We start from the raw sequence: 144,179 nt of genomic DNA, 5'->3' as shown, positions 1-144,179 counted from the left end.
GCGGCAAATTGTTCGGTATCAAAGGAACATCCGGCCCGATGGGTCCAGCGGGGTTTCCAGCTGACATATTCGTCTCTTATGGACTGTGAAGATATCTGTTGGATTTAACCAGTAGGTAATGTCATTTGGTTGAAAACAAATTGTATCATTTTATAGTCCGATATCCTGGAAAGATAAAAATAATAATTATATTAGAGTATTAGTTGTTTGAAGAATATTTAAAGTGTGTAGTTGTATATTTTTGCGCTTGACATTGAGTTTAGATATCGACTGAACAAGAAGTGATTTTATTGATCAGTTGCAAACCATTTTTTGATAATACTAATAAGACTTGGAGCTCATTTAGCAGAGAAGCTTTTTAAAAATTTGCTAATATGTAGAGCAATACTTTTACTTCACTGTTTTGAGTTGAGTGGCATATGCATTCAGCTAGCGACACATTATGTTATTATAGTTCAAGAAAATATTGAATTGATTATATTGTCATATAGAATTGTATGTAATTTACACTAGAACATCTATCTGAACGATTTGTGTTTAAAGAATTTAAATTGAACTGGCAAATAATCTAGAGTGCGTTTTTATATTGTGCAACAATACTTCTTTTGACTAATAAAAGTAAAGTACTAAAAGGAGTAAAGTAAGATGTTAAAAAATGTAGAATCAAGGTAAAAATATATAGAATTTAGGGATGTGGGAAGTTGCGTACACTAAGTTGCGCATATATATAAAAAATAATAAGAATAAATGTAATCTTAAGTAAAATAAGAAGTAACATATGTTGTAAAAATTATGTTTTAAATCGTAATAAATAATAATATTAGTTCCTCAAATTGTCTCAAGGCTCTGAAATTTAAGAGTGATATAAATAAAGAAAAATGTCCGCGATGAAAGCCAATATTTAACAGATGGATTAAGAATAAGAAGAATAGGAATTTAGATGGATATGGTTAATTATTTGGCGATTGTTTCTCAAATGACATTTGACGCAAACATAACCTCAAACATATGTAACGACAAGATAATAGAATATGAGAAGAAATATCCATTAAAAAGACAGCAAACTGTCAAACCGATATCGATCGCTTTCGCGTCGAATTGGCGTCGAAAACGATTGGATTGCTAAAATACAAATACCTGCGTGAGTTTCGACGAACATCATAACAAGATTATAAATTAATATTGCAATTTTAAACATTTACTCACCTTTTATACAAAGAAATACAAATTTAATATGCGTCGTCGTTTACCGGGCGAGTCATGAATTTTCTATGCGAAATTCAGCAGCTAATACGGTTTAGATCGTGAGAAATATCCAAAATTCAAAGATGACGAGCGACATTAGCCAAAATAGGTCGACATCGGTCGGTCGGTAAGGTAGGTAAATATTGTACCGTCAAAATCAGCTGGCAATTGCGCCCGCGAAAACTGCGCAAGGTTCATAGATAAAATAAAAAAACGTATAATTTTTCAATAATATTGATATTTTTATAAGTAATTAATTTTAATAATAATAAAAAAAATGTAAATATTTATTCCTTTTTAATAAATTAAATAAATTTACTTTCGATGACAATTACAATTATTATTTTTATTATCTTAGTTTCGAATCAAATAATATTAAATTTATTACTGCCATCTAGCAGATTCATATGTAAGTATTACCAATAAATGTAGTTATTTTAGAAAATTCATTTTATACTCCTAAACACAAGGATGGTTTTAAATATTGCTTTGAGAAGGAAGAATCTTCAAATGATAATTTCTAAAATATAGAGCAGTACAAACAAGCAAAGCAAAATAAAACACTTAACAATTGATTCATTTAATATTAATATTATATTATTTACATGTGCTATTGATATAAAATTTAACTTGAATATCTAGTATAGATAATAAACTATTTACCTAAATATCTAAATGAATAATTAGAAATAGTAATATTTTTCAGTATGTTTATATATTTAGATGGAGGAAAAGTTGGCAAAAACCTCATATTGAAAATATTATCATTATAGAGCTGTCTTCTTCACACTTAAATGTGCAAAAACAATGCGACAAATTTAATTTGTACCAATAAGCAATATTTAAAATACCGAATATCTAATGTTTTGACTTGCCACAATTTCTTAGATTCTCAATGTAACTAAAAAAATATTTTAAAAGCTTACGGGAGTATAGTTCATAGTTAATCGATTGGCCTGAAAATATCCTAAAGAATTTACAAATTAAGTACTTTCAGGTGAATATAAATAGCAAAATTAGGTATTTCATACTTGTCAGTAAATTTAGTGATCTCGCGAATGAAAATGAATTAATATTTTCTAATAATAGTGAGATTTCTTCTTTTAACTACAATGCTTATAAAAGAAATCTCAGTATTCAATGTTTTATATCAAATACAAAGTATCAAATCAGTTATTGAAATCATAATAGATATTTTAACATCTTTAGCAAATAAATCAAATAATCACCTGACTATTAAAAGGTACATGCCATATTATATTTTTATAGTTTAAATTTAACCTGTATTTATAATCCAATGTGTTATTTTTAAGTACCAGGAATATCACTTAGTTACAGCTTTAATTTTCGTTATAATAAACATATAAACATATGCATGTATATTATATTATTTAAAAGCAATGGATTATTTTAGTAAAATTCACATTAGATAATAAATATTAGTTTATTTTCCCTAATTTTTGTACTTATTATTGTGTAGATGCATAAATAATGTATTTTTAACAAAAAGTAAAAATTTATAATTTCATGATCAGCTTAATTATTCAATCAACAACACAACTGCCAATAATGATTATAAATAATACCTTATAAATTTTTCAGTAAGATTTTGAAGCGCTTGAAAAATATGAAAATAATTTTAAAAAAGATTTAGCAATTTATTGATTTAACATTTTATAATTTAACTTAAGTGTCTAGTTTAAATAATAAACTATTTCCCTAATTACCTAAATTTATAATTAGATATAATTATATTTTTCAGTATGCTATCTCTATTTAGATGAAGAAAAAGTAGTCAAAAACCTCAAATTGACAACGTTAGCAATATAGTGTCTTCTTCACTCTTAAACATATTTGACAACAAATAATATACAAAAACCAGTGATGATTTACATATATCTGGTTTCCCATCATTATTTAAACCAGATCTGGAGAATGTGGTGGATGTTTTAAAACATCCCAGTTGAACCCCTTCTGAAGAATGTGTGAAAATAAATTCCTTAAACGCAAACAAAGGTTAAAACAAATGTTAATGATTGGTTTTTAGGATAATAAAAGTAGTTTGCTCTATACTTCAGCCTTATAATCGATGATCACACACAAATTTAAGTATATCTTCGGATGTTTTTTTATTAATCGAAAATTTTATGTATTTCAATAATTATGAAATATAGCATCAATTAAATGGCCCCCTCTGGACCTTTTACAGAAGCCGATCCTTTTGATGACTTTTTCGTACATTTCGGGCAGTATCTAGCAGGGACATTATTTGAAGGAGCGGGGAGGCAGGTAGGGGAGTTTGGCCAGAAAATGCATGTCATTTAATGGCCATAATTATATATTTTTATGACTATTTAGTATTTGAATTTATTAAACGAAATTTACATATTATAATTCTTTGTCATTTGTCTTTTTCTCTTTAGTTTTCATCATCGATTAATAATTGGTCCCCAAGCTCGCTCTGAGATGCCTGTTGTAGACGTTGCTGCTCCTCGAACGGGTAGGACTAGATCTAGATCTAGAATACGCCATGTTAGTAACAGAAGCAGAGCCAGCATCGAGCCAATGGTGATGCGGCGAAGATCCAGATCCAGAAGGAGGAGGAGGAGGCGAGGATCTCATAGACGAGCGTCGTTGGATATTGGAAATTGAGTGGGCTTACTTAATCAGATGAAAAATTTTAGTTAAATGTTATAGTAAATTTATAAGGAGTTTAAAATTATGATAATTACAAATATGTATAAAATAAATTTTCAATATATGCTGCTTAATTTTTATGAAAATAAAATTTTGTTTAAATATAAAAATGCCTTTCAATTACTGTTTGTCAATATGCATCATTTTAGAATCACTGTTTAGTAAGTTCATGAAATGATGAATAACGCCATAAACAAAGTTTTGTTAGCGAGAAATTATCTGCTTTGGTAGAAAACAATTGAAAATTGCTACAACCATTTTATATATTGCAAGTACAATGTTATTGCGACTGGAACCAAATATCATAAATAATAACGTAATACAGAGAAGTTGTTTCTGCTGTGAAGCGTAGTATTGAGGAAGACCCGAATGAGTTGATTTGCCATCGTGCACAGCGATTGGAGTTGTGTCCTAGGATTTGTGAATTAGCCTCCAAAATTGTGTAATTCAACATTGGATTATTTAACTTTGGATAATTTTATGTGGGGACATGTGAAGTTGCTAGTCTACGCCGATATACCAGAGACGATGGATGACCTGGAAGCCAACATTCGCCGCGTTATTGCCGATATACTGCCCCAGTGTTCAGAAACGAGGTTCTACACAGAGTTTTTAGTACGTAAATATAACCGATGGTTGCATTTATTTTACAAACAAAAATTTACAAAAATATGCCTTAAAAAATCGATTTATTGTAATGATATATCTATATTGGTCCTGTGATTTTTGCGAAACGAAGACTGCACAGCGAAAATTTTTGATCATAGATGATCAATATACACATACATACATGTATATTTAAGAATAAGTCAATATATATAAAAAAATATAATGTGTGTGTATATAAGAAATATTAATATTATATTAATTTTAAAATATCATGTCTTAAGAATATTTTTAAATTTTATTACTAATTATCATTGGTATGATACCTTTAAATTTCCTATAATTACACATTTTTTTTTACTTAAAAATAGAGAAAAATATAAAGTAAAAAATTAAAAGTAAAATATATTTGACAGTCTAACAATTACCTATGTTCAGAATTTTCCCTTTGTGAAATTTTCGTGTGCGCAATTTTTGTTTGTGTAATAATCCGGTTACTATTTTATGTCCCCTGAGTAATTGAATTTTTATATTTATCTAAATGGACTGCATAAATATATTCATGTACATATGAACTAAAGTTTGCAGTTTACAGCCTCTAAATAACTATAAGATTCTTTATTTCTCAGTACATATATGGTAGATGATTCTCCGAGTATTATTTTATAAAACAATCAGACTCTCTTGTAATACAGGCTCCATATAATTTATGTAGCCACGCTCGCCATAGACTAGAGAAGAATCTGGCGGTTTGGAGCAACAACTTAAGATGTGGGAGAGAGGGGCGGGGAGGAGCGCGGGGAGGGCAGCTGTCCGAGAAGGTGATGTCTTCATTCGACTCGGCCAACACTCACACAAGCACAAATCAGATTATTAACACAAACACAAACACACTCGACCAGCCCAAAGGAAGGACTTGAATGCCGACGCCAGATTCTCAAACTTTTTTTAGAAGTTTTTCTGGGAAGTTCACTTCGGATTCTTGAATCATGATCAGTTGATCAAAAAGTGAGTAACGTATTTTCAACAATCTTAATTATTTTTATTGTAAATGATTATAGTAATAATAACAATGTAAAGCTATGCATACAATAGACTAAATCTTAGAATACTTTCATATTCATATTTTTTCGGCTGACATGTGAATTATAGTTTCCAAGAAAAGCTGTTCAATAAATTTCGGCGATAAAATGTCGCAGCATTGTGTACCTGTCAACGAGCACACATATGGCGATACTGTCATTATTTATACCAACACATTTTTTTCACCATAAATATCAATATTTTTAACAAGGAAACACCATCGCAGAATTGTGAGGGTCGTTTTTTACGATCTCGTTTCGATGCTGTCAAAATTTAGCATTCCTATAACACGGAACAAACCGCTACCGAGAAATTGTTATTAATAAATTATTCTAGCTGACGTCCCAATTAATTAATATCTGAAAGACAAAATCTTACTCCTCACAACACGAATCCATAGATCATTATCTTAAATGTGTCAATCTGTCAGAAACGTGTGTACTTTATTCAGCTCTTTCTTGTATTCATAGTTCTTTTCTGTCAAAAAAAACCCCGCTGCGTCGATTATATCTGTCGATTTTCCAACATTTTGTTCTTTGGCTACCCTGCAAGATTCCTATGAAAGGATTTTTTTCGTCGTCGCCTCCATTGTTCCCTTTTGCTCGAATAACCTTTTTGCGAACAATTCCAAAAAGGTGTTCATCCTTAGACACGTATAAGACCTTTATCGATATCTGAACAATAATTCTAAAACATCTAAATTTGGTCGATCTGGCGAAAACGTTCGTTCGGCATGAATCGATTGACGATAATGTAGACATCAACCTGTCATGAATGGAAAAAATTCCAACACGACTCACCATAAAAGTACTCGGCTCGTGTTTTTTCTTCGCATTCTGGTTCATTTTTGAATGCGGACATAAATAGCGTTATTCTAATCACCTAATCAGTATTTTTTGCTCATTTAAGTGGCTTTGTCTAGCTAGGTATATAATTTGAGCTGTTTCACGCAAATCTAATAACAATAAGGTTACGTCAGTGTAAGATAATGAAGTGTAAATTGTAATTATAGATTTTTAGACCTAAATAAAAATAGTAACAATAATAAATAAATTCTAAAAAAATATTAAGATAAAGTATCATAATATTTTTAAAAAGTCGCTTACATTTCGCGTTTTTATTAAATTATTTTAAAACACCTTTACCTTATTTCTGGACAAAAATCATATATGGTATGTAAAAGTTTTTGTGAACTATAGAATATGTATTTTTATTTGTATCACTATTTCTTAACTAGAGCGGTATTTATCTCACCACTTATTGCATTTTCTACGCACAATACAATCCTCGATAACAGGATGTATGTATACATATTTTTCAAGAGTACGATACTTAAATTTAGCTATTTACTTTTTTGTATCAGCCCTGGTATATTCCATAAGAATTTAAAAAAAGAGAGCTTTCTTAAAAGTTTAATTTTTTGCCCTTTCTTATTGGATTGGCGTGATTTTTTAAGCATATGCTGATTTTGCCACTACTCGAAATAATGCGTAAGGTCCAAAATCTATATCTTTTTCTAACACAGTACAGATAATGTTATAAATTGACAGGTCTCAATGAAACTCATTGATGCCAACAATTTGGTAAAGTTATTTTTATCGTCGTTGTTAAATCCTGTTTTTGTGAAGGTTTTATGTAATCTAATTAGAAATTTTATGTTTTAAGGACAAAGGGGTATAAGTTTGCAGCCAAAATGGACGCTGGAAAAGCTTGTAATTTACCGCATATATATAGAAATGTATGTGCTGCTATCAGGCGGTAGAGTTGAACTATTAAGTCATGGAAGTCGGAGAGTCTTTTCTGGAGTGTCGAGTTGAATTATTGTCGGTTGTGATGTGTGTGGAGTGGCTGAGATATATCGTGATGTGTTCTTGTGATGATGCTGAATAATACACTAATATGTTTCGTGTCTTTCTGTTTCGTGATTTAGTGTTGCATATTTTATAATACTGATTTGAGTTTTTAAAGGCTTAGTTTTTATTCCGCAGTAATAAATAATTATTAATGGCTCTTATAAAATTGTGGTTTATAAGTCCTGTATGATTTCTATATCCATTGTTTTGTCATATGGTAAATCTTTTTTGTAAATTAAAGCCAAAGTTATCATTTGTGTGATCCCTCAAATCATCATGACAAAAATATCAATTGCGAAATCTCTAAATTCATTTAAGTCACAAAACTATTTTTGTATTTAAAATCTTTATTATATTGTTAAAAACCGTTTATCGTTCACGGTATATCTAAATTAATGATTTAAACCCTCCTCTCCAGATCATTCAGGTCTCTAAAAATAACTATATGCGTTTGTTGCTGCCCAAAACTCCACTACTGAATGAGTGACGCGTACATAAAAATAATATAACACGAATATATTTTTGCAAACTTTTACGCCATCTTATAAAATTATCTGTTATTCAACTTATTATATACATATGTTGCAGTGAATGTGTATTACATACACATTCACTGCAACATACATTATATTTGTGAATGTATTATATTCTGCTCTAAATTGTCATTTGTCAGGCGTGAAACGTTCGATGAAACTAATTTCTTTTCGTAACACATCACCTGATTAAGGCCTAAATATTTAAACATAAATCTAACCTAAACCAATTAACTTAGCCAATAGTTTTAAGATTAGCCATGGTTTTTGAATTTTAGTGTAAGTTGGGTATGATTAATTAATTTAGGTTAAATTTTGATCAGCAAATGAACGTTTCCCAACCGTCAAATTGAGCTAAACGACAGTAGGCTGACACATCACCTGTTAAGCGGAAACGTTCTGAACTGATGTGTAACAATGCAGTTTCACTGATATTGACCAGTGAAATTATAAATAAAATTTTTGCTAGATGTTTAGATACTTCACAATTACAAAGCGTTGACATTGGTGAACTAACTACAAAAGGTTAAACCTCTTGAGGGATCAGTTATGCATTATTTTTACTAAAAATATAATAAATTGTTGTTTTTTGTAACCTTGGTAGCCATTGATACAGCTGAAATGGGCGTATAATTTTTCATTTGAGTTACTTTTTAAAATCACTATTACTACCTACTTACTGTCATTCGCTCTCGCACGAAATTACCATAGACCATCAGTTTGTTGACCGCGGTAAATCGAAGGTTTTTCGTGACTACCATCAGAGGAAGCATCTCACGCACCATCTAACAGTCTCGTCCTTTGGTCGCGCACTGTTTACCATACAAAACGAGACGAATCGAGCTTCTTATGCTTCCCGACACCAGAAATGACCATTCTCACGGAAAGTGTTTGTCGAACAAGCGCGCTGTTTGTAAACGAAACCGATCTATTTATTTACGGATCTGAAGATCGGATTTGTTCACCTGAGGACACCTGTCACGGTGCTACTTCCGTTGCACCACGAAAAATGTAACCCTAGGACTAAGCTGCTTTTACCCGTGGGAAAAATCAGAAAAGGATTGTAGTGTCATTTATCCATAATAGAAAAGTATTTTTTGTACACGTTTATAAATACTAAAAACACAAAAAGGTGGTTTCATTTTTGTAAGGCTGCTCAGCCGCGGTTTCTTATATTTATTAGTATCATATTCATTGAAAAATCAACGGAGAGTAGAACAGATTAATTATTATTACAATGAGGTTAAACATGGTAATTTTTCTTGTGGAAGAAATAAATTATAATTTATATATTTATATTTATATCATATTTCTGACCATCAAAATAGCAATATCCTTTCTTTGTTTTAATTTGGCTGCTACGTTTGTGCCTTATTATTTTTAAATAAAACAATACACCAAGATGTTCAAAATTCTGAACCGTTTATAATGTCTCAAATTTGAAATTTATCTTCGCATAATTTTCTCAGCTTTTTATCATTATTTTTGTTTATGCATATATCTTGAAATTTGCTAGCTAAGTGAAATATATCTTTCAGTTACACGTAAGTTTTCCCTTTGAACTTTTACTAACTGTTATTTATTTAATATAGCAAAACTGTGCTTCGTTATTATTTTTTTTATAATTTTTCACGGCTAAAGAAAAAAAAACAGTAATGCAAATTGAAAATATTCCGCTACATTTAAATTGTTAAAGGCGCTATAGAACTTTGCCTTTAAAATTAGCTTAATTTCTTGAAAAATATTATTACTTAATTGAATTTTGGACCTTGATATGTACATATATATATTACGCTCTATTTTTAGGATAACCTAACTAAAAAATCACAGTTTTAATAAGAGACCTACGTAAAATCATTTCAGAAACAAGTCCATTAATCGTATCCACAAAATCCGTACTACTTCGATGTTATAAATAACTGAAACAAAGGTGATTTTCTTTATGGGACACCTTGTATATAAAGTTAGATATGAATGTGCGCATATATCAAATCCACGGCGTGAATCGGCATAGCACTCGATTTGATTTATGTTCACGCTGAAAAGCTCCCGTCCGAAGCTCCTTTCGGACACAATGGCGGCGATGCAAAAGTGTTCGCAGACCACATTTACTCCCGATCCATTTTAAAAACTGCATCGCAAATGCACTGCTGCACTTTTATGTGTGAGACGACGTCTTTATTCTTCGCCTCGCAGCGGCGGCCTTCAACGTACAGTGCCGACAGCGACTTTCAAAAGCTCTAACTTGCATAAGACTCTCAAAGCTGTTTCGTCATGAGCTTTAAATAAAAATGCTATAAAAATACATACCACTTTAACCGCATTTTAAAGGGCATTCTAAAATATTTATTACTTTTCTTTTATATATACATATATTAATACTATATAATCTTATATCGATGACTAATATATAAATCACACAAATCAATATAAATATATAATTTTTTTTTTTTTTATTATAATTTACCATTGAAATGTTTTAATAATTGCCAAATAATATTCAGGAGCATTTTATAGTACTATTCTAAAATTTGAAAAGCACTGCTACTGCTATTGCGGACACCCCCATATAATTTTTCCGCACAACCCTGCATGTCTTCTCGACAAAGCTTCGCATTGTGTTTGTACTTACATACATATGCTTCACCTTTCTTTTTATCTTCCAGATCTTTTCTCTTCGCTCCAGGGTGTCGCATTACACGACACTTCTTGCGAATTTTAAATCATATTGGCACTCGAGCGTGCTTGTTTTGTCACTGCTCATGCTCGTTTCAATGGTCACATTCATCTTGAAGTTGACCTGGTCACCTCTCGCATACGCTCGCTTTTAATCCGACATCTTTCTTTATGTAATCTTCTTACCGAGCGAGTTTGTATTTATCTCACGTTTGCGCGACGCGCTCCGCAGCTTCTCAATTAAATACAAAAATAATAGTAAAAAATATTTATTTTGAAATCAACAATAATTACGTTTGATCTAATTATTTTAACTAGATGTTAAGCTAAGAATACAACGATACAAAAAAAGTTCATTTTGAAGCTAAAATGTATTGTTATAATTGTTGTTGATAATATAAAAATAAATTTATAATCAAAACATTGCAATTACCACAATATTTAAAATATATTATTTATATATAAATGTATGCACTATGTGATATTTTTCTAATATAAAAGTATTTGTTAATAACCACCATTTAATTGAATGACAAAATTTATAACACCATAGTTAAAATGAGAAATTCGCTGAACGCAAAACAATATTTTTTAATTTTTTAAACTTAGATGATATATTTACAAGATTTGATCATAACTGCGGACGTTATCGTGTCCGCAAAAACCATTATTTTTAATTTTTTTATACAAATTCAATCATCATGACTTGACAGGTTTCCTTAATTCGCAGTGGTATACATTATATAAACAATAAATTTATCATTAAATATTTAAAAAAGATATGGAACATACCTAAAATAGATGAGCACTGTTCCACGTTATTTTTTTAGCTCCTCATAGCTATCGCCGAAAATGTCATTGTCCCTTCTCTTGTCATTGAAGCTCGCAACTGATAATTATCGACACCTCCTTTTAACAACTTTAAAAAGTGCTTTATTGAGTAGACGCTATGCCGAGAATACAATGTATTGTATCACAACACTTGTCAAAAAGCGCTGGGATACAAATACTGACTCCTTCTTGTATTATATCTCAGAAATTTTCTTAACTTGTATTCCAGAGAATAGAGCCATATTCGATGACGCTACAAACTGGCGTATCGTACAGCAAGTGAATCGACAATATATGCTCGAACGTCATTCCTAAGTCATTAACGAAAGTATTTTTGCCTAAATCACCTCTGCCCAAACTGAAAGGGAATTCTGCCGAAGAGGATGATCTAGAGAATGTGACAACGTGACACTTGGAGATACTCAGGGCCGGCTATAAGTTTTTCAGCGCCTCGGCAAAATATTATATACGGGGTGAATATAAATATTATATGCGCAGAACAAAATATTTGTCCAAAGCAATATATTCTTAAGTTAACCAGTAATATTTATGTCCTACTTGGCAGTAAATAACATATTTAATCGATAAAACTAACAAAAGAAATAATTGATTATATATACAAACAAATGAAAATAATAATTATGTTAAAAAGTGCCGAGCGTTTTTTTATACAAAATAATAACTTTTATACTTCAAAAATCCATAAATCTAATATGTAATACAATACTCAGCTATAAATTAGTTTGAAATGTATTACACATAACAAGTGCAATAATAGAGATTTTGCAGAATTTTCTTAAAAATGAAATCGACAATATTTAAGATCATATAAATTGAATTATCTAATATTTTATTGTAAAACTTTGATGGTACAACGAAATACTAAATATTTTAACAATGTTTAATTGCCAACTGATTTAGTATAAAGTATACAATTACTTACTTAATGATGTATTCGCGTAGTTTGAGATTAAAAATTATTATATAATTTAATCCTAAAAAAAATTTTCCTCACTAGTTAAGATGGTATCATAATTGTATAATTGGACTATGTTTTATTTATTTTATTATAAGACAAATACATAGTAAATGTTTTGGCAAAATTAGGCACGCTAATTCACTCCCAATTGAAAAAACATTTTTAATAAAATGTATGACTATATCGAACTACCAATTAAGCATACAAAAATATACTTTTTATAATATATCATGAATAAAAAATGCGAGGTAGAAAACTTAATTGCGTGACTCAATGCCGTATATTGCTTTTATTTTATTTTATTAACTTTTTGTCTACTTAAAAAAAATGCCCTTAACTCGTCCACGTCGACACGTGTAGTCACGCGATGTTTGGAAGACTAGTGCTTTGAAAGCTCCGCATTTATTAAAGCTGTTGCTTTTCCTGTTTTATATGCGACTCGCATGTGTACATATATACCTGGTCACTGAGCTCAGGATGAGTATACGATAGCCAGGTAAACAAACTGAGATCGGACGTCGATCTTAAACAATATAAAATAAACATAACAACTATAGCAATACCGACTGAAGATGTCTTCATAAATATTGTATGGTTTCAGACAAATTTAAAAGAACACTATATGAGCTTTTAAAATCTATATTAAAAACAACTTTTACTTCTAATAATTAAACATTATAGTTTTGCTTTATTTTTCGCTAATATGTAACCACAACCTTAGCTCAGCTGTCAGCAAATGATTCAGATAAGTTCATTCATTATGTATTTATATAAATAAATAAAGTCATAAATAATTACGACAAAGTTAAAATGAGCTTTTCATTTCTCCCTTAACCACATATTTAATATACACTTGTTTATATTTTTGCCGCAGGGCTAAGGGACAAGGGCTGTCCTGAAAATAAAACTGTTAAATAAAAGTTTGATATTATATTTTTTTAAATAAAACTATATATTTTATAATTAAATATTGTGACTATTTGTACCATGGGCAGCTCATAATCTAAATTTAGCTAATGTCCACGATGCATATACAACGCCAGAAATGAACGCCGGAAATTCTAATGAAGTCTTTTAAATTGTCAATTAAATGTATTTAAAACTATTTATAAAATCCAGAAGGTAAAAGTTTGTTATTAAAAATTAAGTATTGATACATATTTTTTTATTTTATTTTTATTTTAAATGAACATCTCTTTGAGGTGATTTGTGTCTGTTCTGTTTTTATGTTATTTTACTTATTACATGTTTTCTGTTTTTGATCTTCTTAAGGCACTTGAGAGGTTAACATGTCAGTTTACGATGGTATTAATTTTAATAAATAAATATATAGTCGCCGATTTATTAACACATTACATACCGGGTATAATTCCTAAAAATGCAGCCGTGTGGAGGGACTTATTTACAAAAATTAGAATTTAAACTCATTTTTATAATCTAACTTTTACTAATTAAAAAGTTATAGCGTCAAATTTGAAATACACTTTCGTAATGATTGTTTTTTATATATTACAATATCAGTAAACTGTGGATCTTGTACCAATAAAATAAATATAAATTTGTGCTTAGAATCACCTAATTAACTTACTTGAAAATTAATTAAAACAGATTATGATAAAATGATAGTAATATATTTACTATTTATAAAAAAAAACAACTATCAAAAAATATATGACCTATTAATTTATTATTTTTAACACTTTACGCGGCGATGCCTGCACTACCTTTTTTGTACAAATTTGTGCGTTTCAGAAATATTACGTTACGTCTGTATGCCCAACTGGAAAAAATATTGGGTGAAAAGAATCAGTGATTAATTCAAATCAATCTATCTAAATAAACCAGTTGTATTTTAGCACGGCATAAGTGGTTTTATGTAAAAAAGTTTATAAATTGAAATCATGTGGTGAAAGTTGTGACTGTTTTTTTTTGACTGAACTTTATTAGAAGCCAGTCATCGGCAATTTGTATAATTCTTAGATGATATTGAATCTGAACACACAGACATTCAACATTACTCACATTTAAGGTGGTTACCATAATAAATTATACATCAATTATTTCAGACCTTCAAACGGAATTTAACCGCTGACTTTTCAGAAAATAAAAATGCGCATTTTGCAATAATAAAAAAGGAGAATGGAAAATTTTATTCTAAAAATGTTTCTTCACAGTTAAAGATTATTTCGGTACAAATTTTCGAGTCAAAATTTTTTTTTGGTACAAATTTTTGGACAATCTATTCTGGCTCGAATTAAAACAACTTTTAAATTTTTTTGATTTGTTCTAAAATCTAAAATCCAATCAATAAAATGCACTATAAATCTGCTGAACTTGATCGACTACGCTGATTGATCATTGTAAGCAATTATTTACGACAGCGTATGTATTATAGATATGGTAAAATATGTAGATCTTAGCCAAGCTATTCATCAGAAAGCATTAGGAAAACAAACATTGAATTGATGGCGTGCGTATCTTTCGGTACATAACGAGATAGATAAATGTTCATTCTTAAACATGAAATACAACCGGCTAGCCTTTGTTAATGACAGCTCAATCTACTCCTACTGATTAAAAACCCCTCGGGTATAATATATCAACATAAAAAAATGTATTGAAGTATAGGAATATAAAAAATGTATATACGTTAATTGTTTATATATGCTAGATAAAAGCGTTCCGTTTCATTTTATTGAAACGTCAACGATCAATTTTTATCTGCGATAGTATAAAATCCATTTTAATACATCTTCGTTAAGAAGTCGATAGAATGTTTTTTTTTATTGACGCCTGCTACTATTGTGGACGTTTTAACCTGTTACAAAAATAATGAGGTATAGTATAAAACTGTTCCGCACTAACACCTTTGATAAGGGTCGGCGATTGATCGGTGTTGGTGTAACCACTGCAACCTGTTCAGGTATAGCTTTTTTGTTAAAAATCTAGCGTTCAAGCATTCTATAATTAGTAACTTGAAGCTTACTACAAAAAATCTATAAATCGAATTGCACTTAAACTAATAAAATTTTCCCAAATAGTCTAAAATAGTTTAAATTAGTTAATTACACAGTAGTAGCTTTATTACTAAGCTAATTTAATGTATGCAATCCTTGATTTTTCCATATCAAGAATTTTAAAAAACGATGAAGTCGCGAAAAATACTGTTACAGCCTCCTATAATTATTTAATCAGATTATAATATTGAAAATATATTAATCGACTAAAAATAAAATAAATATACTTTACGCAAATTATTGGTAATGATTATACAGAAGTGTAGCTTTGCATTTAAACAATGATAACTTTTTAATAAGTAGCTAGCGGGTGTTTTTGGTACATGAGTATATTAATTGTTCTTAAAAATCACTCAATACTTCGTTTATCGATTCAGTAATATAATATATTTTTACGATATTAATTCCAATAACATATAATCGCGTAAAACGATGCGTTAAACAATAAATATAAACATCATGATATCCATGTCGTCAAGTAATTTTGACAAACAATAAAATTAACATTTTATGATATTGTTATATTTTCGCGTGTGCTCGATGAAAATCGGTATTTAGGGGGTCGGTCGTCAGACGGACGACTGACCGTGTTGGTTTGAAGTGATTAGTTAGAATGCTGACGAATAAGGGACATTCCCCTATTTATATAAGTATGTTAATTAGATGTAAGAAAGGGGTGTTTCCAACGTCTTAGTCCATAAAAAGACCCTCTGGATCAAAACTCGTATGCAAGTTCATAGATCCCACATAAACAAAGAGTTGTAATGTTTATCAATATAAATGTTGACGAACAAAGGACATTCCCTTATTTATATAAGTATGTTAATTAGATGTAAGAAAGGGGTGTTCCGTCTTCTTAGTCCATAAAAAGACCCTCTGGGTCAAAACTCGTATGCAAGTTCGTTAATCCTACATAAACAAAGAGTTGTAATATTTATCAATATATAACAATATCAAGATTGGCGTCAGGCAAATTTGTATTTCCAAATAATCGATGTTTTTCTTAAATTACATACGTAATTTTTAAGGGTTCCTAAGAAAGGCTAGATAATGCTGGTCAACCTTTCAAAAAGTACTTGAACGTGCATTACATAATCATTGAATATTAATATACAGAAAAAATATCTTCAACGAGCGAAGGCGTCTTCTGCGTCCCATGACGATAACCCACCATTATTTCGATGCCTAATCACAAAATGATACAGCGACGCTTCTGAAGTCGTTGATCGCTAATTAACGATTGCAAAATTATTATAATCACGGCAAAACGATTGCAGAGAAGAGCGCTGTTTTTTGCGGTTTCGCCATTACACACGTAATATATGTGCGTGCGTTTGCGATTATCTCGAGATCTCTTTATTGGTCGACTTTTTTTACGTCCGATACGTGTTAATGATTGCAGAAAGGATGGCGGCATAAAAAATAACAGCCTTGACGAGGTCCACACGAAACAACTTAATTTAGCGGCGTTCGCCTGGACCGGTTTTGGACGCTGCTCTCAACCGGGAGAAATGTCGGCAGGAACGAGCGCCCTCGACAAATATGTCCACACAAATTATTACACTTTTTATTCGATACAATTTATTTAAAACGTACATAAACGAAGAATATCTTGAAACAGGTTAGTATAGTATGATAAAAAATAATAATAAAATATCTTATTAATAAAGAATTACATCCCTGATAAATAAATAAAAATCCAAAACAGATTGAAAAATAATTACGCAAAAATTAAAGATCAAGTGTTTTTCAACAAAAAAATAATATTAATACTAGAAAACAAAACTGAATTTAATATATTTCTTTCTAGTCAAAGTCAAAATATAAAATATATTTTATAATATAATACATGTATTATACAACATATTTATATTCACAAGTTTCACATAGATTTTTACAATATATTAATCAAAAACTGAACATTTTCGTTAATAATTTTCTTTCAATTTTCTGAGCTCGAATTTTTAATGATTTACTCCTGCTTAATATAATTTAAAATAATAAAATTAATCGTTATAAACTGTTTGATTTAATTTAATTTATCTATTTAATTTAATTAATTTTGTACTAGAGCTTAAATATATATTTCCTTAATTTTGCCATGTTGTATTACCAGAGTTCGTAAAGTAGTTATTGTAATGCTTTTTAGTTCATTTATTTGCTTAAAGTTTCTTATTTATAAATATTTTATATGTATATAAGATGTGTAAAAATATGTAAATTTTCATAAAAAACAATAAATAAAATAAAAAACAAATTAAGATTTAGTAACCTTAAGAGGCGTGACTTCGCAACCAGTAAGACGCAGGTGGAAACTAGTTTAAGTTTTATTAGATTATATTTACATATGTTGCGACAACTTATTTTGGCCGAGTACGTTATTTTCCGAACGGTGGTAGAGAAGCTGGCGAAAGGATGATGTCAATGGCTGATCCTCAGAGTTCAGATTAGTGCAGCATCGATAGTATATTCTCCGAGCGGTGGTGGAGAAGCTGGCGGCGGGATGTGTGCGGCCATGATCATATGTTGTTCGCGGGCGAGCGGTGGAAGAAGAGGTACTCACCAAACTGTATTTTAATAAGCCACATGACTTCTACCCTTCATAAAAAGCAGTTTTAATATGATTCTTATATACGTTAAAGAGCATATTAATATTGGTTTCTATGAACGTCGTTATCTCATTGGTCCTAACAACGATCAACATATTATTAAAAAATAATTAAAGTTACACAATATTAGTAAAATCAGATTTCTATTGATATATTTGTATTTTAATGAAGAAAATAATCATAGTTTAATAAATTCCCGATCCAATTAATAAGTTTATTATGAAAATATCATAATTTTCTTTCGAGTAGAAATGAAAACGCGTGACATGTATAGTCACTATATTAATAGTTTATTTACTACATATTCAAAAATGTAGAGCAAAAGAGTGTCAACAATACAAATCTTTTAAATTCACAAAAGTTACATATGGGATTTGAGTTGTATGTTACTATGTAAATAGCGTTTTATAATTTAAATGGCGGATTTTCTACCCGCTATAAAACTTATTTTATACGATGTTCTTTAATATTTTTCACGCATTTGAACAATGCTGCGAACGTTGAGAATAGAATAAACGTCTTAAATCTAAATTTTACGACTTCAAAGTAAAGGAATGGACGCCTCCTTTAGTTTAACGTTAACCGTAAAATGCTTGTTACATTTCTGTGAAGTTCATGATAAATTTTAGTATTGATTCTATTTTCAAGTGTAGTTTGATTATATTTTCACGTTTAAAGTTTAGTTGTTTTCTTATTAATTTAATATCAGATAAATACAAGTCCAAAACTTAATTTTTAAATGATAATCATTTATGATTTTTTCATTTAATATAATACATGTAACGCAATTTCTATAAATAATGATAAATATTTATAGTACAGTGTTTTTTTTTATGTTATACATATATCTAGTATTAATTCTAGTTGTACCAAAAACAAATAATATATTAAATTTTGTAACAAAATTATTAACACAAGTAATGTATAAATATGAATTAAAATTATCTTCGATAAACTAAGAGTAAGCAGTTAATTTAAACAACAATTTAATAGTTAAAAGATTAGCTATGAGTTTAATCAGTAGCAACCCACTTTCATCGTCTCAACTTATGTAATTTTTATTTAGTGATCAAAGTTAGCGGCTCTTGTGTATCTGATAGTTAACGATTACTGATTAACATTAAAGTTAACGGTTCTCTCACTTCACGTGTGTGGTGTGATCAAGGTTTTCAAGTTTTCTCTTCTCAATGCGTCCAATGAGCTTAAAGTTTTCTAATAAACAACTCTACACAAGAACTTTATCTTGTTTGTTCGCTTCATCGAAAATTCCATTTTTTAAACGCACTGCATATATCAACAGCCTAACAAAGTTATTAAAATCCGGTTATCGCTTATAGTAATTTTTATAAATACATGCGCGACAAATCAACGGTCATTTCGTAACCATTAAAAAATGTTGTTATTTTTTTTAAATAATTAATATTAATATGTTTTATTCGTGTTAAAAAGAGACATAAAAATAAAACGCCAATTTAATACCCAAAGTTATTGAGGTGTAACATTTTCGATTTTTATTAGACGATTCCGACGCGATCGCCTCCAATTATTTATAATCCCAGTCATAAAACCGACCAACACCATTGCGGGTGCAAAGAGTGAGAATGGACCAAAAGGAAAACATCCACCAGCATCACGCTGACACTCCGGGCACGCCTGATTTCCAGCCTCGAGACAACCCGTTTATTCGTCAGATTCGCTGACAGCTTTCGCGACTCGCCGTGACAACCATAAATTTTCTTGCCGGTTCATTTATTCACGTATTCCAGCTTTCTGAGTACATAATGTGAAGCTGTACTTTACCCGATGTGTTGTCTGGTTGCAGCTCGGATATTGTCGTGGTGATTTGATGCGAAATCGCTTCTGACTCGTTCGTTCAAAGCTTTTGTCTTAAAAGTTGTTAGAAAGTCACCAACGGTAAACCGAACAAAAACTATATATCAAATTTAGATGTATATATTATATTGGATATTTGATTAATAACGTTTAAGAGTTAAGGCGTTAACCTTATAAGTCAGTTATGAATGATAAAATACTATTGAGCAGCTGCAACAAGCAGAGTGAAGTGCTAATTAAATTTACATCTGATATCAATTCAACACACGCATTAATGATTATCTGCAAATCACTGCGAAATTCAAGAGTGTTCAAATTGAACACCTGCAATAATTATTCATTCATAAAATAATCATGATTATGTACTGAGTAATTCTAAAACTCTATACAGATTTACACAATATTGATAAAAAAAAAGCGTAGAAAAACGTTTAATTATCTTAGTGTTTTTGACGAACACCTGCTCTTTTCATCAGGCGACAGTAGTTGTGAGCCACAAGATCAGTGGATTTTGAGTCGTCAATCAGAGAGGACAGGCACTTTCTTTTATTATTGGTCTGACGCCCAGGGTTTCTCTAAGCCCTCGGCTTGTCGGGCCGCCATAGCAGGCTCATAGCAAGCCACAATTTTGCTAAGCTCTCGTCTTTAGTCAAACGCCCCCATTAAAGATTCTGCCCCATTGAAGCTTCCTGATTATAAAGACGCCATGAAAGCCATAAAATCTAATGACTACTCAAAGGCAGCAGAGTAGAGAATACATTATTTGAAGCGTGCATCAAGGAAATCACTCAAAGCTTGAGTTTACCACCAGTGGAGGTCGCACAAAATAAACACAGGAAGACCTTGTACGAGTCTTGGCCTTCAGACCAATATAATTTAGGTCCGGATAAAGGCAATCAAGCAAGCTTTCCATTTCAATCGTCAAATTTGGTCCAGCCCAGCAGTCACAGTTGAACCGCGAGGAACTAACTCAATTTTTGAGAACTTTCCGAGTGATCTATCCACGTTAATATAACTAAAATAAATGAATTGCACAACATTTGTACGGTCAGAATATCAACTGTTTTTTGGCAATTTTAACTTAAATAAATACTACATGTAAATTAAATAAATACGACATGTCTTTTTTGTGAATTAAAAAGACATTACGTATTTTTGGCATTAAAGTATGGTTTAGAAAGCTTTTTTTTAACTATTTAAAATCATGCAATGTATTGTGTTCCATAATATAAAACCTTAAAGTGCATATTAAAATCAAAATAGAGAAAAATAAACTCATTCCAACTAATTATTCAATATTTTAATTCCTAATAATACATGGATCAAAATATTTAATAGTCGGTTTATACGTATAACGAATATATAAAATTTATGACGGGAAATGAAGCATACATTAATAAAATACAAAATTGCTATAAAAATAACGAAAAAGCTCATCAAATCGTTCAGTAACCGTATCACGTAGTAAACGGCGTTTTTTAAAAGTCAAAACTAACCGCGGCGTCGGTTAAAAACGTTATAATTAAGCAATTAAACATCAGGTATGAATTATAACGTCTAAATGGTAATTGCCTCGAATATCATACATAACATCTTTAGTTCACACGAGATCAAAAGAGAGCCGCCGATACTCCATAAACTACGCACAATTATCGGATATTCGTTTCACGTTTTTTCGAATCTTCTTTCTCGATTAAAGCCTGTTTAACCTTTGACCCTTCAAGTGTCTTTAGTTTGAAAATAAAGCACGTAGGCGCCTATAAATGTAATTCAGAAATTTACAATGCAATCTCCTCTAAAAGTATAAAGTCAACGGGTTTTTAAATCGACCATTTGTTCTAAAATATCATTCAATCTTTTGAGAAAGCTGAGAAACTGCTTATAGTATTGTTTTAATTGGATTTCTATCTTTATTGCTCTATCATGGTGATTGCTTGGAGTATTCCACGTTAATTAAGACATTACTTTCAAACAATCGAGTCTATTACATTTTTTTACATTATGGCCGTCGTGACTTTGTAGTCGTGGCTTAAAAAGCATTTTTATTGATCGGCCAATAAAGGTGTACGTACATTTTTGTTTGGCTTCTGATTGGTCGTAAAACAAGATGTAGAATTTACAAGATAATAAACAATAAGTAGAAAAAAACGAACGTCCCATTTTGCATACATTTGAATAATCTATTGGCTGATTATCGAAGAGATTCAAAGGATCCTTTAGTACTGTTTTAATAGCATTATAATGGCCATACCATAATGATGTAATGTGAAAAGACAGGAAATCACGAACATATTAAAATAAGTCAAGAGAGATGTTTTAAAATATGGTATCCTAAAATAAACGTTTCAAATTAAGATTGATGAGTAAAAAATCGTGGAACTAAATGATTCTGTTGCTCGTTTCCTTTGCACGTTTCCTGTATGGTTTGTATGACTTTTTTGTTATTTTTTCTTTGAATCACCTTTAGTTAAATTATATAATTGCTACATATCGAACATTTGAAAGGAAACATATTTATAAGAGTACTAGAATATGACTAGAATAAAAAAAAAATTAGAATAAAAAAATATTTAATGATTATTTTTCTCTATTTTTTGGCAAACCACAATTGCTTGCTTCTACACGTCTACTCTAATATACTTATATCAAAAAATAATAAGTTTATTTTACCGATATTTTATGAAATTGTAGCCCAATCGACCAAAATATGCAATGTTTGTCGAAACAATAACCCAGATTCTTATTGTTTTAACGGATTTTAAAAATATATTAAAGACTTAGGCGTAGAATTATAAAAAACGGACTAAGCCTAACAGAACTTAAATTGAAGATGTGTCACAAAATAGTTTCACTTATCGGTACACAAAATATGAACTTATAAACACAATACCGTTAATAAAAATGTCACTAACCCAACCGTAGAGCAATTGCAAAATGTTGTAAACGGAAACAAAAATACGGCACATCCGAATTAAAATTTCGGCTCTAGAAAAACCAACTTTATCACAATTTATGAGTACTTGTAAATTTGATTCAGGTAATGTGGTTTCTTGAAACTTTTATCTACAATATTGCATAAAATGAAATGCAAAATATTCTTGAGGCATCATCCGAGTGTAAAGGTTAAATAAAATATTGGAAAGTATAAATAGTAAGTAAGTGGGCTGATTTTAAAATACCCATATTAATTTATTTTTATCCCAAATCCACCCAAAAAGCATTCGCCTTTGATGAGATATCTGGAAAATTAATTTAAATCGCTCATTAAAAATGTGTTTGCGGTAATAAGGAGTTGGCTATTCATAAGAAGAGCAAATAAAATTTCCGCAAACAAGGTTCGGTTTTGAGAAACGTTATTTTTTCTGCGATACCATTATTTGCTCTATAAAGGAATTCGTACTCTACTCTTGACATTATTATGCTTTTAAATCTTCAGTTTAACAATAAAATATATGCTTTTAAAGCTTATCTAGAAAAATATCAAACTAATCCTTTCCTACTACCAATGTTTGTATGCACAAACGTACTTATCCCTTTGATTCTTTAACATGTACCGCTCATCACCTTTCAGGTATTCTTCGAGTTTGGAATTTGAATAGTCCCGAAGATGAAAGATCCCGCCGCCGAGATTACTGATGGGTACCATAAACAAATTTATTGTTCCGACAGGTATTTATACCACATTATCCCAGATTTGGAAAACACTTCTATTTCGAATTTGCGGTTTACGTCTTAATAATACCCATTTTTTTTGTTTAACCGAACAGATTTTATTATTCTTTTGCACTTTTTTTTCTAAATATATAAATACAACCATAAGTCAATTTTGCTTTGCAACACTTTCAGTACTAGTACTGAGGTTTCTTGACCTCCGATGGTAGAAGAGATGAGGTCCGTTCGTGACGGAGGAGGCCAGAAACCGCTCACCACAAAATGTCTTCATCTACTCCACACACAAATTATACATCTCGACTCGATCGTTCCGATAGCGTGTATTTTCGTTACGAAACATTTTTTCATTACGAGTTACGAGAGAGCGTTAAAATAAAAACAAGGTTTTTTTTCTAATAATAAAATATAATTTAATATATAGACATTTTTTTGATCATGTGACCATTGTGTACGGTCACGATTTGGTAGAAGGTGTTGATGAATGAGCTGTCAAGACCTTAATAAGCTCCGTTGGTGATTAAACATTTTTTTCCAACCAAACCCGCATGAGCTTATAATGGACGAGGAAGTATGCTGCATTTTAAAAATTGGTAGTTTCGTAATAATGACTGGTTGATTTTTTTCATCTGTGAAAGGGGATTCGATATGAGGTTTGTTTTAAGCTGTTAATATATTTATAATAATAAAAATAAATAATATTTGTTACCTTTCCGAAGAAATAAGCATGTTACGAGGTTGTATAGTATAAATTTTGGTCACCCCCTGGGGAAAAATATATAAAATGCTCATAATACGATGGCAGATAAATACATATTTATAAGGTATAAATTAAGATGACGAATAAAACTTAACCATTAAATAATATTATGCAATATAATTAGTATCAACCTTATTCTGGTGCTATAAAATTTAGTAATAAACTAGCAGTAATGTTGCTTTAATGATTTTAGTAATGGTCTTTACCACCCAGAAGCTTGTAGCACCGTTATGTTAATGTAATCTAATATTAATTAAGATAAAAACAATATTGTTGATAAATAAAGACCTTATCTAACTGCATCCGAGCTAATTAATAAATTATGCTAAATAACTATTTTTTTTATTAAGAAATTTATTTACGTATATAGATGAACCGCCAAATAAAATACGAATTTTCGCTATAGAGACCTTAGACGATCAATTATATTATCATTTAGTAAATCGTGATATTCAGGGCGTCATTAAAACAAATTCGATGGCATTTACTTTCATTCAAAATCACTCGATTGACGTAAACAGATTCCTGCTACGGTTGTGCCATAGTTGGTAGCGAGAACATGTGAAGTTCATGTTAATTTCGGCAGGCGTGAAACTGACGCAAGAACATATCACGATTTTTTAGATATTATTTTATCTAATAGCAACATTTCAAGTATGAACGTACTTTGTTACAAATAAATTCTCAAATGAAGAAATAAACCGATATATTCATAATTGTAAAGTATACATAATAAATTCTATTGGAACGTAATCTGATTAATTGAGTAGTAGTACAATTAATTTCATGTATTGATCTTTATTGATCGATGATACGATCTCGAAGTAATTGTGCCCAAACTAGTAGATCGAATATAAAAAAATACTATGTATAATTAACATAAATTTAAATAAATAATGTATAAAAATAAATATTTAATTTACTATTTTTTGTGAATATTAATATCGACAAACTTCACCGTGCTTTTTATATATTTATAATGTTAAAATTAATTGTTACGAATAACTTATTTATTTATTATTATAGTCGCCGTTGTAGCGTTTTCACTGCGACTGCGACGGTTGTTATTAGCACATATAGTCATTTCTCTTGTAAAATTATTGAGTTAATATATAGAAATGCTCGGTATGAGTTTCTATTTTTAAGTTAGAGTGTGACATTGAGTTGCGAGCAAATCAAGCTGCATTTGACACGCTTCTTATTGAAATATTTTGCTGTGTTTGAAGTTTTATTGCATACTCAAACTGGAAAAGCGTACAAAATTGCAGGTCTTATTTTAAAATTATTTTGAAATGTGTGCTTTCACGACAAAGAAGGAGATCTTTAAGTGCTCTTTAGTGTACTCGTATACATAAAAGTATATGTAGTCCCTAGCACGATAGCAGAGCTTGGATAAAGAGTCAGAGGGAAAATATCAGGTCGGTCATATAATACATCCATATCTTAACCATAAAAATCTTTGTTTTGTTTGAGCATCTAAATTTTAATTTACTACAGCGAAAAATCAGGAATATTTCCTAAACATTGCTTTCTGATACATAGTAATTTAAGAGCATTAAGAGCACTAAATATTTTTTTGAAGACTGGTTCTATCATTTTATGCAAGAGGTAGAAAAATATTTGAAGTATTACAACCTATCATTTAATATTATATTGTTATTTATTACAGCACCAGGTTTTTTCCCCATGTGACAATATTCAAAGCTTATATAGAGATAATGTTTATTTTTCCTAATACCACCTACAAAATTCAATTAAAAGATCAAGATGTAATACACACATTTAAAAAGTTTTACCTACATACCACATTTAGGGAGGTATTCAAAGATATTTAGAGACAGAACGGCAATTCTGAAAAAAATATTATATTTATAAAACAATTTAAAATATTGTCAATTTCTGAAAAAAAAGTAAATATTGAATTTTTTTCAGTTGGTCTGGTTTCAGGGATTAAGTGGACGATGTTATTAGTGTACTAGTCGAAATGAATAAATAACTGGATCTAAATCTGGAAGAAGAGAACTTCGTTTTCAACGGAAATGTGCAACGAAGATACGATGGGGACCAGAGAAAAGAAAACTATATTTTAGAAAAACACCAATAAAATGAGCAACCAATAAAATTTTTATTTTTTATATATGATAGAGAACGAATTGTAGAAGTATCAAAAGCAGTGAATGATGCTATTGCGTTCTATAGAAAAAGGATACGAGGCACACATTTAAGTGCACACTAAACATTTTAAGTGTTTGTGCTTAAATGTTTATAGATTTTTTTATATAATATATGCGTATTTTAATCAGTGTATATATAGCACTATTTAATAAATCAGTATATGTATAGGGCCACTTTATTTTCATCTATCTTTTGCGACTTTGCTAAAATGTATGTTTAAGACTTACAATATTTGATTCACTTTATACAAGAAATCATTGATTGCATTCCTAACAAAGAAAAATATATGTTTTCTGAAGCATATACAGACATATATATCCATATGAATGTTTGTGACTCATTTCGTTTTTGCAAGTGGATATTCATATTCACAAGTCGTATTAGTCATACGATTATGAGCCACGAATATGATCAATTATACGAAGCCATATTTTACGTAAATATAATCTGATCTTCTGTGACTTCTTTTTGGACATTGAAAAACTTGGGTCATGCTATTATAAAAGCAGATATATTTATTTACAAGTTTATTCAATCTTGTTAAGCTTAAAATTTCCAACGTAAGAATTTAGATTTTAAGGTCCAGTCCATCTTAAGTTTGTGACTCTTCCGCATCTGCTTCCGTCCCGGCTATGGACATGAGTTTATCCACTCGCAGATTACTGCCAGTCGATTGGAAGCGGACTACGGCCGCTGTAGCAGCATTAACATAATTGTGGGCATCCTGGCAGACGGTTGTTAGGGTCCGAACGTCTTCATCTCGTGGCGATCCACCTTTAATTTGAGTCCGCCTCGCCGCCGCCTGGCGCGCAGATAACGATTCGATAAACAGCCATTCCCATCTCCACAACACCACACGGCCATCTCGTAACGAGCCAGCGCTAACAACCTCACCATCTTACACAATCATCACCATTTTTTTCAGAATAACACTATATGATAGGGGCCTCGTAGACGAGCGGTACGCCCCTGTGCCTATGCGATCATATCGGCAATTATTTGGATTTGAAAAAAATAATTGGTAAATATATGTATTATTGTGCTTAAGCAATACTAACCACGTATATACACAGCTTTAGGTTTTTTAGTTCAAGATTAACTCTCCAATGATACTCCGAATAAATGATTAAGTTTATAAATAATGATAACATTGTCCACAGGAGATTTGTGCCAACTATTCCTCTACTCAGTGGCGTAGCTAGGGTATGTGTCGCCCAGGGCGATCCTTAAAACTGCCCCCCCCCCCCATATATTTTTTGCAGAATCATAAAATCAGCATTTCTTAAAATAATAAATTGGTTATTATTAAGCTCTTGTTATTTGTGGATATATATATGTTTTAGTGCATTCAGGATTAAGAACCACACTGGACGATCCCATCGCGAATATGCCGCCCCAAGCAAGTGCCGCCCGGGGCGGCCCGCCCCCTCCGCCCCACCATAGCTACGCCACTGCCTCTACTTAAACACATATAGGAAAATAGTACATTCACGTAATCAAAAAAATAGGTATACTAAACACTTATGTTAAATTATGGCGTATACCAATATCACATGTAAATTATAATATATTCATTTTTTATAGTTTAAGACGTCAGGGGTAAGAGGAGGTGATTCGATTTTTTTGTGATTTTGCTTATTAGAACTTTCTTTATAAATAAATAAAAGACAACAATGTCAGGATGTTAACATTTAGCAAACTGTGACTTACTGATTTCTATACTTGATCTATATTTCAAAAAAATATATTATATTAAATACTTCTTTTAAATACATAAATTTAGATCAAATAGTGTTTTCTTATAGATAAAATTTGTCAAAATAATAGGTTATCTAGCAAATCAGTTGATTGTTTCTTTTTAGATATCATCACGAGATTATTGTTTTTCCTCCGAAATTATTTTAATCTAATGTATTATAAAATTACTCACTAACTAATCCAATTAATATTTCTTAATACAAAATCATATAAAACACTAATAATGCAATATAATAAGTATAATGTATAATTATTTATAGAAATAGTTTTCTAAGTAAAATTTGATTATATCTGCTGCCCGCCCCAATATAGTGAGTGACAAAAATGTTATATTAGTATTTCATTAGATTTTAGCATCCCTCACAATGTGTATAAAAAACTGTATGATTTATCATAAGTAATCGATGCATTATAATTTTTTCATTAATTAATGAAACTAAATATCTATAATCGTAAATTAATTTAATTAAGTTAAAAAAATATTTTCTGAATTTGTAATTAAGCAACGTTAAAAATATTTATATGAATGCTTTGCTATCACTAGTGTATGTGCAGCGCTATGATGTCACTCTCAACTAGAGATTCTGTGTTAAAACAACCCGGGAGCTTAAGAAATATTAGACTTAAGAGAAAATATTCAGCGAATGTAAATCAACAACAGCACCATCTGAATTACAAAAATTTAATGTTTTTATATATTGTTTTATCGATTTAATGCAGCAAATTAAAAAAATTATACATTCAGTTTCATGTGGTTATTCCTAAAAAAATCTAGAAAAATAGTCTCGAATCTATACCGAAAATATTTTTTAAAATATGTCATTTCAGTAAAATCGTATCAGAATACATTTTCACTAATAGATATACATATTTACCAGTGAAAATATAAATTATCTGGCAGGTGCTGGTAAAATGATAAGATTTCAACTTTTATATATGTAGTAATATATATTTAGATACTTATCATTATCCAATGTATAAATGTTACAGTGAATGTGTATTTTTTGGTAAAGTTATATTTCACTAGTAAATTCCAAATACATTTTCACCAGTACATATATTTTTCTACTAGCGAAAATATAAGTTAACTAATATGCTGCTCTAAAATGTCTAAGAAACTCAATTTCACAGTTGCAAAACATCCGTTTGCTGTTCAAACCCAAACCTACCCCAATAAAAGTTCAAGTCAAGTCCAAAATATAAACTAAGCCAACTCATCTCTCAGGGGAAAATAAGCGGAAGAATAAATACAGACGGACATCTCACATATTGTTCCATAGTTTTTCTGCATTTCGATATTACACTATGTTTTAAAAATATGATAGCTATCCTTACCGATATTACTATGGACTTACAATATAAGAGGGCTGATCAAAATATATTCAAACCGAATTTTGGTTAATAGGAGAGCGCAAAATCAATTATCACTTCTCATAAGGCAAAAATTCACGTCAAAAGCAATAAAATCGTGTCGGCGCCGTCGCAGTGGGAACGCTCGGCAACGAGCGTTCCCACTGCGACGGCGACGGCACGATTTTATTGCTTTTGACGCGGATTTTTGACTTCTGAGGAGGGATAATTGTTTTTTGCGCTCTCCTATTGGACAAAATTTGGTTTAAATGCGCTTTATTCGATACACTCGTAATATTGTTATAGAAAGTCTTAATATAAACGCTTGATAATGAAGCATTTTCACCGAGATGGCACCGGATGGAAATTCATTATATGGCAACACTGAGCAACAAAAAAAACACGATTAATTATCAGGTAAATATTATGAACAGATTTTTTAATAATTTTCAGTGCCTAATTAAATTAATTCGCATTAAATATGATTTCAGAAAATATTTCGCAACGGTGGCTAATTTTTAAAACATATTATGTCATAGCCTTCGCATACTCCCGGATTTTTATTTATGTATTTTTATAACTATGATAAATATAATTATAACTACAATAAATTGTAAATTATTAAGATATATGATATAATACATATAAACTTTAAATTAGTTTTATTAATACAATAATATGTTAAATAAAAATGGTAGTGGGCTGAAAACTTTCACGGCTTTCATAAGTTGTAAACCCAAATTTATTTATAGATCATTAAAATTACAGTCAAAGCCCTCATAAAAATATAAATATACAAAATTTATCAATGTGTTAATTATAGTAAACGTATTAAATATAAAATTATATAATATTATTTTTTTAAATATAACTACAATATATATAGTAGTACTGATTAAGCCATGACTTAATTTATAAAAAAATTTGCGTTTGTCGAATTTAATTGGATCGCTTGTTATACATTTTAACCAAACGCTTGACAGCGAACGGAAGACGCATGACAGTCGCGTTCACTTTACAATATTTTATGATTGTACAGTGTGTATGATAAAAATCTAACCGAAGATTTACGACGTAAAGCCTACACCTGCCGCCTTAGGTGTATTATCTAAGATAATTTTTTCTCCCATTCGGCGTTTCGGTTCGTATAGGAATAAATTTTACACATTGCCGACGCTTTATCTGACGAAAAAAAAATATATAATCGCCCGTTTTTAAATGAAAACGTTTTATTGACGATCTGGTATAATATATTTTACATTTTTGTTGCAATATAATGATCCAAAATATAAAGTTTATTACGCGACAATAATCGTTAACGTGTCTAACAAATGGCACCTGCGCTCGATAAAACTTTAAATAACTATTAGGAGAATTGTGTGATTTTTTAAAAGTTTATTGCCGTTCTATGCAAATGCGCGATGATCGCAAGCGGTGGCGCAAATTGAGATATCATTTTTGTGACTAGAAAGAATACTTGGCTAAAAGCTGTCAGGTGAAAAGATCTAGCCAGGTAAAAATCGACACGCCCATCTCCTGCCGTTAACGACTTGGTCTACGGGCCTATTTTCTTTACGAGCGACCAACGAATCTTGAATAAAACCAAATTCAAATACGACCCACCCCCTGGTGATTGCCCGTCGAGAACTATGATACAGTCAGTTAAATAGATGGTAAAACATATTTAGAATAAATTTAAAAAAATTGCCACAGCGATAGTAATGGTAAATAAATTCAGCACTTTATAAACTATATTTTTGCTACTAGAGAAATTGTATAAATTATAGCACATATTCTCACTCGAAAGCAAACATAACAATCATGACTTAAACAATCCAAATAGCATTAAACAAATTACGATATCCAATGCTGCTATATTTCATTGACAACACTGCTTATGTCATTTGTAGCTAGAAATAGAGAAACTTTCCATAAAAACTTACACAATTTAAACGAAGAATAGGAACACACGCTAGAAATAAAATTCCGGACGAAGAAAGCCAGGACTTTCATCCGAATTAAAATAGCTTTCTCTGTCCTTTTATACAGTATATAAAAGTGGACACTTACAGGGAAAGTGATAGAGCATTTAAAAATCTTTGAAATGTTAATCTACAGACCCACACTCAGTTGGGTAAATAAAGAGAATAATAATTAAGGAATTATAGCGACAAATAAAATAAGAAATTTAAGTCACACGATGTATCATCCCAAAAAATACAATAAGTACCAATTAGATATACATAAGTAAGAATATTTACCCTACAGTAAATTTGTAGAGCACTACAACCTTATTTAAGACAATAATAAACAACAAATTGCCAAAGTAGGATAACAGACAATGAACTAAAAGAAGAAAATATTGGTGACTTCAAAACTACAACATTTTAAGCAATATAGCAGTTACAATATCACAAGACAAGAAAATCTGTTATCTAAAATACTGACAATATAAAAATTATACATTATCGAAAGAAGAAATGAAAACAGTACTGTTTACATATAAAAACAGAAACAGATCGACGATGAAGCTTTGGCTGGTTGACAGACACAATCTAAAACTAATCAACAAGGTGTTTGCCAGATATATAATATTATTCTATCTATATTTAAAATCACACGACGATTTCAACTGCATCATTAGTTGTATTTCATTTTTGCAATATTAATATATTTTTTTTATTTTTTCATTGTAAAATACTCCAAAATATTTTTATACTGCATTTTATAATTGTATTAGTTTACTTGAATCATAAATCTGTGCTTTATATTACATAAATAATTTATTTTTAAGGTTCAAAATGTTAAATTTCATATCTCAATATTTATACAAATAAATAGTTTTTGTTACTGTAGTAATACGCAAATAGACTAAATTTAATTTTGCTCGTATCGCAAAGCACCAGTTAACTAAATTACTCGAAATGCGAAGTTACACTGTAAGATATATTAAAGAAAATAAAAAGGAAGAAGAAATAATACTCAAGTAATCACTTAAAATTGCCGATTTGAATAAATATCTATTTACTAATAATATATTTTTGCCGGACGGATGGTGACGGATGACAATTAGACACAGATTGAGGCGCTGCAGTAGTTTTTAATTGAAATATAGTTTAGTTTAAATGTTATTAATATAGTAATGAATGTACAGTGAACGAAGCAGCACCGCCGCGGTCTATCCGTCAAAGTCCGCCAAGATAATGTGCTGCCGTCACATCAATTTTGCTCATAATAAAACCTATACATATATAAATTGGCTCCCACATCTTGGAAAATATATATAAAATAATAATCTAGCAATCAATAAATTGCTTTAGCTAGAAAACTTATTTACAATATTTAAAGAGAAGGTTGTAAAAACTGCATATATGTATATTAAACACAAATAGTGAAAAATATGTTTGAAGAAAATACACATTTAAAAAAGAGAAAGAGAGTGCCTCAAAATGGATGAAAAATATGAAGAAGAATAAGGAACAAAAATGCGATGGAATTCGTTCATTTCTTAATTTTTATTAAATTGTGATGTACATATATATCTTTAAAAGATTTTATTCTAGTAACTACGCTTAAAAAGTTCAGAAATCTTGTATATATTTTAATCCTCTCTCCCTACTCGTTTATTTATAATATATAATAATAATCTGGTTGCATCTCAACACTTCCACCAAGCAGCTTAATAGAAACATCCGATTCGGGTTTAACGAGAAATCTATTGTATGAATAAAATAACTTAATAAATAACTCAATTCGATGTTTTCTGATAAGCAAAGAATATCGTGTGAGCTGTGTATATTGTATAAAATAAGATACGATAAACATCTCTATATTGAGAATTCGAAATAAACCTGAATTAACCGATTCCAAAACTTTACTTTTTTAATAATATTTATAGAAAATATACATTCATATTTTTTGATATAATCTGTATACATTATACATTTATTACGAAATACTTTCGATTTTATCTCCCTGGAATATAAAGATGAAAGAGCCGTGCCGCGGCAAGATCAAAAGATTCGATACACGCCTTTTGCAACACTTTGACCGTGGCAAGAAGCGATGTAATGTTCAGAATTACATTTTACGTTTTTAAGGCGAAAAAATTAGTCTAGATAATTGCATCGAATCGCCGACAAGTAAAACGCGCATAGCACGTGATGGTAGCTACATATAATTGCTTCATAAGCTCAAAAGCTCCGAGAGTTCAGCTACCAGTAGAGGGTCCGAACCAATTATGGTCAAGTCCGGGTAGGTACTCGGAAACGGAAAAAATCGTAATCATTTAGTACCACGGCTGCACGTCGACAGCCATCATTTGTTATATGGCAGAAGACGCTTTTATTATTTTACGGTGATACGTTGCAGGAGAGCCAAGTTATTGGTTTACAAGCAGTGGTGGAAAATATATATACGTATATTATATTAAGGTCTCGCTTTTCTTTCCCATCATAAAAAAACTAATGAATAAAATTATAAAAATGTCAAAGTTGGTAAGTACTGAAACACAAGAACCACAAATATAGTTAAATGAAGTTCATTTTGTTATGCCATAGAATTATTCTACTTTGATCTGCCAATTTCCGTGAAAAATAATTCGAAATACAATTTTTTATTCAGTCTGAAAAATTGGAATGTTGCGATTATTTTGGTATTTTTTGTTCATAAATTACTATTATTTTAAGAAAAAATTTTAAATTTGGAATAATTCCTTATTTCTTGAAATATGTAAATCACTAACCCACCAGTTAGACAAAATTGATTTTTTAAATAATTTGTAATATATTATAGTACTTTGTTTTTTTTATTATACAATTATTACTATAGTTTATTATAAAAATATTTTTGCAAGCATAAAATTATGTTTTCATTAAAATTAAAAAAAATATAACAGAGTATTTTTTACAGAATGTTTATAAATAAGTCCATATATCAATTAAAAAAATATATTATCTCCACTCTTCTAATTCGAAATGACTTTTGTATTACATTATCTAACCAACCATGACATCAATCAATCGCAAAAAAGAATACATACGTACAAATCAAATAGAACTATCAACGCCAATAATAGCTTCAATCTAAGCAAAGATTAATCGCGCACCTAAAAACCATCACCGATGTACGATAAAAAATATAAGCTTCTGATCTTGTTTTACTTTTTTAACTAACCGACAGTAACCCCTGCTGACATGTGACAAGAGTCGCACAAGCGTAAAGGAATCTGTTTAATCGCGCGCTTAATGGAAACAGGGCCGGCACTGATAATTATTGACTTTTAAATAATGATTTATTTAAAAATAATATACTCATCCAAGTAAACGTTACAGCTGTAAGCTAATATACTGAATCATAACATATGTATGTTCACAAATAAATTAATAATGACTTTCAAAATATTACATAAAAATATATATAGGTACATATATAAAAATATTTATATTAAAAACAAGATAAGAATATAATCATAATTAAATATATTTTACTAATTACATTTAGTGAAAAGCAATTTAATTGCAAACACGAGGTGTAATTAAAATTAACGCATATAAATGAACAATATACATTTGAGTCAATTCATAAACCTTATCTTCGCTTTGGGTGGTATTTTATATGTTTAATAAATAGTATATTATATCTTTAATAATATATAAAATGCACATAATATGTAATAATCTAAGAATATATAATATTAATTAATTCTCATAAGTCACTTTACTATTTAAATACTTAGTATTAAATTATCTAAAAAATAACTTTGGTACATATATAATTGTGTAAAATATGTGCTTTAAAGGGCTTATCTTATCACATGGAATATTTCTAAGGGTTGTCATAAAATAATAATGTACTATTTTTTAAATATTAGCCATCTTAATAAATATATCAAAATCACCTGTCTCGTGCCGACCCTGGAAGTAGCGCGTTTAACGGTAGCGGTTTCGTAACCGACGGTTTCGGGTTTAAGTTAACCGCTCGTTTTGTCATTTTTAATTTTGCTTTTATTTTTATGAACTTTGGAAGGAGTCAGGGAGGGGATGGAAGATTATAGCATGAAAGATCATCAATCATTTCTGTCGCTCGCGCAGTTTCCGGCCGAGGTGCACGACATGTCATCTCGTACATACGATTGACGACGCATTGTCTTCGGGCGGCGGTGAGAGGAAACGTTGTGATGATAACAACATATTTCAAATGATATTATATTTGGTAGGATCATTCTCTTACCGCGACCGACATTTCTTAATCACGATTCTTCGTAATCGACTGCGGGTAGACGCGATGCGTGAATCAATTCCGGACGTCAGACAATATGCGAACCATCAAGAAGAATTCGGACAAAAATATATAATTTTGTATATACGTAGCTATATTTCTGGTGTTAGTTGTAAATTGGCTGACATTATAATTGCCTATTTTACATGAAAGGCAAAAATACTGTGATGTTTATTTTCATTTACATTTGTTGCTATGAAAAAGTCTTCTTTCAAAGAAATTTCCATCCTCCATGCGTGCTTCCCACTTGGTTGTTGAAGAGTATAAGTCGTACATAGTCGTCTCGGTCTTTATTTAAGTCGTCGGTACTCGTTCCTAGACGTGTCCTGGAGGTGATCCGTGAAGCTAATTGTGGATAGTGGAGTCGAGTGTGTCTAGTCTAGCTTTGTGCCGCATTATATACACCGTCTCACTCGTAGTCCACATCCCCACCTCGTACGTTAAAGTGGATTGTGAGAACGCGGTTGTACTTCTAAACGGCTGTTAGGTTCGCGGGCACCACTCGTGGAACTTCTGACGCGCGTGTGCTTGACTGGTGTTATGCATGAATCGCATACAGTGTCTTCCATTACAGGATTAATTTTATTATTTTTTGTTAACATCTTTCGTCTACCCTTTTGAGGTGACCTGTAGTCTTCGAGGCCCATTGTAATTTTTGAGACTACGATGGGCAGGTCACCACTGGTGATGGTTTTTTTTCTACTTTTTTTTCAAGTCCCATTTTAAAGCCCTTTAAGTCCAAATATCTTCCTGATGCTTTTATAAACTATTATCCACAGTCAGGAACTATATGTGATATTATAATATATTTATATAGCTTAAGTTTGATATTTTTCTCCATATCCTAGACCTCAGCATGTGCTTACTAGCATGTTAGCATTATTTATCAGCTAGCAACCGCGTCTTAATCTCTTCTTTAATTTTTTTTTAAGATTTTGGATTGTTCCTATGTATATGAATTTATTTCTGCTTCTTCATGTTTCTGCTGGTTTATTTGTATCTCGTCCGCATTTTTTTATTCATTGGTGCTAAACGTGTATTTGGTTTTGATTTCGTTAATTTCTATACCAAAAAAAATCAGCTTCTTTTTTCAGATTCACGCTGTGTTTAGTCATTCTATGCTTAAAGCAGAGCTGTGGAGTCGGAATCATTTAAAATCGACCGACTCCGACTCCTTTTTAGCCCTTTCCGCCAATATTTCCGAAAAATATTTTTTTAATTGCTCGTCGTTGACAATTTAATTAAGTTATTATGCACATAATTAAATACCCAACAACAGCCGACCGGCTACCGGCCGGCGTGATCACACGTAGACACATACACTGGCGCGGCACTAATCCTAAGAAATATTATTATAATAATTTTTATTCTTTCTTCTTTGTTGATATTTACATGAAAATATATAAATAAAATAATTAAAAATAAATTTAATATTTTTAGAATATCTTATCGAAATTTTTAAATTCACCTTAATTTTTTTTTAAATTTATTGAAAATTTTCAACACAGCCCTAGCTTAAAGAGACAGTGTAGCACCTACAGTGGCGTAGCCATGAGGGGACAGGGGGCGGGCCGCCCCGGGCGGCTCTTGCTTGGGGGCGGCATATTCGCGATGGGATCGTTTTAGCTCTGAATGCGCTAATACATGGTTTCCCAAACTATGTTCCGCGGAACACTGGTGTTCCGCGAATCCAAAATATGTGTTCCATGGAGCCTAAATAGATATTTCACAAAAATTTGGAGTAAATTAAAAGAATGAACATATTCTACTTCATAATGAAGGCGAAGATTTTAGTACCTAGAAGTTGGGTACAGCAAAATAAGCTAAGTGTTCCGCCAAAATTTTCGGATTTGCGAAGTGTTCCGTCGCTCAAAAAGTTTGGGAAACCCTGCGCTAATATATATATATCCACGAATGGCAAGAGCTTAACAATAACCAATTAACCCTTTCACAGCGGCTGATATTTTTACGCGTCATTTAAAAATTTACTAATATGTAGGGGATCACCTTTTTATGTCATAAATTATTTTATTACTACTTCAATAGATTAAAGTATTTTTTAACTTTGAAATATACAAAAAAAACTTATTACAATGCTCAAAGGTTCATGACACATTTAGGTTCTCAACGTATACTGGCGATTTTCTTGATGACTGCTATAGGTGTCATCCGCGGTCAAAGGGTTAATTATTTTAAGAAATGCTGATTTTATGACCCTACAAAAAATGTATATTATCTCTGTTAACATTCTTCCAGTTTCATCTAAATAAGCGATGAATTGATATTAAGATATTTAGTTTGCAGAACAAAAATTGATTAAAAACAACGACGAATACATATTATGCCACATCGGAATTAAAAATAACCTATTCTTAGATATTTTGGTTATCGATTATTCCAGGTATGCAATCACATATTTATAATCATTGTAAAATGTCGTCTATTAGATTACACATACATATGTATATTGCGATTCGTCGCTCGGAACGGAACGATCTAGGTGATTTTTTTGCTGCAATAATGGTTTTAATTTATGTTGCTGTAACCAAGCATTTTCAGCTAAATAACCGACTGCATCACAATCATTACGCGATCGTAGTGAAAGTTAGTATCCCCAAATATCAATAGATAAAAAATACGCTATATTAGCATTTATACGGTTTGCCCGACATTAACCTCAATCTTTATACGTACTAAGTATATATTACATGCTCACGTTTAAAACATGCCTAGTTCAGTAAAATCTAACGTATATGTGCATTAAATCGGAAGCAATGATAATGTTTATGTATTTTAAAAGGAAAAACTCACTTTTTGGTCTCGGAGTCCGTCGCCGGGAATTCAAAATGTGAAGATTTCATCTAGTTTAATCAATGTATTCTTATAATCCTTACACACATTATGTATATATTTCATTTTCATAGTTTTAACATACCTAGTTAATTTGCAATCCGATTATTTATATTCAGTCAAATCGAACAACACACATGACTAGTTATTGAAAATTATTGTCGCATAGCAAAATTTTTTTAATAAATAATAATTATTTAAAACGGTTGTCACTTTACTGTCGGCCATCTTGTTTTATATTTGAATGCCTATTTTTCATTGGTCGGCAACAAAAGAATACATTAGTGGAAGCTCGAAAATCATCGTGCCAACTCTATATTTATTTTTGGTAATTATAATTAAATATATTTCCTTTGTTTACGTGTATTATTGAGAAAAATTTAAACTAGTAATTTAACAAAGATGTTTATAACAAAATAAAAACATAGAACTGAATCATAATTTTAATATATAATTTTTATTATTGGTCACAGGTTAATCACGGTCGCGTTCTTACGATAGCATCTATCAAAGCTTCAGAAAGACCGCAATCGCCTGCAGGTACTCGAGTATTTTTTAATGTCTCTATTATATGAACCATTCGAGCTACATATACCTGTGTATCGCGATATAGAACAAACAGGGTTGTGCAAAAAATGAACAAACTATGTAACGAACAATGCATTTGAAAATCTTTATAGCATAACATAAGCAAACAATAATGATTCCCTACATAAATAAAAATAAATGATAATTATTATTAGGATATTACTGAACTAATTCTCTATTATTAAAGATTTTTATTCGGAAACAACTTTCAAATAAAATCTTTCATGATAAATGTAGTGTTTGTATTTCTTCGCTCCTTTTGTCGGCTGTCTTTAAATGACAGGGACAATAGCGAGATCATAGACAATAGCGAACATCTCAATAAACTCCAAGCGCGAGAGGTCTGTGGAGAATCTAAATTATATATGCATTATTTTATACCCGCAGTGGCTCTCAATCACGCTGCCATTATTATATGGTTGATTAAAGGTTGTCCTCTTGCGAAAGCTGTGTTTATGTAATTAATATTTTTATTTTTTAAATTGCATATTTCTTTAATTGTTCATATGAGTTATTATTGCGATCGGAGTATCTCGTTTCTCTTGAGAGAGCAGGTAATAAATTTATATGTTGAACAATCCTTCGGGCAAAATAAGGAAAAGTCTGCCCGCATTTTGCCACTTTCAATATAAATAATTTAAGTTAGATATTTGATTCTGTACCATTTGCTGACTTATCGTGAATAACTTCTCAACAACTCACTGACAGAAATGCTCGTGAAAATAAACCATAGGGCGCATCTAAAAAGCTTTGATCTTCAATAAAAAATAAGAGAACGAGAGCTAAAAATCGTGTCTCATAGAGAGGAGAATTTCGCAAGCTTACTTTCTAATCTTATTACATTCTCATGAAGAGCAATCGCGATGACAAGCGAATTATTCGTTGACATGTCTAGTAGGGAGTGTCGAGACGTCTGATTGAGTTGCCAGTGCCACACACGATGGTCACATCGAAAATAGTTCCAGAGGGAAATTATAGCAAAGACTCGGACGACGAGGCCAAAGTGAATAAAAAGACAATGACAGGAGAAGAACGTCTCTTCTCCGATGTTTTGTAATGGATTATGATATTCAGTTACGATGGGACAGAGGAAAATGTTGAAACGCTTCCTGCTGGCCACTCACGGGCCGTTTGCATCTTGCTGAGATGTTTTGATGAGAACCAAAAATAATGTGCACTAATGCGTGGTTAATGGGCTTCTTGGGAAAATTTGCCTTTGTAATTTTCGTTTGTGTGCTTATTCTAATTTTTGTAAAGATGATTGAGTGTTCCGCTATGGTAGTTTTGTGTACGGATTAGTAAATGTTTTGGATCAGTTTTCCGTTCACGCTCAATATTAGAACATTAATAATATGAGTTAATTTAAAAGGAATTATACCAAAAAAAAATTCAATTATGACACTATAAATTATTTATCTAATAAATATTTCCAATAAATAAAAAATAAATATTCCTCTTAAATTAATTACGTATATAAATGAAAAAAATCATTAAGTAGCTTAATATTGTTAAAATAAATAATGCTACTAATTCTCCGATGAGTTACATTAGAAAACTTCATATCATATAAGTTACGATCTAGATCGATTTTATTTATTTACTTTAATATCCATTAGATTGAGACAAACTAGGTGAACCTAATCTAAAATAATTGCTCGATGTTTTTAATTATTAACAATCACTTTCAACCTTCCAGACGTAATATTTAATTGAAAAAACATCGATTAATGTGATATTTAAACCCACGAGCCTCAATTTATATTATAAATAATTTAACTATATTTTTAAGTGAAAGTTATTGTTCAAAAAAATATCATGTTACTCTTCGAGTTCAAAAAAATATTATTATGTAGTAAAAATATAGTGATATTATGTTTCAGTTGTTGTAATCAGTGCAGTTATTCTGATTTATATTGTGCAATACTTTTTGAGGCAGAAAGATGTTTAATTTGTAATATATGTAATTACGCGTTGATTTAATCATAATTATCTAATAAGGTATTAGTTATTATTTTTTTTGTAAACATGTTTTCGAGATATAGTTGATATTAAAACTTTTAGTTTAAATCAAAGTACTAAATAAGGTAATTAGGTTTATAGGTTTAAATATTTTCAGAATAAAATATGACAAATTATAATTGAATTAAAAATTAACAAATAATTATATTTATTACTACATCTTAATTTGTTATTAAGTATAGATCCACTCAATATTGTACAATTTATACTGTAGTTATGGGGTTTATAATGCTTTGATGTATAATTCAATTAATTTAATTATTAAATTTATTATTTAGTATGCGTAAAATAAAAAAAAGACATGTTGAAATTAATCTACATTTTTACAATTACACACATAATATGTTACTCGCATCACATTTCACTACAATCAAAGATTAATGGGGTTGGTTTAACCCACGCGTTTCAATTTGTCGTGCGGTCACCTGAGCGCGGGTTAATTTATGTGAAAGAGGCGTGAAAAAAGTCACTTCCATTGTGATTTGTACAATGGTACGGGCGAAAAGTGTCGTGTGTAAACAATCATCCGTAGATAATCCCATTGGTGTCCTAATCGACAGATTGTCAACCGATGGTTTGCGAATTAAGAACAAAAAAATTGCACGATAATATTTATTACTTCCAATTTAAAGCTTACCTGGGCTTGAAACCTAAACCTAAATTTTATATAAATATTTTTGAATTTGGCTCTAAAGGGTTTGCCGCAATTGCGGCTCTATGAGAAATATTTAATATTAACAATTATTTAGACACATTTTCATATATGTCTGCTTGGTGTGGAGTAACACTAGTAAAACTATTTTTTTCTATAGTACAAGTCATTCAAAATATAGCAAAAAAATAAATATATTACACACCGTTTTATGCTAATCTTGCATATTTGCTTTCATATGCCAACATTTAAAGAATACTTTCATTTTCATACCAAAAAATATTATAAAAATATTTTGCGAAAACACACTAATCTATTAATTTCGTAAATTGGTGAATACGACAAAACCAACTTTAAATTTTAATAAAAGCACTTTTACTTTAGGGGCTATAGACACCATATTAATGGTTTTAGATTTTCAGTGAAATCTACTTAAATTATCAATTATTATTTTTTCGCTAAAATTGTAAAAGGTTTTTTAGATTTTTTCCCTTAAATTATAACCACCAATGTTTCATATTATTTAATTATTTCATAAATTGTAAACATTAAAATGGTTATAAATTAGTAACATGTATAGTATACAATTAGCATGTTCATAAAATTATTTATATTATTAAAATAAACATATAAAAAAAATCTTCCAGTAAAAGTCTTGTATAGAAATTGTACTATCAAAATTTTAATATCCATATCGCATTTACAACACATGATAAAAACTAAAAAGTTTCCTAAAAGTTAATATTTAAATCCCATAACCAATAAATAATAAAGTTATTTTTCACGTCGAGCTTCCTTTAATAGTGTTCTTTATTAATCGTTCAAAGCCAAATTCAAGTGTCAGCTCTTACCATAAAACAGATTCTCTCCAGACTTAATAAAAAAGGATGATAAATTTTGAATAATAGCAGCGTTTATGGTCATCTTAAATGACAACCAAAAACTTTTATTTGGTTGGTCTGGATTATGGATTTAACAAAATGAAGTTAATTTATTCTTCTTGATCAGATTTCATCCCAGACTAATTTCTAAAAGGATGCAACTCTGGTCTTATAAACCCTCTTCGGCTTATACTTAATTTAATTTTGAGATTATGCTGTTTTTCAGAGTTGCAAAATGCTCTAAAGTCAACCCTAATTTTAACACCTGCAGAAGTTTAAAATTATTAGGCATAAATATATTTTTAATCACTGTATATGTATGCTTTTTGAACATCAATATGATTTCCGCTATTCTTAATCCATTATCACTAACTTTTTCTAGCTTTGTTTCGAAGTCATTGGAATCTTGTGTACAAGTGGACGTTTTATACACATATTTTGAAAAGGCGTTTGATAAAGTCAATCATGATTTACTTATGAGAAAATTATATAATTTTGACCAATAAATATCGGTTCATTAAGTATGAAAACTAATTTTCATAACGATATAATACATCTACTGTAGTCGGGTCTATTGCTGTTTCTATTTTTCATTATTGACATAGACATGGCAATGAATCACTCAAATTTTTTATTATTTGTAGACGACTTGAATTTTTTTAAGAGATAACAGTCGATTACAGATTCTCTTGACCTACACGAAGATCTTAAGTAGGCTTTCGATAACCGATTGTCATGAAATGTTACACAATTTCATTCTCAATGTTTTAGATGCCGACAGAATACACCTATCATCTCGGTGGATATATTCTCGACAGGCTCACCTATACTAGAGACCTTAGTGTTGCATTTGATTAGTATTAGAAATTCTGTCTGCACTTTTACGATGCGTTAGATTATTTATATTTTCTGTGCACCTAAGTTGTATCAAACAATGCACATTATCTTATGTCTTATTTTTGTGATTTCTGTGTTGACCATCACAAAGCATTATTGATTAATTTTAATAAATAAATAAAAATATAAAATGAAAATTCTGTATTACCACACTACAGAAAATATATTTTTAAAGTAGTTGAAATTATTATTATATTAAATATGTACTTAAAAATATAATACAACATAACCTTCAAGTCAATCATTTAGTAATATTACAATTAACAATTCAGATTGAGTCTTTTTAGCTTTGCATATTATCGAAATTCAAGTAAAAAGCTATTGAATCGTATTGAAAATTATAGACAGTAACCCAATAAAATATATTTTTTACAATTCATAATAATATTCATCAAACCTCGAAGAGTAACATGATAAAAAATCTATTACAGAATAACTCTTAAATGATATTAGTTAAATTAATAAAAATCGGTTCTCAAATATCAATTCTTTCATGATTTATTAGATTCAGCGAAAACAGTGGCAATTCAATACAATTAATTGCAATATTGATGGTAAAAAAAGAATAGAAAAACATATATAATAAAATAATTCGCTGCTATGTACTAGGTACATAAATATTAGAGTTCTCAATTATACGTAGTTTTCATTTTCACTAGTTAAGTCTAAATACATTTTTACCGGTAGATATATATTTTATCTAGCAAAAATATAATTGAACTGATTATATGCTGCTCTATAATGTCTATGACATTCAATTTGCTGTTCAAACCCAAACTTAACCTAATGGAAGTTTTTAGTAAGTAATTAGAGTTTTAGAATTTTCATTAGTTCAAGTCCAAAATTTATATTAAGTCAACTTATCTCTCGGGGAAAATAAGCTAAAGAAGAATACGGACAGACATCGCAACTCCGTAGTTTGTCTGCACTTAGATATTACACTATGTTTTAAAAATATGTTAGCTATCCTTACCGATATTACTACGAAATTCTGATATGTGAGCATTGGTCAAAGTGTAGTCAAACCGAATTTTGGTCAATAGGCGGGCGCAAAAACAATTATCACTTCTCAGAAGGCAAAAATTCGCGTTAAAAGCAATAAAATCGCGTCGCCGACGCGATACTTCTAAGAAGTGAAAATTCGGTTTAGATATGCTTCAGTTGATTCTTACTTATTGTAAACACAATATTTATTAAGGTGTACTGATTGTTGAAATTTATAATTTAATATTTTTATATGTTCTCTCAAGCAGATCAAATATACTGGGACAATTTTTTTTATTAATATTATGTTCTTGTTTCTCTTTTAGTAAATTAAATCATTGTCGAAGTCGATTATATCTGTCAGTTGCTGTTCCATATTTAGTTGCTGTTCTATTATCTCATAGCTAGCAGTACTAACAATATTCGTATTACATTAATATTACAATATTTGGAACTGAATTCTCAATACTGTACTATTTAATAAACTGCAAAAGTTTAAGTGGGTTTTACTTTTACGTTTTGTGCTACAGTAACAGCAAAAACGTTTTTTTGTCAATAAGAAACTCTTCTTTATTAATGTCATCATGATTTATTTGACACTCTTTTGGTTTTACTGGAAGAAGGAACACGAAGCTGTTAAAATCTCATGAGTTATCTCTTGGATCACTCTGTCTAGCGATGAAAGCATTTATCTCGCGAGAAAAACTCAGTTTTGTATGACAATTTAAAATCTCTTGATCCTCACCAACAGTCTATTTTTATGACAAATCATTTTAAATTATAAAACCGTTTCTGTGTTTCCAATGAACCTACAAAAATAAACCTGTAACGATGATCACTTTACGATTAAATGTTTGTCAAGTCATTGCCCTGAATTATATGAAGACTTAACGACTCTTATCTTCGACAAAACTGAAGCTTTATGACCTACGTAGTCGTCTCGTGTTGCTAGCAAAATTTAGCAGTACTGCTGCTTCATCATTCCTATGCTAAAGCAGATGCAGCTTATGCTTCCAGATTTATTTTTCAACGGTCTCTATTTTCTAGTCTAATTATATCACTGGACGCTTTAGGATATTTGAGTAATTCGCAGCAGAGTCTTGTTGCCAGCGATACTTTATTAAAGATTAAAATTGAACAAATATTTTATTAATTTATATGCAAGCTAATTCAAACACTAATTGGTTTAAAGTGGTTTTAAAAGTAGTTTTTATAAATAGCTTGGAGATAACTGGGAGTAATGATATTGTTCGGTATAAATTGTTACAGTTCACATAATTTGATGTCAATATAGTATAGTCAAAATCTTCTCGTTTTGCCCCACTCTCCCCTATATAAACTTTCTGGTTCTTCACTATTATTCTAAATTAGTTCGACTCCATCACCTAATGTACTAGGAACATATTTATGAAAGGCTTTAATTGTCGACCCCTGCGTCGGCCGCGGGGGAGGGTCGGGTTGCGCAAGCGCACGGGCCGCACGCCCGCGTATATTTGTATGTGTGTGTGTGTGCACGCGCCGGTCAACCAGGTGTGTGTGAACGGGGGCCTCAGGTGTGTGCGTGCGCGGGTCTTTTGCGCGGGCACAGGGGGGGACAATCGCGGCCGGTGGTCCATCGTGTGTGGCCGCAGCCTCCGCCGCGGACCGATTCACGCCGACGAATTTTCCTAATCAGGCCCCGGATGATCCGCCGGCCGCTAATCGTCGTCCGCTAATCGCCAGTTGGCGACACCTGACTTTTCCGCAAACATGGGCCAAAAGGGCCAGATTTTCAGTAGTGATTTTCTCTGACTGTTTATATAACACCATTGATGTCTCATAAAACTATTAATAGCTTATAATATTGCCTGGTATAATACACCTCTCTGATCTAGATAAAATACCTGCAGTCTATGAACATTTTCTCTTCTAACATTAACACTGTATATTCATAATCATAAAAAAGTATTGAACTGCGACCAATATATAATTATACATGAAAGGTTCTCATCAAAATTTTATTGTCAATCATTTTTTCGATTAATCCAATACTACGTAAATAATATTTAATAAATAAAAAGTAGTCTATACATATGTACAAGAAATATTTGATTAAAAAATAAATACGAACATAAAAAGTAAAGCCAATTTTTTTGTAATACAGCAACACTGCTGTTTAAAGTGACCGTATCAATTCCTAATCCCATCAAGTATGAAATTTATTCAATTTTGCTGAAATTCAAAGGCAACTTAATTCTGCTAAGGCACAGAATATGTGGCGTTCTTTATGAAAATAAGTGAAATGCTATTCGTTGTAACTGATGAACTCGTTTAAAAAAGTAAAAAAAGCGCATTGCCTTTTAATGATTGATGGAATTTATTTGTTATAAATATTTGATTAATTATAAAATTCATTTTCTTTATATAAGAAAATAAACAAGGCTAATAATTTTTCTACAAAATCTCAGCAAAGTCTCAGCAACATTATTCTTGCAATGCGTGTGTTTAAAATTAACATGTCAATTCCTAATCCCAGCTGTTCATTTAAGTTTTCGTTTTTTTCTTCGCAAAATTGCTGTTGAAATTCAACCGCAACCAATTTCTTTCTACGACACTATAAAAATGGCGTTAATTATGAATAAATAAGTGAAAGGCTATTCGTTGTTATTTGTATTATTTGATGAATTATACAAATCATTTTAATTATATCATGCGCGCGTTGAGTGGCAAAAAATAGAGAAATAGCAAGTTTTTTTATCCAATTTTCTGTAAAATATTATTTAATTAGAAAATATTTTTTTATAAAATATGCATAACACAATGCTGTGGAGTGTCAAAAGGAAAATAATTTATTATTACATAATTAAAATCAGCTGTGATTGAATTTTTTCAGAAAAATTGATGAAATATTTTTAATACATAATTTTATCGAATTATTGTAAATATATACAATAGCTAATATTGTTTGAAGGAAATTTGATTTAAAAAAGATCGGATCTGTATCGGCCCTTGTTTTGTTTATTTAACTAGATAACTAAATATAAATTAACCGCCAATGAATTATCTAATTATAAAATCTTTGCGTTTTAAAACAACAAATATGAACTCGTGACACGAACTCCACAATTTTTTTAAATAAGCGTTAACCGATAATAATGGGTGGCCTTTCCCAATATTTTGTTTCGTTTCTGCGAATTTCGGTCATAGTAGATACGGCTGATAAACATTATATTCAAAAATATTTGTCTCGCATTTGGAAACAAAATAAAGGCTCATAAAGGACCATGTATTTTGGAGTGGCACTAATCACTTGGATATATTGAGAGAAAAAACGACTACATATGTTGCTAAAATGTACATATTTTCAAATTTTATTCAAGATAGTATAAAAAAATATTTTTGTAACATTCGATCAATTATTTGAATATTCATATAATTAAAAATCCCCAAAAGAACCCAATCATAAGGACAACTATGAGGTTGTTTCTTACTGCAGTGAGTACAACTAATATTTAATATGAAAACATGATTTTTTACCACAAATTTTCCCCCTTCTGTCTTAGCATTATATGAAATATTAAAATTTTTATAAAATATATCATAATTATGCTGTGAAAAAAACATTAGATTCGAATATATGTATGTACTAATATTTATTGCAGAAGATCATTGCAATGAGAAACAAAGATACTCTTATCCAATACTTTCATTATTTATTACTAAAGATTTTAAATATTTTCTCTCAGCTGAAGTTCAGCTATATAAATAAAGCATTTATATTATTTCATTAATAAATCTATACCAAAAATTCAAGATAAAATAATTGAGAAATTGTTCATGTAATATATATTCATATTTTATTTTGTATTAATACGATTTTCTTTAAAATTTACTATGATAAATAAAATAGGAAAACTATAAAAACAATATATAGTCATTTTTATACAGCCAATTACAAGGCAAAGTTAAAAACAAAACAGCCAAATATATTTATAGCTAAATTTTATTTTACTTACAAAAAAAAACATTTTCGTAAATATGAATTCATATTTTTTAATTAACCCTTTTAGTTCCAGGAGCCGCTTTCCGTGCACATGCGAAACATGCCATGGTCAAATTATTAGGCTCATATATATATATATATAGCTTGTTGCTACTGATAAAATTAATTAAATTTCATAAAATAGTAAGGTAGCAACGTGCACAAAGTTTGACCTTTTTCGACAGCATGTTCCCATAGATAAAGGAGCATTTCACCAGAAACTTTGCAAATGATAAAATTAACAAAAAAAATATTTTGTGATATCTAAATATTTTTTTTTCATTATATTTTAGTATTCTCACGTGTATACAATGTAATTTAATTCACTCTAACAATCTACAGTTGTTAGCTTAAAAAAACGCAATTTAAAAACTATACATTTGCCAAAAATGCATTTGACACTAAAATAAATCTGGCATCAAAAGGGTTAACCAGCTGAAGATTGTAGAATTTTCAGTATCTTATAATATGGAAGTGTGGCTTTAAAACCTACGTTAATCTAATATAACCTAGTTTCCTATGATATAAGCTATTTAAAATTTTATAACCAGCACCACAATTAAAATAAATAATTTTACTCCCCACTATAGATTATATTATTTTTTTATTTTAACTAGATATAGATAATTAACTATCCAAAAAAAATATTTTGCAATAAAATGATAACGTGATACTGTTTTTTTTAAATATTACAAAAATTAATCCATAACATCCATAATAATTTTTGATCGAGACAGTCCTTGACTCGACCTTATCCAAAATTCAGCCTTGGAATTGTGCCGCGTCCGATCGTTTCTAGGCCTCCAGATACCATTATGTCCGACCACTTCGAGCTATGCACGTAACAATTTGGACATTGTACGTATGTTATTATTGTATGTATCCCATTTTGTAAGTTCATTAAGTATACATTTGGTACTGAACAGTAGTTGGCTCTGGGGCGAATCGCTTTTATTGTCGGCTTGGGCTTTTTGTTGAAACCGATGAATGCTTACATATAATATATCAACATAGCACAAAATAATAATATTATATTCGGGGGGAAAAATAATGTAGTACATCACTAACGATGTCTTCACTATTTCAAATTGGCACTAGGCCGGATTGCGGATGATAGTTTTTCGGTAGAGCTTGTTATACATGTTCTTAACGATGACCACCCAGAAGAATATGTGATATTTCGTGAACGTTTTTTTTATTATATTCATTTATATGAGATATGCGATATGCCTACTATTGATTTCACACGCATGAAGCCCAATTTTACCGGCAATTTATCAACATTGCTGTACGCACGGGGAATGGCTTCGAAATGATGAGTGTTGGCAAGTTATCAAACAGTTTTTTTCTCGCGCTACTTCACAGTTATGGCAATTTCATTTTTTTTGCTGATAATAGAAATGTATTCCTCACATTTAAAAAATATGAAAGTCTACATATTATAGCTATGCTGCAATTTGGACATACAAATTTACAGGAAAATTACATAACCGGTAAAATTTTGCTTTACCAGTAATTTTTGAGATATTAAAGAGTGATTATTATAGCATTAAAGCAACGAATTAATAAAAAGAAAATATAATAAATACTATGCATATAATCAATTATAAAAAATATCAATATGAAGAGGACTATTTACAGGTTTATTTATTTGCTTTAATAAATTTACCTGATGTTGAAAAATTATTCTAATTTATGTCTTAGAATGCTTTTCTAAAAAACGTATGTAGTTTATTGAAATTAATATTGTTAAATTCATTCATCCTTATAAAAATAAGAACAGATTTTTCAAGCTTTAAGAAACGCTGATATAAAGCGTGTGTAAAATAATAATAAGCAAGCGTAGTAAATTTTCCTCCTACGCTTAAAACTATGAATTATTATATATATTGATAAATGTGCTGTTTACACCTGTCGAATATATGTATTTAAAATCTGCTGATACTAAAATATGTATTTATAAATTTAATATACGTATGTATTAATTTACATTTCATAGAAACACATACTTACTATCTTAGCTTACTTTTTAGTTATTTTTATTTTTATATTTAAAAATATATAAAAAGGTAAAAAATCATATATATCAAATATGGAAAATTAACATATTTTTAAGAAAATTAAAATAAAATATTCTACATTATTATTAATTTATATATTAATACTTATCATTACATCATTTATAAGCTCGTGTGATTTTGAATCCTTCACTTTCAATATTTTTTACTAGCATTTCTTGCTGGTAAAATGCTTTCTATTTTAATTTTTAAACAGTAAATTTATCTAATCACATAATAACATCAAAATAATTACATACATATATCTAAGCACTGGCATTTTGTCCGGGGGCGCAGATCTTCAGCGACGCGCCAACTAGAGACTGATCTAAAGTCGCCACTCTAGAATGAATTGGTGCTGGTCATTTAAAAAGAGACTGACTGCAGCCTTAGGGTGACCCTAGTGGGGGGTCCTTTTTGGAGGATGCTTTAAATAAAGCACCAGGCAATATGCAGTGAAGATTTTAATGGGGACGTCCGGTCAAGGACAAAGCTTGACGAATGGCAATCCTCTGCGGTGATAAAAAAATAATCCATAGATTATTTTTTCGTCTCTGCGCAGCAATTGCTTTTATATTATTTATTTTGTGCATTATTTTATATGCCAGGTTTTTTTCTGGTTGCTTCTTGGCATTCCTTGTTTCAAATAAAAATATCAAATAATATTTTTTTAATAAAAATACAATAAAATTGATTAATATAAATATTACTTTAGTGATATTAACAAACTATTGAGGTAAATAGGCGATAATAATAAAAAATATGTGTTACCATTAAATAAACTACATAAAAAAGTATCGCATTATAAATACCATAATTCTAGAAATACAATCCTAAAGATATAATAGAAATGATTTTCTTAATGCCACCTACAATAAGCTATTTAAGTTTGACTTTGAATGCCTTCTTTAGTTCAATTCTAGTTTGTCTACTTTATATCGTTTGCGTCCAATAAATTTCGGTTTTATATACATTTTATCTCGATATGTGCGGTCCATGTGCTACCCCATCTTGGACGCCATAAAAGCGCAACTATTCGAATACACACATTTTTTCTTGTTCAAAATCTATTATACCCATAATCTTATCAGGTATTTTTATAGGATATTCTAAGCTCGAAAAATTTAGGTGTTAGTGTTATTTACGCCTTTTGAACTGTTAACCCTTCGCATTCTTGAGTCGTCGGGTTTATGTCGCGATCCCCGTACCGAATCGATTTGTAAGCTTATGCCATTAGAGTTGATGAGATTATTTGTCGTTAAAAAATATATTTAACTAACCCTTTCGCTGAATGGGTGGCCGCGTTGAAATCTAGACAAAGTATCAAACCGTGACAGACACAACGCGATAAGATGAATGGTGGCCTAGAACAAAGATACGCTGAGGCAGAACGTGAGTGATCCATTTTTGATAGCGAAAAGATCGCGAGACACGAACATGTTTAAGCACCGAATGAATTTACTAAGTAAGAGTACTTCACATTTTGATAGAGTTTTAAAATATGTGTATCGTCTATCGCACGCGGTATGCAATTAAAAAATCATTAGTAAGGAAGATCTTTTCAACATGGTTGTGGCATTTTTTGTTAGCCAGAACTAAACACTAATATACACCGGCCTATGGTATGTTATATTAAGTTAAAGATCTTGTTTCGTGCCTTTTTGTTTTTACGGCCTAAGTTCACACAGGAAAAAATAGTAAAACCTCCATCCTCGTTTCCTGCGTCTAGTCAAAAGGCGGAAATCGCGCTGTATGTATTACAGTTTGATAATAAAATTTAACGCTTTTAGGCGATTGACTTCACATTAAATTATAAATGGAAGTTATCGACTGTCAATATAATTTCACAACGAACTTTCAAACTAGTTTTGAAGCGAGCTAATGCTATTATTCCGATGACCATTGTCTGCGGTGGTGGTTGTGAAATCAAGAAATACCAATGACATAAAAATGAGCATTGCACGAGTAAGAAAATCGAACGATCTACATTTGAAAGATACGATCGATGATTAATGATCTTAACCATCTATAGTTGCATTCGAATGTATTATATCCAAGCGGTGGTGCCGTTAGATTTATATTTCAGAGCAAATACTGTGAATACGAAAATCCGACGACTGCCAACTGTCAGTCAGCGGATTACAGAGTAAAATTAATTAAAAATTAATGTAATAATATATTAATATAAATACAATAAATAACATTACTTGGTTAAAAATAACACTTTTAACTCTCTTTTGATCAACGATCTATTATATATGCTATTTAGACTTTCTCTACCATACTTTTAATTAAACGAAATATCGAAATTTTATTAGCATTCAGTACAGTCCGTCCAAGATGTGAACGCTCATCGATATAGTGTTGGTGAGAAATATTTTAGGGTGACCATGTGAAATTACACGTTCAATTAATTTTTCCTTTTTTAATTTAATTTGTTGAGGAAACTATAAAATATCACTTTTCTGCTTATTTTGTTTATTTATATACATATTTAACTTAAAAACATGAGATCAGGTTGAATATTTATTTAATATAATATTTTTAAAAATAACAATAGAATACAGGAATTGTTTTATTGATTACAAAATACCACAACATGACAATAATTTATAATCAAAATATAACACATTATCATTTTTAATTCAATTTCTAACGTATGGTCTCCCTACCCTTAAAACAGCCCTGATTAAGTATTGGTAACGTTCTCCTATCGGTGTAAACAAATTCGCGGAAAACTGTATATGTATGCATGCATGCGTATACGCACCCTTATTTCCAACACAATGATGATGAGCGTTAACATATTGGATGGACACATATAGTATCAGGGATGTCATTTCAGATTTTTTCAGGGAGGGACAAAATATGGTCAGTCAGTATTTCGATTTCATTAAATGACATGCATTTTTCTGGCTAAATTCAAGGGAGCAAATGTCCCCACCTGTCTCCCTACCCTACAAATGACGTCGCTGTGTCCAGTCTTTGAGATTTGACGAAACGTAAGATGTTTTTTGCTCTGCGAGGGCCTTTAACTCGTAGTTCGTTTTTATTATGTATATACCATCTACTTCCTTGATTGGACCGAATATTGTTCGCAAAAGTTTTCTTTTAGACTCCGAGCTGACTTTATTCCCTCTGTGTAGTTGTCCACATTTCACTGCCATATGTAATGATGGAGCGGATAATCGTTTTATATAAGGTGAGTTTCGTTTTTCTGCTGAGTATCCGTAAATGCAGAACCTTTTTTTCCTAGTAGATACGATAGATTCGTTTTATAATTTCTTCGTTCAGTTTACTTCGAGCATTAAGTGAAGATCCTAAACAGGAGAAGCTATGCACGCCCTCATATACGTGTTCTCCCACTTGGATACTGTCTATTGGCTAGGTCTCTTGTTGACTGATCATGAATTTCATCTTGCTTTGTTTTATCTTCAACCCATATTGATTGGAAACATCGTTTATTTTTTAGCCATATCTGATGATGCTCTGTTAACTTTTACTTGTTATTATATCCAGACAAGGATGTATTATATGAATATATATATGTATATATATATATATATATATATTCATGTATAGTTGGATGTTTAATTATGGCTTCTATGACCAGGTTGAAAGATGAGTATGAATACACACAGAGGTAGAGTTTCGGAAGCTGTTAAGGACCAAGAAACCAGAAATTAGGTCTATAAATACAATTTTTTACCATGTAAATGTTTGCCCTCTATTTAATTTTTATTTAATCGGTTGCTTAATCTTCTGACAAGCTGTCAGACAAATTTTAATTTTTTTTTTTGAAGCTTTGATATTTAATTGAGCTATATTAAAATGTATTTTTTATATTATCTCGTATATGAATAAGTGCATAAATTATTTATACAAATGTTATGAACTTATCTTTATTTATAATCAACAATCACGAAATTTAAGTTAATTTTATATTATTAATCGTAATTATTTTCCTCGCATTATTAAAATCACAGTCTATACACGTCGTCGAAATTACGAGATCATCACACGAATAATTCAATTTCGATCCGGCTGTGGACTTACCATTTCTGACACCGCAAGCCTCAATTAAGCCATCTTCCCAAATTGTTTTAAACATGCTTTGGGTCATGCGTTCGTGCAAGTGGTAATTAACTGAACTCGAACATATATGAAAGAGGGTATAAAAAATAAAAATAACAACATGAACATTATAATAGGTGATTTTCTATGAATTGAGAGAAGACCGATATTAAGGCTTTTCTTCATTTTTCGAACAGTCAGTACGACAATAATTGAGAGGTTTTGGTGCGAGCGAGCCGAACGCATAATGATCGGGGCGAATCGCTCGCGAAAGACAGGGACGGATTCTAAATAATTGGCTCTGGGACCACCCTGGTAGAACCAAGTCAGCAGGAGTGTTAAAGAGAAACGAGTCCGAAGAGGGACCGCGGTGTCTGGTTGTTTATTCATGAGCCAAAAATTAAATAATGACGTATTATTATTTGTTTACAGCGGTAGATTTCGCCAATCGGCAATTTGCGAACTTTCGAAAGAATTGATACTTTGTGTTCAAAAGTATTGCAACAATGGCAGGTCAATCTAAGTAAAAAAAATTAAACGAAATCGATCGTTGAACACAGAATAATTTATTTAATCATGGAATAAAAATGACAATTATTCATATAAATTATATAAAAATATGTTTGTACAACATGCACAGTTATATATTACAAAAAATATATTATGTACAGCTAAAGGTACTCGAATGTATCGAATATTTATAAAATTTAAACAATATAGTATATAATACAAAAACCGATCTAAAACTAAAATATCAATGTATATATTTCGATCCTACAGTTTTAAATAAAATGTCTACTATATCGAAATGTGGTTCTAAAATCTCTTAAGACACATACAATACATCCAATTTCATGGTTAATTTTTCGTCATATTCCTTTAAAACTACAGGACCAATATAAAAACGCCAGGGGTAAATTAGCTAATTTAAATTTTATTTAAAAATTATTCTTCTAGTACTGATTTATTTATAAGATATGTTCGCAAAAAACAATAATTGAAGGCAAATCTACGAATTTTATATTATTAAAAAAAATGCCCCACTTTTCCCTTGACGTCTTCATATATATTTTAGATATGTGATTTACACTTCAATACTTACAAAAAAGAAAAATACTGATTTATTGCATGTTCTTTGGTCAGTGGAAAAATTAAAATGCTATGTCGCTAAGGAACTGCAAAATTAAAATAAAAAAACGGAATCCATACAAATAATACATTTAACAAGTAATCATATAAATATTTCAATAATTTAATAAATAATAAATGTTTTTTATCTATTTTTTCTAAATCGAATTATCAACTATTTGAACTATCGGAATTACGATCGGTAAAGCCCGGTCAACCAGGCTTTAGCTATTATAAAGTAGTCGTATTTTTCGAGGTCGAATATATAAAATTTTATATAATACAAGACGACCCCATAAACCTTATAATCTATACTCATAAGTTTAATAATCTCACTTTGGTACACTGTGGTTTTATTAAATTTGTATTTTTTTAAATTATTATATATATATATATATATATATATATATATATATATATATATATATATATATATATATATATATATATATATATATATATATTATATATATTTAGATATTCGCGGGTCTTAATATTATTAGAATGCCGGAATTCATCATGATGACAACTGTCCGATATTTCGGCAGCAATACTCATATAAACACAGCAGAGTATCGCTGCCGAAATATCGAAAAGTAAGTTGTCATTGCGATGAATCCTGACATTCTAATAATAATAATAATATATATATATATATATATATATATATATATATATATATATATATATATATATATATATATATATATATATATATATATATATATATATATATATATTTACCCACACATTCAAAGGATTACAGTAATCAGCGATCACTTCCTCGTGGGGATGTGTTTGAGGAAGTATCGACCTGCACGTAGGCGGATATCTTTGTAGATGTTGGAGGGATGCTGTAGAACCGGTTTACATTTGGGAGGTCGGCAAGTTACTACGCCATATTTTAGATTCGCCGTAATCCTAATGTAAACACACTTTGAGCGCAAAATTTTAAAACCGTGTCCATTTTTTCACACATTCACATTATTATAGTATCACGTCGTTAGATATTTCACAATTGAAAATATAACTATAGAGTTTATTGTTTGTCTGGTTCGATCTGCGGAATTGATGGTGTTGCTTCTTATGTCATCACTGAGGGTTGTTGTTTCGTAATCTTCTAATTTGGACTTAATTTTGAAGCATAGTCTATCCATGTTGCTCTTGACCCTCGGACAGTCGTAGTTTTCGAAACCATCGCACTTGCAGTTGCTTAGCTTGTTGGCTTTTTCTTGTTTTCTGAGGATCATGATCGAGTTGTGGCACTTCCTGGAGCATTTTCTGCCGTCGAAAACGGCTCTACAGTTCCTTTGGTAGAATTTTAGAGCCGCAGCGCAGGTGGAATCGGCCACGCAAATCAGCTGAGACAATCTGCAAGACATTGTCTCGTTTTGAGCACCTCTTAATACATGCGGCCTGCATATCTCCATCCTCTGCTTAGTGTTCATGCAGTACTCTTCATCGCAATCGCACTGCAAGATAATAAAACATCGTTAACAACTACTCGAGATCGAATCGATCGGTGTTTATGCTCGTACAAGATCGACTTACGTTCATAAGTTCGTTGCCTTCCTCGGTCGAAACCAACGCTATGAGGGCGTGCTGGCAAGGTTCGGAGCAGCCCGGTGCTCCGTGCACCACATCCGAACACCACAACATATAGTTTGAGAAGGCTTTTCCGCATCCTTCCCTGTATATGCAGCGCCTATGGACGTTGGCGCAGTCGCCCTGTCGCACGCCACCGTTTGGTGACCCCTGAGCGAGTCCCGTCGCCCACAACAGTAGGATCGCGCACACCCACATCACTATTCCTGTAACAAATCAAAAAATAAAATTAAGACCTAACGTCAAAGCTATCATTATCGTCAAAATGTAATTTTATACAAGCGCCGCAAAAGACGCTATTATGTAATGATACGCTTTTAAGCATGCAAATTTTTATATATATGAAGACATGATTCTTTAGGCGCCGCGAGCGATTTTAGTTATGGTACAAATTCAGTTAGCCGATTGGCGATTTTTAATGAATCGTGTCACGTTTCGCCGATTTATAATGGAATACAATCTGAATACAAAATACTGTAAGGACATAAATCTTTGTTTCGATGCGTGATTGATGTGGAAATTTGAAGGAGACACGTCGCGTGTAAGTAATATTAGTGAACTACCTAACTTTGAATGCATAGTTAAACGGATAAAACTCCATATATAATTTAATTTCATATAATATTAACAACAATCTATTTCACCGTTATAATGCCATGCGCCACATATGGGGCTCAATTGTTACGCGACCGTAGTGCCAAGAGCCACGTGTTACTTACGGTACGAAATAATATTACAAGGTATAAAGTCATCTATAGATAAAACTAAAATTATTACCGCTTAAATATCTGTCTTAAAAATTGCTAAAATTAATGTGCTTCTTTTCAACGTCGCCAAGGTTGCCACTAGCCACTTAATCCTTTGTAATATATGATACGTAATTTTTAATGATTCCTTTGTTATTTAATAAAAAAAAACTTAATTATTTGTTTAATGTATTATCATAAATAAAATATTAAAAATATATTATTTATAAGATGAAAACATTTTATAGTAAATAAGCATTATGCTAATGCAATGCCAAAAAAACATAATTTGAATTTATTAGATAAAATAGTTAAAACCTTAAAACTGTTCTCAAAGTAAATATTTTCTCTTACTTATTTTTGTTTTTATCATGTTATGTAAACATTTGTAAATCGTGATTAAAAACTGAGATTGGTAAACTTGTTTTGTAGTAAATGTCACTAAATTATTATCATAAATTAAGTTAATATTTCATTAATATCTTAGTAAACAATTATTAAAAAAAAAAACATTTTTTTATGCAAATAAATTTTATATATTTAATTATAATACATTGCAATTGTAATATTATCATAAAGTTTATAATGAGGACAATTTAAATGGACAATATATAAAATAATTAGACCACGAACTCGTTGAATCATTCATTAATTCTATGCTCTTCCTGCCTTAGCAATATTTAAGGCAACAATACAAAAATATTTTACAAAATTACTTTTTATTATTACTTACATGTAGGGATTCCACCGGGATCCCGGGATTCGGGATCCCGGGATCCCGGACGATTTTCAATACCCGATGAGTCCCGGGATTATAAAACATAATCCCGAATTTTTCGGATTGGTTGATTTATCAAGCACAATCGAATTATTATTGACAACATCGTTATATTTCGTGTACAAACTTGCGCGAGTTGCACGTGTCATCTGTGAATCTTTGAGGCTGTGAGTCTGAACGTGCTTTTTCAGCAGCAGGCTGCTTAGGAACCAAAATCAGATCAAGGCTAAATGATAAAACACTTGATGCTTTGATGTTACTTTGTGAGTTTTATTCAAAATAATGTTTTCAATTAATTGTGTCTATGAATGTACATAGTATGTACATACATTGTCAAAAGTTCATTTTTTCTTCTCAAATAAATATATAAGACCTTCCCTTTTTTATTTTTATTATATTATTTTCTATTTTAAGTCCAAGACTAAATTTATACGTACTTTATACATTGTACGTTATAAAAAACAGATGTAAAAATATATTGTATTATTCATTTTAAATTATTTTTATCGATAAAATAACATGAAAATTATCCCGGGACTGGTCCCGGGATCCCGGGATCGACTAATTTCAATACCGAAATCCCGGGATCAAAATGTTGGCCCGGGATTGGAATCCCTACTTACATGCTATTTTAAAATATTTTTTCATCATAAGATGTTTCAGAATTTAATAATGAATTTTAATGTTGATCAAATTTTATTTTTTTAATATTAATTTAAGTTTTTAATTATTTTTAATGTAAAATAAATTAATAAATAAATATATAATATGTTTATTTATGTACGAAATATGATGATTTCGAAGGTGATCAGTTTTTTGTTTTTATAAATATAGCAACATTTATATAAAAATAAAATAAATAAAAACAAAAATAATAGTAATTACAATATAAAAATTAAGAAATATCTATTATATAAACTGTATTAATTAATAATTTATGCTTATAAATTATAAATAATTAAGAAATTCATTACTACTTGAATTTTAATATAATTTATTAAAGCATGGATTGAAGATACATTTATTAAAGACTCATTTAATTTTTTTAATTAATTTAGTAAAACGTTAATAAGTTTGGTTACTTCAAGAACAATTTTGTCATCATTAACTGTTGTAAGCCAATTTATAAGAACCATTTATTTAATAAGTTAACCACTTAGTATGTTTCGAAGCTAATATATAAATGGAGAATTTTTTGTGTTTTTTTGTATACCTTTTGTAATGGTTATATAAAATATATAAGTATAAACATCAATAAGCACTTCATTTCATTATCAATTCTTTACAATATTATTTAAGTTATCTATACAATTTAAATTATATTTATTTGTGTTAAATCTAAGCTATGAGTAGCTTTAACACTTTATTGTTACAACATAATATTGCAGATTAGATAATATTATATAATATACTGTAATATAATATTGATAATATTATTAAATTTATAAAGACATTTATAAAATAAAAAAAACAATACAAATTAGTGTTCAATATATTTATATAAAAATGTATGTCATCTTAAAATATTTGGCACAAGTTTCAATTGATTACCTAAAGAAATACAATACAAAGTCATGCTCTTCACGTTTGTCACATAGTTAATGATAAGCGTAGCACAAACATTACACGTATTTAAGCATGTTTTTATATTATGGATATGTTTTTAGAACTTTAATTAATACGTTCACGTTTTAAAGCAAACATAAATCAACTTTAACTGTGACTGGTTAACTTTTTTTATTGTTGGCTATATAATTTATTGTCATCGATGACAGTTTTTGTGTTAGCCAGATGTTATAAATTATAAATATGGGCTTTATATTTTATTTTATATATATACATACTATATAAGCGATACATATATTAATTTTATTATTATTAATAGATAATTTATAATCAACTCACTGTTTCGATGCTCCTAAGGAATTCAAAGACGTGTTTCCCATCCGAACGACGGTCAACTACAAACTAACTCCTTGTTTATAAATTGTTATTTGAAGCCTAATGAATTTGATTCATTATCGCATATATCCAATTGCAAACGTTCTTTGGTAATTTAAGATGTTTTTAATCAAAGTAATTCGCATTGTTACTCATACATAAAATATTATAATTATGTCTCCACTTGCCAAGAGTTGAAATGGAACTGAAAGCAATTATGCAAGAAAATGTCATTTACGTGCCTCTTATCATGAAGCAATAAACAAGTCGCTCCTAAGTATTATCATTAAGTTTATCAGTGAATCGTTGAACTATTTAAAAGCGAAACGATTTTACTATTCTTATTATTTATAGCGTTTTAATAATGTATAATTAATATTTATATACACAAAACAATGCTAATTAATTTCTCTCAATATACACAGTTGTGAATTGGCCATAATTGCCACTTTTCAATGAATTGACTTCGTGAATAGAATAAAAGACATTTGTGAGCCAATGATTAAAGAAGAGGTAACGTGCAAGTGTAAACATTTACACGGAGCAATCACGACAAGAGTGAATGGATTGTACAAATATTATCAAGTCTCTAGAAGTGTAAAATATAAACACTTTTTACATATGCATTATATGCATGTAATTAATTTGTTACGCTAACTTCAAGATTTAATCGCGCTTCGGAAGCTGCTTCTGAGAAGCTGTGATTTTTTTGCGCTACCTTTGGTTTAATCTGAATACATACACACTCGCGTAGAATTGGAGGTAAAAAAGCACCTGCTCTTTCGGAGCAGGTGGTCAACGAAACCAAGTTTTGTTAACAACACAATTATGCTACCTTAGACATAGTATAAAATCGGGAGACTGAAATAAATTTGCAATCTGCTATTGTTGCTCATTTTGAACGCCAGTAAAAGTTGTATTTATCAATTTAAAATACATTAATATTAAGTGAGAACGTGAGCAGTTGCTTGACATGTTCATTATGAGTGTTGACCCTCAATTTAAATGTTTCTTGATGATATTGTTAACTAACACTCGGCGAGCAGTTTAGAAATTATTTAAAGAACAACTGCGGTATATTTATATTGTAGTTATACTTGGCTTAACATACCCTAACGGTAGTTAACAAGCAAGGTAATAAATCAAGTATAAATATAACTTACTACATGGTTATGTTAGAAAAAAATATTTTTAAACATTTTTATAGAATTCCCTACTAAGTGTTATTATGCCAAGTAAAACAGCAGGAAAATCAGCCTTAAGATTTCCTTACAGAGTTTCTAAATTCAGCTTCTGTAGTTTGAGCAACGTTGCTTGTCTATATTGAGCAATCTCGACTAATTAATCGCAAGCTCCCTCATAATTTAATCCAATTGGCTACAGTAGACATTCACTGTAATCGATTGACAATTTTTTATCACAAGTAACAATACTATGTAAAAAAAATTCGCCTTTGTTAGATTAGCTTCTAGACGAATTCTATTCTGATGCTCATTTAAATTCATGCGGCACCCAGTTTTTAAACCATTATTATCCATCACGTGGCTCATTTTAAAGATTAAAATCGCAAGAACGAAACTTTTTAAACATACTGTGCGTTGTTGGTGTTGTATTTATATTACGACAGAACAGAATAAATTGCCTTCAATAAAACAGACAATTATTTATTTACATGCGAAGTATAAATGTTACAGTGAATGCGTATTTTTCAGTTAAGATATATTTTCACTAGTGTAGTCCAAATACATTTTCACCAGTAGATACATATTTCTACTAGCGAAAATATAATTTAACTGATAGGCGCTAATATGCTGCTCTAAAATGTCAATGAAACTCAATTTGACAGTTGTGAAACATCCATTCGGTGTTTAAACCCAAACTTAACCTAATGAAAGTTCTAAGTTTTAGAACTTTCATTAGGTCAAGTCCAAAATATAAACTAAGCCAACTCATCTCTCAGGGGAAAATAAGCGGAAGAATAATACAGATGAACATCTCACATAATGCTCCATAGTTCATCTGCATTTCGATATTACACTATGTTTTAAAAATATGATAACTATCCTAACCGATATTACTATGGACTTACAATATAAGAGGGCTGATCAAAATATATTCAAACGGAATTTTGGTCAATAGGAGAGCGCAAAAACAATTATCACTTCTCAGAAGGCAAGAATTCACGTCAAAAGCAATAAAATCGTGTCGGCGCCGTCGCAGTGGGAACGCTCGGTAACGAGCGTTCCCACTACGACGGTGACGGCATGATTTTATTGCTTTTGACGTGGATTTTTGACTTCTGAGAAGTAATAATTGTTTTTTGCGCTCTTCTATTGGTCAAAATTTGGTTTAGATGTGCTTTATTCGATTCTTACTCGTAATATTGTTATGATTCTTACTCTTAATAATCGAGCGTTTTCATCGCGATGGCACAATGTTATTATTTTTGACCTGGACTGGAAATTCACTATATGGCAACACTGAGCAGGAATGAAAACACGACTAATTATTAAGTAAATATGAGTAGATATTTTTAATGCCTAATTAAAATATGTCGCAACGGTGGCTAATTTTTATATTTATTTGTAGCATAGAAAGGGTTAACCCGTACCTATTATTATTTATTCAAGAAATTATATTACGATTTTAAAAAATAAAATGCCATTTTTGTCATGAGGTCCGGAATCATTGTTTTCCCAGGGCCCTGACTATAACATTAAAACAGTTGAATATATTAAAATAAATTCAATTAGACTATAATTTTGATTTTTATATGTTATATAATGAAAGCTTTGAAATGAAAATGCGAATATGCATTTATAACTCAAGACAATGTAATCTATTTTTAATTAATGTTTTTGATTTTTTAAATTATGTTTAATTAGATAAATGCAAATATATATCAAAGAAAAAATGACTACCTGCGTTGTTAAAATGCACAAAAACTTTTTTTTTTTAAATATTTACTACAAGTATGAACGAATTCTTGCACAAATATTTTAATAGAGAATAGTTAAAAACGATTAAATATATTTTTACACAATTAGCCGTAAAAAAATATGAAAACGAATATAAAAACGATTCGATTTTATAAAGAAAAAAAAACTTTTTTTAAAAAGCCATTATAGTATTTTATATTTTATAAAAGCTGAAATTTGAACCAGCTTATAAATTTAGTAATTTCATATCTATGGCATAAAAGTACTGTATAATTCTAGAATTTTACAACATTGAGTGAGTCTTTACAATGTATTTTTGCAGACTCATAATTGCAGTAAATTCCGCAGCATCATACTAAATGACTTACATTCGTGTTGGTATTAATGATCAATGTAAAGTTAAATTCATAAAAACCTAAAATTAAAAGCTAGTATTCGCAAAGATACGAAACGCAATGAACAATAAATGATTGTGTTAAATTATCGACCTATACCTTATATATAAATGTAAAAGATTATTTTATATTTTATTTATAAGTATAAGTATAATACACCCTGAGTAGATAAAACAATATTATGATTAGAAACATAAAGGAGTGTTTTAATAAATGCGGATATTTTTAAACTTCATTCAATTCTTATCGTTCTATCGCTTTAATTCTATTACCAACTATTAATACAATAATATATATATTCGCTCTTTTGATGATTAATTAAGCATCTCATTTTTCAAAGCAATTAAAATTCCTTTTAAAAGATAACCAAGGCACATAAGTGCATATGTTTGTTTAGTTTCATAGTAAAGAACCACACAGGTGCACTTAAAATATTTGCAACGAACAACACATTTATGTGAAAACACTTTCTGAACCACACATGCTTCCAATTACTAATTTTCTACACTACAGAACCATCTCATTTGGATTGAAATACGATCCTGAGAACACACATGTTGAGAATATGAGTCTTCATAATAATATGTTACGTAAATTATAGTAAGTTGCAAAAAATGCTATTGTGTGCGATAAACGTACCCGCAAGCATTTAGGTAGTTTAAGGTAAATTAAGATGTATTAAGAAAGACATTAGGACTGGTTGAGATAATTTCAAAAAAGAAAACCAGGACTGTGTGTATGGACACATGTGCGTCGATGCATGGTTTCATTGTGTTGTGCAGGTATAGAAGTTTTGGACCGGTGGTTCTCAAAAATCCGCAGTGCGATGACATTCCATGTTTAGGAAAGATTCTTCTGCGTTTATGATAACAATGCATGATAACCCAGTTGACATTAAAGTTAAGAACAGCTACAATAATTCGGCGAGTCTCTTATCGCGTTGGCAAATATTTATGTTTGCTTTTGGAGTGTTATGTTTATGCAAGTCTGGAAAGTACCTTTTTGCGTTTTAAACTTTGCTTCAAAACGGGATGTTTGTTCGTGTTGCAAAGTCACGTGAAAAAATGATAAACAGTTATTATTTATTATTTTAGAGGGATCTTTGAAGAGCGCTCGAAGCACGCCATATGGACGGACAGACATTATAATCCTCTTTACCATTCGAATGGCATACGCGTCCTTTTTCTCCTCATTGTGAACGTACTGCTTTAGAAAAAAAAATCAATTGCGTACAGGAACACAATAAAATTGTGATTTCAATGGCACAATGCCTTCAAGAAGTATTGAAGAACGTGACATTTGCGAAAAAGATTTAGACGGCTATATCACATGTGCCATCTGCTGTATTTATTGATAAAAAAAATGTGAAAATGCTTGGAGGGATACTGTAGTATTTTTGCCTCAATTTCTTTTTAATGACTCAATAATGTATTGCGGCAAATGCGCCTTGTGGACGAATGCGTGATGGAAGATGCAAATGTGCATTGAACAAGTAAGGGATGTTCAATCTTTTATTTAAATTTTTAAAATAATATTTCGGACGAACTTAAATTAATATTTCTACACATTAAAAATACCATTTACTACCTGAAAGAACAATACATGCACGAACACATAATTTTTACTCAAAGATCGTCTTATTTTAGTTGAGATCACAGCAACAGATATTTATAAAAAACAAATTCAAGGCACACGGTTAAACCTCTTACATTAAATAGTTTTGAATTAACTAGGTCAAATATCAAAACCTTAGATCTTATCTTGATGGGCATTTTAACTGTGTCTACATTAATTTTCATTGTATGATTATTTATTTTATACATAGTATTCCAATATCAACATATCTATTAAATTATAATATAAATTATATTTTCACTGGTAAAAATATATATCTACCGGTGAAAATGTATTCCGATATAATTTCACTGAAATGACATATCTTAAAAATATTTTCGGGATAGATTTTTTTTGAGGGATAGCCCGAAAATTACTGATTTAAAATCAGGGATGTCATTTCAGATTGTTCATGGGGGGGGGGGGGCAAAAGATGACCAGTCAGTGGTTGTTTTTTAATATTTCGGTTTCATTAAGATTCATATTTCATTAAATGACATGCATTTTTCTGAAAAAAATTAAAGGAGGGGGGACAACTAGTCCCCAATATCATGCGATTTAACGCCGTTTGAGCACCTAAAACTCAACATCCGCCAAGTTATAGCCGAGATACCGCCCGAAACGTACAAAAAAATTACATAGAAAGAATCGGCTGCTGCTAAAGGTTCAGAGATTTTTCATACATCAAATGATCGATTATTAAAAAAATCCGCAGGTATCTTAAAATTTGTGTTTTATTTTTTAAATCTTCGGAAACTGACGTTGGAACACCTTATATATATGATATCCTTCAACATGAACAATGTATCGTACAACTGAAGGACTACTCTTGATTAAAATAAAACATTCAGTGTTATAGATCTAATTTAATGCTCTCAAAAAAAATGGTTTTAAATATTGAGTTGAATTAAAAACAGTAATTTAATTAATTTAAAGAAAATATGTACATAAATGTAAAAACAATTTTTTTAGATTGCGAACCATGGATTAAAATCCACACATCTGGATTTTAAGCGGGTGGTACAGATTGATAAAAAAATCGTTTCAAAATTCCATCGATGGATAACAGATTTTACGATGAATTTTAGTAATTTAACAATCCAGGTAAAAATGTTAGGAATCACTGAATCTTTTTGCTGAGTAACTAATGAAATAAAATACTGGAAATTTTATCATCAAGTCATCTAAAATGGCTTCAAAAAATATGTGCCTTTGAACTGTAATGGTAAAACCATTTTGGGCACGACATATAATATATACATGCCTTTAGACTACTAAAGGTTAAGTTACGCCCAAGAAAAATTATATCAAATACAACTAACAAGAGGTCAGCGTTTGGTCACGTAAACGGTTATTACTTTATATATCATATTTTGCTTGTATCCATAACACCATCGATCGATTTTTTACTAGGCTTATGAATCAATAAGACAATTCTATTTTTATCATATATACGATCCATACATAATGAAAACCATATTGTTGACATTTCTAGAAGTAAATCTCATAGTATATATCAAGAGTTTTCGTGTCGTGTAGTAATTTGAAGGTTCGAAACAATTTCGAATGACTAATTATCACATCTGAAAAAAGCTTTCATTGTCCAATGATTGATTATGAGCATAATTATAAGCATTCAATTGAAATGGTAAGCAGACATGAATAATTGAAAGTCTCTGAAACCACACAAACGCCACATGCGCTTTAAATGAGTTTTAATTATATTTGCTCGAGTACAAAATCGTTAATTGTGTTTTCTCTTCGCTGATGTTTAACAACAATGTTTATGAGCACTGTGCAAACGCACTCAGCGAATAACCATAAACAACACCAATTCCAACCAATTAACACACGCCCAATTGATGTGTTTTATCTTATTATTTTAACACACATTGTGGTGGCCTTCGATTGCACCCTCAATAAGTCCCGCATCGCGTGAAACTTTAGAAGGGTGGGTAAAATCGTTTCAAGGGCCCAATCGTCTAAGCACGCTTCTCAGAAGGGATGCACACAAGAGTATTAATGTATTACATACAAGATAAATTTATTGCACCACTCAAGTCTCAAGAGAGTCTAATTTTTGTTTAGTTATTAACATAAGATAATTTGATCTATATATGTACTGTCCTCGTTTCTATAAATGTAAGAATAAATTATTCGAAAGACGCCATGGGTGTAGCTTTGGCAGAACAATGGCTTGTTAGTGTCGCGGCATGGCGTGAATATTTTCAGAATGGCTGGAAGATGTGATAATTCCGCGGCTCACGCCTCATGTTTTATGTATGGAAGGTAAGAAGATTTGCAAGCATTGAATTTGTTGTAGTAAACCGGTTACAATCCCTGGATAATGCAATGGGCAACACTCGAGGCGTGTCTCTATATGGAGCGATCTTCGAGCGCTTTCTTCAGTAAATGTGATTTAAATAACATAATTATGGATGAATCGTGTGATAAATGCGATTTAATTACCTGCAATTAAGGCGCAGTAGCTTTAGCGATGATTGAGAAATGTAATGAGATATTGAAACATTAAGTACGTTTAAGATATTCGCTTGACATGCGAGAAGCTATATATTTATTAATTGTAAATCTACAATCAACAACTACTAGGTTAGTGGTGATACACCAGACTGAAATCAAAGTTTGTAAATCAATAACATTTATCTTATTTATTATAGTCTATGCGGTTCGGTGATATTTGCGCAAACGAAAATTGCGAACAACAAAAATTCTTCAATATACACATATACATACATATGTATATTGAAGAATACGGAAATACAGATATCAAAATATAGAAAATTTAAAATAACCTACATCTGCATCTTATACTTTAGAGCAAATTTGTTATCTCTTTTTCACTTATGAATAATGACGAAATGGATAGACCTCAAAGTGACTCTGTTAAAAGAAACGGAGTATAGGTCGATTTTATATTATATTTTAATTATTCGTCACGATAATCATCCGCAAGATTGGGTAAATGTAAAAAAACTTAATCTGTGATGATCGATTGGAATTATAATTAAATAATAATCACTAATTCTGATCTCTTAAGTACGATAGAAATTGAAAAATATGATGGTCCATATGATATTCTAATACAGGTCATTCAGGTATTAATCACCGACTTACACCATTGATCTATCGCGTTGGTATTTTTTTATTAGGTTAAATTTATACTGTTTTATCAAAAAAATACTACCTATTAATTGTAAATTAAAAAAGAATATACATATTTTTAATATTTATATATTGAATATTAAATTTTTGCTATGTTAAAACGATAGCATATATCTAAAGTTTATGCAAATTTAACACACAGTTTTTAATAGAATAATTAAAGCTCATTTTTATACATATAACATATTAACCTCAAATACACAAACATTAAACTACATAATTTTAGAATTTTATAACGTCTATTAAACGTCGATCTGTTTAGAACTTTCATCGTAAACTATTCTTTATTGTTTATGTATAATCTTTCCTGTTTTAGTTTACTTTAACTACGTTATAAAACTATCGCTCAACACATTTAAAAAAAAGCTAGGCTCTTTAAATTATTTTTAAGTATACATGTATTTATCAAATCTTAAGAAATAACATATTTTAGACTAGATAAATCATTCCTAAAAACTGTTCGTATCATTATTTTAAATCAATATTATTATTATATATATATCCCAGAAATATATATTTAAAAAATAATATCATACCTAAGGACAATAAAATAATATATTCCAAAAGTATTTATCCTCTGGAAAAATCTAAAAATAAAATTTTTGGATATCGTCAATTTAATTTTTATCATAACATATAAGCAATAATAAATATTCAATTTAAAGTTATTTTACAAAAAAATCTATATTTAATTTTTAATAGTCAGTAAAATTAGACTTTAATTATAAATAATGACTTTTTAAGTAGAAAATATTTCATTTCTAATAAATTTAATATAATTGTTTATCAGTATGTTCTTAAAATTATAATTTTAGGTAACATAGATACATTTCGTCTTACACTGTAATTAGTTTTTTGATAGCATGAATAGTTTTTTAACAAATACTTCATTTAATATTTGTATCACAAATTCATGAAGTTCACTTTGAAATAATGTAAATTCCTTATCGTTAGCATAACATATAAGCAATAAAAATCATCAAATTAAAAATGATTATCCACAAAAATAAAAAATATTTGCCATATTTGAAACACAAACTCGACTTTACATATAAATAAAGTTACGTTGTATGTGTTTTTATAAGATACAACAATATTTTCGAATATTTTATTTACATAAAACTATGTATTATAATAATAAATTTGTTCTGTAACTTTGATTTTGTAAGAGTTATACTAGATTTATGTATCTATATAAATTAAATTTAACGTTGCATGCCTAAAGACTTCTTTGAAAACGCGATACGAGCTAAAGCGAATCGATTCGAAAATAAAAATAAATCTAACTGGGGAGACATTTATGTCCTTCTCTCTTTGCGTAAAAAGAGAAAGGGTTAAAAATAGATCGACTACTTTAGCGTTTGAAATTTTGCGTCAAAATATAATTTTGGTTAAAAACATCTTTCAGACAATTCAATACTACAAAAACTAATAAGCAAGGAATTTAGATTGCATATATACATAATTAAATTTTGTTATTTATCATGTTAATTAATTTTAATTGGAAATAGAGTAATAAAATAATAATATACGAGCAGTGTTGATGACAAATACAAGGATCAGAGGTTGAAAGTTTATCATATATGTTACCATAACATACTATTTTATTACTCTGGAATTATTTTAGTTATAAAGCTATATTCACCTTTTACAAGCACAGCGCATACGTCACATCTCCCTTCTGGACGTTTTCATTTCTCGTGGAACAAAATCAAACAACACAAAACGTATTTAGAGTCAAACTGGAATCGATTGTTTTTATATCACAATGCACAAAGTTTAAAGTAGTAGTATTTTATATTATATTCTAGGCACTTGAGATATTTGGTCGTCGATTTGGCGCCAATGCGACCAAACGGAACGCACGGCGACCACGATGGTCCCGGCACGATTGAGTTGTGTGCACCAAGATGACAGCTTCAATCCGAGCCCCTTCCACATGTAGCAGCTTCTAACAGCGGTCTAACCCTGCTGCAGACATGCGTTTCTTATAGAACCGGTCAACTTTGTTGGGGGTGACTAAAACCAAGGCATCAAACCGTTATTTTTTTGTTCCGGAATAAATATCAGTTTTTACGGTTTTTATTTGTATTAAAATATAATTTTCTACCATATTTTAAAACATTTTATTTATTCTATTGTTTATAAGCAAACAAAATAATTGATACAATAATATAATATAAATAATAATTTTATATATAATTAATTAAAGGTATAATAAAAATAACTGTTAGGCCAGAGATAGATTTTTAAACACTAACTTGTGTTGCTGGAGCTCCTAAAACTACCATTGAAATTTTGTGTAAATGAGGATATGTATTTTTATTTTTCTCCCAAAACTCTAAAAAATATTTATTCCTGTGTAATCTTTGTACTTGGTTAAAGCTATTCAATAAAAATAAAATAGGAATATATCTGTATCTCTATTGCCAATTCTTTACTTCTTAAAAAATCCTCTAAATCGTATACCTTTTTATCGGATGTTTCACTAGATGATTGTGTTTGTTCACTTGTGATTAAAATTGATTTCTTTAAAAATCATAATTTGTTCCATTTTTTGTGGCTGCGTGCTTGAATATGAACCGAACCGAAATAAACAGATGTTATTTTATATATATATATATATATATATATATATATATACAAAAATAATGGTTTTCGGTTCAGTTCTGGCTCGAATTCCTGACTAAAACCTCCACTGTACTGGCAATCTACCAATGTGCAAGGGATAAATATTTTTTTAACAAGTTCAAGAATATTTATTAAACATTTCTGTACAAAAAATAACAATTAAAAATATAAACATAGTAAATACTACATTATATAAGAAATTATTCATGAAATCAGCCTTGATTTGGCAATATTTTTAGTCCCGATTATACGATGAAAGAAATAATCGTAAAAATTGCTCAATATTACTCAATTGTAAATATCAGAAGATGCGGATTTATACAAATATGATATTAATTTTTGTACCGAAAATGTAAGGATAAGGTATAAGGACGTCATTTGGGGATCGGGGTAGTTGAGGGCATTAGCACCAACTGAAATTTGACCAGAAAAATGCATATTATTCAATTAAATACTATTTTAATTTTAATGAAATAAAAATAATGAAAAAGACTGTTGACTGCCTAACTTTTGCTCCCCCCCCCCCTCTGAAAAAAGCTTAAATAACGTCCTTGATTCTACATAAACCAGAAATTCTCGAGTAATCCGTCTAAAAAATTCTAAAAAAAACAGTCTCGAATCTATCTCGAAAATATTTTTAAAAATATTATATATCATTTCAGTGAAGTTATATTGAAATACATTTTCACCGGTAGATACATAATTTGTCTGGCACGTGCTAGTAAAATCATATGACTTAAACTTTTCTATACGTAGTAATTCGCTTGTGGGGCTTAAATTCATTTTCACCAGTAGATATATATTTCTATTAACAAAAATATACTTCAACTGATAGGCGCTAGTGAAATTATATGCTGCTCTAAAATGTCTATGAAACTCAATTGCGAAACGTACATTTACTGTTCAAACCAAAACCTAACCTACACTAACTAACCAGACCCAACATGAACTAATGAATGTTCTAAAACTAATTATAGTGATAGAGCATTCATTATTTTAAGTCCAAAATACAAACTAAGCTGACTCAACTCTGAGGGAAAATAAGCTGAAGAAGAAATACAGACGAACATCGCATCTTGCATTTGGATATTACCACTATGTTTTAAAAATATTATAGCTATCTTTACTGATATTCTACAGACTTTTGATATGAAATGAGAGTATTGGTTAAAGTATATTCAAACCGAATTTTAGTCAATAGGTGGGCGCAAAAACAATTATCACTTCTCAGAAGTCGAAAATCCGCGCCAAAGGCAATAAAATCGTGCCGTCGCCGTCACAATGGAAACGCTCGGTAACGTTTAAAAGCGAACCAACACATAATTTAAGTAAAAAATAATATGGAGCTCAAAAATAACGACTTAAGGGTACACATACTGCACGTAAGTGATTACACCAGCTTCACAGTGCCCTCTAGCTCCTCAATTAATCTTAAATATCTTAAGAGGCTTTATTGCATGTGTTTTCTATATATTGATGGAATCTGTATTACGCTTAAAATAGGATACATAAAACCTAAATATATACATAAAGAAAGAGTACTTGAAATGAACTTTCATATCGATTGCTTAAAGTGTTAATTTGCTAAATCCAATTTTGGGTGAAAATGACTTTACAATGTCACATTGTACCTTTAATTGTAATACACATGCTTTAAAAAATTGCTATCTCCAAAATCTCCAATTAAACACCAAAATTTCATATTAGAAAAATTAAGATATTGTTTTATTTTTCTATTTTCAAGTTGTCTATTTAGTTTTCTGTTTCTCATGTAAGGAGTTAGCAATTTTACACTTTACGTACTTCTATTAATATTAATTGCTTGAAATAAACTTTTTCTACATTTTAGTTTTTCAATCACATTAATGTGATGAGATATTAATATTTAAGTCTGTTTTTTTTTAATATTTAATCATGAGATTTTGATCTGAAAATGATTTATTATTATATACAAATTATATTATTAAAAATGTGACGAAATGGATGTAGTCATTATATTGAAAGATACAATTAAATGTTTATCAAAACTAAACGGCTGTGTCAGGGTTAAGGCCCTTGGTCCCTTTTCGAAATTCTTTGTCCCACTTTTACCACTCAATGTTTATCATGCCGTCTCATTTTTGCGTAATTGTAAAAGGAACAATGCGCCTTTTAATAATCTCAGGCGTCAGGATTCTTTTTACGGAACTTTCGAAAAAGCTGCTCATCTTCTGATGAAAGTTGTTTTGTTCAATATTGTCATTGCGCATTTTTTACATCATAATTGATTGGTGTACACGCGTTATATATGCACAAGTGGTGTACGTGTGTGATTAACTTGTTATTATACACCTGATGGTGAGGATCTACAAACACCATAAACACACCCACAAACTTTAAAGCAAACATTTGCTTACGGTAGCAGAGCAAGTCGTCCCGAATAAACAATCGGAAAAAATCTGGCTTCTGCGTCCGATAATCCGACTTTGGGTAAATAATGAAATATGACACAGTCATGATGATGAATGGTGTCAATTTTTTTATACTTTGTATATGTATTTAATCGAGGAAAGCTCTTATTATAAATTTAACCACTTCGAATTTCAACACTAACACGTTTACACTTCTTATCTTTTAATTTTTATTTCTGATTTATGTACAGGTTTTTTTAATTAAAAGATAAGGAATTAACACAGCTGTTATCAAAATCAATAGGTAAAATATGATATCAGTCAATTGTTAGATTGTTATTTATAGTGGCTAACTATTAACCTAAGGGAACTTTAATATTTTTTTGAAAAAATCACTTATTATTCTGTTAAGATTATTATGTATATATTTTATAAAAACATATACCAAGTATTTTTTCATGATTTAAATTTAAGATACTTTAACATTTATAAATACATGTACATACATATACAATCCATTAGTGATAAAGAGGATGAATGATAAAATATTACAAAATATAAATAACTATTTTTCTTTTCAAATCATGCATTAAACATAAAATATTTCCGGTTTGGTGCTGAGTGATGTGATAAATATTTACAGAGAAATGTAGATGTCATTATCTTGTGAGTTCGAGAGTCTTCGCTGTAGTCGTCGTTGATTGCCCGTGATTTGTATCTGAGAGTAGGTACCACGCCCGTCGTTTTTTTTATGTAAACGTTCATTACAAGATTAAGAATATAAATAAAACCTATAACAAAGTAAAAAATATATAGATAATTCGCACTAAGCAGTTACCAGAATTCCATGAGTACAACCCGATCTTAGAAGATGACTTGGACACTATGTGGCGCAGTACTACAGCAAGTCTTTATATCTGTGATATTTCAAATTTATTAGAATTAAGTGCAATAATGCTTATTCTTTCTTGAGGCATCATGAACTGAAGATAACTTTTATTATTTCAAGTTTTGAGAATCTCTCGCCATACATGGAATCATCACAGTGCAATAATATTTCATTATATAACTGAATATCACTTAAATTTATTTTTAGCACGTTATTTTCTTTGATTGAAATTTCACATCTAGACGTTAGTTATAATATGTATGTAAATGTAGTATGTATACATATATACTACAGTACAGCGTATATTTTTTTATTAAATAAATATGAAGATAGCTACATTAGGGTTATATTTAATATGGTATTGTATTGAACAATAAGACAGAATTTAATATTAATATAATACTGTTTTTATAAATATAATTATACAGAAATATATTACATTATTACAACATTAAACTAACAGATTGTGTTAGCTGGGCAGTGCTACTGAACCATCTGTTAAAATCTAGCCTCATCAATAAGCGAGCTAAATGCGTCCCACAAGGTTGTGTACGTAGTGCTGTTAATAATTGCAACAATTTCTTAACTAAGCAATCGAATCTGAAACAAGCATGTTTTATGAATTAAATTAAATCATAAATATTTTTATAAATTATTTTATACCTTCGCGTATAACCAGTAACTAAATATGCTTCATCTTGGTGGCTCTTAATATCATTAGCTATAGAGCAGACTGAATCGCACAATTGAAGCAATTCCATAATGTTCGATAAAACGGGATTTAATTGATAATCAATATATCCACATCTTGCATCATCATTGGTCTATAAAAAAGAATAGATAATATATTTTAATATAAATAAGGAGAGCATAACTATATATAAGTATTACCGGATTCATTAAAAGAAACGATTGACTCAATATATCGGTTAAAAATATGTTATGGGCCGTTTTTAATAATTCGAAATCTTTAATTTTTTCAGCGTCAAACTTCAGTTTTGAAAAATTGCTTTCTAAAACGTCAGCTTGGAGATAATGTTGAAGATGGTCCATCAAAAACATCAATTTGTTGTGAAGCTGCCAGAGAGATCCTCTATGAAAAAAACATAAATTTGTTTTAGTGAAACTTCTTTATATTTAATTAAAATATGTTGTTATGATGTCGGATAATTAAATTTTGAATATATGTTAAAATAAAATACATACCCATATTTCCTAGTTTGTTTGAATGTTCGCCACATTACATGTAAATCGTGTTGGGTTTTTTTCAATCTAAGTAAAAATCTAAATATTTCATTGTACCTTTGAAGTATATCAGGTGTAAATAATAAATGCAAAGGCCATTTTACATTATATTTCAATGTGATTGTTGACCAACCGTCTAGAATCATTTAAAAATTATTAATATAACTCACTACACTATTTTATATTGAAATATATAACTACCTAATACACCAAATTCATAATTGTTCACGAAACTATCAGAACCTAACGGTTTATTGAAGGGTATGCTAAAACTGAACTTTTCAATATCTTTGTTATTTCCTAAAAATACAGCCCTTGCTGCAGTATTAAAAGCGTTGTTTAAATCTGAAATCATACATAATTTTTATACATAATACAGTAAATAATAAATGTTTTATTTTAAATGATAATAAACCTCTAGTCGAGACTGATGTCGGTTGAGAATTTAGCAATGGAGTAGCCAATCGGAGCAGCTCTAAGAAAAGTTCACCTCTTCCCACTAAGAAGTAATCTTTCATCAACTGCAATTCGTGCATAACACCAGCTTCTTCTCCGGCCATTATCCATAAATGCTATAAATAAAAAAATGGATATCAAAATATGTTATAAAATGATATCAAATAAATATAAAGTACCTCTGTCACACACGATTTTATTTCATCTACCAACATATTCAATTTGAAAATGTCAAAGTTATCCATATTTTTCAGTTCTTGTATTGTTTTATGGAACACTTCCTCTTTATTTCCCCAAATTGTAAATCTATATCATAAATATTTTATTAAAAACAAATCGACGAATTATCACATAATATTATAATACCTTTTCCTGAAATCATTTTCTATGGACAAAAATTTCATAGAACTTCTATTAGCTTCTACCGGACTCGAATCAAAAAGTACAACAGATTTGCCGATAAATAGAATATTTTGAGCTAATGATATTGGTATATAATGAGGCAACATAATAGCATTAATTTCATAATCAATATTCTTTTCTTGCTTATTAGATATATCCTTGAAAAATAAATAAATATATAATACTACTTTATTTTTATAATGCATTAAAATACATATAAACATTCATACCAGTGATAAAGCAGAAGTTTCTTCGTTAGATTGTAAAGATGTTTTAGTAATATTGACAGTTGGAGATAATACTGGTATTCTTTCTACTGTTTGAATGAAGAACTCTTTTTGATAGTCTTTTATAGTTCCATATAACATCCACGCACAAAGTTGTTCATAAAATACTCTATGTACTATACAAATCAATCTAAAATATACATTAATATGAAATGAATACAAAATAATATGAATATAAATTATATTTATACTTCTTAATAGCTGAAGAAGTTTCTTTGTCTCCATTTAAAGAATACTGTTGAAGCACATTTAGTATCTGGCAACCATATAATTTATTTTCTTTAATACTAAACAGCAATCTGGTTATAGTATTTAAAAAATATTTGTGTTTTTCCGCAATGCCTAATACGAATGAGAGCGTAAGATTAGGATTGTTCAATGCATGTTTTTCTAAATCGACTAAACTCTCTTGATACGGTACTAGAATTTCGTCTAAGCCTTCGCTCAAAGCTTGGACATATAATCCAGATCTTGAATATATGAATTTATCTAAAATAAAGGCAAAAATTATTTATATAAAATAATAGTTGTATTATTATATTTACTTACTGTGTCGGCGATGAACTTGTTCACCCGAAGCAAATGAATACTTTTTTATAAATCTCTTTATCAACCCGTGTGTTTTTGATATTTTGATTATTTTTAAGAATATTTCTTTTTCATAAGAATCTAGATCGTTCGCAAGCTGTTGAAAATCCTGCACACATGGTAGAAATAATTCAATTCATTATATTGTAGTTCTGATTACATCTACTAATTTTATAAATACGTACTTGTTGTGGATGAGATGATTCTGTTTTGATAGGATAATCCCATAATAGAAATATAGCGTCATGGATCATTTTACTAGTGTCCAAAACAAACGAGTTGAAGTTTCAGTTTGACAGTTATGGCCATAAAACAATTATTATATTACTGTTGACGGGGTAATACCGAACACATTTTTTAACAATTACAAATAAATGTTACGTTTTTTATTGTTAAGAGACCGAAATATTTTTAATCAAGCGTAGAACCTGACCATGCTATGCCTATTTGTCATTATTTTTGCACGCACCGATGACGTCGCGAAGCACGCGTAACGTCATCGGTGCACACTATAAAAATTAAACCTAAGTTACTTAAAATAAAACATACATCTATAAACATATAACATACAAAAATAATAAATTAAAATTTCTAATTTTATTACTTTTTGCATATAACACACCTCTGTTACAAACTTAACACGATACACGCGTAATTTTATTTCCAGAACAAAAGTTACACTTACGTCTTTGTCTAATATTACGAGTACTACTAGGCAAAGACGATGTAGTAAGATATTCTAGGGCAAAAGTCTTCACGAATAATTCTATCGCTGACTTTTGCGGTTTATGCAAATAAGCGTTCTGCTGTCGTTCAATTGCATTTTTTTTTACTAAATGCACCAATAGAAGTCATATGAAATACTTTTTTGATTCGCCACTCAAAATATTTTTGGATCCATATCTTATAGGCATTGAAAGGCATAATATCAATGAGCTGCATAAATATTTTGAATGGCCACCGCATTGTCGCACTTATGCAAATATATTCACGAATCATTTTGTCTCCTAGATCAACTCCGCCTTTTGTTCTGTTATAAAAATTAATCACTTTTTGCTGTCTTCACTATATGTGCTAAACACTTTTTTACTGAGCAACAGAACCGTGTGAATTGTCTTCAACTTGGGTATCAGTCTTATTTACGCTAATATCTTTTAACAGAGCAAAAACTATATGTGGTGATTTAATATGTTTGGAAGAAAAAATGTAGAAGAGTTTGGGTAAAGCAATGTCTGAAAAAATAGCATCGATATAGCCATATGAATCTCTTAAAAGACTTGATGAAATCTAAAAAAGAACTCTTAAAAGACTTGAAAAAATAAAATAAAAGATTTATAAAGTTCTATGAAACTTGTCCAAAACAATTTATTGTCGCTAGATGACATTTTTTAAGTATATTCGTCGAAATGCGAATTCACTGACAGCGCTAGAGCGTAACAGAAGCTGATATCTGGAGGGCAGATTCGATCCCTTTGTTTTGAGCATGAGTAGCAGGCAGGTGACGGGCAGAAAAATCTGTGCCTTTTCTCATCACACACACACAGGTCTGTCTGCCAGGCACCCGTGACGGGTATATCTGTACGTGTATAACCAGCTATTGGTGAGAGAAGGATTATTAATTTCTACATTGTATATAAGCCGTTTCTCTGTCATAAAAATGAACGATCAAATTAACTAAAAAAAGTATAACTTGGCTTCTGACATGGAATTATACGAGAGTTCTGCCTCGAACCATTCAGTGGAGCTTACGCCAAATTGACACCTTTATTGTCCAGACAAAACAACCATTTACACTTCATCCAGTTAAGCAGTCACCTTGAATCTCGCAGTTAAACCGAATCTTCGAGACAACTTGAAGATTTTTCAACACAGTAATGTATATTATAATATCCATTTATTGCACAAATTGAATGGATATATTTTAACTGCAAAAATATAAAAATATTTTATACATCTAATCTCTATTTCATTGATTTTTTAATAATATTTTATATGTTATTCAAAGGAAACGTGAAATAAAACAATATTTTTAGTATAGATTTATTTAAAAATATAATTTTTAATAAAAAATATATTTACGTATATCAAAATATTCATTCTTCTTCAATTCTCGAGTTCGCCTTGGGATTTTCTTGGAGGTATTTCTTTGTGACTATGCAAGTTGTTAAGTAACAATCACAAGGCAAAGGGTGTGTTTCATCTAAAGCGTCGAGTAGTGTTAATTGTAAATCGTATCTAAAATAATTTATATGATAATTACTATATACATGATATAAATATTCTATATAAATATAACCTCCTGCTGCTTTCTTCAGATCTTTTCATGTTTAATTCCCAAGCAATTGGTTGCCCTTTTTCCACCTTTTGTTCTTCGGGCAAAACAATAACAGTTTGTTTCCAATGAGTAGTTTTATTGAACGGAGACGTGGATAAAGTTACTTGATAATCATCACTATATTCACATTCAAAATCGCAGTCAAACCAAATGCATACGCCTTGATAATTTCCATTTTTCTTTGTGCCTGAAAATTATTAAATTATAATAAAAAATATATATATAATTCAAATGAATAAAAATAAAAATAAAATTACAAGCGACGTGCTTCATATTAAAACAATCAAGTTCTTCTATAGTAATATCTTTTAAATTAATCCAAGCCAAAGCGACTTCATCAGATAGTAAATGTTCTTCGTTCACTTCCATAATTTCCGGCTTGCTATTTTTACTTTTTCTTAATACATTTCCGAAATATTCCATCTTTACTCCATATACGTCCTTCCAAGTATCGTACATTGACGGCACACTGAATTACAATTAAAATTAATATTATATTGGAAGTCATGAAATAAAAATAATATCCCACACATTGTATACCTGCACATTGCCATATACAAAGTAGCAGATTCAGGATACAAACAGCCGTCATCCTTTAAAAATTTATCTCTCGCATAAAGCACTGAATCTAACATTCCTTCGTGCAAAAGATAAAAACCCATCCATTCAGAGACAATCACGTCCACCTTTTCGTTATTAGGAAGCTCTAAGTCTTCAACTTTGCTGTGAAAAATCTAAAATTGAAATACTTTTATTTTAAAAGTTTAAATTATCTGAAGAATTAAGCACTTAAAATTGACCTCAATGATATTTTCAAAGTTGTTTTCTTTGACAACATTTCTCGCTATTGTTACAGCTTCGCTGACTTCCACGGCGTATACTTTTTTAGCACCAGCCAATGCGCAAAAAATAGATAAAATTCCAGTTCCAGCACCGATGTCCATTATAACCTTTCCTTTAAATTTATCCTTATTTTGCATGATTGCTGCTTTAAACGAATGCATTCTTTCTTGATCTTCCAGCATCAGCCTATGAACCTTAAAATTTTAATTTAAATCTCAAAGCAAAATAAAATAAATAAGATTTTATATCAAGACAAAAAATAAGAAACGGGTAATATTAATTTTTATTTATTGGAATAATTATTAACATAATGTATTAATATGAATGGAATGTCTTTTCTTTAATAAATAACGCTTTAAATATTAAAGTGAAAGGTAAGACATGGAAGGATTGCCATAATAAGTAGGGAAATGTTTTCTTATTAATTCTTCTCTAGCCATCAATGCAATGTTTTCAACGGCAGGAACTTCAATTCTCTTTTTAGGATAGTCTTTCTTCCCTTTGACTTCGCTAATAACCGATTGTTCATCATCCGTCGGTAAAGGATCTTTGTTCAACTTAGCCAAATTATGTAGTATTGCACAACAAAGTATAATATTCTGTTGAGTGTGTGGCTTACAAGCCAAAAACGTTTGCAGGCATCTAAATCGCTTCTTCCATTCGGTGATACAATCTCCAGCCATGTACGTTTTTGAGAGAGCTTCGTTGTAATAATATTCGCCCGTGTGTTGAGGTTGCTTCACGCAAGTCATTATAACTGTAGTTGGATTATACGCGTAGTTTCCGAGTAAAACTCCTTGGATCTCACCAGTCGCAAAGCGTTGATTAAATTCACAAAGACAAAAAATCTTATTTTCATGGGTAGAACCAGGCCATTTTGATACTATATCGATAATTTCAGAATCTGGACCGACGATGATCTAAAAATAATTATTAAATCATATAATTTGAATGGAGTACTAGATGTTTTTTTATTGAGAAAGACGTACTTGAACTCTCACTGAATGATAACCATTTTCATTTATAAAACCAGCATTGTAATCTTTGACGCCTTTGACTCGAACTCCAACGTGAGTCGAACCAATACAGCCGACGACGTCGGGAAATTTCCCTCTTTCGTAAAACCTCATTTTATTTTTATCCACTTCCATTTTATCAGGTAATCGGATGAATTGATCTTGCAATGCGACGATAAGTTTAGTCACTCTTGTGTTAATTCTAGAGATCGTCGATTGACTTACGCCGTTCATTGCATTTTTTTGAACAGAGCCTATAATATTGATTAAAAATTCAATATAATTATTTAATTTATTATTATAAATATTTTACCTGTAGTTAAATATTTCAACGTAATTAACAATTCGATCAACGGTGGCACAGGTGATCCTCTATTCGTATGTTTTATAAGACCATTCTTAATCAATTCCATCACGTCATATATTGTTTTTTTGCTGAATTTATAGCAATTTAAGAAATCTAAATCAGTCATGGTTTCGAGAGGATTTCCAGAATCCTTCAGGCCCCTGTACGGATTTTCCAAATCGACTTTCTTCTTAGGCGTTATGTACGTGAGACTGCTGTTGCTCAATTCGCTCTCGTCGTCAGATTCAAAATCGTTTTCGCTGAGCTCTTCTTCGTCTGCGTCGGATTCCGATCTGCTCTTCAAAGAGTTCTCGTTATTTTTACAAGAATTACTCTTCGCAGCATTTTCGTGTATTTCAATCACAGAAGAATCGCAAACTCCTTCCATCATATCCATGTAATCCATTATCTGCATGTACCTAAGATACTTTTCGTATCTCGAAAGTATGTCGGAGTGACCCATGGCATCGTCTTCCATTGTTTAAGTCAAGATTGAAATATGCTCGCACAACGCCGGGAACGCGAAACCAAACAAACAAAATGGCGGACGTCCGTCACTATGACACTTGACTGCGTTCCAGTGCAAGCTTCACGACGTTATTATACAATTGTTGAAAAAGTAACAATTATTACAATAATCCAACTACAACTACCATTTTGTAATCCTAAACTAATAAAGCGCGGTAATATTAGCAAAGTTTTATTTTTATACGACTCACAAAAATCTGAATGTTATAATTAAATGTCGTATTTAAAGCGAAACTGAAACGCATCAAACTGTATAACCTAGTTGTGCAGAAGTTATTATTGAATTAAAATAATAACTACCTCTATATCGGCATAGCTTTTAGTATATTCGTCATCAGTTGTGTCAACTTGATCTTCTTGAGGTTTTTCGATATTCATTTTCGGTAGAAAAGTGAAGAATCTACAGAAAGTATACTTCGGAACAAACTTCCGGGGATCAACTTGAGAACTAATTTTTTGGCCATAGTCGATTTTTTATTATTAAAATATTAAGAAAACTACGTAAATACAATACAATAAATACTATTTGTAAGTACATTTAATGTATTTGCACAAAGTAATCAATTTGCTATTTATACTAAATGTCATTATTATATTTCCAATTTAAAAATAAAGAAAAAAGCCTGACTATTCGCAGCTTGTGTCCTAAGCTACCACCCTCCCAAATATACATCTCAACTAGCTTCCTGAAAAGTGTTTTTTTTTATAAATAATATAAATATAATGTTTAATAAGCAGTATAAAACGCTCCAAAACTACCAGTCTTACTCTTCACTGCATTACCCGCGACACTCACGCCGTGGTGTATGTATGTGTGTGTTCATTTGCTGTTCAAACCTGAACCTAATTCAAACGAATATAATATCTAAAAGTGAAAAAGGAGGACATTTCGAATAAGACTAAACTTCAGATATATTTTTTTATTGCAAGAGGAAGCAAACATTTTAACATCCAAATAATCTCTATAACACACTGTTAACACTAATAAGGAATACAAAAATACATTTCAAAGCTACCTATTTTTAACAAAAGCTCTACATTTATTAGTAAATAACTATACAAAACCGATCATGCCATACTCTTAAAATTGTATTGAGTGAGTATTATCGCCTTCACTGGCTCTACAAGTCTATTCCGTTTATTGGTTCATTGAGAGTTTATTAATGAAAAAAATATTGTTTTATTAACAGGAATACAAACATAAAATTGCCAATTTTTTAGTGATTCCGAAAAGCAATCAATATTGCGAAAAAATTTAAGCATACCGTCCATTGTTCATGAAGCGTATAATTCATTTATTTATACACGAAACAAATATAATTAAAACATATATATAAAATATAATATAAACATGAACAAAAAATAAAAAAATACTTTAATAATCTTGGAAAAGGCGGCAAGAATTACGTATATTTTTATATATTCTAAATATAAAAATGTCTTGAGTAGATGTCAAAAACATTTTTGATAACTAACTTTTTTTCTTAGATTTTTTTTGAATTGGCACTACTATAAGACAAAATAGTTAAACGAAATTGGCTGAGATATTTACAAGATCTATTATTTAGAGATTTTATATGGAAATCTGATTAAAGCTAGCAGTTTTAGTGCCCCCAAAAAACGACATGGCAATAAACTAATAAACTTAGCTGAGATATTCATAAGGCCCATTTTTCAGAAATGTCTCATTACAGTTATAGGATCACTAAAAAACATGATTTTAAATGTGTATATAATTAGTTATTAAATTATATTATTATTTATTATTATTATTAGTTATTAAATTATATTATTAAATTATTAATTCACCACAGTGACAATTGAACATACGACATTTCACCACAATCCAAAAAACATGATTAATCAATGTTTAAATATAATTGAAATGTCTTTTGGTAAAATGTCTTGTCACCATATTTTTCATATAATACTTTTTTTTAAACCGATAAAAACATAATTTTATAATAAATCACATTATTAGTACATAATAAAAAAAGCAATATATTGAAATTCGTATTTAAATAATGTATGTATTTAAAATAAATCAATACCATAAAAATGAAAGATTCATGGCCAAAGAACACGGTGTTAAGACAAAAACATAAACGTCATTAATGACATCTGTCAGTGACATGACTGCTGTGGCGCCGAGTCCGACTGCAACGCCGAAAGTTCGTCGCTCTAGGATCGAAGTAGACGTGAGAAGACTATTAACATGCTGCGAACAATTAGCTCAAGATCATTCACCATCCGATTGGAGGCTTGCGAAATATCTACAAGCCTTAGATGGGATGATGCAAGAACTTCAAAGGCAGCCCTCGTGAGTGAATATTTACTTATATTTTAAATTGTACTTTTAATTATTTTTTATATTATTTTTATTAGAAAACCATCGAAAGACGTGTTAGCGGATTATAATAAAAGACACACTTTTCTCAAGGGATTGATACAAACTACCAAATTAAAGAATCCCGTCCACAAGGTAAGTTTTAGTCAATTTTCATTACACTATTTGATTTCAAATAGTGTGATGATAATAATATATATTCCATAGATAATTGCGGCTCAACATTTACCTCATGCTTCCACAACTACAGAAACAAACACAGTCTCGAAGGAAATACATCAAAAGACGACAGCTAAATATGCGAAGGAGTTAAAATCTGAACTGCTAGGGACAGGTGTGCTATATTCATTTTATATTTTTTATTTATATTTTGTATATAATTCCTAATTTAATTAAACAGATAATGAAGATGTACTGCGGCATAGGAATATATCAAAGCCTCCATTGAATAACAGTGCTATTAATGGCACTGAAGATTTGGATAGTATTCTTCAATATCATCATAACATGCAAGAAAAAGTAGCCGAAAATATGTTATTACTGACGAGAAATTTAAAAGAGCAAACTCAGTTAGCCAGTAAAATTATTAAAAAAGATACTGAAGTAAATAATATTTTAATTTTAATTAATTTGTATGTATTGTATATTTATTGCTATTTTTATTTAGGCACTACAAACATCAACTAATTTAACAGAATCTAATATGAACTCGTTATCAACTGAACACGAAAGGTTGAAGGAGCACAATAGTAGAGCTTGTAAATGCTGGTTGTGGTTGATTATCGCTGTGGTTGTTGCAACATTTATTTGTGAGTATTTAATTATATATTTAATAATTTATCGATATATCTTAAATTAATTATTTTTATTTAGGGATGGTGTTGTTGATGAAAGTTTTCAAAAAGAGAACTGCTTAATACTCGGTAATATTATGTTTTATATTTTTTAATATATCATTATTAAATAAATTAATTACTGCTTAATTACATTTTTATTTATATCTTTAAGAAAAAAACAATTAATTGTTTTTGACGAATTTATTGTGAGGTATTCTAAAAACTAATTTAATTTGTATACATCTTGTTTTAATACGTATAAGGAATTACAAGAATATATTATGCATGTATTATATAATTTACAAATTTGCAAAATTGTTTAAAAACATATTTATAAAAAAATTTCATATGATATATAATACAATATAATGTTATTTGGATTATGGTATATAACCAGTATAATAAAATATATAACAAATTAACAAATCAATAAAAATTTGTTCTTACACTTTTAATTTTACGTGTCTTTTTTCTAATATATTATAACTGTAAAAATACTGACAGTTTTATTGTGTCCTTGCAATTATATACACTTTGCTTCTTGAATTGAATACAATACGTTCTAGTTTACTGATATTGCTGTGTATAACATTATCTCCTCTATTTGCACGTTATCATCAGTTATCTATTATTAATTCAAACTTCCATATTTTATTAGGACCGATTTCCGTGACGTACATAAACGAGCCGTTGTGTGTAATCGCTATCGAATGCGGATTAGTAAATCCCTGAAATAAAATAATAAATATAGTAATTAAAGAATTATGTTAAATTTAAAAAAAAATGAATCTTACTGTAGCTGGTTCCCAATGATCGATGATTGTCTCTGATCTAGGATCGATTGTAAAGCCTCGTACGGGTATCATCGGAGAAGTTGGACCATTAACGGCATAAACCAAATCTCCTAAAGCGGCTACAGCGAAAACGCGTCCAAGATCAGGAGCTTGAATTGTAGCTGGTTGTCCCAGCGGTTCTAGCAAAGAGCTATGAAGACCAGCTCTCGGGCAAACCACTCTCATGTTTTCTCTATCGGCAACGCAAGCAAGATCTAATTGTTCTAACAGAGCTAATCCGTGTGGTACTTCTAATGATAAAAATTCTGGTGGTCTCGGCATGACCTTCAATAATTCACCGGCAGCGTTAAATTTAAGAATCTGATTATTGCAATATCCATCAGCTACGAATATTTCTCCAGTAGTGGCGATGGCGACGGCTGTTGGCATACACAGAAGAACTCGACCCCGTCTTGGATAACCATGTCGGAAAGCTTCACCCAGAGTTAGTTTAGGATATATGTGACTTGGAGAGTACTGAAAATATCAGTCGTGATAGATTTGCTGTATTAAAATTCTATAATTATTGATATACCTTGAAGACTTGATGCATAGCTACGTCTGTGATCCATACATTGTCGTGTCGATCAACAGTTAAGCCGTGTGGCATATAAAAACTGTTGCTACCCCACGACTGAATTATCGAACCGTTGACTGGGTCTAATACTAATATAGTGTTGTCTTGGATTGGTCCATCTTTGTAATGTTGGTAGAAGTGAGATTCGTTAAATGTACTAGAAAGAAGATGATATCATATATATTTAATTTGTTAATAAAAGTAAATTTATTGTTTATAAAATTTAATGTTGCGATTGTGCATCTTATGGCCATTTTCATGTTAATGCTATAAAGAAATATACCCTCAAAGCTATTTATGTACATATAAAAGTGTATGATTTTTTAAATAATAACATTCATATAAAAAATAACAATAAATATTTTATTTATGGTTTTAAACGTAGTTTATTTTTTATTTTTTTGTTCATGGATGGATAAACGCTAAAGAGCATTTACGTTCCAAGGCCTAATAAAAAGATACTGTCTGATTTAAAAAAATACAACCATATTATTCTCATGCGTCATAATCGATTGGAAAGATTTTAAACTGTTTTTATAAAATACAACATAAATATTCAGGTAAGAATAATATTTTTCAAATTGAATTATATATTATAAATAAATAATATTTGTCATAGGTGCTATATATCCAAAATTTTCTGTTAATTGACGCTATTTTTGTGTACTATCCGTCGATTTTTCAACGAGTACGATATCTAATTATTGGAATAAAAGCAGCAGTCAAAGTTTAAGGAGCAACAGAAAAAAGCAAAGTAAGAATTAAATCTCACTTAAACATATTTTTTTATTCATTAATGACTCATTTATTATAATATGTTTGGTAAAAGTAGATTCTATACAAACAAACTGGAAACGCGTTTTACCAATAGTTCCAATTATCACGACCCAAAAATATATATTCATGGAAGGGAAGGGGGGAGGGGAATATTTTTGCTTATATATCAAACAGAGAAAGCTTTAAACGAGCTTACATATACATATGTGATATTTGCTTGCATATATCTTGGCGACAGTAGCTCGATCCGACTTCATAATTAAAGAATGAACCGAGGATGTTTTTAATTGTAGGGTATATACTAGCAATATTTTTTGTTATGAAATACATTGGTGTTTAAACAGTAATACTAAAAGTTTGGTAGCAAAGAGTAAGGTTATGCACTTTTTTGCTACATATAGGTTGGGCCAAAAGTCACTTTACTATTTGAAATTTATACAACTTTTTTAAACTTTGTATTATTTTATTTTTCTTTTGTATTCTAAAAATTAAAGCTTAGGAAATATAAAACTAAATAATGAAGTACTATTCATTGGTCCAGAAAGAAAAAAATCAATAAATTCTGATTTCATAACTTCACATTTCTTTTTGTGTTTGTATTGAAAAATAGCGATATTTAGCATGAATCTACGAAGAGTGTCATCAAAAGAGCTCGCGTTTATGAATGTATCAATGGGGATCATTTAAAAGATCTTATTTTTCATATATAGGGAAAAAATCTCTAAACTATGTATTTAGAATGTAATATAAAATCTGTTACTTTTGACTCTTGAATTGTATGAATTTAATTTTTTGACATTACTTCAAATATTACTGCTCTATCTATATGCCTGAATTTGCTTTATTTCGATTAAACTAAATATAAATCAATTGAGATACAACCAGTGACATAAACTCTGGTATCTGATTGGTTGTTTTTATTTGTCTAAGTTTGATATACGAATTCTTGTAGCAAATCTGCATTTGAAGAAATACGAAACTTAGCTTAGATTCAAAAATATATACATATATTTACTCGTTTTTTACTGGAAAACTAGTAAAGTTACTACAAAAGTCTTATTTTAATTACTATAATGCAATTTCTTACACATATTTTCATTTTCCATTGTTTGGAAAATATAGTTATTGGTTATAAATACAAGGATAATTACCTTTCATCCCATACCCTGCTAGCCCTGTGGAAAAGCACCGGCTCCCCTTTGGAATTAATCGAAACAGCTGTTATCTGACCAACGTTAAGTGGTTCTTTAGGCCAATTTTCGATTTCCTTTGGCCTTGGTGGACTAGTCGATCGCACTTCCCTCTCAGGCTCCCTATAATTCTCCGATTCCTACCAGTCGAACGACATACTTAAAATAAATATCATATGGTTCACATAACGTAATAAATCGATTCCATGCCTTCTCCAGGAGCATCTTCGCCTCTAATAAGTGCTTGATTTCAGTCAAGAACTCATCCGAAATATCCTTGTCGTAGTCGCCCTCTTGCGGCCTTCCAAGGCCACATTGGGCCGCAATGGCCAAACTCAGAAGGACGAACCAAAGTCCGGCAGCCATCGCGGTCAATATCAAGCCTACACTGAGAATCTTTTGTACGAATCTGGGAGTATATATAAACGACTTTTCCGTATATTGATTTTCCGGCGCGCGCATGCGCGGTAGCGTTCTTCATGGCGCTAAATCCAAAAAACGTTTCATCGATAACATAAAAAGACGAATAGAGTGCATAATTAATTTTATTATATACATATAATCCTCTATTTACATAATATATTAACTTTAACGTATTAACATAGTCGCCTGCAAAATAATACATAGATGGCGACATTTCGATATTAATATTATAATACAATGGCAGTGAAATGGCAGTGCTTAAATAATGTATGTAACATCTTGAATCAATATCAGACATGTCCATTGTTTCTAATATATTTGCTATACATGCATAAATGTTGAGCAAATGTGCATATTTAAAACTAGTCTTTAAAAATCAGACATATTTTACTAGTTGTGCAGATATGTCCCAAGAAAGGTTATATCGAATTTAGATCAAGAGTAATTAAAGCTTTTTTACATCTAACTTAAAAGTAAATGTGATATGTCTGATATTGATTCTAGACTTTACATATGTATAAATCACAACCGTAAGCTTTATTTACACTACATGAATATTTGTATCATAATTTATAGGTGCATTTCTATGTATTTTAAACGTGTGTGACCTGAGTCAAATTTTTAGACCATGTTTCATGGTCGATTATTGACTAGGTGTCCCCCCAGCTGGATTCTGGTTGAGTCCAGATATAACCAGTTCCTGTCATTGTGCAAACTGCGTTATAATAGCGACCCGGACTCCTGCAGAAGGACCACTGAGGACATTTGCATCTGAATAGGGTCTGGAACTCTTCTTTGCATACTTCGTTCCACCAGCAGGTCCTCTGAAATGGCACATTTTATGAATAAAATATGTTTATGTAATGTTTTTTATTATATTGCTACTAACCTCAGTTAGATAACCTTTAACTGAATGGTCTGAATAGCTCCTTTTGGACACAGCTCTTCCGCGGCACATAGTCGTGCACAATGCGAAAATGATGAATAATGATAGCTTAAATTATATATAATAATATATGATTAACACTTTAATATAACACCATATATATGATTAGTTACTTTGATCATTTTCAGGCTATAGATGTTATGCTTTCGTGTTCCTTTTTATTACAGCGCTCTCTTCGACTAGTCCTAATGAATTCCTCTGTCCTTGTATTGCATGATAACACGCCTTTTGACATTTAAGATACCTCCCTTTTCGGCACGTATTTGGGGTGCTGCGGAAATTTGATTTTTCTGTATATTTACCATTAGGTTTCGAATCGAATATACTATTCTGTGGCACGTACGTTATTTAGAACAAGGCGAGGTTTGCGTTCAGTCTTCTCAATAATGGCAACCCACGAAATATATTTAACAAATTCAAGGATTTGCTAAATATATTTTAATAGCTAAAATAATTTAATAATAAAATACAACAGTATGTAACAAAACATTTATTAAAAATAAATAGATACATTTATAAAATTGTATTAATTACAATCGACTATATCTACTGTAATATATTACATAAATAATATATTAAAAATATGCACATATACAGAGCCGTAGGCATTTGCTTAGACGCTGACTAAAAGGGGCGTTTAGACAAACTAAAAATATATTATAAATAAGCATCTAAATCCAAAATAGTAAACTATTATTTTGGAAAGATAAAGTATGATTCCATGGTAAGCCTAGGGCGATATAAATAACGGCCCTGTATACATAACCCTTTCCTCAACCTACCGCTTCCAATGTTTTTAAATCCCCTATATATATATATATAAATAACATAAATAATTTTATACAATTTCTAAACAATGACTATGTATTTAAATATTACTTTATATAAATCACTAACTAATAAATTATTTATTTGGCTCTAATTTAAACTAATACATTTTCTAATCTGGCACATTGAATTAAATAAACATCATTATTTTACAAATACACTTTCTATGTACACTTTAGAGAGGCGCTTAGCGCCTCTATGTATTTGAACATTAATATTATGTATTACATATGCTTCATATTCACATCTTTAAGATTTATTTTAAATTCTGGCTCTTCTACTTCGTTCTCGTGTTCTTGTTCAGCGTTTTCCCTGTGATTGAATAAATAGTTGTAATATATAATATTTAATTAAAATATACAATAAATATTTATACTTACGAATATTTATTCTTTCTCGCCAAAAATAACGATTTAGGACATTCTTTATAATATGGCCAGCATTCTCCTGGACTATCTGTATCTCCAGCTCCAGCCTTTTCTGCGTCAACGTATTCTTGAAGTAATTCATTATAAGGCGATCTGCTAGCACTGTATTTAAAATTAAAATATTAACACATATACAAACAAAATAATACAAAACATTGAATTTTATTTACGTGAAAAATAATTTAAGCATTTCGCCCATGAGTCCAAAGTTTGTGAGTGGATGTGCGTGAACTTCACAGATGGCTCTCAATAAACAGGGTTTTCCGGCAACACCGAAATTTGCTATAAAATCTTCTATGGCGCCATACAAGAGGGCTCTAAATTAAAAAAAATGAGATAAATATAAAATAAATATATTATATAAATATTATATTTACCTTTCTCCACCATGAAATCGATCGAGGAGATGCTTTTCTATATTAGGCGGCAATTCTTGTCCTTCAGCTTCCCTTTTTCCTCTTCTCTTATCTAAATATTGTCCCAATATTGTAGCCATCATTCCACCGGCAGCTCTTCCGAATGATTTTGAGAATATTGGCGATAAATCGCCATATGGATTTTCATTGTCAGTCAGGCCCAATTTGTCAAAATCAACTGAAATACAAATATACACTTAAGAATTGCTGATATAACAGAAATAAATACATTTACACATACTATAAAAATCTATAGATTAACATATAAAATACAAATAATAACTGTTTTTATAAAATCTGCTAATCTAACTCTACTTTCGATTTTATAAAAACATTAAAATGTGTGTAAAAATTCCAGTTTTGTATAATAAATGTGAATATTTATAGTATAGATTATGTATATATTACACTTTATAATTATGTATATTTATTCATATTCTTCATATAAAATCCAAACACTCGAGTGTAGATTAACCGCTTGAGAGGTTTTGTGTTTCGTATAATTTTTATTTTCTTAACTTAAATACAAATTGATCTAAGCATCAATATAATACATAACACCGCTAATCTATTAAATGATTAATAAATCTATTGTAGATATCTATGTTAGTATTATTTAAAGGTATTCCAATCTAAAATCACATTTATAATTAAAATATCGTGTACAAACTGTCCAGCATATATTCCATCTTTATTTCACCGTTTTCAATAGTACAAACAAAGTCTGTAATAAAATGAAATTTTTATTTAGTTGATCATATCAGGCCAAGATTGATTATTATATTTATTTAATATTCATCATAGTTATTTACTGACATTTATGATAAATCTGTCCAAAAACATATTTTGTTATTAAAAGAGGTTAAATCATTAAATTTGATTAAACCAATGAAGAGAAACATTTTATATTGGCTCTCAAGTTAGTGACGAATGATGGAGTTACACAATCGAATCATTAGAAAATTAATGTACTTTTATAATCGGTAATCTTAATAGTTATTACATTGATGTTTTTATTAATTTTTCTATGAATGTATCTAATATATCTAATAACTTGACACTCGAGTGTAGATGAATATATTATTACAGCTATTTTTATTATTATTCAATATAGAACTAATATTTATATAAAAGAAATAAATATCAACATAGTATATTATTAAAAAATCTAGTGTATCTACATATGTTAGTATTATTCAACACTTTTTCTAATCATCTAATCTATAGTCACACATATTTAATGAAACAGGTACAAACTTTCAAGCTTATATTCAATCTTTATTTGACTCTCTGTAATAAAATAGAACAAACATATAAAAAAATATCATATTAAATTATAATAAGCATCCTTTTATTACAATATTGTAAACATAGATAAAATATTAATTGAATACAGTAATCTTTTACCATTTGAGAATAATATTATATGGGTTTGAAGAAAGTAATATTTCACTACACAAATACAAAAGTGTAAATGAAAATATATTTAATTTTTTTATTCTAGTTTTTATTAATAAAAAAATCACGCTTCATCAAGCATATTAAACATACGGTCCATGAGAATATTTCATGTGAGTATTTATGGTAGTTAGGTTTATTATCCGGTTTCGCCCGGGATAGATTCCAACTTATTCTTTCAAATAATCATGATAGCATAGTTAATCTGAAAATGGATGTCATGTGCAAATGTCAGGTCGCTACTGTTCACCGTTTGGGAGGAGTTCTTGTGACAGACAAACAGTTTTGTATTTTAGATATACATATATGACCCGTAGAGTTTAAGAGCAATTCTGGTGATTTATAAAATATTATTTTGTGAATTTGGGTGCTATTTTTGTGTGAATTTTGGCTGAAACTGTGTGTACAAAATGTAGTACTTAAATAATATGTTTTAGAATATTAAGAGTTATCTAAACCTATGGGTCAAATAACCATCCTATCAGTTTTAAGTTTTGTTTTTAATATTTTTAATTATTAATAATTATTTTATGAGAATTTTATGCTATTTTCTAAAGTTTGAGGAATATTTAAAAATATCACCTTGTTGAGTTCGCCCTTAATATTCTCAACGCTTTATCCCTGAAATACCTGGGTTCTAATCCTCTGCGAATCCTAGTGTTTTTCAATTTCTAACGTGTCTGGGAGATCAGAATTAGATTTTATTACATAAGTATAATTCCGATTGATCATCACAGATAATGTTTTCATAGATTTTCCTAATCGCATGGTTAAACATCGTGATAAATAATTAAGATAAAATCTAGCATAGTGATATCTATTTATTATAAGCTGTAATAATATTGTATAATTAAAAAAAAAAATCCATTGATTGCAGTCTGGTGTCTCATTACTTACTTAGTGGTTGTTGATTATGTTTACTTCGTTGTATCGAATTGTGCTAAAATATGTTATGTTGCAACAGAAGATTCATAACATAGTTACTTAATCATTTATTCTCTGGTCCACTTTTTGTGAATTGCCACGAAAAGTAAATCATATCACTAAATCTCTGTTGCAAAAAAGTTATAAAATACATCAAAAATCAGTTTTAATTGACTAAAAATGTACTACATACTTATATATTATAATGACTCACACATATATAATTATAATGACTTTGTTAAAACATAATCAATCTCAAAAATAAAATGATGAAATTATGATACAGATAAAATCAAAGTGATATTGTATTTTAAAGTGAAAAATTGTTGTAGAGTATAAGTTTATCATAATTTCATTCATATTGCAAAGATATTTGATCAGATTAGATATAAAAACATATTCAGATAAAAAAAATTTTTTAGTTCTGAAATTTGATGAATATTGGTTGTGGTATTTTTGGTTGATTCAGATATGCATAGCAAAAGATTACTGTATTTTTAAGAAACTCTCGAGTATATTTAGCATCTCTTGATGCACTTATGACTCGGATTGCTCAATACCGTTGCTTGGCAATAGCGCGTTATTATGGTAATTGCATAATGTAGATTTGCGGGGACACTTACTTGTGAACGGCAGACTGACTGTTATGTTAGAGAAGAACCCTTCCGGAGGATGTCTGATGAAGGGCATAGAGAGCGAAGGGGTTATGATCAAGGACGTTCCTGGCGGAAGTGCCAGCCTTCCATCGTTCGTTATCCATATTATCCTCTTTTGCCTAGAGTGAGGTATATCTTTTTCCGACAAGCTGCTTACGGTGCCTGTCATCGTGGTGGTCAGGCACACGAGCAGCAAAGAGCGAACATCCATTCAAAATCTGAAAAAAAAACGTTCATTATGCAATTAGGTCAGTCTTTCAATTGGTATTGTAAAATTGAAATTTGCGAAGAGCGGCTGTCATGGATTGTTAACTTGATTTGTTGACGTTTTTTACAGTATCTTTAGAACAGGTCGAGAAGATTGTATAGTATGAAAAAAGCGGTCAGTTTAGATAATGATATATGTGTAGATAAGTATCATCAGCATATTTTCGAGCTATGAAAATTCTATGGAATTGTGTGAATCTTGTTTGTGTTTTATATGTTATTTTTGTAATACATATATTGTATTACAAAATAATTATAAAATATATTGTTAAAAAATATTGAATTTATCAATATATAAACAACCCTATTATTTTAATACACGTTAATGAGCCATTTAAAAATGTATATGTCAATAGCATTGATAATGTCTAAAACATAAAAATCTTTGAACATAATGTTCTTTTATGTGATTAATGTTAAATGTTTAATATAAGCAGCATTTATACATTTTTTAGTTCCTCCCAGAAAATGTCATAAGAATTAGGTAGATGTACGTATACAAAAAATTAACAAAGGTATGTTAATCTTTCATTGTAACTTGACAGGTGTAAACCCTAGGCACTATTTATAACAAAATGGCTAAATACAATTGTCTGATTTCGTTTAGCCATTTAATGCTTCTAATTTCTTTAACATTATATTGTACTTGTGTCTAGTTTCGAATGTTCTTTTAAAATCCAAGAAATCTGCTCTAATGATTTTGTTCGTATCATTGGTTAACTTTTAATTTTTATATTTTTATAATATTTGTCAGTAACAAATTAGTTATATAATCATTTATAACTACTTGTAATGTAGTCTCTGTGGAATGTTTTTTCCCTGACTCCCGATTGTGTTTTGTGGAATAATTAAATCCTTTAAATGTTTGAAAACTACTTCTTTCATCACATTTTCCATACAAGGCAACATGTTAATTCCTCAAACTTTCCACTATTTTTTATTTTAGGTATAGGTATAATCGAAGCAATCTAATCGAATAATCAGATATTTCTTCTTCGAAAAGTGTTTTATTTACTAAATAATGTAATTTAGTTTATAGTACTAATGTTTCTTTAAATATGTTTCCATTTAATTAGTCAGTATTGATTGCTTTTTTCAATTTACAAATTATGTTTTGAATTTCTTCTTAAGAAAAAGATTCTTGTTGCATCATTGTATCGTACTAATTTATTGAACTGAGGTATTGAGTTCACAATCTCTTCTATATTATCAATGTAGTATGTATTCATTTTTTATGCAATCATATGGTTATCTTTATTTATATTTCCATCAATCTCCATAGATATTATGTCGTTTCTGGGTAGGATTAATTATTTGTTTTATTTGACTCTTCATACCATTTTTTTTAGTAATTGTTACTGCTTTGACTGGTATATTTCTACATCTTTTTTTTAATATTGTGCAATAATTACTACTTTTGCTATTAATTTTATTATATATTTAATAATTTTTTGGAGTGCATATTATAAAATTAAATTTGTTCTTGCCATATATTTTTAGTGTTTTATCAAAATGCTCATATTTTATACTTCCGTAATATATAGCCAACTACTGTTCTAAATTTATTAAAAGCAATTATAGCTTTTTATGATGTACAGTTATAATAAACATTTAGTTAGGATTATATTTCTAGAATATTACAATGTTTAGAATTGTATGCTGATTTAAAATTATATATTTAGTGTCACATTGTAGTTAAATTTATCACTTTTACTTTAAATTATTATAAAATTTGCCTTCCAATACAATTTTAGTAAATAAAATAATAACTGGGACGGCTGGATCCCAAATCTGTTCCCAATTCTTCTATTAATACTTGTTTTTGACTAGCAAATTTAACCAGCATAATAAACCAATAGTAAGTCGGTGATTAAAACCTAAAAGATCTGGGTTTGAATTTTGTATGGTTCGTAGAGTTTGAGTGTCTAAAAGATCGAATTCAATAATTATTATATAATTGACTAAAATATTACTAAATAACTCCCTTTGTTCAGGTGTAATTATAAGTGGCATAATGACACATTAATCAGGCTGTCAAGACGCGATGGTCAGATTTGATAATAAATAAATGCCTTTCCATGTCGTCTTATTTTAAATTACAACCTTAAAATTCTGTTGATTACCTTCTATTCTTTAGAACATATGACACAAAAAAGGATTTTCTGCTTCTTCTCTACTACTAAAATAATTTTCTCTACGAGTAAAAATTATTAGAGCATATGTGGAACCTTTTATTAATACATAAAATATAGCTTTAATAATATTAGTATTAAAAAATATTTGGCAAAAACAAAAATGGGATACTTACGTACCCCGCTTCGGACAGGCTTTATAAAAAATATACCTATAGCACAGTAATTGAAATTGTAAGATGGACTATAACAAAAAAAATATATTCCAGCAAAAAAATATACAGTGATTTTTTTATAGTAAAAATTAATATTTTTATGATTACAATCTAGAGAGAAAATTTTAGCATTATGTTAATTAAATTTTGACTATGTATTATATGTTCCCATAATCAATGTCATAAATGCAAAAAACTATGTATTTCAATGTCATAAAAGAGCCCAAATAATCAGATAGAAGATATGATAAATGGTTAAAGTTTGTGCCATAAATCAATTTATAATAATATGCACGTTTCATAATGATACCTCATAAATATTACCGGAGCCTCTGTAACACTTTTTAACATAATAATTTTCAAACAACAAATACAAATTTTGACTAGTTTTTTTTCTCGTAAACTCAATTATAAATATAATTAACGGTATCACACGCCAAAAAAAAATCGCCTAATTCAGTAACGGGCATTTAATATTGATGCCAAGTTTAATATAATACATATCGGCGGTTATTTCCTCCTAATACCGCTGCATAATTATTGAATAAAACTGAACGGTATAGCGGTAAGTTACACACTGACTTCATGAAAGTGTCATTGCTAGTTTGTTGCAATAAATTCGAGGCGTTCGGCTGTAAAGTTTGATGAAACGTGTCATCGGTAGCCCGTTGACCTCATTTTGTTAACTCTGGCGACTGGTTGATGAGTAAAAACGAACGTTTTCGTATAAGTTGTGTCATTGTGAATGTTCAGTTATGATTGCAATCTCAGAAACTCATGAAAGCTTAATTTTAAACGAGACAACAATAAATCTTATAATGCACTAGGTTAAATGAATAATTATAATAACTTAAAAAACATATAACAAAGCTTAACAAATAAGTTATATACAATAGTTTTATTTTAAATACGTAAATATTTATTTATAATTAGACCATCGTGACTAGACTCAAATTAAAATACCAAATATATTTTTCCTTTTATAACTATTCGTTGTACGAATATTGATCTCACTATTTGAAAAATATTTGCTCAATTCAAGTAGATAGTTTTCAACAACGCAGGTAGTCATACCTCTCCCCCGATGTACCACTTGAGTGTCTACAGTAAATTATGCACTTTTATTTTATTTTGAAAAATGTATCTTCTGTAAATATATTACGTGATTTATAAAGGCCATAGTAATCGCATTGAAAATATTGAAAAAAACTCTTACTGCCTAAATTCCAGATATATTTCAGAGTTCCTCAAGAGTCTTAATGTTATTTAATGACACAAATACGACAGTTACAAATTTAATTTTTCTTCTGTATGCAAATGATTTTTGATTATTTAGGTGCATTCGCTCCATTGCGGACTTTCTTTACAGATTTAGATTCTCTACGGAGAAGAGCTTTTGTCAATCGCTTGCCCTTTATTGCCAGAAAGTACTACACTGTGTCATTTTTTCAATCCTGTTTGCCATCAGATTTTTTTTACGATCTCCGTGGGAACATTTTGACTAGAGACACTTCAACTAAAAATTTCGAAATAACTTTTGAGAGCAAGTGGAGGTTCTCTCTACACGTAAACGACGCACGCTAGCAATCTTTTTGTTATGTAGAACGCATTTTATATTGACTTTCTTTTAGGATTTTTTCAGTAACTTGTAGTGATTTTTTTTATCTATATTACAAATCAATACGAATAAAGTTTCTCACATTGACAGCAACTAAATGATTACTTTAGGCAGCATAAATAATTAAAATGTAACTTCGGATTTACTTAACGTTTCTAACTTTGGTCTTCTATCATTTTTAATATTTACATAAACAGTCTTAATACTTTTTACTGTTACCATAAAAAAATCGTTTACTATTTCATATTCGAATAATTATAAATAACGATTATTTAGACTTTACCAGATTACTTTAATGTGCCATAAAATATTTATTTATTGTAAATCTTCTGCAGCTATATGACAGGCGTTGGCCCAATGCGTTACAACGGGATAAACACTGTAAATAAGTGACACATATATTTTAATAATTTTTATTTGAACTATTATTACAGATTAGAATCAAACTCGATTTTAGTTTAATTATTAATCACCATAATCATCTATGAGATTAGGAAAACCATGAAAAAAATCATTCTCTGATGATCGATTGGAATTATAGTTATATAATAATCACTAATTTTGGTTTTCTAGACACGATAGAAACTAAAAAATACTAGGGTTCATAAGGGATCAAAACCCAGGACGTTCAGATATTTGTCCATCTATCTAGTGAAAATAATATTGTTGTCTTTTATAAAAGCAGACAGTATTTTATTAAACATATATAGATCTGCTATTAAAGTAAAATGTAATTATGTACATTATTTATTATTTCACTAGTGATCAATATTATAGAGTTTTACGCAGTAGTATGAAGCTACTTGTTAGAATAATATATTGGACGATTATAAAAACGGATGACGTTTATAAGTCAATTATAGCGATAATAATAGTATGATTATATTTATTCTTAGATATTATTATCTTAATCTTATGGATCGATAGCTAAATAGAAGACAATAAAATTCTATGGGATTTTTTCTTAATATAGATATATATTACGCATTTAAAAAATAAAGAGCGCAATTAAAATATATTTAAACAATATTTCCAGTTAGATTAAATTATACACAATACATTCGCTATAAAATATTAGAATTATTGCACGCTGATTTTTTTTAATACTGTCAATCATTTCTCATCTTCGCAAGTAACATGTCCGCAAAAAATATAAGATGTAATGAAGCGAAAAAATATATAATAAATTGCCTGAGGTCAGGTGAGCATATTTTAAACTAGGTTTAAATACTGTTATGTTATGTGTTCAATAAGATAATTGTTAAGTATTTCAACTGCGTAGAAAGGGTTATAGAAAATAAAAAAGTGCATCCTTGGCCTTAATCCAACCATTTCGTTTAATCAAAACGAGTACATCTGACTTAAAAAATCACTGCCATTCTTCCAACCGCGCCAAGAATACGCATTCGCTAACTCAGCGCTCGATTAATATTCAGATGCAGTCACTTGCACATTCCTGTTATAATGACATGTCAGGAAATCTAAATCGGGACACTGGCGTTGAAAAGTTGGTCGAATTCGCCATTGAATTCCAAATCATCCTTTTATGATATGAAAAGATAAACGCTGGGGTCAAACGTATATATACAAGTTATGCGCATATTTTACCATAATATTGTAACATTTCAGAGCAACGGTCTGCCCTAATGAATTGCTTTCAGCTGAAACCCGCAATTAGCATAAATGAATATTTATATACATATATAGAAATTAGGCATTCACGCATCCCCTGATCATGAACTGAATTTATAACGGGAAAATCGTGAAGGATTTACAAGTCACGTCTTTCTTGTTTTTCTTTTAACTTTCGCTTGTACTTAACGCACGTCCTAGATTATAATATTGAAACCAAAGACGCATAAGGAGTGGCGAAATTGGTCGTTGATTATTTGAAGTGTTAACTTTGTATCGCACAATGGATAATAAAATAATAATGAACTCTGAGCGATGTTATGTTGCATCGATTGAAATTTTCAAACCGCGAATTTGTGGTGATATCAACGCGTGAAGTAAATTCAAGAGAGAAAATATGAGTCGTAACATGCTTTTCAAACGATCCTGACTCATGAATCTTTCTGGAAAAAAATGAGAATATTATTGTTCTATTCTTCATATTGTACTGTTTTTAATGCTATCATATACCTGTAAATGTATGTATGTTCATGTATACTAATAAAATAGTAAATACAAAAACCATTAATATAAACTTTATACTAAATATAATATAATGTAGTCCATAAATTGAAAAATATAACGAGAAAAAAATATTCATATTAGATATTTAATGTATATATGAAAGAATTTATATTTTACGAATTACTTCTTAAAATCTGTTAGTGAAAATCATTTGTATCGATATGCCTAAAAGAGTTTTTAATTTAAATCAGATTTTAAACATATAACTGATACTCAATGTTTAAAAGGCTTAGAAATTTGATTATTTATTAATATGATAATAATGTTTGCAAATCTTTCTTATAACTAAAATACAAAATATATAGGACTTATTGAACTCGTTATGAAATTTGTTTTAATATTTAATTTACAATATAATAGTTACTACTTGAAATTTATTATATTTATCGCTGTAGCTAATTAATTTAAATTTAAAATAAAACATCAATTTAATTTTTACTGCTTGTCGGTTAACCTTTATTTACGATAAATTGTTGTTTCGTTGCGCATTCTGTTGGCTTAAGGAGCATTGTTAATTGATTTCTTGAGACCGACTTGTATTATCTATATTATGTGTAATATAGAATTTTATCAATAAACATATAATAAGAATAACGTACAGTGAACTTCAATGCGATAATTGCTTTATAATTTATATTTCTATAAAACACGGACTTTGATAATAAAAAATAAAACGAAAAATAACTATTTATGTCGGGACCACACGGAGTCGTTGCGATGAAATTAATCGCAAAAAACTCACTAAAAGCTCTCATAAAATAAATTGATTTGTGTTTATTATTTGGTAAGAAAATGAACGGCATGTGTACTCAATTTTATATAAATAATAATAAAATAGTTTTTTTTAACATTTGACGTTTAATGTATATTTTTTTATTATGTCAAAATTTAAATTGTTTTATTTTACTATATTAAAAATATAAATTTAATGGATAATAACATGTAAACTAGACTCTAATTGTAAAATTTTCTTCTTAATATTTTTTACAAACTATAGTTGATTTTTTCTTATTCTGAAAGTTCACCTATTGGTGCGGTGGTCGATCTTTCGTTGTTATGGGGTAGCCCAGTTAGTTATATATTTATATAAATAACTAAAGAAATAATAAAAAAACTTTATGTTTATATATTACTTTTTTAAATTTGAGTTTATGTAAAGGAATTCTATAGAAAATAATACAAATAAATTAAAGAGTACGAAATACATAAACATACCAAAAAAAAATTGTAATAATTTTATAAAATAAATTGAGAGCCTCTGAATTTATAATTTTATTATTATAATATTAATTTATATTAAATAATTATTATAAATTTAATATTAAATAATAATAAATAAATAACATCACAAATAATTATGGAAAAATAGATTAATATAAAATAGATTGTATAATATTATATAACAAATTAGCAAACGTGTATAAATTAATTCATTATTTAAAGGGTTAAGAACAGGAGCTATTATATTGTATATTATAAGCCCTTTGATATAAAGCTGAATTAATTACATACGATTTATAACAAATTTATATGTATTATATATATTTAAAAATGACATATAATACTATATATCATAGTAAAAAAATCTAAAATTGCAAGAAATATACAATATAGTTCACGCTATAGTGAAAGGGGGAAAATATAAGTTTATGCATACCATTGGTTATTCTTGGGTTTTTCCAACATACAAGTTATCAAACTGTATTTTACATATACACATATACATGTCTTTATTAAAACAATTATGTTAGTATTTATAAACTCAATCATTCAGCAAATAAGACTGAAAAAAAAACAAATCATAACCTCCACAGAAAACCATAGAAGTTTATGATTACAAAATTCCTAAATTATTATTTAGCACTTTTAATTGAGAACTGTTGAAAGAAAATAGTTTATAGTTACGTCACCGATTTAAACTTTATTTGTAAATGCATATAAGCAATATCAGATATGTCACATTTTTATTATTAAAATACAAACATTTTTTGATACATATTTCAGCAACTCTGATCCTATTAATCAATTGCCAACACGTAGTTTTCATTAGAATCCACATTATGTGACAGATTTCATTAAACAACACTGCTTGAGTGTATGTTTAAAATGGCCGAATCAATTTATGTTTATTTTTCCTATCAGGGACGTCATTTAGATTTTTCTATAGGGGTAAGAAAGTTCGCCAGTCAGTGGTCGTTTTTTATATTATTTCGATTTCATTAAGATTCATAGTATTTCATTAAATGACCTGCATTTTTTAGCCAAATTAAAGGGTTCCCTGATTGAATCCACGTCAAAATGAATAAAATTAGCAATGGAAACTTCTATTCAGATTTTGTACAGCAATATTATGACTAATAAGTGAGAATCGAATAAAGCACATCCAAACCGAATTTTGACCAATAGAAGAACGCAAAAAACAATTATCCCTTCTCAGAAGTCAAAAATTCACGTCAAAAGCAATAAAATCGTGTCGGTGCAGTTGCAGTGGGAACGCTCGTTAGCGAGCGTTCCCACTGCAACTGCACCGACACGATTTTATTGCTTTTGACGTGAATTTTTGACTTCTGAGAAGTGATAATTGTTTTTGCGCTTTCCTATTGACCAAAATTCGATTTGAGTATACTTTGCCCGACACTCTTATATCAGAAATCCGCAGTAATATCGGTAAGGATAGCTATCATATTTTTAAAACAATATGCGAGATGCGACGTTTGTTTGAACGATTATTTTCCCCTGAGAGATGAGTTTGTTTAGTTTATTTTTTGGACTTGACATAATGAAAGTTCTAAAACTATAATGTTTAAGTACTTTATTTTGGTCATGTTGGGTTTTGTTACTTTGCATGTAAATAAATAATGATATGTATGTATATAAAAATATATGTTACTACATATGAAAAAGTTGAAATCATATAATTTTACATCTGCCAAATAAAATATATTTTCACTAGTAAAAATATATGTATCTACCGGTAAACATGTATTCCGATATAAATTCACTGAAATGACATTTTAAAAAATATATTCGGGATAGATTCGAAACTGTTTTTTTAGATTTTCTTTGAGGGATCATTTCAGCTTATTTTAATATTTCCTTTGAGAGGTATCGCCGTACATGTACGGTGGTCGATCTTTTACTGTTTTGTGGTACTCCAGATAGTAATATATTTATTTACATATACGTATATCAGAAACGTCATTTCAGCTATTTTTAACTATTCTTAATATTTAGATTTCATTAGGATGATAATGCTATTATAAACAAGTAGTATTATGAGACTAAGTAGTGTTGTGAATTTAAGGTAGGAAGATGTGACTTTCATGAATAAAGGTTGATAAGGTTCATTAAAATTTATTTTATAATGAAAATTCAAAACGATCAATAGATAATAACTGTTATTTATAAAATGATTAACAAAATAATAGACATTAGGAACACATGCGCGCGCTGGGTGCTTAAATAGAGAATAGACACGAGGTTAAATAAAATGCTTAGAAATATTTTCTACACTTTCCAAATATATATCACGAAGAAATCATAATAAATGGTCATAATAATGTAAGTCGGTGACTAATATTTGAAAGACTTAAGTTCGAATAATATATGGACACTGGTGTTATTTAATTTCTTTAGAATCAGTGATTTTTATATAATATCTATAATTCTGATTGATCATAACAGATTAGGTTTTCGTAGATTTTCCTAATTTCACGGATTAATAACGTGATAAATAATTAAAATTGGTTGTGCATTACATTTATTAAAATCGTCGCTGATTACAGACTTTTATTTCAGTTTGGTGCTTCATACTAGTAGTAGCTTTGTAGTTGCTGCTTGATTTACACCGTAATAAAGCATTGTGCTAATGTTTATCATGTTGCGATAGAAGATTTATAGCAAATAAATGTATAATAATATACATACACATGTCTAGCCAAATATAGACATTATAATTCATACATTTGTAGGCACCTAATATTGTGTTTCCTTACTTGAAAATAACCTTTTATTTTTCTCTTAAACATGCATAGCTGTATACATTACAGTTTAATCATTTATAACAAAAAGAATGCCTTTTCATCTATAATTTCAAGTAAGCGCTGTTAAGCGTTACGAGTATGAGCACCTAGTCATTTTCGCATGAATATATTTGACTATCAATCAGACGGGACATTTCTTCCACCGTAGTATAATTCGTTCCGGTCCCGACGTAACTGTATTCGCAACAGGTCAAACTGGGCTGAGTGACGTACTCATCCAACAAAAGACTAATTATCCACGCATGCTTTTAATTTTTAACGAAATTTGCAAATTCAGGAACTTGCCGCTAAAGAGACAGCCAGCTTAAAAAATGGTAAACCATTATTATGTATGAAGCATTAGCACTTCATGCAGGTCATTCGTCGTTCTTTTTTGTATTCGACATACGTAGGAAATCAAACGTGCCAATTTTAGAAACGGATCTAGAATTAAAATACAACTAGAGGCATTTTATATAAAGAATCAAGGGCAATTTATATAATGGATAAATAAAATCTGATAATAGCAGAAAAAATGCAACCTACAAGATATAAATAAAATAAAATCTTCGATGCGCGTTCTTGTGATAATTGGGTTTCGAGATGAAATTGATCTTGTCGACCAACTTTTGCGAGTTGTTCCAAAAATGCTTCATAAATTCACCTGTACACCGCAAGGTATTCAGGGCAGGATGTACAATATTTTAAGTAACCTTTATAAAGCTAGTGTCGTATTCTTGTGCGCTCCTTAATGTAATATATGTATGTATGAATAAAAATAACGGAACTTTTGCGAACTCACAAGCGAGAATCGCTAATGTAACACACGTCAAACTTTTTTTATTTTTTCCCTATCATAATTAAATATGCAATAAAAAATTATCGACCATCGAACGAGTCATAATGTGAGAAATATTTGGCATTCTTGTCAATCGAGAATATGTTTGATGATAATCTTCCGATTATAATAAGTAGAATTAATGCTGTTATCTACGAAATCTATAAAATTGTCTTAGTAATGAGATAATGCAGCTTATCAAAGCAATAAAGTAAGAGTCAATAAAAAAATATTAGGTAAAGTTAATGCTATAGATAAAAAGTTTTTGCAAAAATCGTTAGTTAAAATACATAAATTTATATATAAACTGTTTTTATCAGTTTTTAAGAGGTTGCCTTGTAATTTTTTTTATTTATTTGCGAAGATTATTATATCATACACATATACTGTTATTTTTTATTCTTAAAATAAACCGTCTATAGTGCATTTTTTACATATTTAGTATATAATTTTTGACTAGACTGACTATTGTATTATATTTACCTCTAGTTTTATAATTATTTACATTACTATATAAAATAGTACTTAATTATGTAGTTTATATCTCTTCAGCTGGATGCTAATATTTGGGCTTCAAAAAAATATGTAATAAAAGCTGCTAAAATTATGCTGTTTTTTCGAAATCTATTTAAATGAAGAATACTGCTTGTAGTAACATACATATGTATTGTGGAATCGATTGCTATAAATAATTGTTTGCAACGATATTTTATTTTTTATGGCTTGTGTAGGACACCATATTTTTTTGTCATTAAATAAAATTAACTTTATCAAAAATATTAAATAAAAAATAATGATTATATTATATTTAGAATCAAGAGCATAAATTTACATTAACATCATTGAATCTTTGTGATAAAATAGTATTATTAGTTGGGTTTCTCTTATAATAATTTTAGCTTGTCAGAGGTAGCAATAAAATAATATAAAATGTAGTAAAGTATAATTTTACTTAAATTTTAGAGTCTACTTCTGTAAAAGTGTTTTTTTGCAATATTTTATTTTGAAAACGTTTATAAAACTTGACACTTTATATTTTTTTAAAGTATGTCATTTTTTAAGCAAATTTATCAAAATATGATGTATTCCAATTTCAATTTCATATCGATAACTTAAAGTATAAATTTGTTAACTACACTTTTGGATTTAAATGTCATCTTGTACCTTTAATCGAAATACACATGCTCAAAAAATTGCTATTTCCAAACTCTCCAATTAAACACCAAAATTTAATATCAAGAAAATTAAGATATTGTTTTATTTTCCTAATTTTTTTTATCATCTGTAAAGTTGTCAAATATAGAATTAGCAATTTTATACTTTAAGCCATCGATATGATTTATATCAGTTAGTATTATCCTGTTGAAAAATTCTTCTGAATATGACAGATGATCACATCAGTTATGTACAAATGTAATCATCTGTCATATCTAGAAACGCTTGTCACAGTATCGCAAATCTCACATATAATATTAATTAATCACTAGTAAACCATTGCATTGTATAGTAAGTTGATGAGTTGTAATCTCTACAAGTAGCATCATGATTTTATTATTGATCTTTGTACAATGATCTCAAGTAAGCAGAGAAATTCTTGATCGATAACACCATAAGATTAAATAAGAAAACATGCATTTCCATCGCAAGCATGGATGCGAAGTGTTATTGGTTACATAAGTGTTAAAAATAATGAGTTAACTTCTCTCAGACGACACAGGTTACCGGTTATATCGCGGCCAGGTAATCAAGTACACCGAGAACAAGGCTGGATGAAACCTGGGGGTAAGTAGGTCTCGAAGACATCCTGGAATCGTGTATTCGTGTCGATAAACTCTGAGGATGACTCATTCATTGATATCCTTCAATGCGGTCGATAAAAAATGTAATAACGATGCGATTATAGTAATCTTGTGTAACAGTACAAACATGCGCAATTTGATCGTTAACTTGGAATGGATTAAAAAAAAATTGGCGCTCTAGTATTCGAGAATTCTGGGTCAGACATGCAAACTAACCACAAAATTAGGATAGTAACGTCAATATATGACTAAATTAAATTTTAATTGCCTTTATACGGAAATTGCGATACCAAAGTTGGATTTGTGCGGTCTCGACTGAAGCATTAAACATAACCACGATCGATTAATTAGTTTAATTAAAGATTTTATTGTAGATGTCTTTTAATATTGGTTTTGATTCCGATCATTTTAACCGCGAATTAATGATTTTTTGTAGCAGCAACTGTTAAATAAGATTTTCATCATATATGGTCCAGTAAGCAGTGAAGAATTAAAGATGGTATAATGTCGAGATACTTCTTTCTTTATAAGGTAAGCAGAAGTTTTCAAGTCGAAAGGGAGAGGAATGCTGCATCTTAACATTGTATTAAATAATTCATATTAAGAATACTTATTTTCTTCTTACACAAATTTTAGTATTGCGTATAATAAAATAATTATTAAGAACCTTGACCATCTTAGTTTTATTTATAATAAACGTTTGCAACATATTTTACTTCGCAATTACTGCCTATAATGACTCAACAAAAATACTTTCATTACACAACAGTTGGATTTGGGATATGTAATTGTAATGATGAGCGAAAAAAATCCAAAAGCAAATAATTGTAATTCTTGGGCTAATATTGTTTAATGATGTAAGATTATATTGCGGCAGTAATGAAGAAATATTGAAAAAAAATCTGATTGAATACGTAATTCTTGTACATACGATAAAAATTAACTATATTTTGACTAAAAGCTTTTTAGTGAATCAGTATTTATACCAATATATTTGATTATGTAAATAAAACAATTCTATATTTTTACTATACACCATTGCAAGAACTAAGACTAAGATTTATAATTTTCATCAATAGATATACTTGACTAAACTCATGTTTCATAAATTTTTGGTCAAAGTTGTTTTAAAAAAATACATTAACAATCAAAATCAGTTTAACCACATTTTATATATAATAATATAAAAATGTCAATCAACTTAGATTATTATTTAAAGCTTTTTAATTAAAAAGAGAAAAGTGCTAAAAGTGTGAATATGTAGTAAAACTGATATTTTATTAAAATATAATTTACTGAATTATTACTACCATATTAATTTATATTAGACCATAAATACATTATAATATACCTAGAGAGATTTCATTTAAATCTAAAGAGTTATCAAGTATTAAATGTATTTTTAATTAATATAAAAAAAAAGTAACGTTTATAGTCTAGCTTTAAAGTGTTGTATTGAAAGGCATTCATTGTTACTGAAGAACTCGTTCAAAAAATAAAGAAAAACATCGTTTTCACGCGTATTTTATGATCCAAAAAAATATCATGAATCAATCAATCTGTTCTTTATAAAACGGTACACTAAATGTTCTGCTCTTGGACACTCTGCGCGCGTTGGGTGCCAAAAAAAGTACGAATATTTTATGATGTTGGAATCAGGAAAGCAATTATTAAGCTGACTTTATACTTTAAGTGCTATTTTGATTTGCCCGATAGGAGAGCGTAAAAAAATTATCACTTCTCAGAAGTCAAAAATCCACGTCAAAAGCAATAAAATCGTGTCTTCACTAAAAAATATACATTTAAACGTCATAATAACGATGTTTAAATTTTACAGCAAATTTTCGCTAGTAGAAATATATATCTACTGGTGAAAATGTGTTTGGAATTTACTAGTGAAAATATAACTTTACCAAAATACACATGAAAATGCATTCCGATATAGTTTCACATAAATTTAATATTTAAAAAAATATTTTTTTTTAATTTTCTCAGAGGGATAACCCAAGAAATTCTGGAAAATAATCTAAAATCAAGAACGTCATCTCAGCCTTTTTTAGAGTAAAGGCAAAAGTTAGTGGGTCAGTGGTCGTTTATTTAATAATTCTATTTCATTAAGATTCCTAGTATTTTATTAAATGACATGCATTTTTCTGACCAAATTTAAGGGGGGCAAAAAAACTTCAAGTTTCTAATGACTAAAGCACTTTATAAAGATACAAAGACAACCCTACTAGCCTTTTATTATATACAAGGTACATTTTAATTTTAGTTTGTATGTTTATATGTATTTTTTGAAAGCTTTTCTTGCTATATACCTCCAATACAATATTGTCTGTTGCTTCTGAAACCTATTTGAATAAGATGATTTTATGGAAAGGTCTAAACGTGGACTTAATTTTAACCAAATATATTTATTTTAATAATAATCTAGGAGCAATATTGGAGTCTATTTTAGAGACAATATGCCTCAGTATGCATTTATTTACAGGACAAAATTAACTATAAAACAAATATATACCTTTATATGATATCTTCCGAGTTAAAAATGATCAAGTCAATGGAGCAGCAGCGTAGGGTAGTTCAGGGAAGTAGCTCTGGGTAGGTTTCCTCGACGCCGACGTCGACCACCCGGTGGTCGTCGGCGTGCCAGTGACGACGGTTCGCATCCGGCACCGGTATATATTATGATGAGTATATTGTCAGCGTTAACAATAAACAACGGGCACTAAATCACACGGCGCGATGGTGAAGTACGACGCCGCAAACGACGACATGATCGTCGTCGTCGGGTGGTGCACTCGTCGGCGCCGTCACTCTCCAACTGGTCACTCACCACCGCCGGTCGTCACTCGGCCACTGGGTTATGTGCCGAGACCTCCTTCCACGACCTGCTGCTGCTTCTGCTCTGGACGAAGACTGTCGAAGCTACTGGCGATGACCGACCGATTCTTTTGGCTTTATAACTTCATTTGGGGCGGATTTTTTGAGGATTTGACCTCTTCAATAAAGCTAACATATGTGAACTCGCATACATATTAAGCACTGTAAGCTCTGATATAACACTAAGCATTGCTAATTAAATAGGTGAATGGACACCGAAAGCAATCTTCTCTATATTATAATTCTGAAAATGTGTCTTTATCTTTATAAAAATTCGTCACAAGAAAACACTCCAGCTATATGATTTTTTTACTGCTAACTTCTAAATCAATATAGCTTTAATATATATTATATTTTGGGTGAAAAACAAACGGCCTTCACAGAAAAATATTTCTCAGAGACTGCATTATAATTAATTGCTAGGATGTAAACAATACCATTGGAGCAGTATTTATATATATATATATATATATATATAATTAGAATTTTGGAAACAGTAGATAGATCTATAATGTTAATAAAAATGTCATTTGTTTTAGTAATTATTCAAACAATATAAATGATTTATATTAAAACAATGAGAGAGTAAATAATAAATTAATTTCAATACAAATGTGGTTAAAGACCAATGTATGTATCTATTAATTATAAATACAATACATATATAAATCATATGTTAGATAATATTCTTCAAATAGTTGTAAATATGTTACTTACATTATAAGAACAGTTATATGTATGCTAACATGAAATATTAAAGATCACCGTAATAAAATAGTAAAAAAGATAAGTAAATTGTCTAGTATAAGATAAATATATATATAATAGTTTTATAATGTCTTATTTTAATTATTGTGTAACAATATTATATATCGATGGTTTAAAGTGTAAATTAGCTAACTCTACTTTTGGGTGAAAATGATTTAGCAATGGCATCATGTAACTTTAATCGAAATACACATGCTCAAAAATCTCCAAAATTTCATATTAAGAAAATTGAGATATTGTTTCATTGGAGATTTTGAAGATAGATTTTCAAGTTGTCTATTTAGTTTTTAGTTTCTCCTGTAAAGTTGTCAAATATAGAGTTAGCAATTTTACACTTACACTAAGCCAATCGATATGCTATGTGAACAATGTCAATGAAAATAATGAAATTTCAATCTTAATATTCAAATACCGAATATATTCGCCTGTTTTTTTATTAATTCGTTATTTGAATATTTATCTATTCGTTAATAATTTTTTTCTTATTCGTGGTAGAATATTTTATTTTTTTTTAAATATTAAATTTAATTTGTAGTGAAATATTTTTTTTTTTAGTATGAATCTTCCGTTGTAATCTGACGGCATAAGCCCAATACGTTATAACAGTAAAGCAAAACGACATAATTAATACCAACAAGTAATTATTAACCACCTTACTCTTCAATCTGGAATCAGTGACATATATACTTACATATATAAAGGTAAGCAAACTTTAGTTTCCGAAATTTAAAACCCTTCACAACTTTAGTGATATATTTGGATTTTTTTAATAATCGAACATTTGATGTATTTAATTAATTAAGAAAAATAAAATCAAAATAATTTTTCGTGAATTTCGAGCAGTATCTCGGCTATAACTTGTGTTGGTTTTTAGGTGCTCATACTTTACGAGTTCGTCGGCGTAGACACGACTTAGCTTGACCCCACAAAAAATCCAACAGCGTGATCTTGTCGGCCAGTTGACGTCTCCAAAACGTGGAATAATGCGACCTGGGAAGTTTTCACGCAAAACATCCAAAAAGTGTGGCAAGTTGCACCATCTTGTTGAAACCACCTGTCATCCACATCATCATAGATTTCGTGTCAAAAATAATCGGTTATCATGCAACTATAGCACTCACCATTGACGTTCTGACCTTCATCGTTTTCAAAAAAGTAAGGCCCAATAACGCCACCTGACCACAATGGGATCAAAAAAACACTTTTTGGGCATGTTATGCTCCCTCTTGAATCACATGAAGATTTTCCTTGCCCTGTATGTGGCAATTATGCTTATTAACATTCTTAGAGAGGTGAAAATGTGCTACATCAAAGAAGAAGGTTTTCTATGAAAAATCAGCATCAACACCTAATCTGCGTTAATTATTCGCTGTCCATGGTCTTTAAGCTTCAGTTCTTGTGTAATCTGAATTTTATACGGTTGCAGGTGCAAGTCCAGATGTATATATAGAGTAAGTGATTGTATTATACAGTATATTATTGAAGATATTCTTAAATTATTGATGAACAGAGACTTTGGAGACGATTAACTTCAATAGGATGATGATTTGTTATAATGGACGCTCTGAAATCGATCGATCTACTACGATCGATTACAGAGCGTCAAATTACGAAGGAATTTCGGGCTCCCATATTTATAACCGAATCGTAAATAAAATGTTGCTAGTTTGCATTTTTCATATTTTTACCAAGATAGAGATAAAAAACCTCTTTGGATTATTGAAAAATTAAATTTATGTTCGCCGACATGCAAATTTAATGGTATAACTCTGGTGAAAGCCCCCAAACATTTTTGCAATCTGCCGATTCACACGCGGTGCAGTTTTTTTATCTGATTGAGTATGAAGGGCAAAGGTTTTCCCTAAGTTTGAGTATATAAACTCGTACATCTCAATCAGTGCTTACATCATAAATTTCAGTAAGAACTTGAATATTCTAGCTTTTCGCTTTCAACTCGAATCAATCGAAAATTCAGCCAAGCTACGCGGAGTATAGACCAAGAAGACCGTCGAGAAAGCAGCCGCTTTACATTTCACGTCAGACTAGTACTATGTGCTTTTACCCTTCTAATAAATTATTGTAAGGTTTAAAGAAAAAATCTTTGTACTAATTTAAATATTACTTTATCATCATCAGGAGTTATTCTAAGAATTATATTGTAATGTTGGTTTACTTAGCATTCAATTGCTTACAATTGTGTCCTATCCGAGACGAAAGGTGTCAATTTCATCTAATTGTCATTCTGTACCACAAAATTTCGCATGCAGAATGCATCTTGACACATCTCTCTATGCGAATCTATTTACTTCGTATAAATTTCGTTGAATATGAACGAAAGTGTGAACCCAATACTTACCATTGCAAATTCTAACACGTTTTATTGTTCCGGTCTAGAAATGGTTTACTGATTTTATACTAAAGACTTATTTTCCACAAATATAACTGGACAATTATCATTGCGCATATCGGCGACAGTCATTCTTGGATATCCATCTCTTATGGAGATATTGGTTTACTTTTTTCTCCAAGAGATACAAAGCTTCCTTCTTCACCACTACATTTCAAATATTACATATACCGTTAATCAAATATATAATTAGATGCATGTTATTGTTTTGATATATAGAATAGGGTATTTATATTCAACTTTAATTTGATGAAGTGCGTATCGGCATTAAGATTTATTGATATTAAAATTATAAAATATTATCTTGGATAATTCCACACCTTATTCGGAAATGCAAGCCTAGGTAGTGCAAAAGATGTATCTTTACGATTTAACCTTAATTTTGCACGTACACAGAAAGACCGGTAGGTGCACATTACGCGTTTGCCAGTTCAGCGAATCGTAAATTTATTTAAAATATTTTCATAATATTAAGTAAAGTGATAAATGCTACTTAAAGTGTTAATAAATACCACTTTTAAAGTGTAATTGATAAAACAAGCGAGAAAAAATCATTAAATATTTTACGTTCAAACATTACCGTTTTTGAACATCTTATACAGGTGAGGCAAAAGATAAAATTATATTTTTTGTAAATATTTTTTTATTTAAATTTTTTGCAGGGTACGTAATGTTATTATTTTCATACTCATATAATAATAATTTCAGGATCTTGAGTTTAAAGTAGAGACACAAAGCTATACATTTTTTAAAAGGCCTTTAATGAAAAGCCTGACAAGCTAAGGGTAAAATTAAACTCGGAATAAAGCCAGAAAAAATAAAGTGCACTGTACTATGCTTTGTTTGACGATCCAAAATCCATTTTCCAGCGTGACTCAAAGCTCTTTATTTCCCTGGCGCCTGGCGAAGAGAGGGGGCTAGCACGTGTGCCTTGGCAAAATTTCCTTAGGTAATCCAATGCTTTATATAAATAAATGTTTTATTTTAATTATCTTTCTCAAAAATCAGTTTTAAAATTTAGTTCTAAAAACATTATCTTGTCTTGTGCGAACGGTCACCACAGTAATTTTATATTTTTAACTTTAGTAAATCATCTAGTGATGTCGTTATTTATCTATGTATGTGGGTTGGCCTCTCTACGTATAAAAGTTTATCAATGATTAAAGAGACCCGCAATAAGTCACCAAAGGCAGCGCATTATCTGATTGAAATAAAATAAATTTTTAATATACATGAATTAAACGCTCAGCTATGAATAGTGATATATATATATATAAATAATTTTATCGTTATTATTATTAAATTAACTGTCCTTACCTTTTTGTCAGGGGTGCTTGTTGCTATATTTTTTTGTGCAACAATTGAGATCGTCACATACGGTTTGTATATGTTCGTTATATGTGAAGTTGTCTGTGGGTGTGTCTGGGTTCCGAATGTCGAATTGGACCAAGGGATGCGAAGAGAGAAGCGGTGGCAATTTTCGATGGTCTGCAGCTGAGTCACCCTCCTCTTGGGATTGAAGTTCGTACGAATTGAAGAGCTCTTGAAGTTCTTATGCCTTGAACTTTGAAGTGGATGCTCCGATGTGAATGTTAATAGATAAGTCAGAGAAAATCTCAGAAGGAATATCTTAGGAAGTGATATATGGTTTCCTGTATACCCGTATTTTTAACTGTGGCACTTTTCATATGATATTTTGTTTTCTGTCCCTTTCGATGGTTCGGCCAAATACATAAGAGTGGCGAGTTTTGACACAGATTTCCGTTGGCTACTAGAGAAGATAGCAAATAGCCGTTTAGATAGCAGTTCCGAATGCGTGTCTTATTCTTTCTCAATGAATTTGCAACGAATCTTTCTGATTCGTGGCGGATACATTGACATACACTGAATAAAAGTTTTTTCATATCTCATTTGAACAAAGATTTTGGTCTTAGGCATTTCTTTGTTTATCACATACCGACTGGCTTTGGCACCGGGGTCTGTGATTAAATAGCATATAATTGGGATCACGCCTGTTTTTTTTTAATCTTTTAGATTGCTTTAAACCCTATTAACCCATACGTCACGGTGCCTCGAAATGAAAAATGACATCCGATGGGGTCGCTCAACTCCCCCAAACATTTCAAGTCAAAATATTGATGAATTCTTCATCAAATATATTTAAAAATGGATAATTCTAAGTATAAAATTTGTTATTCATGATAAGCTTCATCATCTGGTCAATATTTAGGATTTTTTAATTAATCATTACGACGCAAAAAGCGACGACGTAAACGCCGAGATTTCGCTGCAGACTAGCTTTGCAGGTATACGAATGACCGCCGCGCGCTCGGTACATAAAACTACGGAGTAACCCAAAAAAATAAACAAGTATTTCATTTATTTATTATTTCAATTTTTGAAATAAAAAATTGTTGCAACATTTATGTTGTTATTATACAAAAAAGTCAATATATAAATACTATTTTAAAATTAAAATATAAATTTGAAAAAATAAAACACATTTATTTTATAAACACAAAAAAAATCTAGTGTAACACTAAAAAATATGTTTATCTTATACATATATATATTAACATTTTATATTAATTTCAAATTTGTAAAAACTTTTTTCAAGCACACCTTTCTTTCGGATTGTGATATTTTGTGCAAATGATTATCTATAAAAGTGAGAAATGACATTTTTGCTAATACGAGTTTATTGATATATAATTCAATTGCAATCAAATATTCACTCACCATTGTAATTTTCTCCACCGTAATGGGAAATCTTCCAGGCAAACTGAATTCTTATCCATAAGTTTTTATGTGTATCGTGCTAATAATTTAAAAATAATAACTCGAAAAAATTCTCATTTTCTAAAAAAATGTGTCATTTCTGAGATTCGGTACTTCCAGTGAGCCAGTAATATCTGACGGGAGATAATATTTACTCAAAAAAATATGTTATGATTTCCTTATAACAGGATAGAAAAAAATACAATATAATCTTACTAATCTGACAATCTTTAAATTCTCAGTAATCCAATATTATCTAATGGTTAATGGTAAGATAAATTTTTAGTGTTTTGTACTTTTTATATATGTACATCGTATTTTTTATTTTCTGTAATTTGACTTCATTTCTAAATAAACTCTTTTACATTGGCATTCGTGTCCTTGCCAACAGTTAGAGGGCGAAATATTTCTCTGATTGCGGCTATAAAAATTGAAGGAATTGGCTAGAGAATCATTCAAATCGATTAAATTTGGTGGACGTTATGCATGTATATGTACACGAGTATGTAGCCACAGTTACTTTGGCAAATTGTAATAAATATTATATGAATACATATAAGAAATAACCTGCAGCTGCTCGGAGAAATAAACTATAAATTGTGATTATGTACACGTGAGTACAATAAAATGCATTTATTAAAAAATATCTTCTCTGGTCAAACGATCATCAAATCTGAGCATCGAAAATCTATCTCTAGTCATGGCCGCTGAATAAAAATATTGTTTGAACAGTTCGCTTGTTGTCCATAATTCTTTGAACTGTATTTTACCCCCATTCAATCCTCCAGAAGATAATAGGATGCCTATAAACGCTTGAACTTCGATACGATTTACGGGAGAAATGTCTTTTTTGAAATGTATTATCAATATCGATATCGCTATCGTATTTGCTACTACTCTCGTCAGAATCTTGCAAAATTCTTAGCAACTCTTCGTCAGTTACAAGCCGATCAGCCATTTTACAATTTCAAAAGTAACGTGAGAAATAGAATAACAATAACGATCGAATTTGGCGGTTCAATTCGTACTGTATGTTTTTTTGGGGAACGGTGTAGTTTGCGATAAAGCGTTGAAAGAACCGCGTGGAGGGGGCGCCGCGCGAAATTCTTAGAAGGCGAATTTCTCTAAAAACTGACTCAGGTATACAAATCACGCGGCGACAGTAGCGATTAGAGTTGATTTTATTTTTTTCTCGCGATTGGAGATAATAAAGTACAATGATTATTTTTAATATTAATTCTTTAAACTATTTTTGACAAATACAAAAAGTTTGCGACAAATAGGATTTATATTAAATAAGTTATTTGAGAAAAACCAAAAAGTTGGGGGAGTCAATAGACCCCACAGGCACGGAAGGGTTAATAATCTCCGTTGAGTGGTCCAATTGTTAAATGATAGGGCGGTTCAGTTGACGAATCCGACAAATATTTTAAATAATTAGTTAAAATCGATTTTTACAGACAAAATTATTTGTTTGTATGAATAATATAATATTTATATTTGCCATATCAGTTATGTCCATGACGCAAATGTACCACGCCAAACCGCTTTTGAAAACTAGATAAGGGGTGACTCGTCGATGAGTCATTTTATTCCAAATATTAGAATAAAATTAAAATAAAAAGTCATAGTTTTAAGACCTCTTACATTAATGTATAAAATAGTTTTACTTACGCATATTTCATATCTATGTATATATTACATTTAATTCATATAAGACAAGTTTTATCGATAATCATTGGAAATTTAATCCGAATAGTTTAATAGTAACAAATATGTATAATCAATTGACATAGTGATAAAAGATTGTAACTTAGCTGGAACACAAATTCAAATTTAAAACACAAAAGAAAATTTTAAAACCAGCTATTTTTTAATTAACATACAAGTACAATCCAAAATTATTTTTAATTTTAATAACATATTTGATACAAAAATAAATAAATTAAATTCTTTTCTCATCGTTTATCTTCTTAGCTATGCTGCGTAATATAAAGTTTGAACTATGTGCAATCACTTTATTATTGTTTGTCCGCTATAATCGTGGCTTATCTTAAATATATGTTATGTACTTTTTATTCTAAAAGTAAGATAAATCACCGATAAAACATATAAGATAGATATATCGGATTATGTGAAACAATCTACTGATAAATTTAATTTGATCGTTTTTTTCTGCGTAGGACTGTTCTAGTGGAAGCACGCAATCATGGCGGAGGACAAGAAAAAAAACAATATTTTGCGGTTCGTGAAGAAGCAGATGTCTCAAAATATTAGCAATAATTTGCCCGTGGATAACGACCTAGTAGACAACAACGATACAGAACTTAGGGCAAGAAAACCAGCTCCTGCAGTGAGAAGGACACAAAGTATCCAGATGAGCATACAAGACAAACACAAAAGGTATGTTCGTTTATGTTTAATCTATCAATAATGTTTGACCTTTAGTAATGAAATTTATGTGATAATATTGGTTTTATCATAATTTTTCAATGATAAAAATTTCGAATTATTTCAACATTAATTCAGAAAAAATGAGGATAATGATAATAATAGCAATTACTAACATTCATATCGCTTTGTGGTTGCCCATTAAACAACCACAAACCATGACCTTTAATCAAGTGAAACATATGTACCTTAACATCTAAAGAATTTACTTAATATTCAAAAACTGGTGAAGGTAAAATGCAAAATTGTTATATACATACATGATTGTTTAATACAAGTTATATGCAATGTATTTAATAAAATTGACTAAAAAATCAATTATTCATTATTTTCACATGAGAGACAAAAAGGTAACCACCATATTACAATCCATTCTCCAGCAAGCTTACTTTAGCGCTGTTAGTGTTAGTAGTAATGTGAATTTCATCAAAAGTGACTGTAAAAAATATGTTATCTAATATTTGTAAAGAGGATAATAATATACTTTTTCTTGAGTTACTTAAAAGCTCGACGTCAATATGTAAGCTATAGCTATAGTACTCTTCACTCCGATGAGTTTTTCGCTCTTTTGGAGTACCGCAGGGATCCAATTTGGGTCCGTTACTCTTTCTCCTCTTTATTAATGGCATACATTATTATATGCTCATACTTACTTAGAGACGTGTAGTCGCTGTATTTTTTCAGATCTTCTTCTCCAGAGGAATACTCTTAAAATTCGAACATGGTGTTCGGTTTTGTTATGCGGAGCATATGGAACATTAATAAGTTATGTACAATATGTTAGTGCAACGTTCTCAAATATGGCTCCAATGTATAGAATCCCAGCGTGGCAAAGTATGATACTTCTTGTTATTAGAATAGATTCAGAGGAAAATCTTTACATACCTATATAATAAGCAGTATGTGTTTACGTACAGATCATATCCATAATTGTATCCTAGCTCCTTTTGTTAGCAGCGTTGTTCAAATATTCGTTGTATTCTCAATGTAGCGTGTACTCAGTGAAGCAATTGAGCAAGTTGTAGAACTTCACTTCACTGGGATTTTGGACAATGGAGGCATATTCGATTACGCTATGAACTAGCATATTGTACAAAAAGCGAATAACCTGCTACCCCTTGATTAATTTTAAGCAACTACTGTGCCTTCGTATTTTATGGCTGATTTGTATATTTGTATTTTATGGCTGTTTTCGCTACACTCTCCATTAAAACATATTACAGAACTAACGCGTATACGTTTTTCATTTTGCTCTATATTTTCTGCAAAAATTGTAAACGCTTTACAAGAAGAAAAAATACCTCTATGGGAAAATAAGTATAATAAATAAAACCTAAAGTGTAACATGATACTGATATATGTACAATTATATGCTTAATGGTATTCCAGTCCAATGTTAAATAGTTTTCAACTAACAAATGTTTAGCTCAACTAGACAAATATACGTATGCAGATTATTGATCATACATACAATACAAGTAAATATTAAAATTTTTAACAAATAAAATAATCAAATACAATATAAATAGTATTTGTTTCTTATTAATCATTGTTATAATAAGATTAATTTGTAGTTGCAATGTACAGTCCGGTTTTTTGGTCTACCTCTATAAGCTGCTGTTTTTTCAATGATGTCACTCTCAACACTTTTTAAATATAATTGTTTCATAAAAGTAATAATGTAAATGAACAGAAAAATAATTAAAAAGTTAATACAAGCTCTTTATATTTGTTTTGCAGAAGTTCCATAGGGGCCGTAAACGAGCTGATAAGCTGTCCGTTGTGCGCAGAGAAGTTCAACAAGCCAAAAATGTTGTTATGTCAGCATACATTCTGTGCAGATTGTCTTAGGAGCAAAATTAAAGGTTATAAGCTTAATTTAGTTAAAAAAATAATTACATACATCATATATCATTTCCCATCAATTATAGATAATGTATTGACTTGCCCGACTTGCAAAGTGAATTTTCCCATCACATCAAAAGATTACATCGAGAAGCTCCCGTCGAATTTGTATGTTGATATCTTTTTGAAGCAAATTGGGAATTCGCCACCGAATGAATCCATGCTTGCAAGAGTTTATGAAGACTCGATGGAGCAGATGAGATGCTGTCAGTGTAAATCGATGGTCGATATGAATAGAAAACAATTGTGTGAGCACTGCAAACAGGTATAACTTGTTAAATGTTTTTTTATATAATTTATGGAATATTACAAATGTTTTATACATCAATGTAGACATTCTGTGCTGTTTGTTGGCCAGCACATATCACTGAGTTGAAGTCGCAGATCAGTTCACTTCTCAACGAGTTAAAATCAGCATCGAAGCGTTTGAATCATCGATTGGATAGTTACAAAGTAATTTTATTATATATTTTACATTAAAATATATAATAGTTATAATACTTAAATATGTTTTAATAAATAGGATCGCAATGAATGGTTGGTGAATCAAATTGTTACTACAGCTGAAAAGAAAATCGTTGAAATCAAAGAGAAGAAAATACATTTGGTTAAAGAAGCTGCTATAATATTAGAACAAGGAGAAGCATCTGTCAAATTAATAGACGAAAACCTTAATAAACTGCAGTTGACTGTTACTAATTATGTGACAAAGGACTATGACGTTAAGAAGACTGACAATGAAAAGGTTAGCGCCTTTATGAACTTCCATCAAATGGCTGTCGGGTTGTTGAATGACGTTACAAATTGGGGCGAATCTAAATATTCACTGGATCAAGATAAATTTTGCATTGAAAATGACACTGAAGGACCCGAAGACGTTGAAAACGACGAACCGGTTATTGTTGAAGTTAGAGGTGTTGAAAATCCACTGGAGAATCCAGCAAAAATGGTCCTATATTACAGGTATATAATTATATCATCTATAATATGTGATAAAAATATATTAAATGGAATGTTGTTATTTAGATCAAGAAACTTCACGCCGAGAATGATTTGGAAAAAATGTCCCAGACCAGCTGGTGTTGGAATAGCACCATGGTCGGACAATTTGTTCATTTGTAGTACAGACTCCCAGACAGTAATTGTGATGGATAAACTCAAAGGAAAGATTATAGAGAGGTTCTCCGATGCAAAGATGCTGTGTCCACAGGGTATTGCTTTCTCTCAAAGACGTGAAGAAATATTTGTTTCTGGTAATACATATATGAAAATAAAAACATTACACAAAATATATACTTTAAATATAACTATTTGTAGATAAATGGGCTCATTGCATCCATGTTTTATCCAAAACTGGCAACTATTTGAGAACTATTGGTTCTAAGGGAAGCAAGGAAGGATTCTTAAGATCTCCTGAAGGCATTGCAATTGAACCAAACGAGAATTATTTATATGTTTGTGACACCGGAAACGATAGAATTCAGGTAATATATCATTATTTTACTACTTACTAGTACCGTGGCCATTGAAAAATTTACAAAAAGTACATAAACATAGTATAAATTACTTGAATGCTATCTAGATTACTGTCTATGGTAAAATACATATTTAAAATCAGTCCAAATTATTATAACATGTAAGAATAATATTGTTGTATCTTATAAATTCATAAAGAATGTAGTAATAGTAGTTCATGAGTTGCGACTTCAAGAATGTTGTGGGTAAAATATCATAGTGCTTAATGTTAACCATTTATTTAGTCAAAATAAATTCAATACAATAGTACTTAATAGTAGTGTACATAGAAATAATAGTTTAAGTTTTGTAAAGTACAGGTGTAATGAACACGATGATAACTTAACTCATTGGATATAGGGCTTAAAGCACAACCTCAGCTGAAACATAATAAGAATACCAATTTTGTAAACAATATAATATAAGTAGAACTATTAAAAATATAGTATTTATCAAATTCGAACTGCTGTTGTGTAGCCTTCACACTTTGTGATAAAACTCATATACACGTTTATAAATCCCAAAGCTTTAGAAGAAATATGTTTTAAGTGCAGCGGATTATTTATATCTTGATTTGGAAATTTGGTTAGGGGAAGAAGCGGTTCATGGTTCGTTTGTACGCACCACCACTGATTTTAAAATCTATATATATACATTTATAAGCAAAAAATAGCAAAGTTATTAGCAAATAAATTTAGTCTGGTATAGCAGCATTATATTATTTGTTTCACTCGCGACTATCATCATGCATTACACACGAATCTGTATGTTTTTTGTATTAATATCTATACTCCAATTACATAGCTTGATTTTAATAGGTTTTGGGCTTTTTAATTATAATTATAGATTTTTAACTTTTATATTAATGAGAAGTTTTGATATTTATTGAATTACAATAATAATAGTTTAATATTAGTAAAATATATATCAACGATTCCCAGACTTAAATTTCAGTCTAGTGTATAAATGTACTTACTTGTAGGTATTGATTGTGTACTGATTTACTTACCACATTGCAACGCATTGGGCTCACGCCTGTAGTGCTATGCTAATGAAGAGTTAGATAAATATTTTCCATGGGTAATAAACATAGAAAACTTTTAGTTAATTTATACAACTTTCATGGACTATCTATTGATTTTCCCATTGCTTTATTGTGCTGATAATATATCCTTATTTCAAAATTTAAAATTTTAGGTGTTCCACGTTGAAACAGGCGCATTTGTACATTTCGTTGGAGTCTATAGTCCCATTAATGGCGACAAAAACCTTCAAATCACTCAACTGAACGGTCCTACGGGAGTGGCAGCTATAAAGGATCGTATAATAATAGCCGACAGTGGAAATAAGAGAATCAAGACGTTCTCTTATAAGGGCGAGAAGTTGAAGGAGTTCGGGTCGCAAGGCTTCCACAAAGGGCAATTCTTGCATCCCGAAGTGTTTGCTGTAGATCCATTGGGGTTCATTCTGGTCGGAGATTGCGGAAACTCCCGCATTCAGATCTTCGAGCCAAACGGGCAGCTTCTGAGGGTGTTCGGCAAGCGAGGGAGAGAGCCAGGTCAATTTGGATGGATATCTGGAATGTACATGACCCAACAGTTGGAGTTGATTGTGTGTGACACGAAAAATCACCACATAAATATTTTTTAATAAATGAAACAATAATTACATTGTCATATAAATTTATTAATTCGTCACAAAATCAACTATGAATTGTACTATATGCAATAATCAACTATCAACAAGGAATAGGTATTTTATACATAATAGATTAAAATATTTACTACATACTTTTATTGTAGAAGAGTATATATTGATTATATATTATTGTGGTATCGTTCTTTATATGAATTTATGATTATTTGTACACATGATATGTATGCATATCTAGTGAAATTAATACATAATTTGTTCAATAAATATTTATGTAATAACATGAAAAATTAATAAAAATACATACGCAATTAATTACTTTTTAAATAACAACCTGTGAGTACATCACAATATAAATCAATTTTTGTTGTAAATAATATAGTAATAAAAATAAAATAAAACACATTATACAAAGTACAATAGAATTAATATATTAGTTTTGAAACTCACCTAAAACAAATTTTTGAGGTCAGCTAGATATATTTTATAATAGTCAGAACAGTGAAATTTATCAAGTTAAATTGAATTTTTGATTTAATTATAAACATTAAGGTATTAATAACAATCATCTGTCAATTGAAGATAATTATAAATAGAAGTCTCTAGTTAAATTTTAATGTTGTTACAATAAGGTATAGTAGGTGTTGGTTGTAACACATGTTACAATATGAATAAACCAATTAATAGTTTCAATATAAAAAAAAATGTTTACATATCTATTTTTATCAAATTTTCCAGCCAGTCTTTTTTGATTAACAACAAAGACAACTTTTTAGGCGAATTTGTTATCTAACGATGCAAATAATACTAAAACTATTTTCATGGTGATTTTTTATTTATGTGACGTCTAGAATCAATATAGAGTAGTTTAGGCATAGTTGAACAAATTAAATCCTACTCAAAATGATTCCAGTTTGCAGAACTACTTAATAATAATAAAAACTATAGCTATTTATACATGTAATGTATAATATGATCTATTCTTACAATGTCTATTATTAATAATATTACAAATATAATAAGTAAGTTATAGAATAAATCAAAATTATATGACTAAAAGTATTCAGTATTACAACGAATTAACAGTAAAGTTAAATGATTTTATATATGAAAAAAATATATAAAAAACTTACAGGATTATAAAATATCAGTTTAAAATATTTTTTTAGTAACGTTATTCTTAAAAAATAAAAGAAAACCATTCAAAAACACATTACATCAACATTATTTTATAATATCAGTAATTTAATTTCTTGGACCTTTCATTATTATCATAGTCAGAAATAATACTTCTTTCAGTAAATTCATAATATGAAAATTCTGAGTAAATTATACTCAGTTTTTGGCTACAATCAGTCAGACCATAATAAAAACAAATTATCGATCAGATGACACAATTTTAGAATAAATTCAATATCACACCTGAGCTATTACAAAACACATGGACATGGAAACGCTCATATATGGCAAAATGTTAAAATTCTTTCTTCAAACAATGACATGATATCAAATAGTGATAAAGATCGTCTTTTAAAATTTTACACCGGTAGCAGACATTATTTGATTGCACGACACCTATATCACTGATAAGGCACATCGGACAGAATTTTGAGAATGAGTCATCAGTACGATTAAAAAACAGTAATTTTAAATCCAAAATAAACAAACTACAATTGTTATCAGCAATAAAAGAATTAAATTACAGAAGCGCAATCAGTATGATAATAAGAATGATGGAATTTAAACACAATGGCAAATTAATCCCACTTAAAAAACCAATAAATACATTTATAATAATCGAGATTCTCATATCCATCAACAATTTCAATAAAAAAACTCATATACAAACATATATATGAATCTAACTATGATTCATACAAGAGCTACTTTTTTATTTAACAAACATACTATTATGTGAGAATAAATTATAATCAATGATCCATTGAATCTAATATGAATAGTTGAAATGTATACAATTAAAGCTCAGCGATTAAATTAATATGTTATACAATTATACGTATAAAGTATCAGATCTATTAAAATAAAGTACATAGATTCAATACGTAAAATTAAAAAATTACATTGTTCCATTTAATGGCACAAGTATTTCTTTTAATTAATTAATATAATAATTTGTACACTTCTGTTATTATATATATATTTTTCTAAATATAATATAAGTATTATATTATTTTTAATTTGGTCGGTTAATTACGAAGTTTTATTGCTGCCACCACCACATGGACTACATTTGGTTATGGCACTACTGCTACCTAGCGTTATTGATGCTTCGTCTGGATTCTGAATTTCGTTATTCTCTTGTCGCCTCTAAAATACCAAAAAATAAATAAATAAACATCAGAAAAGAATAAATATCTATCTATAATAATATATGTATATATAATACTTTTAGTTCTGTGGCTAAACACATGAAAGCGTCTTCCACGTTGGTGTTGTCCTTTGCGGAAGTCTCCATCACAAACATAATCTCGGGTATATACCGACACATGACTTCGGCTTCGGCGAATTCAACTTCGCGCTGCGTTGTCATATCGCATTTGTTACCGACGAGAAGTAACAAAGCAGTCGTGGACGTGTATCTTCTCACTTCGTCTATCCATCTTTGTAGAGATAAGAACGAAGCTCTTTTCGTGACATCATATACTGAAATATTTAGTTTATTTAGCATTTATAGTAAATATTTTACATCAGGCCAAAAACTCGGCCTTTTATGAGTTAAAAATATATTATGCATAATACACTTATCCCTCTCGATTCATGCGGTAGATACGATCCAGCAAGGCACAGAACGAATAGTATTCACGTGTAACTTTTAACGTTTCATTAACTTGTAAAGTAAACGAGCAAAATCTTCAGTGACACGCGTGCACTTCAAAAAGCAACTCAGGACACACTGCATGAGCAGTGGGAGAGGTTCCAGATGTAGAACAAGTAAAAGAAGTGAGAGTAAACCAATTGTTTTATGCGTTTCTATATCACCACGCTACATGTGTGAAATCAAATATGTTTGATTTTAAGTATTAAAAAAAAATGTTTTTTCTTAGCTGTGTAAATTGAGGGATAAATATAGTATAATCGTAACTAATATATAAAAAAGTAATATTGGAAAAAACACAGTTGAAACTATTTATAAGCATCTCGAAAGTATATTTTAACATTTAAAAAGTAAATTACACCTACTTCCAATGGAAGATTTTTATAAAGATCATTGACTTGACAGCCAAGCTGCACCGGGTTTTTGCTAGCATTAGATTTAAATTTTAAGGGAATGTTGTAGATTATTACATTTTGTCTTTTAGAGTCGAATGGTTATTTCAAAGCTCCATAGCTCATGATAAAAATCATGTTCAATTTGAAAATAAATTTCAGACATAATGATTGAGAAAATTTCATGACGCCAGAGCTCACTGTATGAGAGTTTTTGTCAGATTTTTTGCTCTAAAGTTAAGATTGAAAAAAGAAACAGCAGCTTTAAACATTTACTAAGTGATTTATTTGGACGTTCAAAAATAGTGGAAGACAAAATCAAAGCAAATCTAACTTCAAAAATTTAATACAATTTTGTAATTTGCAATAATTCATAAAACATATCTTTAATCCAAATAATTGTAATCAAATACGTGTGATCATCCTGCGATACTTTTGGCAAAATTAACATGACTATAACAATATCTCAAATATGCAAATATAATTGGGTTTAACATTTAGGGATATAATCCCAAGAGCTGGTGACGCATTAGTGCAGCGGGTTGTGATAGTCTACCCATAAAATCATTCTGCGTAAGATATAAGGATCCAAGAAAGGTAGCTGTCAAAGACAATCGCACATATAACTAATAATTTTAATGATCCGAATGAAAATTAATAAAAAAAAAATAATCAAAACAATTATAAGATCGATATTTTTAGAAGTGACACGTTGCAAGATTAATATATTTTCAAAAATGTTAATTATATTGACTTAGTATATAATCTGATGATTGGATAACAGATATTGGCATAAATATGTTCAAATTACAAATATATAACGAAAAAATATAAGCAGGTAGTGAAACTACATATTCCATTGTTGACAGATTTATGCAACCCATGAAAACAATGTCTAAATATATAGAATTCAGCTCCACACCAAATCAAGAATTGAAATGTTACATGCAATATTATGTACATAAATCATTCTTAAATGTTTGTATTACATAAAAAATATTTCTACATTATTTTTTTCTTTGTAACAAGAACAATGTGTCTCTTGAATTTACACTATACAGATCGCTAAAACATGAATAGCTCCTAATTATTATAAAAATCGTATTTTTAACTCTCGTAAAATCGCTATAACTTTTGTGGTAATCGCTCTAAATTCATTATGTTTTGCGATGTACGTAAATAAGTCAATAAATATAAATTTGTAATGGAAACAATATATTGTTTTTAATCGTTGTCTCGATTTTTTTTTAATTTATTTTGAGTATCATGGTCATTATTTTTTGTTGATATCAACGTTTTGTCTGACAGATTTACAAGCGGGACATAAAACTTTAATGACTAATGAGCAATGTCAGAAAAAAGATTTATCCACTTGCTTTGTCTCTTATGTGTCATTTAGAGGTTGTCATTAAACATTTGTATACAAAGCAAATTTAAATAAATAATCAATTAAATTTTTTTTATGTAATTATGTAAATGTATATAATAATTTTTAACACTTAATTGTCGGGTGATGGAACATTCCGTTTTATCTGGACTATCGTTATCGGAGAGCAACAGAATATTCCGTGTTTCGAAATTAAATTTTAGCTACTGACATCACTTAAGGATAATATACATAACAATTTTTTTTAAGTCTCACACTTTTATTTAAGACTCTTGGCGACTTGATAGTTCTGGTAAAATTTCACCCATCTGGGATGCATTTAAACGTAAACATATTTCTTTCTCCTAAAATTTCGACTTCTATTCGATGCAGTATAAACTGTCACTATGATGTTGTGTAAAACTTATGTCAACGTAAGTATTTTTTTTTAATAAAAGTGTATAAATAATAATAATTAAATTTTAAGTTTAGTTTTATAGAAACTTGATAATATAAAAAATCATTTAAATTTGATTAAAACTAAAGTCGCTACAATTATTTTAGTGAAACACTATAAATTTTATATTTAATGTAGCTAATATGTTTTAAATGAGCATTAACTTTAGAATTACAAATGACGCATAAGAGTCAGCGGCTCCTAACGATATTTTTCAAATTACAAATGTGCCAGTGGTATAACATATTTTAATGTGGCGTTTAGCGAAACTTCGCTAGGTTAAATATTTTGAAAAATCAGCACACAAAAAATGACAAATCATATAGTAAATTGTTTTGTAATTTTATTTTTGTTCAAATAGTACTTTAATTAAAATATATTACCTATGATAACACCGTTCGCCGATCTATAATAGCTCTGCGTAATAGTCCTGAATCTTTCCTGTCCGGCCGTATCCCAAATCTGCAACTGAACAATAAAACGGTTCGTTCAATTAAAATGAAGCGCAATAATGAGGATGTACAATATAAAGTTACACCGACCTTGACTCTCTTGCCGTCGACGAGCACCGTTTTCATGGAGAAGTCGACTCCGATGGTGTTTCCCTGTCGCTCGACAAAATTTCCCGATTTGAGCCTCTGGACGAGGCACGTCTTGCCCGTTCCGCAATCGCCGATCAGCACTACCTTGAACAGGAAGTCGAATGGTTCGTCCGACGAAGTCGTCAGCGACATGACAGCGACACAAACACCATCACCTGACAAAACAACCAATCTAAACTGACAGAGTTGCCATGTGGAAAATTTATAAGCAGATTGTCAAAATTGGAATAAATAATATTTCCCTCCTATTTCACATTTTTCAATTACATGGATAAAATAGTGATACAAATATTAATTAATTAAGTACAGTTTGGTATATGGTTAAGTACTGTAACTTTCTAAAGATTGTACACAGCATAGTACAAGAAAATTTGTCTCATCACTAGTGGCTAAAGAGCAAAATTTCAAACCCCGTTTAGCTCCTCCCCTCCCCCTAACTACGCTTCTGCATCTGATTATATTTACCCTTACTGCTCTACAATTTTGTCATTACGCCCCACTGCAATTCAGGCGACAGGCAATCACCTATATCGCTCCCTTCTCGGACAGATAATAATAGGAGTCTAGTTCAATGAAATCTTATAACATAGGGGAGAGGGTGAAAAATTCACGTAAAACTGGTGGCATTTAAGGAAGTCGTCATATATATATTTATTTATTTATTTGTCAACAGCAAAATTAATATTTTAATACTGTTTTTGCGACTGATTAATATTTTATTTACATACAATGTATAAATGTTACAGTGAATGTGTATTTTTTTCACCAGTAAATATATATTTCTACTAGCGAAAATATAATTTAACTGATAGGCGTTAATGAAATTATATGCTGCTCTAAAATGATTACGAAACTCAATTTGACAATTTGCTGTTAGTATTTATGCACGATATTAAACTATCTTTTAAAAATATTAGAATTATTCTTATCGATATTACTACGGACTTTTGATATGAAAGTTTTGGTCAATGTGTATTCAAATCGAATTTTGGTCAATAGGAAGCGCAAAAAGAATTATCACTTCTCAGAAGTCAAAATATGTATATATTGCAGTGGGAACACTCGGTACCGAGCGTATTTCGTTTTAGTTATGATTTATTCGATTCTCACTAAATTGTTATTATTTTTTATAAAAAGTCTTAATATGAACGCTAGGTAACCGAACACTGACAGATGTCAACACAACAAGCCACGCGCGATTTCCGTTGCCGCTTTGTCGTTATTCCTGCTTCGTTCGTCGCTCTGAATACTTTCGCGTTCTTCATACAATTAAATAGATTGGCTGAGAGTTATTCATGGAGTGTTTATTGTTCTGATCAAACGTTTTGGTGCAAGCGATTTTATGAGATATTTCTAAAATAAATAAGTTATTGTTATTGCCCATTTATATTTATAAATGTTACAATATTTTTTTTTATTCACTTGATCGTCCTAATTTTAGTTTTGACCATATGCTGTTTTATTCTATCCATTTGATATTTATTCTAGCCCTGAAGAATACAATTATGATCAAGTTGTTAATAAAATTCTGACCGAGATTCGATTTTTATACTGACCTTTTATATTTTTGTTAAATATTTTATTCTGTATTTTATTTTGTTAATGGCCATAATAAGTTATTTTTATGACTATTTAGTATTTGAATTTACTAAACGAAATTTACGTATTATAACTGTCTGTTGTTTGTCTTTTTCTCTTTCATTTTCACTATCGATTGATAATTGGTCCCCATGACAACTATTGCGGTAGACGTTACTGCTCATGTTCACCAGCGCTGCTCGGTTTTCAGAGGGACGAACGAAGCGGCAATAACGACAGAGTGGCGACGCAGAGCACGCTTGGCTTGTTGTGTCGACATTTGTCAATGTTGTGAGCCCAACTAAATAAGTTAGCCCTAAAACCTCTTGATAATGTTTATAAATTATTATGCTGACCATCTGTCAACACAAAACTGACCTTGAGGTTAAAATATAAACCATATGATATAAATACCGACTGAAAAAAAATATTCTGACTATCTGTAAAAAATAATTATAACCATTTAATATAAATGCTGATCAGTCAATTTAAATTCTAATCATTTAATTAAATTCCGACCAGCTCATATTTATTCTTACCCCTTATATTCTGATTGATGTACTCAGCCCTTTTAATATATTTTTTATAAATTTTGACTAATAATTTTGACTAGCAAACTATTTTTTTTACTACATTGCTACATTTAAACTTATTATATTATTAATTATTATAACATATCAATTCATACACACGTTTTGTCTTAATATGTTTATTGTTTTTTTTATTAGTTTTACTTTGTGTTGTTGCAGACATCCTAAAATGTCGATCAAATTATTCAAATTATTGCCCATTTTTATTCATTTTTATAAATATACTTCGGTCGCCGTTGCTTTTGCACCTGCTTAAATATTTATTATAATTATTCCCAAATATATATATACAATCACTATCAGCAGCCGTTGGTCGACCAGCAACACGGTTTTCGTCCGGGTCGTTCTACGGTTACTAACCTCTTGTACCTTCCAAAGGCAGTGACAAAGTCTCTGGATTCTTCGAAAACATAAAAAGTTGACTATATCGGACAAACTCGGGCCAGAGACCATTATGCGCCAAATTTCATTGGTCATAAGGTCATAATTGCATCGGTGGCGGTCACAGTTTTCTTAAAGCTTTTAATTTCTGATGCTTTACGTAAATTATGGATTTTTACTTATATGACTATAGCGAAACTAGCATGGGACCAAAATGGCTGAAATGTGCAACATTAAATGATAACTTTATTGTTTTAGCCTAGGCTGCCAAACACGCGAATCACAAGCCAAATGCAGCACGAAATGTGCACTCGTGGCCCGTTTTAGATTTAATCTCGATATTGTTTATTATTACATTAATTGTTTAAGTACAATATACTAACATTTTGCACGTTCTTAAGAAAAATGTAATGGAGCATCATATTTCGTGAAAAATATTAATTAAAACAAAAATAAAAATACTGTTAATAAGCAAAATATAAAAAAATATCATTGCGAGGTCTTGAAGTTTTATTAAAACTATCAAATAAAACTGCAAATTTTAAATAAAATCTTCGTACTGCACCTTAAATTAAATATTTGTATTTTCTTTGACGGTAATAATTATTTATTAGTAAATAACATTTGTAGTTTAAAAAACATCAACATGTTAATTGATGTTAATTAAATAAATGTATTGTTCTGTAAAGGTTTTCGACCCCTGTGGGTCATTTTTAAAGAAAATACTATCACTTAAACCGCCTGCATTCGAAGGAAGTTTTCTAATTAGCTCCCAAATGTAGGTCAATTAACTAGATTTTAAATTTCAAGCTTTTCATGCGTTTTATAGGAAATATGGTTATTTTTTATCGAATGCAATACATAGCAAGACATTAAGGTCAATATATTTTTTTACAATATTTAAGATAATTATATTTTAATGAAACGATATCGATAATACTGCACCTACCATTTTGTTTATAGATTAATTGATGAATTGGATTCAATATATTGTCTTTACAACTAGTAAATAATTTAAATAAAATTAAAGCATTTTTTTATACGGTGGCTGCATATTATCATGTTTTTATTCATTCATAATATGTATAAGGTACGAGCAATTAAAAAATAGATTCAATTTGGTAATATATTTTTTTTATATAATCTCGTAAAAAAAATCATAAACACGTGGTTGAAACGATGACGTAAAACGCTTATTTCAGTATTCACCTAATAATCACACACCGTTTGCCAAAATATTAAAATAGACACAGCACTACTGGGTCTATTTCAACATCTTTAACTGGACTTTGAGATTAGAAAGTTTCATTAAAATAGTTGTGTCGTCAGGAAAATATGATCGCTGACAGAGATCGTAAATTCATATCGATGTTTTGATTATAAAATTCACGTCAAATGTTTTGTATCCACGTTTAAAATAGTGTGTTTTGTGTTCCAAATGCATTATAAATAGCATTTTTTTAATAATATATTTTTGCAAAAAAATGTTTTAGATGAATAGTGAATGATTACAAAAATTAAACTTTATTTATGGAAGAAGGAATTGTATCTGATTAAACCATCAAAAATACTAACATAATTAGATTACATTAAATACAACAAATAATTGTTAATAGCTCTAAGGAAGCAAATAAGCGTTTTTTATAAATATGATTTTCATGTTATATAATTTTTTTATAAATTTATTCCTAAAATAAATTATTAAAACAATTTTAAATAATTGCTAAATTTTATGTTGTATTAAGTAACTTTAAAAACCAGATTTTTGTTATTATTTTATTTCATATTTATTTTATTTTGTTTAATGGTCGCTTATAAATGAACTACGGCCAAAGTGTCGTTTTTAAATTAAACGTCAAACTTATGTTTTAGCGAATTATTACAAGAATTGATTAACTATGTCTCCGAATCGACATAGCGTAATCATAAAATTATTATTCATAGTTAGTTTAATATATTTCATAAGTGCAAATGAGGTAAATACTTTTATAAAGACCGGCATAACGCCCATATCCCAATACATTGATTATACTCACCTATCTTTGTAATTTAATTAAACAACTTATTGCAATATTCTCACTTGATATTTATGTTTTAAGATACCAGATGATTTTAATAAATCCGGCCATACCAATAATTGGGCAGTGTTAGTAGATACTTCAAGATTTTGGTTCAACTACCGACATGTTGCTAACGTATTGTCAATATATCGGAGTGTTAAGCGCCTTGGAATACCTGATAGTCAAATCATTTTGATGGTAGCCGACGATATGGCTTGTAATCCTCGAAATCCGAGACCTGCGACGGTTTTTAATAATGCCGATCAGCATATAAACGTTTACGGAGACGATGTTGAAGTTGATTATAGAGGATATGAGGTATTTAATCTATAGTTTATGTAATTCAGGTTCGTTTTTGAATAAAATGTTCATTGTAGGTAACAGTGGAGAATTTTGTTCGCTTATTAACAGGCAGATTACCTCCTGGAACTCCTCGTTCAAAGCAACTGTTGACCGATGAAGGTAGCAATGTTTTGATTTATCTTACGGGTCATGGCGGAGATGGGTTTTTAAAGTTTCAAGATTCCGAAGAAGTTACTAGTCAAGAAATGGCCGATGCGTTAGAGCAAATGTGGCAGAAGAGAAGGTATATTTACAATTTATTTATTTAGTTTATTGTGAATTTTCTGTTACAATATGATCAGCCTAATGCGTTAAAATGGGGTAAACACAATCAACAACCACTAAGTAGTGAAACACCAAACTGAAATCAAAGTCTGTGAATTAGCGACATCTACTTTATTAACTATAAACTTTTATTACAGCTTGAATCATATAATAATTAATTACTCCGAACTCCCAAACATATTAAATTTTTTAAAATACTAGAGTTTTTATAATACTTTCCGGTATCAGTTTTATTTTCCCAAATAGTCATCATTTCTTATTAGGCCAGTATATTTTACACAATATGTTTTATTAAAAAGTCCAGTATACTTTACGATCAGTTATTATAACTTTATAGTTAAAACTTTTTTTTTTATTATAGAAAATCATATTTCTTATCGGTAACTGTCAATAAAAAAGTAAATTATCTAATCAACATATTATATGGATTTTACAATTTACAACTAACCGTTTTCTTATAAATTTATCTGTCTTTGGTTGTTCTTGAACTTCCTTTAGATAACACTGTTTTAAACATAGTAAAGGAAAACTGGTTAATTAAATATTTAATAACAAATATATGCATATACATACATTCAAATAATATAAACAGAATTTCCTGCTTTTACACTTACTTACAATTTCATTTTAATAATAATATGATATAATGATATAATTGATTTAAGTTAATTTGTATCATGTTCGGGAATGACTAATTGTTTAATTAATTTCGATGCTCTTTTGATAAAATTCTTACTTTTATAAAAAAATATTTTCTGATTGAAAAATGAATTTTATTGCCATATCTGTTATCAGTAAATTATAATTAATTCCAATGTGCAATTCAGTTCAGGGTTTTAAATTGATATCAATATTCAACTCCGTTATACATTTATAAAAAAATACAAGGTTGAGTCAATTGAAAACATTAGATATTCATTATCTCGTAATTTATTGAACGAGGGAGGTACAAAATTTTCTATGTAGTCTCTTTAGCTGCTCTCCGAGTAACAAATATGTGATAATCAAATGGTAATGTTTATGATCTTGAATTATTGCCGCCATTGAATGGACAGTACTTAGATGCAGTACATAAAAATTACTCCTCATTCATTTCAAAAGAGTCAGCATAATTTTTATGCAGACAGTTGTGTGTATAATTTCTTCAGTTTTTGATAAGGTAGTATGACCTTATTCCTTATTCGCTCTCTTGGCTTTTATCTGGTGATAATGAATCTTATCTCCATCAATATTTTTTCCTAGAAAGTCAATATCATGTTTGTGGTGTACTGATTCTACGAACAATCGTCAGAAGCGAGGCAAGTGTTTTTCCTGATGCCTTCTACTGCTACAATGAACTAATGTGCCTGATTTGGTTGAGAGAATTGCAGCAGATTATTTTCTAGTCCACTCGTATACTTGCTGGAGTGACAGACATGCATCACCATACTGAACTTTCATTCATCACCCTTTCACTATTCAAAAAATAAATGATAGTGTTGCTCTACCTCGGTGCTTGATGTAAGTGCAGCGACCAATGTCCCTTCGTGTTGCAAGCCTGATTCATACTACCAGTTATCAATCATTCTTCGAACTATATGCACACTGTTGCTAATTAACAAAATTGAAAACAACTAAATGCTACTAATTTTTTTATTATAGTTTTAAAGTTTTTTTAAATTAAAAATAGTTCAAACATAAAATAATTTCAATATGCACTATCGAAAAATGTCTCTTAACTCGATAAAATATGTCATGTTAAAAACCTTGTAGCGTTTAGCAACATTATCACACGTTCGTTGTTCAATGTCACTGCATGCCAGATTAAAATTTATTACAGAGACTGACTCCTATGGAGGATGTATAAAAATGTTGTTTTAAATGTAGTATTATACAATGTGAAAGTTGGATCTTTAAATTTATTTTAAGGTACAATGAAATATTCTTCATGATAGACACATGCCAAGCAGCGTCAATGTACGAGAAGTTTTATTCGCCGAACATATTAGCCGTTGCTAGCAGTTTAGTCGGAGAAGATTCTTTATCGCATCACATCGATCCCGTAATTGGAGTGTATATCATCGATAGATACACATATTTTGCTTTAGATTTTCTGGAAAAGGTCCAACCTGATAGTAAAAAGACTATGGGAGAATTTGTATGTATATTAAAATATTGGTATATGTTGATTTGTGCATCATTAAATATTTTTTTTCAGTTGACTGTATGTCCAAAGAGAGTTTGCATATCTACGGTCGGCGTCAAGAAAGATCTATTCCCAAGGGATCCAAATAAAGTTCCTATCACCGATTTCTTCGGATCGGTCAGACCCGTCGAGATCACCGTCAACGGATTGAACGTAACAGAACCGAAAAGCGTTCCGAAAGATAGGTGTGTTTCGATTTTATTATTTTACACGTGTTATCGATATTCGCTGATTATTATTTGCGTGAATGCTGATACGATTTCTTGTTTGTTCCAGTGTCAAGCGTCCAATTGATGATAAATCACTATTGAAATATTATCAGATGCAGCAATTTCCTACGTATTTGTTTGATGATAGTTAACGTTTATCGCTGTATTAGTGAAAAATAATCAGTTAATTTATTGTGATTTTAATAATAAGTAACATAGATGATTTTTTTTGTATTATTGCCAATAAAGGAGTCATTAATAATATAAACATTGTAAATTAATGAAACACTTTAATCAATCATTGAAGCAAAAGTGATGACCTTGTCCTGTTTGATATATAATTAACGTGCCACAGTTCATTCAACGTGAATCATTGAAAATAAGATAAATACTATATTTTCATTGTTTAACTTGCAATTATGTTTTATTATCAGTGATGAACTTTGTCAATAACATTCGAAGCGCGATCGGTTCCGTAGTGATGTTATATAAATCAATATACTTGAGGAAGTGAGAGATTAATTTTAAACGAACACGTGACTAATCAGACGATTTTAAAATATGATAATGCGGAATTAGAGCAATGGAAATAGTATTGCTAGCCTTGAACTGCTTTATGTAACTGTCTTAGCACTTTTTCGTGATATTAGGTAATACTGTTTACTTTGACTTCACAGTTACTAGGTCAGAAAATAACGATAATGACCATTTTTACCTGTTCCATTAGCGAATGATACTTTTTTTAACCTTGATTCGATCCATTAAGTTATAGATACAGTAGACAGCATCATGTAATTTACGTTAACTTTCGAAAGTTCAGGAATGAATGAAAATGCTGTACAAATAGTTAAAAAGCTGAAAAACCGACGTTTGGTTCAGAACTATTCTGAGAATTCTAAAAGCGCCAAGGAACATCTAAAATACTACAAAACTGGAGCAAGAGCAAGAGCAATAAAAATTAAAATAAAGATTCTCTGAAGAATTCAGATTCTGTTCATTTAAAAGACGTTCTTAGTAGTTATATAATCGTTAATGTTAAATATATAATTTCATTAATCAGATGCCTGTTTTAATCTTACCGTTCGGAAAATATCTTTATTACTTTTAATTAAAAAAAATAGAATAAATACTTTGTTAATTTTTTTTAAATAATAAATATTTTTTGACACGAGATTTACGGCACCCGTCAAATCGACGGGTGCCATAAATCTAGTATAAATAGTGATGCCGTAAATTTATAAAAGATTTTTATGCTTTTTTCTAAATCAAAAAAATGCATGACCATATAAGTATGCAACAATATTTTTGCCTGATACGGCAATACCTCCTCTCTTTATTTTCGTTTAGCGTTTAAAAATAGATTTTTTTGCCAGATTATTTTACTATCCTGTAAATTCTTTTTTTTGATTATCCATTCAGGTTAGATCGCATTGATTTATTTCTGTTACTGTAGCTTCTCCGTATTGTAATCTGCGTTTATTCATTGCAGCTGACATAATTCCTTTTCTAGGTTTGCATATATTTGTTCTACTTGCATATAAGCGATAAGTAAATAAATTTAAATTATTACATAAAGATAATACAATTCTAGTCATAGTAGAACATATATATTGAATTAGTGAAACATGTAAATCAAATCGGCATCATTTGGGCTAACGAAATTATCGTTTTACCATAAAATAGGACATATCATAAATATTGAGAATTCTAAAAGCGTCAAAAAAATTCGATGTTCCCTATTTTGTAATGTAATAATGTTTATGTACAAATACTATTTACTTCGAATTCACAGCCATTATGTGTTATGATTTATGTTTTTTAACCTTGAATCAACCCATTCTGTTATGCCTATATTAGAATCTCTAAAGAAATTATGTAATGTACCTTTAATTAAAGAGCTGAAACACCAACAACTCTTTGAGTAATGTTTAAAAGTAAGAGAAATCTCAAAGCAGAAGCCACATAAGATTCTTTGAAGAATTTATACAATTGAAATTCATGGTCAACGTTACATAGTATGTTTTAAGAAACCGTTGTATATATTTACGTCAAATTCACAGTTACCAGGCGTTATTATTTAATCCATATAATAACCATTTTTACCAGTTCCACTAGCAATGAACTCAATATGTTATACATTTATTAGACTGACAAAAGACCAAGAATTTATGGAAGTTTTACAATATTAAAATCGTCTATGAGCTGAAACACGATCGTTTAACTCATCCGAGTCATGTCTTGAAGTAAAAAGTAAGAGATCATTAATTATGAAAAAAGTAGAACAAGAGCCATATCGTTTATATAAAAGAATTTCATAACCAGCATTATATAACATTAGATCTATTAACGCCTATTTTTTTAAAATTCTTAAAATTTTACATAAGATATGCAGTCGAAAAGCAATGTATTAATATACTTTTATTAGTTTAAAATCTCAGTTAATAAGCGAATTTATGCTTTTTTCAATCTCAAATCAATTCCTCAATTCTCAAAAAACCAGGAATGGATGTATGTTTTGTGATCTTAAATTATGAAAAAACTGGAGCTAGAGCCATACTAACCATATAAGGATTCTTTCATTTATGTAATATATGTTCATAGCCATATGCACATTATGTAATGTTAAATCTATTGACATTTCATCAAAACGATGCATGTTTTTCAGACCACGTATAATAAATGCATGTTTATAAGTATTTTATTAGGTAATACTATTTAGTTGAAAATCAGTTACTAAGAGCTGTTTTAGCCAGTTTATGACAATAGCAATCAACGCTGTTTTTAACCTTGAATGAGTCTAGTGCGTTATGTTTATATTAGACCGACGAAAGATGTAAATTGTATACTACAAGAACGGTAACAATTATATAATGTTAAATCAATACAACTCCTCGTAGGAATTATCAAAATAAAGGTTCATGGGCAAAATGATTTATTTTTGTAGTCCACTTGCGTAGTATAGTAGGTATTATATAATATTTTCCCTCGCCGTAAAATGTAAGAATCGGGCATGTCTTATTGAAGTCGCCTATCGATCTGGTGTCCGATAAGGTGCGCACTCGTTCGATCGAAGACCGGCAGTCCGCCGCACCTGAACTGCGGTCGAATTACGTAACGCCGAGTTTGACAGTTTGCAGGTCACGTGACGGGCGTCACCACGTGACAGTGACGTCACGCCCTCGAGAAAGGGATCGATGGGATAAAAGAAAAAGTACAAGTCTGACGTTCCTATTCAACTTTATTTCGTTCCTTTTTACATGTTCGATCTAATTTTTAACAGCGCGCATAACAATATTATTACATAAGTTAACGGGTTTAAAAAAAATATAATGTATAAATAAATGAAATTATATATAAAAAATAAAGATCTCGAAGATAGAAATGCACGAGTCGGAAAGAAACGCTAGGCTAGGAGCCGCTCGCTCGGCGTTGGTGTGAATTTGATGCTATAGTAGGTATTCTTACAAGACTTTCTTGATTTCGTCGTAGAGGACGAGCACGAAGGCGCCGCCCGTGCCTCTGAGCACGTTGGAGAAGGCTCCCTTGAAGAAGGCCTTGGGTCCCTCGGACTTGGCGATGGTGGACCAGCAGTGGATGGTGTTCTTGTAGAGCATGTCGCTCTTGGCGCGTCCGGACTGCATCATCATGCGCCGTCTGACGGTGTCGAACGGATAGGAAACGATTCCGGCGACGGTGGTGACGGCCTGGGCGATGGCCCAGCTGATGACGATGGGGGTGTTCTTGGGGTCGGGAAGCATGCCGCGGGCCGTGTCGTAGAAGCCGAAGTAGGCGGCTCTGTAGATGATGATACCCTGAACGGATACTCCGAAACCTCTGTAGAGACCGGCGAGCCCGTCGGACTTGAAGGTCTTGGACAGGCAGTTGGCGAGGCCGGCGTACTCGCGCTCTCCGGCGCCCTTGCCCACGTCGGCGGCTAACCTAGTACGCGCGAAGTCGAGCGGGTAGACGAAGCAGAGGGAGGTGGCTCCGGCGGCACCGCCGGAGGCCAAGTTGCCGGCGAAGTAGCGCCAGAACTGCGTGTGCTTGTCGACTCCTCCCAAGAAGACCTGCTTGTACTTGTCCTTGAAGGCGAAGTTGAGCGCCTGGGTCGGGAAGTACCTGATCACGTTGGCCAAGTTGCCGCGCCAGAAGGAGAGGAAGCCCTGTTCGCGCGGGATGCGCACGAACGCGTCCACGATACCCTTGTACCTCTGGTCGACGGCGATCTGCTTCGAGACGTGCTGCACCTGCAGCAGCAGCTTAACGCGCTCGATGGGGGCGACGACCGTCTTGGAGACGGCCGCGGAGATGCCCCCGGCTAAGAAGTCCTTCGCGAAGGCGACGGGGTCGGCGAGTCCTGGCATGGCTGCTGCTGCGTGTGACGACGGTACTGACGCGTCCCGACTCGGCCGGCAAATGGACGAGCGGCCCGGAACTGACCTGCACGAGATCGATAGAGCGAGCGCTGGCAACACCGCACGCGTGCGAATCGACTAGAACCTTCGCAAATAACCGTATAAACCGCATTCAATTACTAAAAATCCCTAAATTATCGATTATAAATCGACAAATAATCAAATATGAATGTTTATAATATTATATAAATTACCGAGCAGATTGTTTTTCAAGTAAGCCGAAAAGTAGGTCAATCGATACACATTTCATACATTTCTATAAATAATATAAATTAAATAACTTTTTTTATTTAGTATGGTGTTTCAAATAAATAACATACAATGTCGAAAATTTTACCGCCCCACTCTTGCGATTTTGTAATATGACAATAGAAACAGGCAAAAATATATTTTTATTTTTTTCATAATAAACACAATATGTATCGTACATATAAAGACAAATCATAATAAATTTTTTTAATAAAGAAAAATACTTAAAAACAAAGATATAGACAAGATCAAGAGAATTTCAGTTAAACTCTTTAGTTGCTAGAATATTTTTCTGAGATATGCTACCAATTATAATTCAAATGAAGACATTTTAATATTTTTAAGCTCACTACCTTTTGTATGCAATAATAATAAAGCAAAATGTTTTAGACCGCTGAAACACTGCCCGGGATTGATTCAAACTCATTATTTATTAATTTTAATTGCTTTTATTCATCCTGTTATTACAAATTTATTTCATTACTTGCCCACATACAATATTTTTAGTCTCTTTTCTTCACATATTGGAGTAGTAGGTAGTTTGTTGACAGCACGTCATTGTTAAGTTTAACTTTCAACTTATATGTTGAAAATAGTTGACATAGAAATGACATATGCAAATGTCACGTCGGTACTGTTTACCGTTTTTTTCTTCTTGAGACAAACAAATAGACAGACACGTATGTTTTCTGTTTTATAGTATAAATTCTGCTCTTCTTTGTTTGATATGAACAGATCTTGGAGTTCATGTAAATAACCTTTTGAATAGGTAGTACGACTAGAGCATTCAACCGATTATGAGCAGTTAAATTTCTCAAGTGTTTTTATAGCTATGAATACAGGTGTCCGAATTTTTTTTTCTAAAATAAATATTTATTGTCTTGT

At 30.1% G+C, this 144,179-nt stretch overlaps 11 protein-coding genes and 1 pseudogene across 19 annotated transcripts in view; 3 read left to right on the top strand and 9 right to left on the bottom strand.

The window, feature by feature from the left end:
• LOC148232995 (membralin) overlaps nucleotides 1-1,383 on the bottom strand; it is a 265,537-nt gene extending 264,154 nt beyond the window's left edge. For both annotated transcript variants that reach the window (XM_088191026.1, XM_088191027.1), the window contains exons 1-2: nucleotides 1,207-1,383; nucleotides 1-165 (exon numbers count right to left, since the gene is read on the bottom strand). The exon at nucleotides 1-165 is cut by the window's left edge and continues 433 nt beyond it. In XM_088191026.1, the coding sequence (XP_088047152.1) occupies nucleotides 1-67 (67 nt within the window). In that variant the 5' untranslated portion in view covers nucleotides 68-165; nucleotides 1,207-1,383. The remainder of the gene's footprint in view (nucleotides 166-1,206) is intronic.
• Nucleotides 1,384-56,825: 55,442 nt separating this feature from the next.
• LOC148232994 (growth arrest-specific protein 1-like) lies at nucleotides 56,826-71,216 on the bottom strand. Of its 2 annotated transcripts, none has more exons than XM_088189730.1 (3): nucleotides 61,139-61,392; nucleotides 57,656-57,915; nucleotides 56,826-57,576 (listed from the first exon to the last, which is right to left on the bottom strand). In XM_088189730.1, exons 2-3 carry the CDS (start codon nucleotides 57,905-57,907, stop codon nucleotides 57,100-57,102), a joined length of 729 nt encoding a protein of 242 aa, XP_088045856.1. In that variant the 5' UTR covers nucleotides 57,908-57,915; nucleotides 61,139-61,392; the 3' UTR covers nucleotides 56,826-57,099. The 2 variants fall into 2 exon arrangements, with proteins under 2 accessions (XP_088045856.1, XP_088045855.1); XM_088189729.1 differs by lacking the exon at nucleotides 61,139-61,392 and adding an exon at nucleotides 70,951-71,216 and having other exon boundaries at nucleotides 56,827-57,576.
• Nucleotides 71,217-72,040: 824 nt separating this feature from the next.
• Grip75 (gamma-tubulin complex component 4) lies at nucleotides 72,041-78,529 on the bottom strand. Of its 2 annotated transcripts, XM_088189728.1 has the most exons (13): nucleotides 78,379-78,529; nucleotides 78,155-78,302; nucleotides 77,797-78,094; nucleotides 77,549-77,735; nucleotides 77,283-77,476; nucleotides 77,096-77,222; nucleotides 76,876-77,032; nucleotides 76,662-76,805; nucleotides 76,422-76,596; nucleotides 76,107-76,308; nucleotides 75,879-76,039; nucleotides 75,655-75,815; nucleotides 72,041-75,243 (listed from the first exon to the last, which is right to left on the bottom strand). In XM_088189728.1, exons 1-12 carry the CDS (start codon nucleotides 78,445-78,447, stop codon nucleotides 75,659-75,661), a joined length of 2,019 nt encoding a protein of 672 aa, XP_088045854.1. In that variant the 5' UTR covers nucleotides 78,448-78,529; the 3' UTR covers nucleotides 72,041-75,243; nucleotides 75,655-75,658. The 2 variants fall into 2 exon arrangements, with proteins under 2 accessions (XP_088045854.1, XP_088045853.1); XM_088189727.1 differs by lacking the exon at nucleotides 72,041-75,243 and having other exon boundaries at nucleotides 75,600-75,815.
• Nucleotides 78,530-79,533: 1,004 nt separating this feature from the next.
• On the bottom strand, nucleotides 79,534-83,720 carry Art8 (Arginine methyltransferase 8). Of its 2 annotated transcripts, XM_088190244.1 has the most exons (7): nucleotides 83,562-83,720; nucleotides 81,329-81,565; nucleotides 81,069-81,262; nucleotides 80,786-80,997; nucleotides 80,490-80,715; nucleotides 80,273-80,428; nucleotides 79,534-80,118 (listed from the first exon to the last, which is right to left on the bottom strand). In XM_088190244.1, exons 1-6 carry the CDS (start codon nucleotides 83,637-83,639, stop codon nucleotides 80,287-80,289), a joined length of 1,089 nt encoding a protein of 362 aa, XP_088046370.1. In that variant the 5' UTR covers nucleotides 83,640-83,720; the 3' UTR covers nucleotides 79,534-80,118; nucleotides 80,273-80,286. The 2 variants fall into 2 exon arrangements, with proteins under 2 accessions (XP_088046370.1, XP_088046369.1); XM_088190243.1 differs by lacking the exon at nucleotides 79,534-80,118 and having other exon boundaries at nucleotides 80,220-80,428.
• A 1,649-nt stretch (nucleotides 83,721-85,369) lies between these two features.
• Nucleotides 85,370-86,591, top strand: Use1 (Vesicle transport protein Use1). The gene is made up of 6 exons (XM_088190343.1): nucleotides 85,370-85,581; nucleotides 85,647-85,743; nucleotides 85,816-85,942; nucleotides 86,009-86,211; nucleotides 86,276-86,417; nucleotides 86,482-86,591. Exons 1-6 carry the CDS (start codon nucleotides 85,376-85,378, stop codon nucleotides 86,523-86,525), a joined length of 819 nt encoding a protein of 272 aa, XP_088046469.1. The 5' UTR covers nucleotides 85,370-85,375; the 3' UTR covers nucleotides 86,526-86,591.
• A 39-nt stretch (nucleotides 86,592-86,630) lies between these two features.
• Nucleotides 86,631-90,273, bottom strand: LOC148232990 (peptidyl-alpha-hydroxyglycine alpha-amidating lyase 2-like). The gene is made up of 5 exons (XM_088190341.1): nucleotides 90,032-90,273; nucleotides 89,783-89,961; nucleotides 87,813-88,011; nucleotides 87,239-87,754; nucleotides 86,631-87,172 (listed from the first exon to the last, which is right to left on the bottom strand). The coding sequence occupies exons 1-5, from the start codon at nucleotides 90,185-90,187 to the stop codon at nucleotides 87,062-87,064; spliced, it is 1,161 nt and encodes a 386-aa protein (XP_088046467.1). The 5' UTR covers nucleotides 90,188-90,273; the 3' UTR covers nucleotides 86,631-87,061.
• A 77-nt stretch (nucleotides 90,274-90,350) lies between these two features.
• Nucleotides 90,351-91,514, bottom strand: LOC148232989 (uncharacterized). Its single transcript, XM_088190344.1, has 3 exons — nucleotides 91,304-91,514; nucleotides 91,134-91,238; nucleotides 90,351-91,068 (listed from the first exon to the last, which is right to left on the bottom strand). The coding sequence occupies exons 1-3, from the start codon at nucleotides 91,310-91,312 to the stop codon at nucleotides 90,895-90,897; spliced, it is 288 nt and encodes a 95-aa protein (XP_088046470.1). The 5' UTR covers nucleotides 91,313-91,514; the 3' UTR covers nucleotides 90,351-90,894.
• A 153-nt stretch (nucleotides 91,515-91,667) lies between these two features.
• LOC148232988 (uncharacterized) lies at nucleotides 91,668-111,926 on the bottom strand. Of its 3 annotated transcripts, XM_088190016.1 has the most exons (8): nucleotides 111,509-111,926; nucleotides 95,868-96,118; nucleotides 94,120-94,152; nucleotides 93,533-93,586; nucleotides 92,824-93,040; nucleotides 92,617-92,763; nucleotides 92,399-92,548; nucleotides 91,668-92,330 (listed from the first exon to the last, which is right to left on the bottom strand). In XM_088190016.1, the coding sequence occupies exons 2-8, from the start codon at nucleotides 96,109-96,111 to the stop codon at nucleotides 92,243-92,245; spliced, it is 933 nt and encodes a 310-aa protein (XP_088046142.1). In that variant the 5' UTR covers nucleotides 96,112-96,118; nucleotides 111,509-111,926; the 3' UTR covers nucleotides 91,668-92,242. The 3 variants fall into 3 exon arrangements, with proteins under 3 accessions (XP_088046142.1, XP_088046143.1, XP_088046144.1); XM_088190017.1 differs by lacking the exon at nucleotides 93,533-93,586; XM_088190018.1 differs by lacking the exons at nucleotides 93,533-93,586; nucleotides 94,120-94,152.
• LOC148232987 (uncharacterized) lies at nucleotides 111,802-125,662 on the top strand. Of its 2 annotated transcripts, XM_088190015.1 has the most exons (11): nucleotides 111,802-112,034; nucleotides 113,194-113,339; nucleotides 113,513-115,994; nucleotides 120,007-120,226; nucleotides 122,015-122,139; nucleotides 122,206-122,444; nucleotides 122,513-122,632; nucleotides 122,703-123,142; nucleotides 123,206-123,432; nucleotides 123,497-123,663; nucleotides 124,892-125,662. In XM_088190015.1, the coding sequence occupies exons 4-11, from the start codon at nucleotides 120,033-120,035 to the stop codon at nucleotides 125,342-125,344; spliced, it is 1,965 nt and encodes a 654-aa protein (XP_088046141.1). In that variant the 5' UTR covers nucleotides 111,802-112,034; nucleotides 113,194-113,339; nucleotides 113,513-115,994; nucleotides 120,007-120,032; the 3' UTR covers nucleotides 125,345-125,662. The 2 variants fall into 2 exon arrangements, with proteins under 2 accessions (XP_088046141.1, XP_088046140.1); XM_088190014.1 differs by lacking the exons at nucleotides 111,802-112,034; nucleotides 113,194-113,339; nucleotides 113,513-115,994 and adding an exon at nucleotides 119,864-119,909.
• Nucleotides 125,663-127,538: 1,876 nt separating this feature from the next.
• Nucleotides 127,539-131,176, bottom strand: Rab19 (RAS oncogene family member Rab19). The gene is made up of 4 exons (XM_088190019.1): nucleotides 130,941-131,176; nucleotides 130,782-130,866; nucleotides 127,755-128,011; nucleotides 127,539-127,675 (listed from the first exon to the last, which is right to left on the bottom strand). The coding sequence occupies exons 1-4, from the start codon at nucleotides 131,130-131,132 to the stop codon at nucleotides 127,559-127,561; spliced, it is 651 nt and encodes a 216-aa protein (XP_088046145.1). The 5' UTR covers nucleotides 131,133-131,176; the 3' UTR covers nucleotides 127,539-127,558.
• Nucleotides 131,177-135,351: 4,175 nt separating this feature from the next.
• Nucleotides 135,352-138,898, top strand: PIG-K (Phosphatidylinositol glycan anchor biosynthesis class K). Its single transcript, XM_088189170.1, has 6 exons — nucleotides 135,352-135,525; nucleotides 135,649-135,927; nucleotides 135,987-136,195; nucleotides 138,145-138,373; nucleotides 138,434-138,606; nucleotides 138,698-138,898. Exons 1-6 carry the CDS (start codon nucleotides 135,448-135,450, stop codon nucleotides 138,780-138,782), a joined length of 1,053 nt encoding a protein of 350 aa, XP_088045296.1. The 5' UTR covers nucleotides 135,352-135,447; the 3' UTR covers nucleotides 138,783-138,898.
• A 2,952-nt stretch (nucleotides 138,899-141,850) lies between these two features.
• On the bottom strand, nucleotides 141,851-143,067 carry LOC148232984 (ADP/ATP translocase 2 pseudogene; annotated as a pseudogene). Its single transcript, XR_015810310.1, has one exon. The product of XR_015810310.1 is annotated as an ADP/ATP translocase 2 pseudogene (transcript).
• Nucleotides 143,068-144,179: the final 1,112 nt, after the last annotated feature.

Source organism: Plectrocnemia conspersa, unplaced genomic scaffold (genome assembly GCF_051122295.1).
Source record: "Plectrocnemia conspersa isolate PC_06_02 unplaced genomic scaffold, ASM5112229v1 ptg000008l, whole genome shotgun sequence".
Classification (NCBI taxonomy): domain Eukaryota; kingdom Metazoa; phylum Arthropoda; class Insecta; order Trichoptera; family Polycentropodidae; genus Plectrocnemia; species Plectrocnemia conspersa.
The sequence above is the reverse complement of the archived record's forward strand: the minus strand, read 5'-3'. Positions and strand labels throughout refer to the sequence as shown.

What these genes read in the sequence shown, in the direction of transcription:
- LOC148232994 (XM_088189729.1), bottom strand. Translation starts at nt 57,907, where the DNA reads ATGTGGGTGTGCGCGATCCTACTGTTGTGGGCGACGGGACTCGCTCAG. An exon ending in AAGGCAACGAACTTATGAAC is followed by an intron (nt 57,577 to 57,655) that starts GTAAGTCGATCT and finishes ATTATCTTGCAG; the next exon opens with TGCGATTGCGATGAAGAGTA.
- Grip75 (XM_088189728.1), bottom strand. Translation starts at nt 78,447, where the DNA reads ATGATCCATGACGCTATATTTCTATTATGGGATTATCCTATCAAAACA. An exon ending in AATCATCTCATCCACAACAA is followed by an intron (nt 78,303 to 78,378) that starts GTACGTATTTAT and finishes CCATGTGTGCAG; the next exon opens with GATTTTCAACAGCTTGCGAA. An exon ending in AAACAAACTAGGAAATATGG is followed by an intron (nt 76,309 to 76,421) that starts GTATGTATTTTA and finishes TTTTTTTCATAG; the next exon opens with AGGATCTCTCTGGCAGCTTC.
- Art8 (XM_088190244.1), bottom strand. Translation starts at nt 83,639, where the DNA reads ATGAATATCGAAAAACCTCAAGAAGATCAAGTTGACACAACTGATGAC. An exon ending in TTGTATATGGCAATGTGCAG is followed by an intron (nt 80,998 to 81,068) that starts GTATACAATGTG and finishes ATTGTAATTCAG; the next exon opens with TGTGCCGTCAATGTACGATA. An exon ending in TCTGAAGAAAGCAGCAGGAG is followed by an intron (nt 80,429 to 80,489) that starts GTTATATTTATA and finishes AAATTATTTTAG; the next exon opens with ATACGATTTACAATTAACAC.
- Use1 (XM_088190343.1), top strand. Translation starts at nt 85,376, where the DNA reads ATGACATCTGTCAGTGACATGACTGCTGTGGCGCCGAGTCCGACTGCA. An exon ending in TAAAGAATCCCGTCCACAAG is followed by an intron (nt 85,744 to 85,815) that starts GTAAGTTTTAGT and finishes TATATTCCATAG; the next exon opens with ATAATTGCGGCTCAACATTT. An exon ending in TTATTAAAAAAGATACTGAA is followed by an intron (nt 86,212 to 86,275) that starts GTAAATAATATT and finishes ATTTTTATTTAG; the next exon opens with GCACTACAAACATCAACTAA.
- LOC148232990 (XM_088190341.1), bottom strand. Translation starts at nt 90,187, where the DNA reads ATGGCTGCCGGACTTTGGTTCGTCCTTCTGAGTTTGGCCATTGCGGCC. An exon ending in CGAAGATGCTCCTGGAGAAG is followed by an intron (nt 89,962 to 90,031) that starts GCATGGAATCGA and finishes TTCGACTGGTAG; the next exon opens with GAATCGGAGAATTATAGGGA. An exon ending in CTATGCATCAAGTCTTCAAG is followed by an intron (nt 87,755 to 87,812) that starts GTATATCAATAA and finishes TGATATTTTCAG; the next exon opens with TACTCTCCAAGTCACATATA.
- LOC148232989 (XM_088190344.1), bottom strand. An exon ending in TTAAAGGTTATCTAACTGAG is followed by an intron (nt 91,069 to 91,133) that starts GTTAGTAGCAAT and finishes GTGCCATTTCAG; the next exon opens with AGGACCTGCTGGTGGAACGA.
- LOC148232988 (XM_088190016.1), bottom strand. Translation starts at nt 96,111, where the DNA reads ATGGATGTTCGCTCTTTGCTGCTCGTGTGCCTGACCACCACGATGACA. An exon ending in GATGGAATATATGCTGGACA is followed by an intron (nt 93,041 to 93,532) that starts GTTTGTACACGA and finishes TTTGTATTTCAG; the next exon opens with TTGATTTTGACAAATTGGGC. An exon ending in ATGCTTAAATTATTTTTCAC is followed by an intron (nt 92,549 to 92,616) that starts GTAAATAAAATT and finishes TTTTAAATACAG; the next exon opens with TGCTAGCAGATCGCCTTATA.
- LOC148232987 (XM_088190015.1), top strand. Translation starts at nt 120,033, where the DNA reads ATGGCGGAGGACAAGAAAAAAAACAATATTTTGCGGTTCGTGAAGAAG. An exon ending in TCTTAGGAGCAAAATTAAAG is followed by an intron (nt 122,140 to 122,205) that starts GTTATAAGCTTA and finishes CATCAATTATAG; the next exon opens with ATAATGTATTGACTTGCCCG. An exon ending in TGAAGAAATATTTGTTTCTG is followed by an intron (nt 123,433 to 123,496) that starts GTAATACATATA and finishes AACTATTTGTAG; the next exon opens with ATAAATGGGCTCATTGCATC.
- Rab19 (XM_088190019.1), bottom strand. Translation starts at nt 131,132, where the DNA reads ATGTCGCTGACGACTTCGTCGGACGAACCATTCGACTTCCTGTTCAAG. An exon ending in GGCGAACGGTGTTATCATAG is followed by an intron (nt 128,012 to 130,781) that starts GTAATATATTTT and finishes TAAATATTTCAG; the next exon opens with TATATGATGTCACGAAAAGA. An exon ending in GTTTAGCCACAGAACTAAAA is followed by an intron (nt 127,676 to 127,754) that starts GTATTATATATA and finishes TTGGTATTTTAG; the next exon opens with AGGCGACAAGAGAATAACGA.
- PIG-K (XM_088189170.1), top strand. Translation starts at nt 135,448, where the DNA reads ATGTCTCCGAATCGACATAGCGTAATCATAAAATTATTATTCATAGTT. An exon ending in CAAATGTGGCAGAAGAGAAG is followed by an intron (nt 136,196 to 138,144) that starts GTATATTTACAA and finishes ATTTATTTTAAG; the next exon opens with GTACAATGAAATATTCTTCA. An exon ending in AAAAGCGTTCCGAAAGATAG is followed by an intron (nt 138,607 to 138,697) that starts GTGTGTTTCGAT and finishes TGTTTGTTCCAG; the next exon opens with TGTCAAGCGTCCAATTGATG.